This window comes from Pinus tabuliformis, chromosome 5_1 (genome assembly GCF_031772625.1).
Source record: "Pinus tabuliformis cultivar Carrire ecotype Pingquan chromosome 5_1, CPIR1, whole genome shotgun sequence".
Taxonomy (NCBI): Eukaryota; Viridiplantae; Streptophyta; class Pinopsida; order Pinales; family Pinaceae; genus Pinus; species Pinus tabuliformis.
Genome location: NC_142305.1, coordinates 568284296 through 568428474, shown reverse-complemented (window position 1 = coordinate 568428474; position 144179 = coordinate 568284296). Strand labels below are relative to the sequence as shown.

Below are 144179 nucleotides of genomic sequence, written 5' to 3'. Positions count from 1 at the left end.
GGTAACACAGATTCTCCTTTCTGCGCGTCTTCTTGGCTATCTGGGTGCTGAGGATTCCTTCAATTTCATGGGTCCAGGCCGAAGGTAACTGCTTCTTCCAAGGACTGCTCTCTAATTGGGTGTCCTGTTTTGGCTGTACCATACTATCATCTTCCGCCTGGGCGTGATATGGGAACAAGTCTGCCACGTTGAATATAGGTGATATGCCTATGTCAGGTGGCAGCTGAATTTCATAAGCGTTGGCTGAAAACTTTCGCAGAATTTTGCATGGACCGATTTTCTTGTATTTCAACTTGTTATATGTGCCCTTAGGAAATCGTTCCCGGCGCAGGTGCGCAAGGACTTCGTCCCCAACATCAAAATGCACCTCTCGTCGCTTTGTGTCTGCATGCTGTTTGTATTTCTGTGTGCTGTCCTGCAATCTCAATTTGACTTTTTCATGAAGTTCACTCATTGCTTCAGCAAAATCTTCCCCATCTGCACTTCTCCGTTCTAGCTGTCCCAAATCTCGCAGTTCATGTACTCCCCGAGGATGCATACCATACAAAATCTGAAATGGGCTAAATCCAGTGCTACGATTGGGCGAATCGTTATAAGCGAATTCTGCCTGGGCAAGAGCTCGATCCCATAATCGTGAATTTTCTCCAGTCAAACTTCGTAATAAGTTTCCCAAGCTCCTGTTCACCACCTCTGTCTGTCCATCAGTCTGCAGGTGATAGGCAGAGCTAAAATTTAATTGCGTGCCCAACTTTTTCCACAGGGTGCGCCAAAAATGTCCTATGAACTTCACATCCCTGTCTGAAACAATAGTTCTAGGTAAGCCATGTAATCTAACTACTTCTATGAAAAACAGGTGTGCCACGTATGTGGCGTCACTAGTTTTCCGGCAAGGAATGAAATGAGCCATCTTCGAGAATCTGTCTACCACCACCATCACTGAATCATATCCCCGCTGCGTTCTAGGCAATCCTAGGACAAAGTCAATGCTGACTGAATCCCACGGCCTGCTTGGAACAGGTAGGGGTGTGTAAAGTCCAGTGTTTTGGCTGTGTCCTTTCGCCAGTTGGCAGAATTTACACCTGGTTACATATCTCTGCACGTCCCGGCTCATTTTAGGCCAATAATAAAAATGCCCGAGCTGCTCTAAAGTTTTGTCGATGCCAAAATGTCCCGCTAGTCCACCACTATGTTTTTCTCTTACTAGATTTTCCCTCATCGAACAGTCCGGAATACATAGCTGCCCACCTCGAAACAATAATCCTTCCTGTAAATTATAATCTAACCATGGGCTTGTGTTCCTCAATACGGGATTTTGGCAAGCTTCAAAAGCTTCCTTGAAATCCGTGTCCATCTGGTACAAGTCCTTCAAATATTCGAATCCCATCACCTGTATGCCACTTTCTTGTAAGAGCAAGGCTCTTCGACTTAAAGCATCTGCCACTTTGTTGGCTTGCCCACTTATGTGTTTTAACACAAAAGTAAAACTCTGCAAGTATTCTACCCACTTGGCATGCTTATGGTTCAACTTGTGCTGCTGCGTTACATATTGTAATGCTGAATTATCGGAAAACAAGACGAACTCGTTGCCTAGTAGGTAGTGTCTCCAATGTTTCAAAGCTTGGACCACTGCATAGAACTCCTTGTCATATGACGAATACTTCTGCCGACTCTCATTTAGTTTTTCACTAAAAAACGCCACTGGTCTGTCCTCTTGACTGAGCACGGCGCCAATAGCTGTCCCGCTTGCATCACAACGAACCTGAAAAGGTTTACTAAAATCGGGTAGCCTCAAGATCGGCCTCTCCGTTATTTTCCGCTTCAAAAGTTGGAAACTGTTTTCTGCCGCCTCGGTCCAACAAAAAGGTTGGCTGGCCTTTTTGATGGTCTCTAGCATTGGTGCGCAGATTTCACTGAAATTTTTAATGAATTTTCGATAAAAACTTGCTAGACCGTGAAAACTACGTACCTCAAACAAATTCTTTGGTGACGGCCAACTCATGATTGCTGCAATCTTTTCTGGGTCCATCTTTAACTCGTTCTCTGCAACTACAAATCCCAGATAGATCAGCTCCTTCTGCAAGAAAGTGCATTTCTTCAAATTTATCAGCAGTTTGTTCTGCTGCAGCTTCTCGAACACCTTTCGAATATGCTGAAGATGCTCTCTTTTCGTTCTGCTGAAAATTAAAATATCGTCCAGATAAACTATCACGAACTTGCCAATAAATTCTTTTAACATCTCATTCATCAGCCTCATAAAAGTACTAGGAGCATTACTCAACCCAAATGGCATGACCAGCCATTCATACAGCCCTTCATTGGTCTTGAAGGCTGTCTTCCATTCATCTCCTTCCCTAATTCTGATCTGATGATACCCACTCTTCAGATCTATTTTTGTAAAGTAAGCTGCCCCACTAAGACAGTCCATCATGTCGTCCATTCTAGGTAAGGGAAACCTGTATGGAATCGTAATTTTGTTTATAGCTCGCGAATCCGTACACATTCGCCATTCTCCACCTTTCTTGGGTGCAAGTACTGTTGGTACTGCACAGGGGCTCAGGCTTTCTCTGATCAGTCCCTTATCCAGCAACTCCTGCACTTGTTTGCGTACTTCTTCATTGTCCCTCGGACTCATCCTGTACGCTGCTTTATTAGGTAAGCTTGCTCCTGGTATAAAATCAATGTGATGGCTGATACTCCTTTTAGGAGGCAGTTTATCAGGTAGCTCATCAACCACAATATCTTGGAATTCTTCCAACAGCTCCTGAATTTCTTTAGGCAGTTCTGATTTTTCTATGTTCAACAACACCGGCTTCATTCTCCTTACAACTGCATAATTAACTTCATTTTCCTCAACCTGTTTCACAAACTGTTTTCCTCCAATTAACAGTGCCTTTGTTCCGCTTGGTTCTGCTGTGTCTTCCTCTTTGATGGGTACAAGTGTGTGCTTGACCCCATCCTTTGTAAATTTATAATAATTTGTCTTCCCATCGTGTGTCACCTTCCGGTCATACTGCCATGGTCTTCCAAGCAGTATATGGCACACGTCCATTGGCATAATATCGCAGACCACTGTGTCGTGGTACTTGCCAATGTGAAATTCTACCTCGCATTGTTCATCAACTAACAGCTGGTGGCCTTTCTGTAGCCACGACACCTTGTAAGGTGTGGGGTGCTTTAGCCGCTTCAGTCCCAGCTTTTCCACCATCTCGGTGGCAACCAAGTTGTCCGTACTTCCGCTGTCTATTATCAATTTGCAGCACTTTCCATGTGACTTACAAACTGTCCGGAACAGTGCTTTCCGCTGTGTTGGTTCAGCCACCTCCTTGGCTGGTTTTAACAGCACTTTATTTAAAATCAAAGCTTCCCCCGTTTCCGCCATGTCTTCCACCTCCCGGGGTTGTGCTTCAGCTTCCTCAGGCTGTGCAACAAGTGTTCCCCTCTGGCCTGCATGTTCAACTTCTGGACATTCGAAGGATCTGTGCCCCCATTTATGGCACCTGTAGCACTGGACATTAGTCCCTCTTCCGCGGCCATTTCCTCGTCCTCGCTGATATGACCGACCTCCTCTGGTGCTTTCTCCTTTCTCTGCTGTCCCTGAAGTTCTGGAACTGCTGCCTTCCTCGCTGTTCGCGGCAGTTCTTCCTCTGCCGTAGGACTGTCCTCGTCCTCTGCCATTCCCTCTCCCTCTCCTGTTGTTCTGTTTTCTGTTGATTTTCTCCTCAGCCTTTACAGCACTCTGAAAGGCTTCCTCAATATTCCGGGGAGAAAGAATACTGATTTCATCCAATATTTCCATCCTCAAGCCATTTACGTACCTCGCTGTTTTTTCTGGAGTATCATCCGTATAACCAGCACGTAAATTCACTCGGTAAAACTCTTCTGTGTACTCTTTGACAGTCATACCCTTCTGCCTTAAATTTTGTACTCGCCGATATAATTCAACCTGGTAGTCTTTCGGTAGAAATCTGCCCTTCAATTTTGCCACCATCCTTGGCCATTTTCGTATCGGCAATTTGTTCATTCGCTTTCTGTCTGCCTGGACACTGTCCCACCACAAGAGGGTGTGTCCCTTTAATTTAGTTGCAGCGAATCTAACTCTTTTATCCTCACTGACTTCCTCATTCTCAAAATACTTATCTAGTTCGCTTATCCAGTCCAACAGGACATCTGCGGACAGACTGCCATCGTAATTAGAAATCTCTGTTTTGGGTTTGCTGCTGGCTAATAGAACTGATCGCAGCAGTCTCAATTCCGGAGCTTCTTCGTCTGACCCGTCTGTAGCAGTTACTGCTTCCTCCTCACTGTCATCTCCAAGTTCCGGGTCTCTTCGCCTGCCCGCCTCCACTGCTTCCAAACGAGCTGTAAGAACTCTGATCTGTTCTCTCAATCCTTCATCTGCTCCTCTACGTGCACCTCTTCCACGTCCTCGTCTTGGTACTTCCATCTTCTTCTATTTCCTCAAAACACCGCTCTGATACCACTTGATGGGGCCAACCCACGTGGTCCCGCCTTGTCTCAGCTGATGTGGACTTTACGTTGTGAACTGGACAGTATACGTTTTAATTTGGAATTGATTTCTGTTTGATATGCAATCAACTTGCATGTACTATCTCCGTCTCTTCGGTGGACACCTGTTCTCCTCGGGATCCTGGCAAACCCTGCCTTGATTTTCACTCTATTCGCGCCCTTGGGTTCATTACTATCTCCCGGTGGTTGGTTTCGGTGGTCTCTGCGTTATTTTGATTCTGCTCGTAGTTGCTCGGCCTGTGATGAAACCCTCTGTGGTTCCGCCTATTCTGTAGTGGTAAGGTGAGAGATCGACTGTGCTCGGTCGTTCTTGTTTTGGTTTGTCTGTCCGGCGATGGGTTTCCTTGGTAAGTTATCTCTGTTTCATCGTATGCTTGTTTCACTTTCTTTGTTGTAGGCGCTCTCCATTATTTGTTTGCTTTGGCACCGTCTGGTCTGGTCTTTCTTGACAATCCTGTTGGCATTATGATTCAAGTGTTGTCCTTGATGGCAACTCACTCAGAGGATGGTACAGGTGCTCAGAGGTTGGTACAGGTGATGGCAACTTAATCAGAAGACAGATCTTAGTACAGCATGCCAAGGAAGTTCATATACGCATGTTCGTTAAGCCCAAGTCGCGTGTACACGCTAGTTGGATTCAGAAAAAACGCGTGTATGTGGAAAAGTATCTTTGGTCCATGGTGGTTAGTCCTTGGAAGTTGTGCCTATGATTTCGGACCATTGTGTCTCGACGGGCGTGTCGATCCCTAGTTTTGAAGTTGATGGTATTGTGTTACTATGGTTTTGGCTCTTGGTATTGAGCTAGGCCTAAGACTATATAAGGAGAAGAAGATCATTAGGCAAAATCATCTTTTGACAAGGCTTGAATATCTAAGAGAGAAAGAGATCTGATATGCAGGTTCTGGGTTGCTTGATCTAAGCCAAGGAGAGATCACATCGGTTGATGGAAGACTAGATCTAAGGATAGATCGGGATCTAATGGTTTGAAATGCACTATCATGATATGGTTGATTATGCGTATTTCTAGGTCTAACTAATGTCTGGTACAGCTGCAAATTGAGAAAGTTTATTTTTAGATCTGTACGCAGGTTGGCTTCGGTAAAAGCGCGTGTATACGCGGGTTTTGCTCATTGAAGTAGCGTATATCTTTTGAAGCTTGATTTTGGGTTTACAGTGGGGTCTGACTGTTATTGCAGAGTTCTGTAGTCTGCTCTGTGTTCTGGTAACTGGTGATTGACAGGGTTCAGTGGTTCAGTGATTCAAAGTTTGGTTGTTTTATGCTTCAATGATCTGTTGTGGAAATTGAATGAATTGTGGTCTTCAGATTGTAATGTTGTGCTTCAGGAATATCCAAGTCTGAAAATGTATGAAAAGTGATACCTGAAAGAAAGAAGATTGTAGGTCAGCACCTACGTACTAGTATCTTGGCTAGTACAAGAGCAAAGGGGGTTGGAGCTCCCTTCCAAGGAAGTTTGGAGAACGAGAGAAGGTTGTAGCCTTCTGCAGGTTGTAGCCTGCGTACTGGTATAAGGCTGCACCAGTACAAAAGATTGTAAACTGAAGTTTCATATTAAAGAAAGATAGAGACAACTTGCAGCAGGTGGTTTTCACCCACATTGGGTTTCCACCTTATATCTTGGTGTTCATGTGTGTGGCTTTTGATCTGTTCTGTTATACTGCACATGTTTACTGTTAATGTGGTGAATAATGTCCTGATGCACTTAACTGAAGAATAAGCTAACTAAATTGTGAGTTTTCTTCTTATACGCTGTTTTACTTAGTCACAGTAGCGTGTACACGCTGGTTCACTTAACTGAAGTAGCGTATATGTTTCTGAGCATTGAAAAAGTTTGATTGATCTGATAATACTGATTCACCCCCCCTCTCAGTATTATTTCCAACAATTGGTATCAGAGCAGGTCCTTCAGAGAAGCTTGATCGCTTGAAGGTAGATCATTCATCATGAGCAACTACGAGAAAGAAGCATCAATCAGGCCACCGGTTTTTGATGGAACAAATTTCAATTATTGGAAGGTAAGAGTTACTGCATATCTTCAATCTCTTGGTACAGAAGTTTGGAACATTGTAGAAACAGGCTATGCTTTTCCTTCAGCTACTCCTACAGATCCAGCTGAGAAAAAGGCATATGAAACAAATGCAAAAGCAGTCAGTACTCTATTAGGAAGTATATCCCAAACAGAATTCATGAAGGTCATGCACTTCAAATCAGCAAAAGAGATATGGGACAAAATGATCACTAGCTATGAAGGAGATGAACAGGTAAAGCAAGCTAAACTTCAAACTCTCAGGATTCAATATGAGACTCTCAAGATGTATAATGATGAAAGTGTGGCTAATTATTTTCTTCGGGTAGATGAGATTGTTAATTGTATGAAAAATTTGGGTGAAGAAATAAAAGAGACTATAGTAGTTCAAAAGATTCTAAGATCATTATCCCCCAAGTTTGAATCTAAAGTATCTGCAATAGAAGAAAAGGAAAATCTCAAAGTTCTCACTATGTCTCAGCTACATGGAATTCTAACTGCTTATGAAATGAGAAAGGGAGGTCCATCAGACAGAAGGGAAGCTGCTTTTAAGGCATCAGGAAAAGAAGATTACTATGAAGCAAGCCATGTTCCAGAAGAAGAGGAAGAAGAATCAAATTTTGTCAGAAATCTTCAAAGGGGTGCTGGAAGGTTCAGAGGTAAGCTACCTTTCAAATGCTTTGCTTGTGGAAGAGTAGGTCATTATGCTGCAAAATGTCCTTATAAGGATAAAGGAAAAGAACCTGCTAGATGGAACAAGAAACAAAGTGCAAATAAGAAAAGCTACTACACCCATGAAGATAGTGATGGCTTATCAAACAGTGATGAAGATGAACAAGGTAATAAATATAAGCTGTTAATGGCATTTGAAGATGATGATTATGAGGATGCTGTAGATGTGGATAATCTCTATAATGAAATTACTAGACTCAAGAGATGCATAGAAGAAAAGAGTGTGATCATTGATACTTTGCAATTTCAAATTGATGAAAAGGAAAAACATCTTGAAAAACTAGAAGGTGAAATTGTTGGTCTCAGAAAAGAAATTGAGAAAACAAAAGCTATTAATCTTAAGTTTGTCAAAGGATCTGAAACTTTGGATGAGATTATCAATGTGCAGCGGTCTCCTCTAAACAAGACAGGTTTGGGCTATAATGGAGAAACCTCTCAAGCATCCACCTCAAAAAGTTATCTTGATGCAGCAAGAAGAAATGAGCAGAAGAACAATGAAGATAATCAGGTAAAGCAGGGACGAATTACAAACAGAAACTATCAGGGACAATCCTTCTTAAGGGTGAACAAAAGCTACAACCAACCACAGGTAAAATCTTCTCAGTTTGGCACAAGAATAGATGAAAATAGAAATTACAATCAGTTGGCTGGTAGATTCAATAACCGCAGAAGCTTCTTCAATGGACAATGCTTTTCTTGCCATAACTTTGGTCACAAAGCAGCTCAATGTGTTGCATATAAAACAATCATGACTAGGGAAGCTCAAAAACAAAGAAGTATGACAGGGATTACAAAGAGGACCTATAACAACTTTTCGGTTCTTGAAAATGAAGTTGAATGTTCTATTTGCAATAATTTTGGTCATAAAGAATCTGAATGCAGGAGCAGGTTTCAGGAGAAAAAGGAACAAGCCACGAGCACCAAAAAATGGAGAATAAAGGAACCTCAGACAGAAAGATGTGGGATAGCTTTTTATGCAGAAGGACAGGAAAATCTATGGTACATTGACAGTGGATGTTCGAAACATATGACAGGTGATAAAGAAAAACTTGAATCTTATTCTACTTTAGAAAAGGGAAAGAAAGTTTCTTTTGGAAATGATACTCCTGCAACTATAAAAGGAAAAGGTATTGCTCCTTTGAAAGAAAAGGTCAAGGCTGGAAATGTTTTGTATGTTGATGGATTGAAGCATAATCTTCTAAGTGTCAGCCAGATGTGTGATCAAAAAACCGAGGTTATTTTCAGATCGAATGGATGTCTTGTTCGTGATCTTGATACAGGTAAAACAGTTCTCAAAGGCAAAAGAACTCCAAATAATCTGTACATATTTGAAGAAGGACAACAACAATGCTATCTTAGCAAGGATGAAGAGCACTGGTTATGGCATCGAAGGTTGGGACATCTAAGCTTCTCACAAATAAGGAAAGCATGCAAATATCAGGCAGTTCGCGATCTTCCAGATATCAAAATTCCAGACAACACCATATGCAAATCTTGTCAGTTTGGAAAGCAAACCAGAACTAACTTTCCAGAGAAGGAAGGATCAGCTAGCTTGCCTCTTGAGCTAGTCCATACAGATGTATGTGGTCCATTTAGGAAAAGGACACCTCGAGGAGAAGAATATCTGATATTATTCATTGATGATTTCTCAAGGTTTGTTTGGTTAGGGCTTATGAAGCACAAAGATGAAGCATTCGAAAAATTCAAATCCTTCAAAGCATTGGCTGAAAATGAATCAGGACACAAAATTAAGTGCCTCAGATCTGACAGAGGTGGGGAGTTCACATCAAATGAATTTTTCGATTTCTGCGATGAACATGGGATAAGAAGAGAATTCTCTACAGCTAGAACTCCTCAGCAAAATGGGGTTGTGGAAAGAATGAACAGAACTATCCAACAAATGGCTCGTGCTATGCTCGATGAATCAGGTACTCCTGCAACCTTCTGGGGTGAAGCTGCACATGCTGCTGTTATCATTCTTAACAAAACAAATGTCCGAGTAAACAGCACTCAAACACCTCATGAGCTTTGGAGTGGTAAAACTCCTTCCGTGAAGCATTTCAAAATCTTTGGGAGCAAATGTTATATTAAGAATACTGATGAGCAACTTGGCAAACTTGAACCTAGAGCAGATGAGGGCATTCTTCTTGGTTATTCTCCACATAGCAAAGCATACAAGTGCTACAATAAAAGACTTGGCAGAATTGTTGACAGTATTGATATAGTGGTTGATGAGAAGGGATATATTCCTAGGCAAGTTCATCATGAAGACATTGAAGAAGATGAAGGTTACTCTCAAAGGCGAAATGATGAAGAAGAAGAACCTCAAGAAGAAGAAGAATCTCAAGAAGAACCAGAGGAGCAGACAAGAATAGAAGAGAAGACTCCATCCAGATATGTCCAAAAGAATCATCCAGAAACTCAGATTGTGGGGCAGAAAGAAGCAGGAGTACAAACAAGAAGGACACTTGCAGAAGCTTCAAGCTACTTGGCACTACTCTCCTCCATTGAACCACAAAATGTGAAAGAAGCATGCAAAGATGAATGTTGGGTCAAAGCAATGGATGAAGAACTTGAGCAAATCGAAAAGAACAACACTTGGGAATTAGTTCCTAGACCAAAAGATAAGAATGTAATAGGAACAAAATGGGTCTTCAAGAATAAATTAAATGAAAATGGAGAAGTAATTAGAAACAAGGCCAGACTTGTTTGTAAAGGGTATGCACAGCAAGAAGGAATAGATTTTGAAGAGACCTTTGCTCCTGTGGCAAGACTAGAGGCCATCCGAATGTTCCTTGCTCTCTCAAGCTTTCAAAACTTCAAGGTATTTCAAATGGACGTGAAATCAGCCTTCCTGAATGGAGACTTAGAAGAAGAAGTATATATTGAGCAGCCAGATGGTTTCATTCTTGGGAATGATCCAAACCTTGTATGCAGATTGAAAAAGGCACTCTATGGACTCAAACAAGCTCCAAGGGCTTGGTACTATCGGTTGGACAAATATCTTCACCAACAAGGCTTTTCAAAAGGATCAGCAGATAGCAATCTCTATATAAAAGTTGAAAATAACAAATTGCTAATTCTTGTTGTTTATGTAGATGATATTATTTTTGGCAGCAATGAAGAGACTATGAGTCAAAACTTTGCCTTGGTTATGCAGAAAGAATTCGAAATGTCACTTCTTGGAGAATTGACATATTTTCTTGGATTGCAAATCCAACAAAATGAAGGAGGTATCTTCTTGTCTCAAACCAAATACCTCAAGCAGATCTTGAAGAAGTATGGCATGGAAGAGTCAAAGCCAGTATGTACACCCATGGTTACAGGATGCAGCCTCAGTGCAAATGATGAATCAGCAGCAGTTCACCAACCCACTTATAGATCCATGATTGGGAGTTTGCTTTATTTGACAGGTACTCGACCAGATATTACACATGCAGTAGGAATGGTTGGAAGATTTCAAGCCAACCCAAAGGAAACTCATCTTCAGGCAGTCAAAAGAATCTTCAAATATCTTCAAGGGACCCAAAACTATGGCTTATGGTATCCTAGAAATACAGATCTCACTCTTCATGCTTACACAGATGCAGATTGGGCTGGAAGTGTGGATGATAGGAAAAGCACAAGTGGAGGTGCTTTCTTCATGGGTTCCAGATTAGTATCTTGGTTCAGCAAGAAACAAAGTTCGATTGCCTTATCTACAGCTGAAGCAGAATATGTGGCTGCAGCATCTTGTTGCACACAACTTCTTTGGATGATGCAGACCTTGCAGGACTTTCAAATCACTTGCACTCCACCTGTCTCTATCTTATGTGATAATACAAGTGCAATCAGCATTTCAAAGAATCCAGTCATGCACTCAAAGACCAAGCACATACCAATCAAGTACCATTTTCTTCGGGAACAAGTGCTTGAGCAGAAGGTCAAGTTGGAGTATGTTCCTTCTAAGGAGCAAGTTGCTGATATTCTCACAAAACCACTGCCCAGGGAAACTTTTGAATATCTCAGACAAAAGCTGGGAGTAGTTGATGCTTCATCCTGTTGTTGAAGTTTGTTTGTTCTACAGAAAAGTTGGTATACGCAGGTTACGGAAGGGATATGCGCGTATACACGCGGATTCATGATGGGTAAGTCGCGTGTATGTTGGACGCTTGTTGCAGAAAGTATATCCGCGTACATACGCTGTTTTATACAGGAAAAATCGCGTATATGAAGTTCTGAACAGCAAGGGAAAACTCTGGAGTTCTGAACAGCAATGGGAATGTCAGAATTCTTCAGGCACAGTTTCAGGGAGTGCAACAGGCACAGGTTCAGGGGGAGCAGCTTAAAAGTCTCATAAAGCATTGTTGGCATTCAGATGTTTTGGTTGTTGGTTTCAGGAGAAGGAGCTCAGAAAGAAATCCTGGTTGCTGATCTAACAAGATGTTTATCAGATGCTGCTGGTGCCTTTCCTAAGTCTTGGTCTAGATCTGTTGTCTCTATGTCATGTATCTCTCTTGTCATATCTCTTTTATGGTGTCAAGGTCATGTAACGGCCTATGTTGGTTTCCCCACTATGCCTGGGATGAATGCTGTAATATAATTGGTTGTTTCTGATATGTCCCCTCTTGGTAGGGAGTATGGATGTATGTATTGAGTCTTTTGGTGATAGGAAGGTCCCTTATGGTGTATAAGTCTTGGTTCTTGTTGAAGAACATCTTTTGCAGATCTGGCCTACTGTCAGGGGGAGCACGAGTCAGCACAGCCAAGCAGAGGTATCAGCATGTCCTCAGGGGGAGCACAGCCCTTTGCCCTTGATGTCAAAGGGGGAGAGTGACTTGGTGTGGTGGTTGCCATCAAGTCCAAAGGGGGAGATTGTTGGCATTATGATTCAAGTGTTGTCCTTGATGGCAACTCACTCAGAGGATGGTACAGGTGCTCAGAGGTTGGTACAGGTGATGGCAACTTAATCAGAAGACAGATCTTAGTACAGCATGCCAAGGAAGTTCATATACGCATGTTCGTTAAGCCCAAGTCGCGTGTACACGCTAGTTGGATTCAGAAAAAGCGCGTGTATGTGGAAAAGTATCTTTGGTCCATGGTGGTTAGTCCTTGGAAGTTGTGCCTATGATTTCGGACCATTGTGTCTCGACGGGCGTGTCGATCCCTAGTTTTGAAGTTGATGGTATTGTGTTACTATGGTTTTGGCTCTTGGTATTGAGCTAGGCCTAAGACTATATAAGGAGAAGAAGATCATTAGGCAATATCATCTTTTGACAAGGCTTGAATATCTAAGAGAGAAAGAGATCTGATATGCAGGTTCTGGGTTGCTTGATCTAAGCCAAGGAGAGATCACATCGGTTGATGGAAGACTAGATCTAAGGATAGATCGGGATCTAATGGTTTGAAATGCACTATCATGATATGGTTGATTATGCGTATTTTTAGGTCTAACTAATGTCTGGTACAGCTGCAAATTGAGAAAGTTTATTTTAGATCTGTACGCAGGTTGGCTTCGGTAAAAGCGCGTGTATACGCGGGTTTTGCTCATTGAAGTAGCGTATATCTTTTGAAGCTTGATTTTGGGTTTACAGTGGGGTCTGACTGTTATTGCAGAGTTCTGTAGTCTGCTCTGTGTTCTGGTAACTGGTGATTGACAGGGTTCAGTGGTTCAGTGATTCAAAGTTTGGTTGTTTTATGCTTCAATGATCTGTTGTGGAAATTGAATGAATTGTGGTCTTCAGATTGTAATGTTGTGCTTCAGGAATATCCAAGTCTGAAAATGTATGAAAAGTGATACCTGAAAGAAAGAAGATTGTAGGTCAGCACCTACGTACTAGTATCTTGGCTAGTACAAGAGCAAAGGGGGTTGGAGCTCCCTTCCAAGGAAGTTTGGAGAACGAGAGAAGGTTGTAGCCTTCTGCAGGTTGTAGCCTGCGTACTGGTATAAGGCTGCACCAGTACAAAAGATTGTAAACTGAAGTTTCATATTAAAGAAAGATAGAGACAACTTGCAGCAGGTGGTTTTCACCCACATTGGGTTTCCACCTTATATCTTGGTGTTCATGTGTGTGGCTTTTGATCTGTTCTGTTATACTGCACATGTTTACTGTTAATGTGGTGAATAATGTCCTGATGCACTTAACTGAAGAATAAGCTAACTAAATTGTGAGTTTTCTTCTTATACGCTGTTTTACTTAGTCACAGTAGCGTGTACACGCTGGTTCACTTAACTGAAGTAGCGTATATGTTTCTGAGCATTGAAAAAGTTTGATTAATCTGATAATACTGATTCACCCCCCCCTCTCAGTATTATTTCCAACAAATCCTTAGTGTTTGGTTGTTATGGCTTAATGGTGCTCGGTTCGCTCTCAGCTTCGACAGTCTCCCAGGTCGATGAATCTCCGGGGTCTTCCCTCTCCGGCTCTTGACTATTTGAAAGGTATGTTCCTGTTCTATGCTGGAATTTCTTCACCACAACTTATACAGATGCTAATGACTTCGGCCCCTCTGTGAGCAGGTCTCTCTGGTTCAGGGTTTTCTTGCCTGCGATTACGGCTCACTCTCAGGTATGGTCACCTCCTTTTACTCATTCTCTGTGTTTTTTTTTTCTGTCTTTACAACTCCAACTCTCACTCAAAGGTTTAAAAAACTAACCTTCCGCCCTTTGTGCCTTTTACAGGTGTGGCCGTCCACTGTTTCATTGGCAATGGCTTTCATCGACTGTGTGGTCTCTTTCCGGGTAGTCTTGCTCTTATTTTCTTATCTGCATTAGGTTCTGGTCTTTGTCATGGGCTCCGGTTACTAGTTATGGAAAATGTCTGGTCTTTAGTCGTGGTTGGGGTTTCTAGATTTGTCAAACCCTTGGCCGTAAGTTAGGAAGGGTTTGGTGACTGCGGCAACGCTGTTAGGTTGTGCTGAGATGAACTGTTCTATGTAACTTTATGCTGAGATAATATGTTGTAAAACTAAGTGGAAAGGAAACTCATTCACTGTCGGTTTTGTTTGCTTACCTGGTGACTGTGTTTGTCTGATATGAACCCGCAATGGGTGCTGGTCGGTTCCACCTCTTGTATGCTCGCTTTCTTACTCTGCCAGTTCGTAGCTTGTCGAGTACTGTAATGGACTTTTGTATATGCAAATAAAAGTAAATTATTGACACAACATTTTATATACAGTCTTTTGTTCCTGAGGACGCATATAAGAATTATTTGTTTATTTGTGCACTGTAAAAATGAAGGAAATGTATCTTTATTTCTGTTACTCTTTTGTTTGCTCCGCTGCTGAACCCCTCTGGGTTTGCTTGCTCGCGTTTTTGTACATTGTTTCTATGCAGTTAGATAACTGTTGGCAGTTGTTCAATTTCAGTTCGGCAGTTATTACAGACGTGACTTTTCTTGATGGTTAACTAGTTTACTTGGTCTATTCTTTACAATAGTAAATTATTGTTAAGTGGCTAATGACTCTAACCACTATTATCATTCCTAGTTAGAACTTATTACAATACTTCAGACATACTGGACATAAACTAAAATAACAACAGATAATAATAAAACTAACCGAAGAAAAAAAAAGAAAAACAAACATAAGAACGAGATAGACTTGCTATCCGTTCTGTGAGTTATTTCTCGTCTCCTGTCCTTTTCAGAAACCTTGTCTCCCTTCTCTCTGACTTCACCCTGTTGACCAGATGCTCTTGCATCACAATCAGTTCCAGCAAATTCCTCAACAAAGGCAGAATATGCAACAACAACTGAGGCAACAAAAGAAATTGCGTGGCCCAGGAAAAATTTTGAAGATTTGTAGGTAGAACAAGTACAATCGACTCCACTCATGATTGACAATACCTCGGAAATAAAGTTGGCCAAGAACCCAAAGTTCCATGATCGAACGAAGCACATCAATACTAAATATCATCTTATTCGACATCACGTTGGGGCCAAAACAATCCATCTCCGCCATTGTTCCACTAATGAGCAAATTGTAGACATCTTCACCAAAGCGATTGGAAGAGAAAAGCTTGAAAGATTCAGAATAATGCTTGGACTCACCAACATCCCTTCAGATTAAGGGGGGGGGATGTTGACAACAAATCATAGGGATTGGGTGAAGAGTCACTAGGAGATGAAATGAACAGTCACTCCCTCTTGTATATAATAATGAACAACCTGAATCAATAACATAATTTTGATTTGAGGAGTTACCTCCCGGCCTGAAAAAATAATATTAAACCTAATTAATTTTTATTCATGAAAACTAATGTTAAGCTAATAATTTCTCTAATGTGTGATGCTCCTTAGGATAAAGTAAACTCTCAACACGTAAAACTTTAACCCTAATGGGGATGACCCTAACTAATATTTGCTCGTTTCAACATGTGGGAGCAAAGCATAATTAACAAGTTGTTCATAATAGAATTCACAAAAAAAAATTAAATATGTTGAAACAACATCAAGGAAACACATGATATACATACTTAACAAGATGTTCACACTAGAATTCACAAAGCAAAACTGAAATATGTTGAAACAACATCAAGGAAACTCTCGATAGATTGTGCATATTTCCATGTGATTGTTAACACAAGGGAATAATATTAAACCAAGGAGACTAATATTATAAACCCAATTATATAAACCCTAAGATAAATGGTAGAAACACTAAAATAAACATGGTTAAGCATGTTTCACTAGATTCAACCATGGTTGACCATATTAAATTTTATTAATTTATTAATATTTTATATTAATTTGTTAACTAGTATTAATTAATTAATAATTTATTTAAGGTCATTTACTTATAATAATTAATATTAATATATTAATGTAAACATGCTTAAATTAATGTTCAATGTTATCCAATATTTTCAATTATAAATTATTTATAGTTAAATTATAAAAAATATTGTTATAAAATAGTGTTGTCTATCTATAATATTATTAATTATTATAATTTATTTTTATAGTTTTATTATGTATTAATATTTAATAATGTTATTGTTTAATACTAAAATGAATATATATTTATTTAAATTTAATATTTTAATTTAAATGTATGTTATTATAATTTACTAATTCAATGTATTATAATCTACTAATTCAATATATTATAATGTAAATATGTCCATAATGATGAGTCCACTTCCCTAGTCCAATCCTCCTAGTCTAACTCTCTTGCATGCTCTCCTTTGCCACTAACCTCAACTCTAGTTTTCCTCTTCTACCTACAAATAAAATAAAAAACCCTTGTAGAAATTCAACATTATATCTATTGTGTCAAATACTGTATCCATGATTTCTTCAATTTACAAAATGGTTATCTGAAACTTGATGCTTATTTTGATTTAAATTTGATTACTATTTGGATGTTACATTTTGAATTTGATGGAGATTAAGAAATATGATGAACAATAGTCAGGTCCATTAATTTATGTTCTGATGATTATAATAATATACTTCTGAAATATCATGTGTAGATAAGACTTTACACAATGGGAAGTGTGATGTCTAAGGTATGCATGAAACTGTAAATTATTTTTCATTTTCACATAAAAATAATAAGTTATTTTAAATTGTAACTTTTAGAAAGTCATATGAAATTAATCATTAAAATTGAAATATGACATTTCCTTTTAAATTTGATCCTTGAACCCCTCCTTATTACAGAGAAATATAATTCAAATCAAATAAAATTAATAATGTCACTATCTTTATATAATCAAAATTATATATATATATATATATATATATATATATAACTATTATAAAATTTACCAATATAAAATGTATAATATATATTTTTATATAAATTAAAAACTCTCTTACATATGTAGATCATTGGCTATTAAATTCAAACATCAAACAATTATGACATAATTTAAAAAATAAAAAACACAAACATAAAAACATTTTATTTCAAACATTGAAAACAAAAATGTGTTAAACTTTTATTTAAAAAACTCAAGTTAAAATAATTTAACTCAAAAATAAATACACCAATTTAATATATTAAACTTCTCCTTATATAATATAATATGTTACAATTCATTTATAACATACACAAACCAAAACTATTATTATGTTACACAGTATTATGTTACACAGTAAAGAGGTTACCACTGGCTAGGTAGCAGAAATGAAGTTGTAGGTGTGCAAAAACTTTATAATTAAAAGGATTATTAGCGATTATGGTAGGCCAAGTGAAGTTTGGAAAATTGGAAAACAATGTTTTCTTCCCAACCATTTTCAAATGAAATTTGAGTGAAAAGGATTATGAGCGATTATGGTAGCCCAAGTGAAATTTGGAAAATGGGACAACAAAGTTTTCTGCCCAACCATTTTCAAATGCAATTTGAGTGAAAGACCACATTTGTAGATTTCCATTTTTATTGCGATTGTGCCCAACCTAATTTAAGGTTTCTATGCAAAAGGCACATGATGATTTATCTCCCTTTTCTTCCTTTACCACTTCAGTTAATTCAATTGATTCACACACTCTCGCCACTATCTCTACCACACCATTAGATGTCTTCACTTATCTCATCTGTTACTCGTCTATCTAAAATAAATGTGTCTCATCTGAAACTAACAAGAAGAAATAATGGAGCAGTTTCAACATGAGGCATGTTCAGAATGACTTCCAATCAACTCCTACAGGCCACTCTTCATCATTGTCTTCCCAAATAGTGCTTTGTGATAAACTATTTCGAAAAGCATCTATGATTTCTTTCACAGTAGGGAAAAAACCTTATGTTCTTAATTATTACGGTCTTCTTACAATATATAGTGCAAATAGTTGTCACATGTAAACCTAAAACATTCCATACAATTAAGCTGCAATTTATGGGTAGGCTTAGGGTTTGCGAAACTAGCAAGCTCCTCTTTGCATGTGGAAATTATTTACAGGAAAATAAATCCCTGCTTTTTTTGTGAAACGTGTTGCAAGAGTTTCATAAATGTGACAAGCAATTCTAATGTGGGAATAAAAATAACCTTAAGGAATGTACAAATTGATATAAAACATAGACAACATCGTTTCAGAAATGTGACAAACAATTATGATCTGGGAATACAAATAACATGAAGGACTGCACAAATCGAATTAAAATGTGTGGTTCAACATGAATTGAAATTTTTACCTAAAAGCAAGAAAACTTTTTTGCAAAGCAGTGGCATCATCGTTCCTGATCTTCGCTCCCTGTATGATCTTTCACTTCAATGAAGACCCATTTTAATCTTCCGTATGGAAAAGGGACGCCAATGCTATGAGCTAGAATGTTCTCTAACCAAATCTTGCTTCTAGAAAACATAAATATGTTATATTTACTATAAATTTTTAATGTCATTTTATTGGATTTTATTTAGCGTGAACAGGTGGGAGTTACATAATCCAAGTGCCATAGCAATGTTTCTTCCTGAAAACGTCATTTTCTTGTATTTTATTTAGGGAAAATAGGCCAGTGTTACATAACCAAGGTGCCAGGTTGCAATGGTTGATTGCTTTTATTTTTTAATGCAAGAGGATGCATTTATTTGGAATTTGTTTTTAAGGGTAACAAGATGGAATTTCAAAAGCTCGAATGCCAAGTTGCTAACAACAAGAGGATGGACGACCTTTCATAACTATAGCACCATGTTATTTTTTTATTGATGGTTAATGATGATAAGTGGCTATTAATTAGTGGTATAATAAATTTTAATTTTAAATTTGTAAATGTAAAATTAGTTTGGTACATTTATGATATCATTAGACTTTTTGTCAATCTCAATAGATGTCAATTAATAAATGGTATAGCAATCTTTTAATCATGTTTTGTAAAAGAATAATTTAATTATGGTTTTAACATGTGATTTAGATATGCAAGGACCTTAGTGATGTGAATGTTATCCATTGATCTAGTGGCAACGACGAGAATATATGGGCATTTTTAAATTTAGTCAATCTAATCAAAATTTTTAATTAGTAAAATCATTAAACTTCCCAATTCCAACAGGAAGGACGACTATCGGCATAACTAGCTATTTTACAAGCATAACTGACTATCATAAAACTATGCATTACTTGGGAAGATTCACTACTATGAGGGATATTAGACATCAAAATTTAATCAACATGAATAAAACAGACTCAGCCTATGCTACCAGTTTGATGCATTCAGTGAATTGAAGTTTACTATGAGAAAAATAAAAACTCTTAACAGGGGCATATTAAAACAAGTCAACATAAGTGAAAATGAATCTTGACAAAATTATTATTAACCATCCTCTAAGTTAATCTTATATGGGTGCCTATCAAGTTCTTGGATAAAGAGATACTTTAGTTTTGGAACGGTACGATATAAAAAACATGCATTTTACTCATATAACAAAGTCCAATAGTAATCATTTATCTTAATTTCTTGTATTCTTAGCTTGTAACTATATATAATCTACAATGCACATTTAATTTACAAAATTATGAATACTTTTACCTATGCATGTTCAAGAAAAATAACAGTCTACCAAATGGATGTTAAGTCAGCACTCCTGAATGGTGAATTAGAAGAAGAAGTTTACATCGAATAGCCTGAAGGTTTTCTACTATCAGAATAGGAAGACTATGTTTTCAGGTTAAAGAAGGCTCTGTATGGTCTCAATCAGGCTCCCAGAGCATGGTATGCTCGTCTTAATGGATATCTACGTCAACAAGGGTTCAAGAAAGGTATTGTTGAGATCAATCTTTACGTACAACTAGATAAATATAATTTAACAATCGTTGAGGTATATGTGGATTATATAATATTTGGTAGCAGTGATGATCGACTAAGTAAGAAATTTTCTACAAATATGCAAAGTGAGTTCAATATGTCTTTACTTGGTGAGTTGACATAATTCTTAGGGTTTCAAATATTTCAACAAGAGAAAGGAATATTTATATTTCAAGCCAAGTACATTGAGGAAATGCTAAAGAAATTCAAAATGGAAGATTGCATACTCGTCCTAACTCCGATGGTAACAGGTTGCAAATTGGGCATAGATGAATCATCTAAGGATGTGGATCAGAGGTTGTACAGATCTATGAGTGGTAGTATTCTATATGTAAGAGCCTCCTGACCAGTTGTTATGCAAACAGTTGGAGAAGTAGCAAGATTTCAAGCAACACCAAAAGAATCACATATTATTGCCATCAGAAAAATTCTTCGATATCTAAAGGGCACAACAGAATATGGCTTGTGGTATCCCAAGGGAAACAAACTCATTATTCAAACCTTTATGTATGCATGTTGGGCTAGAAGCGTTGATGGTCATAAGAGTACTAGTGGAGGAGCATTCTATCTAGGTAGTTTTCTTGTATCATGGTTGAGAAAAAAGCAAACCTCAATCTCGTTATCTACATTGGAAGCAGAATACATTGCAACGATAGCTTTTTGTACTCAAGTCTTTTGGATCAAATGGATATGCAAAAGAAGATTGGAGAAATGGTCTACGTAACCTTCACACAGACTACTCTCACTAGTTTCAAAATTACAACTTTCTTTAAGCAATGTTCAGTCTCATATTATATTGGAGAAAGTTTCCTCCCTTGTTAAATACAACAGAAGAAAAATTTTGGAGAAAATGGTAGTCAAAGAAGGTATTGATCATGGTAATTCAAAGGTCATTGAGGAGATAATTAAGAAGAAGAATGATGACATAAAAGCCCTAAAGAAGCAATTGAAGCTCCCTGCGACTGAAGATCCCCAGGCAAAGGATGTAGGAGAGACAGAGTTACAAAAACAAGATATGTTGATGCTCCTAATGGAGCAGAGTGCAAAGATCAAAGAGATAGAAGCAGAGATGGACAAGTTGATCAAAGAAAAGGGACAAAGTTCACAACTAGCAGTAAGTCCTCTTCATGCAATACCAATTGCATCTCTACTTCAAACAGGTATCCCTACAGCAGCCACAACAATAGGAACGTCTTCTTCTAAATTAATTCCCACATCAGCTACAGATGATTCAATTAAGTTGGCTGAATCCATGGAAAACATGTCTAGACAGGGAGAATAGATAAATAAACTAAGACATGAGGTGAGATTTCTACGGGAATAGAAAACAAGATTTGATAATTATATCCTAACAAAAACACAAAGATCCCAAACATTGTGCCAGAGATTGTAGGAGATGGAAAAGACAGTGCCACGGGTAATACATTGGCACAGGTAAAAGAGAATATTTGGAAGCGAATCAATGAATACATGATAGACATTTGGCCTTCAATACAAATAACTTTTAAACAACAAGAACTGATTCTAAGGTCCAATAAAGCCATCGAAGAAGTTAGAAAGAAGTTGGGCAACAAACCCAATGAAGCCACTTAGCTCATCAAATTTCTTAACTCCAAAAAAAAGTAGGAATTAGAAGAGTTAGAGATTGAAGATAGAATAGAAAAAATATTGGAGGTCAAGAAAGTGTTAACTAAGAAAAATCTAATGAAACAACTTGAAGAAAAATCTCAGATTATGAACAAAGGTGTATAGAGATTCTTTAGCAAGATGGAACCCGTCTAGAAGAAATGACCTCCAAATTTATTAGTTATTAATGATAAGCTCAACATATGGTGTGATTACAGTGAGGAACTAATGACCAAGGCGAGAGACAGTTCAAAGGCTGCATCTAGAAGATTTAGTATGACAGGAAAGGCGTTCTTGGAAGTGTTGGCATATGACCTCGACATTCAATATGAAATTAAACACATATTCATTACCAAGTAGACATTTTTCTAAATATACTGAAGTCAACGAAGTTTACAAAAAGTTACTGAAGATGACTATCCTGAGTGAACAGTGTTGGGATAAACTATGTGAATTACTGGAGTAAACAAAAGGTTTGGCTACACAACTCAGCGTCAGCAAAACAAAAGAATTCAAGGGCCAGACAACCACTTGTTCCACCAATTTAGTGCCATCAATATAGACAGTTTGAATTTTCTTGAATACTTGTAATAATTTAGATAGATTTAGTTTCAGGATTCCTAAATACATCATTTGACATGATATTTTTGTAAATAAGTTATAAATACTTCATTTTTTGAAGTAATAGATGTTGGTTTTTATACAGAAGAACACTATTGTACATTTTTGAAGCATCAACGGATTTACCAGTAATACAGAAAGCTCTTTCACAGGATTCTTGTGTCAAGTTGTTGGTGAAGTGCCTCTATCGTTCTATGTGTTTATATTTCTCTGTTTATCACACATATTTGTTTCTAAATCTAAATTATTCAATAGATAATTAAAGGACAATTTTTTCTTAAAACTTCACTCTTCTCCCGACTTTGAATAATTTCCATGTTTTCTACTAATCTTTAAATATAGAATTCAAGTAACAATTCTCTATATCTAAAGTGAATCTTAATATGTTCTTCCTTCCCCATCTCATAAACTAAAAGAATCCAATCAGGTCGGCTACCCTACCCTGTTAGATCTATCTGTAAACACTAAAATCGATTTGTATTTTATGAAACAGACTCCATAGCCCAATGGTAATCTAGTTATCAACCAACCATTCAAATACAAATCAAACCTTGAACTTCATAACTAACCTAATATTCAATACGACAAAGTTAAATATTATAGAGAGAGCCCTCTCTGAAGGTGGCAGGGCTAGATCACAACTTCCAAAGTAGGTTTGTGGTTACCTTTGTGGTTTTCTACTGCAACCTTAGAAAATTACATAGTGCTAACATCCCCAAAGATAGAGTAAGTTACATTAGATTTAGAAATTTCATGCTAGGAAATAGGGACCAAATTTATGGAAAATAAGGGTCAAATATTAGATTATATATCTCTAATAATGACAGACGTTACAAAACGGATGAATATTTTTGTTCATGATATTTTTCATGAGATAAACCTCTCTCAGCTTTTGAAAAATTGTTTCCAGATCCTCGTAATATGCACCCAAATATCATGACTAAAACATGAAGTAACGAAATCTGAAAAATAGGTTGTAAAGATTCATAATCAGAAAATATATGACACATGTTACAAAAATGATGGAATTTATTGTAATTTAGTGTGTTTCTAACAAAAACCTTTATTATTTTTTAAAAATTCATCTCGAGTTGGTCAAAACCTGATTTTGAAGTTAATTGCTAAAATAGTAGAAACATAGCAAATCCCCTGTAGCAGAAGCACAACGAGCTCCCTTTTCATATTATATTATGAATGCTTGAATTTTGAACCTAAAAAACACTTAAGGACACTTTTCATAATAATGAGAGTAAATTACATGAGGTCTATATATGAATTTCATGGTCAAACTCTTGATTGTGTGAAAGTGCAGCGCATTCGCTGCACTACTTCAGAAGCGCAATGAATTCATGATTTGCATGCTTCTGATCACCTCCTAGGCTTATGAATGATTCAAATGTGTAAAATATAACATAAAAATCATCATATACCCTTTGAATAACCTCTTTTCATACTGCAAACCCTCCATCCTTAAAAAAATTACCTACAGCAGAAGCGCAACACAATTTCACCTGCATAGGTTTGGTTGAGAAGTAGGGTCTCTGAATGAAGAAAATAGATTTATGATGATACTAACACTATTAAAAACCTCCTTGGGACTCCATGAATTGAAATAGCACAAAAAACCCCCATCTTCTACTAAACTTCATGCTTATGGCAATAGCGCAACAAGTGTGTGAAAGCGCAGTGAATTGCTCATGCACAATAAGGAAAATGCAGTGAGATGATGATTCAAGGCTTCATGAGATCATTTGCAAGAATTTATAAACTAAGTTCCTTAGAGATAACACCAAAGGACATCACTCACAAACAGATCACTGATTAATACACCAGTATTCTTGACATGGTTAAAACCCTTAAAAAGGGAAACAGTCCACGACCTGAGCCAACGTGGCCACTTCAGGAAATTTATTAATAAAAGAATGAAAATTTACATAATCTTCTCTCATGAATGGGTACCCTAAAAATGACAGTCCATGCTCCTTAAATAGAGATCATGGACCAATTGGGTGTTAAGCCATGGATCAAGTGTCGATAATACTGAGGAGAGAATGAACCGTCAGATCACTACATATCATGACTATAGGATTGTAAGTTACAAAAGTACATAGTAAAGAAACACACTTTACCTAACTCTACACTAGACCAAGTTATACTTAACTATTTCCTATGTGTCGGAATATCCTAACATCCCCCCTTAAGAACAACTTGGGATAGGATTGAAGGATGTACAAATATGACACAATAGGAGAAGGAAGGGGCATTAGAGCCTATCCCCCCTTAGTGACAACTTCCTGAACTCCAACCATAAATCAAAGTTTAGTAAACTTCACCTCTGTGAGAGCCTTTGTAAAGATGTCTGCAACTTGATCATATGTTGAACAATAGTGCACTTCAATAACATGGTCATGAATGAGATTTCTGATGAACTGCATGTGCAGTTCAATGTGTTTGCTGCACTGATATTGGATTGGATCTTTCCATAGTTGAATGGAACTTTGATTATCACACCAAAGTGTAGTCAAATGCTGCTGCTAAAAGCCAAACTCTAACAAAGCCACATGGATTCCTTGCTAGCTTTTATGGCACCATGATACTCTACTTTTGTTGAAGAAAGCGAAATTGCACTTTGTTTCTTGCAAGCCCATATAATAGGTCCTGAACCAAGAGTGAACACATAACCTGTAGTAGACTTCCAATCATCAGGGTCACCAGCCCAATCAGAATCAGTTAAACCAACTAATAGAGGAGATGCTTCTACACTGTAATGAATCCCAAACTGAACTGTACCTTGAATATAACGAAGTATTCGTTTAGCTACTTTCCAATGACTTTAATGTGGGTTTTTCATAAATTGAAAAATTAGGCTAACAAAAAAGGAAAGGTTAGGACAAGTATGGGTTAGATACAAAAGTTTTCCTACAAGTTGATAGTATAAGGTAGCATCAACTTCAGGGGAAGTACAAGTGACTAAAATCTTGGCTCCAGACTGAAAGGGAGAAGGGACTGGCTTACAATATTCCATGTGAAAATGGTGTAGAAGATCATAGGCAAACTTGGATTGGGAAAGGGAAATACCTTCCTAGGATTGCAAGACTTGAAGACCAAGAAAATAATGCAAGTGTCCTAAGTTTGTCATTTCAAACTTCTTTTTAAGGCTAGTCTTCACATGGTTTATAAGGTTGGGATCAGTACCAGTAAGGATAAGATCATCAACATAAAGAACAAGAATTATAAGAAACTTTCCCACTTTCTTGGTGTAGATAGTATTGTCAAAATGACACCTAGGAAAGCCAGTTTCTAAAAGAAAGCTATCAATTTTGGCATACCAAGCTCGAGGGACTTGCCTGAGACCATAAATGGATTTCTTAAGCCAAAATACAAGGTTGGAGTCTATTTGTATAAATCCAGTAGGTTGTTCCATATAGATTTCTTCATGCAAGTCCCCATGCAGGAAGGCAGATTTAACATCCATCTGATGGACCTCCCATTTGAGAGAAGCAACAAGGGAAAGAACAAGGCAGATAGAGTTCATTTTGGCAACATGGGAGAAGGTTTCAGTATAGTCAATGCCTTATCCTTTTGAAAAACCCTTAGCAACAAGACAAGCTTTATGTTTATCAAATTTTCCATCTGGTCCATACTTGGTTCTATAAACCCATTTGCATCTAACATGTTTTCGTCCCTTTGGTAGAGGAACAAGATCCCATGTATCATTTTCCAATAATGAATGATTTTATTCATTCACAGCTGTGTCCCAATCTAGATGTCCTGAAGCTTCTGCAAAGGTGTCAGAATCATAATTTGTTGAAGCTTGAGCGAGTAAAGAAGAGGCTCTATCAAACTGAGAATTTGTATGTTGTTGATCTGTAGGATCACTGACAAAACCACCTGCTGCATCTCGACTAGCACGAACCCATTTTGGAAGTTGAGGAGCTGAAGGAGGATCTTGAGAAGGTGGGGGAGGATTGTCATCCTCATTTTCATCATGTGAAGAAGAAATATTTTCATAGATAGAAGGGATAGAGAGAGGTGGCACATTCGTCGAACTAGGCTCATAGGTCGATATATTTCTAGCAAACTTTGAATCTCTTCTAATGATAACATTTTTGTACTTAAGTGGAATAAGTCTGTATCCTTTGACATCTTCATAATATCCAATAAAAATACATTTTTCACTCTTAGGTTCTAAGGTTTTATGTTTCTCATCTGGAATATGGGCCCATGCTTCACTTCCAAAAACACGAAAGTGACTTACATTTGGTTTAATTGAGCTCCATGCTTCTTCTAGAGTGATATTGTTTAAAACCTTAGTAGGAGTCTGATTTACTATGTAATTTGCACAGTTAATTGCTTCTGCCCAAAAATTAAGACTAAGTCCTTTAGATTGAAACATACAATTAGCCATTTCCTTTAAGGTGTGATTCTTCCTTTCGGCTACACCATTTTTTTATGGAGTATATGGAATAGTATATTGCATTTGAATTCCATTCTCAGTGCAAAAGTTGATGAATTTCTTTTTAACATATTCTTCACCATTATTGAATCTTAGCTTAAGAATTTGATGTCCAGATTGTTTTCCAACAAAGGCCTTAAACGCCAAGAACATGTTAAATACTTAACCCTTGAGTTTTAAGAAGTATACCCAAGTGTATATGGAGAAATCAGAAAGTTAAGAAAAACTTGTAGCCAGAGAATGAAACAACTAGAAGTGGACCACATAAATCATTATGCACAAGCTGTAAAGGGGTTGAGCCATTCCAAGTGGCAAATTTTTCAAAACTATCATGATGATGTTTTTTGAGTACACATCTGCAACAAACACCATCTCTACAAGATACCATTGGAAGAACTATCACCATATTTTCTTTACATAGATTCTGAAGGGAGCGATAGTTTAAGTGACCAAATCGCTCATCCCAAATTTTTCTCAGTTCATCATTATGAGCAACAAATACCGAGGGAAGATTGGTGACCCAAAGTTGTTAAACTTATACAACCTTGTAGAATCATCAGCAATGTCAGTAGCTTAAATCTGTCTAGGATCTCTTAGGTCCTTAATTACAACTTCGTGAGGTGAAAATTCAATGATTTTACCTTCACCTGAATGAGTTATCTGATATACAGATAGAAGGTTGCAGGATAAGGTTGGAACACATAATACATCATTAATTTGACCATTTCCTATATGAACAGTTCCAGTCCCTACAACACTAAGAGATCTATTGTCACCAACATATATATTTTTGATGTTACAATCATTTAAAGAAGAAAACATGGCTTTATTTTTTGCCATGTGATAAGAAGCTCTAGAATCAATGAGCCACTCATGATAATGAGCCACTCATGATAATGAGAACAAGAAGATACATTTAGTGCATATCTAGACCGAGATGCTTGACAGGCACATGCAGAAAGTGTTATTCCTGAAGATGAAGTTGAAGTTGAAGAGTACTCTAAATGGATGTTATGCTTGTTCATTTATGCTTATAATTCTCCCATCTTCTTAAAGAATTTGGATTCTAAGTGGCCATATCGATTACAAACGTGGAAATGTCTATCAGTCTTCTTCCATTTGTTTTTATTTTCCTTATCATCTTATTGAAATGATTTTCATTTTGAGATTGAATTTGCTTAGGACCCTTGTTTGGTTTAGGACCATTCTTTCTAGGATACAGCTTCTTGGGATTCTTTAAATTTGGTTACTATTGGGCAGCTAATGCTTTCTTAGAAGAGTTTCCAAGATTAAGAAGACCAAGATGTAAGAGTTTTTCTTGTTCTCTTATTAAAGAATCATAGAAGGCATCAAAGTAAGGGGGCTTGTAGTCTTGTCCTTGAGAAATTAAGGCTTCTCCTATAGAATGGAAGGTGGAAACAAACATAGAGTAGGTTGGTCCCAACTTAGTAAGAATGGAATAGATAAGGCTACCATCTTCTTTCTTAACCTTAACACCTTCCAAGAGAAGTCTAAGGGTTTTGAACTTGGACAAAAAAACTTCAATGGAAGAAAAATTATTGGGGCCCAACGTAAGAAGCTCATTTTCAAGTTGATGGGATCTAATTTCATTTTTAATTCCAAGAAATTTAGTGAGTTGTTTCATTGCTTCATTAGGGGTATCAAGTTCTGCGATATGGAATCTAAGGTCTGGAGAAATAGAAATCCCTATCAACCCACGTGCTTGATCTTGCCTATTTTCCCATTTGACTGCTTTATCTTCATCTTTAGGTTTGGTTTCTTGGCCTGAGGCTATTTTGTAAAGACATTTACTTCTAAGTAAATCCACAATGTAGGACCACCATTGAAAGTAGTTGGTACTTTCAAGAATAACTTGGCATGGACTTTCCATTTTAACAGAAACTAAAGCTATAGATGCTGAAAATAAGTGTTCTCGGAAAGATCTCGAAAAAATAGGCTCATAAAAAAAAACGGCTCTGAAAACAACTTCCGGATGAAGAAGTTATGGCTTTTTGAATAAAACTTGTTGAAGAAGCTGACGAAGTGCGTGAATGTGCGGAAATGAATGATAATGTTATATTTAAGAGAAACCCCCCCCCCTTCCGAACTTAATCTAATTAGCTTACTTGAAAAAAATATTTTATGTGACTCACTTTTATAAATAAGTGAAAGTCACTTTTACAATGGTACTTTATGAGCTACCCACTAAATTGTAACTTAAATAAAAGATAAAGAGACTTTACAATTATTAGTGACTCACTTTTTCTAATGGGTGAGAACACTTTTACATAAAGTAACTTTAAAATATAAGTTACATGTGTGTTTTGAAAAAGTAACTCAACAAAAAGAAATACTTGAACTCAAGACCTCTATTCTCATAAAGTAACTTTGAACCAAGTGAGCCAGTTTAAAAGGTTAGTAATTTTTGGAAAAGAGGAAGGCTTTTCTTCTTCATTGAAGCTTTGGGGTGCGTGCTTACTTTAGAAGCTTTTTTTTGTCTACAAAAAAAAAAACACAAAACCAAACATGGACATACAAAAAGAACAAACATTTTGGCTGGAAGTTAGCTTTAGCTGGAAACTAAATATTTTCCTCAATGTTTTTGATTTTCCGAGATCACACTAAGGCATATCAGAAAAGAGCATACGCGTGAGAAAAATTCTTCCCTTTTGTTTCTGATTTTCCCAAATCACACAAAGTCACGGGGCAACGAGCATACGCAGAAATGAAAGGTATAGATCTGGTAAGAAAAAAACAGAGAGCCAAATAAACCAAAATAAACAGAGAGAAAATAACTAAAAACTACAAATAAACATTGTATATCTCCAGATCTTAAAAATGACGTAGCTAGGGCTACTGAAAACCTTTTCGCGTCAAACGAAAGGGGTTCCTCACTCGAACAGATTCTCCTAACATAATAGAACAGTCCTCCTAGCCCGAAAGTAGTCAGAAACAATAGATCTAGGAAATGACTGTCGGGCGTAGTTCCATTGACTTCAGATTTGGATCACCAACAGATGCAACCCTCAAATAGCTCTGATACCATGTAGGAATTTACAGGGTAACTTCTTTAGACATAACACCAAAGGACACCACTCACAAATAGATCACAGATCAATACAAGTATTCTTGACGTGGTTAAAACCCTCAAAGAGGGAAATAGTCCACGGCCTGAGCCAACGTGGCCACTTCAGTCAATTTATTAATAAAAGAATGAAAATTTACATAAACTTATCTCATGAATGAGTACCCTACAAATGACACTCCATGCTCTTTAAATAGAGATCATGGACCAATCGGTTGTCAAGCCACTGACCAATTGTCGGTAATACTAAGGAGAGAATGAATTGTCGGATCACTACATATTGTGACCGTCATATTGTAAGTTACAAAAGTACATAGTAAAGAAACAAACTTTACCTAACTCTACACTAGACCAAGTTATACTTAACTATTTCCTATGTTTTGGAATATCCTAACATCATTTGGGTGATTTCCGCAATAGGTAAAGGTAAATCAATAAAAAAATAAGATAAATCATTCAAGGAAATGAGGATCTGAAACTTGGAGGTTGTGATGACTCCTGATTTGCAAAAGTGAAACAATTGTCCCTGAGCACAACATCTCCCCTATAGACTTAGCACAACAAACTCCAACTGATGTCCAGAACACCTTCAGTAGAAAAAGGAAAAAAACAATGGTTTCTTGGATTGGAAAACAAATGTTTAGATTCCCAAGATGAAAAAAAATTCCTTCAGGAACAATCACTACAATTTGAAGTTCAAATCATGAAAGTACGTCAAAGGAAGATCTCATATTCATTATACTAAAAGGTGATGTGATAACACATGCTTGAGTTAACAACAAAATTGACTGACATGACACCATGACTTTTCTTTAATGATGAGAGAATAACAACTAGATACTATCTTTCACTCATGAATTTGGATTACACATGATCCTAAACTTATTAAACCTAAACCTTAGGAAATCAATGATTATTTCCACCATTACTAGAAACATTTTTAACATCACCCTAACTCAGACTCAAACTAATCACATGATTTCACACTTCTCTAAAAAAACTAATAACTTGATCTCTAAGAGATCATAGCAATATTTTACAAATTTACCAAAATAATAGAAAACATTAAGCTTGGCTTTTGACTACTATAACATAGGACACTGACACCATCAACATCTGGTATGATATGGTAAATTTTGGATCATTTATATATAGCTACGACCAACTAGAAGTATTATGCCCATAAAAGTTGATAATGATAGTTAGTGCCACAATCAAGGGCCGACTAAGGTAATCTACAACATTATTGGTACTACCCTTCTTGTATTTCATGTCCAAATGGAATTTTTGCAAATATGTGGACAATTTTTTATGGAAATCATTCTGCAACTTCCCTTGTGTATGCATAAATTGAAGAGGTTGGTGATATGTGTGGATGATAGTCTCCTTCCCCAAAATGTGATGTTTCATCTACTGGCAAGCCTACATGATGGAGTACAAATCCTTATCATGGGTGGGGTATTTCTGAATAGTATCAGAGAGTGTATCACTAGGACAAGCCATTGTAAGCCCTTGTTGGGTGAGAACCTCACCAATAGTATAGTTAGAGGCATTTGTCTCAATTTCAAATAGTTGTTACAGGTCTGAAAATGTGATTACTGGCATAGAGAAACGGTGTAACAACCTTGGTTAAAAATACATGTAAAAATATAATCCCAAGGTCATGAGACACGTATTCCAAGATGAATGGTAGGAAAACATCCTAGCGGGCGTTCATTTTGGTTATTATGGCTAAATAAAAATGGAAAAGGCAATGGCAAAGGCTTTGGGAAGGAAAGAGGCATTAATTGGCATTTTATTTATGAAAATAATGGAAAATAAGAGAAAAGGAAGGTGAAAGGTCACAGGTTGCATGTGAGGTGGAAAATGAAGGAAAATAATGGAAAATTGAAGAAAATAGAGGCCTCTTTAATAAAAAGACTTATGAGGACCAGTTGATACATTTTTCTAGTTTAGTTTTGGGTTCTCTCTATATTATCTCTCTGACACACTTTTGGACACTTAGAGTTTTCTTACAGCACTTCAACATTGGATCAAGGAAAGAAAATAAGGCAAGAGGAAGAAAAGATAAAAAAAGGAAGAGTAGGATCAAGCAGCTACAGTGGGATTATTTGTAGGTATCGATTTACGTGTGTGATTTCCTTGCTATTTTTTGCATGCATGTTTATGCACATGTGTTCTTGGTTCTCTTGTTGTCATGGCCATGGGTTTTTCTAGGTGTGACAATGTTCTTCAACCTTGCCTTGCCATTTTTGGATAGCCATGGTGTGATGGGTTGTCAAGATTTTGGTTGAGTTGGATTTCCAGATGGATTCAAAACTCGGTGAGGTGGAACTCTAAAGAAAGAATACATGGCCTAGTAACCCCTGAACCAGACTCTCAGTTGTGGTAAAGAAATATTTTGTGTTACTTCAGTGGGCCTAGGACTCATCGATCGGTGAATGGCAGGATATACAATAAAGCCTAGAGATGGGTGCTTTCCATCAAGCCTAGGAATCCTGGGATGGGATATACGAAGCCTGGAGGGTGAAGTCTCTGTTGGGCCTAGGAATCCTGGGATAGGATACATGGTAAAGCCCAAAGACTGGAGTCTCAGTTAGGGCCTAGTGATTTGGTGTGGATTGCACTAAAGCCTAGAGACTAGGAGATAGGAAAATTCCTCATGGTGTAGGTGGAGAAACTCCTGTGGCATTCATTCTTATTTTGGCACAGTGATCTAGTGAGGATTGAAATAAAGCCTAGTTCTATTGATGACGTTGAGGTTGTGTAGCCTCGGGAAGCCCTGGTTGATTTATGAGTCCCACATTCACGGTTGGAATATGGCATGGGGGTGATTGGTTGAAAGAAATATTTGATTTGTCCAATCTATTGTCGAATGGTACGTGGAAGTCCAAAAGCTATTTCGATTATGCATTCATTAATAAAAATTCCTTCTCCCTGGTATTTCATGTGCAAATGTACCAGTTCATATAGGGTATTTATGGTTGTTGTATCCTTGTTATTTTTGTTGGTTATCAGTATGTTTTATGGAAATTATGATATATGACTTTCATCATGTTTTGGTTAAAAAATTAATGAACAATAAATATATGACCTAATAGATGATAATTCAACTAATGTGATAAGGCATCAATGTTTCTCAATGATTCTTAGATAAGTATGAGACCCCTATGCTCAGATATGTTGTTATGACCTACAGATTTCATATTCATGACATGTTTGATGAAATATATTTCATGGATAGTAGGGTCTAGTCAAGTCCCTATTCAAATATTTTCATTTTTACCATTGTATTGATGTTTCTTTTCATTCCTGAAGGTTTCGTGGATTTCTAGGTAATGGCCTATGTCCTGGACCTTAAAAGGTGTCATATAATCTGGGGCTCCAGGATCAGAACTAGCTAAAAAAGACCCTAGTCGCTTGCATGCCCATGATATGATCGAGGGCCTCAGTAGCATGCATGACCATTTCATGGGAGCGACTAAGGCTTTAAGGCAGTGAAGTTTCAAGTTGTCTCAATGGTTGATCATCTGGAAGGGTTGGTTCACTCCAGTAGGTTTTGTAACATGTGAAAAAGGTTAGATTGGTTGTGTTATTTTGGTTCCACTTCCCTAACTATACATGGGGATTTGAATAAGATTGTAGTAACCTCTCGTCACATATTCACCCCAACAGGCTGGTTAACTTGGGTAAATGTGGGAGGACGGTGCTACAAAGTGGTATCAGAGCATGGTTCAATACTTGCACTAGATGGATGGAATGTGTTTGTCATCCATGCATGTAGGTTGTATATGTTATCATTATATGCATGGTAGTGGTCATTTTTATAGTTGTATTATCATGTAGATGTTGACGATGTGGATATTTGGATGTGCTTGTCATGAATGCATGTCAGTTGTATATGCATTTGTTATGCATGTCAATGTCTATATTTTGTTATGGATGCATTTTCATGGTTATGGTTATGCATGTATGGTAGGTCATACATGCATCGTTAGATCATTGTGTGCAATTAGGTCATCATGATGCTATTGGAATGTTATTATGCTAATGTGTTGGATAAGATAGAGTAGGAGATGCAGATCATCCAAGAGAGGTTGCAGCACTAGATTTCGAGGTAACAGAAAATTGTCATCTAGATTTGTATGTTGGGCATGCAGGTATGTGGCTAATGGTTGTTATAATAATTAGGTTTACTTACATTATTTTCATTCTATTGTTGTTGGAGTTACATGCATGGTAGATGCTAGTTGATCAATGTAGTCATATGCACTTGTGTTGGATAGTCATGCATGGTAGTAACTTGTTGTTTTATGTTACTTAACTTGATGGTTATGTTATATGTCATTGAAAAGTATGATATATGTTAAATTGTTGTTGTTATACATTAGTTAACTTGATGATTAGGGTTATTGAATTTAATATCTTTATGTTATATATGTTGTGTTAATATTGATTGGCCTATGCATATGGTTATGGTTATGATAGTCAGGTATGAGCTGTAATATTTGTGATATGGTGTTGTACTAATCTAGACTCACTGTGCATATGTGATTCTTATGCATGAATGAAATTTTTTTATGAGTTTATGATGTGAACATGTTATCTAGTTATTGTTATAGACATCATGACCACATTTATGTTTGAGCTGATATGTTGTGAATTTATATTGTGCTAATCTAGATTGATTCTGCAAACAAGATAACCTCCCCTGAGATACATTAAGGGATGAGTTTGTTTATGTTGTCTACTTGCTACCTGAATGTTTGATCATGTCACTTATATGTTGTTTGAATGTTTCACTAATTGCATGACATGATTATGTGTCTATAAGATTTCATAAAGAAACAATATTGTTTTAAGATGGTTGTACTAAAACATATGTGTCAAGACAACTTATGTGTAGTTGAGTGTAAGTAGGTGATAGTTATATCATTATGTATTATGACTGAGTAATGTGAGTTGATTGTTGAGTATGAAATGGTTGTTAGACTTGGTAAAGGTTGATTTTAAATTCATAGACATGATGCCATGATTTGTGGAACATGTGACTAACATGTGTGAACAGTTGTAGGGAAACAAGCTTGGTATTAGCATGCCAAGGTAATAGTTGAATTGTTTATGTAACTAAGAGTGGGGTGATGTGGCAGTACATAGTAAGACTTGATTGTAGCAAGGTAAATAGTTAAAAGAAGGGAATGAGGTGAGGATTCCTTTGGCTATGTTTAGAAACTGCAATTCCAAAAAAATGAATGCTTTGCATACAGGAAATCTTCTTAACGTAGATTTTGTCTGACATTATGTGGATATATGTTATATTCATAAACGTGTATTTGATAGATATATTAACTAGTTTATAGTTATAGTTGGGTTCATCGAGAGAATTGGAATCCCTTAAGGAATGATATATGTAGGTGTACAATATGGCAACATACTTGGCACAAGAAGGTAAGATAATTGGTATATTGTTATGTTTTCTTATGCACTAAAAATTGTGTGTTTATGGAAGTATGATGTAAGGGAGCATGGCAAAGGAGACTGCAATGAAATATTGAAGAAGGCTCAGTATGAATTCCCCTTGGATGCATTGGGAACCCATGGGGTTGAGTCATGGTGTTTGTTGGGAGTTTTGTTCCTTTGGTATTTTGTGATTTGTTTGAGCTTGATTTATGGGTTTTGATTGTGTCTAGTGGATGATCATGCCACTTTGGTTGTGGTTTCGTATTGTTATTAGTTTTTCATGGTTTTCTTCTTCCTTTTTTCTTGTTATTTCCTTTTATGTTTTGAGGATCTGGGGAATTGGGTTTGAACGAGCAAATTTAATGGAGTTCATGAAGATCTAAATGAAACCCAACATGTGATGTAAGGCTTGGATGAAGATTGGTTCATGTATAACAGAAATTTAAGGAAATAATATGACTGCCGGTTGGACTGGCTGGATCGATTGTGGTAAATGGACGGTGGTCGTATAAATATGAGAAAAATAATCAGGAAAGGTAAAGTAAATGGATTTGAGGCATTAGATGCCTTGTCTATGTTGGGAATCATTGTTCTCAATGTTGTGCATCCTGTGAATAGATAAAGGGATTTCTCTTAACCTTGACCTTATGGTATCTCGTAATTATGTTGTGATCATGAGTGTTTTTATGTCTATATATGTATACATGTATGTATGTATGTATGTCATTATAACAGGGTCATCATGGATCATGATTGCTTTTATGCTAATGTTTATATGAATATATGTATGTATGCATGTATGTCTTTGTCTGATAGGATCATGATTGTTTTATGGTAATGTTTATGTATGCATGTATGTATCTTTGTCACTATCTGATAGGGTTTTCAAGGATCATCTTGTGGAGGAATGATCGCTTATGAAGTTGAATGGCATGAAGTGGTTCTTGGATATGGGGAATCAAGTGGGAAGAGTAGTCATACAAAATCTACGAGGTCAGTATCATGTGGTTATGAGTTGATATTATGTGATTATACTACGTTTATGTTATGGACAAGCTATACTAAGGGATACATTAGTGGAATGAAATAAATATGACCTGCACATGCTAGGATAAACATGGATGGAAGAGAGATAGTGGAAGCAAGGTTACTTGGTAGAGATAGTGTGGTTTTGGATGTGTAGTGTCACTATTATGTATATGTTGTGCAAATTATATATTCAGTGATTGTATCTATGGTGTTGAGTGTCTATTGTATATATGGTGTTCTGTACATATTGCATATTGCATTTCATATGTACATGGGGAGTTGAATCATATTGTAGTAGCCTCCTGTCACATGTTCACCCCAACAGATAGGTTAACTTGGGTAAATGTGTGAGGAGGGTGTTACAAAAGGTGATGTTTCATCTCAACAAATACCTTATGTTGTGGTTTGAACCAAAAAAATGTTTCTTTCACTCAACTCTTTTTAACTTGACTCAAAGGCCAAGTGATATGAGGTAATCCCAACACAAACCTTTGATAGAAATTGGCAAGGCCAAAAAAGTTGTGAAGCTCTCTGAGAGTTGTCAGGGTTGACCAATCTTGAATGAATTGTATCTTAGGCAGTTCCACATGCATGCCTTATGATCCAGGTGGATTTGGGTGGTCACCCACCTATTCCACATAGACCTCTAGTCATTTTCATTTGTTTCCTTGATTATAGTAGCATTTACTATTTTTAGCAGGTTTTTGTGTCCTGAACTTCTAGAGTTGTTTTGACCCCTAAACGAATTTTTTTGAGGTCCACAACAAGAACGTAGCCATAGGCAAGGTCTATGGAAAATAAAATATTAGCCGGAAAGATCTTTCCAACAGGTATCATACGCGTGAAACAGAGATCATATGACCAAGTTATGACCCCAGGAAGTTGGATGCCCAACTAACCCAAATGGGGCCCACAAATTCTTGGAATTCCACCTCCTAGGGTTATGGTTTTGGTCGTTTATGGTTTTTCCTTGTTGTTCAATAATAAAAAGGCCCTTAAGCCTCATTGTAACACATTTCATAGGCATGTAGTTGTCACATCTCTTCTTAAAGATAAGCTACCATATCCCGAGCTAACTTATTTCCATTCTATATGTAAGCATATTTCAGTAATTTGATATTAATGAAATGAGTTTGTATTTGTGCTACACATCTATGTTTATGTTTGTATCTGTATTTTGTTGTGTTGCTGTATAAGTCTGGATCACCTTGCTCATTAATTATTTAGCCCAAATATTGGACCTGGTTCATGCTAAAGGGGCATTTCCCCAAGTTAGCAGATAGTTTGTGCTCTCGCAAGTTTTGAAGGACCTACTAAATATGTTGCAAGTGCTCTACCCAAACCTTATTTAATATGATTATGTTGTATAAATATACAACCATGGATGAGTTGGTGAAAGGCTACAAGATGTCATCCATCTACCTCATAAAGGTTGCATGGGAATTATTCAACCTAAAGGGCATGACCAACCACTCAAAAAGGCCCTCCTTGGATTCGAAGGTGATCTTCCATAAATATGTGGGTTCTATTGGAACTTGGCGATAGCTAGACTTTAGATCAATCTTCCACAAGTAGGTGGATGCCTTGATTTGGTCCAGAAGGTCATGAATCTATGGGATTGGGTATCTGTTCCTGAAAGTGATCTTATTTGGTGACTGATAATCAATGCAGAGTCTCTAGGTCCCATCCTTCTTTTGCATGAGTACAATTGGGCTCCTAAAAGGTGAGGAACTTGGTCAAATATGATGTTTTTGTAGAAACTCCTAGATCTACTGCTTGATTTACTTGTTTCCTCCAATAGAGTGATAATATACTAGTCCATTTGGTAGAGGTGATCTGAGAGTTAGATCAATCGAATGCTTTACCTGAAAATGCAAGGGTACCATTGTGGTTGAGGAGAAGATATCCCTGTACTCCTCCAAGACCTTATCAAATTTCTTCTGCTATGCAAAAGAACCCTTTCTGTGGGCCATGGAAATGGCCACTATCTTCCCCTTACTTTGAGAGTGAATAAAAAATAAAACAAATTTCCCAGTCTAGGAGATGATCTTACTACACTTCCTAGCAGAGATCAAAGAAATGGTAGTGGGCAGGGCTACCTCCGGTATCCTATATAGTTTTCTTCCTAAAGTAATAATATAAGTGTGAGGTTTGGACTCATACACAACATGACACTTCCATAAGTATGATTAAACTAATAAAACAACATGAACTTCAAGATGAAAAATATAGCACAATACCTCATCCATGAAGGAATTGATATTGTAGGGAAGGAGAGACTTCTAGCTGATACGAAGATCTCTTGCTTGGTGGATACACCCCATAGTGTGTGGTTGCAAGTGTGGTGTGGTCGGCAAGCCCAAGCACTTAAGTACCTATGCTAATATGATGTTCTTTTGGCTCCCATTTTCGATAATGAACTGCAGTGGAGAACCCTTCACCCACATTTGTGAGTGGAAGAGACACACCCACTCCTTTGGATATTTGGGCTCAAACTCTTAGACCTTGGCGGTTGCAACAGTCGCACTAGGTTCTTCATCAATAATCTGCTTCCCCTTGTTGGCTTTTGGCTCAAAGTCAGAACATGCATCTAAATTTGAAGCCTATAGCTTAGCCACCAGTGACTGCTTGGTGTGACTCTCATTTGTGTTATGGGTGGGGCTCTTGTGGAACTCACACCACTTTCCAATGTATTTCTTCCTCTTCACAATGTTATTCTTTGCTTGTGGCTTCGATGAGTTGTCTTGGTTCACTCCACCTTGGCTTTGTCCTTTGTTTTGCGGCTTGGAGGTGCCTTTTCCATGCTTTGGGTTCATAGATCCAAAGTCTCGATTCTTCTATTTAAATTTCTACTCGATCTTCACAACATATTTACATCTTTCACCAAGCAAGGATATGTCTAAGAACTCCATTTCTTCCTGGATGTATTTGTACAGACAACCATAGTACTTGAGTATCATATGTCACTCAAAGTTCTGCATACCTAAATTCCTGCATATGGTATAGAAAATTTTGTGAACTCCAACACATCTTGGTCCCTTTCCTACTGTAGTGTGGTCCAATTTATGTGCTTATCCTCATAGCTTCCAACAAGGTAATATTGTTCCTTGACAACATCTTTGAAAGAATTCCAAGCGGGTTCGGCTGAAAATAGTTAGGGTTCCTCCTCGTCCCTCTGATAACTGTAAGTTTCCCACTAGTCCTTGACATCAGGAGTGGCTTTGAGGAGTGAAAAAGTAATATTTTCCCTATCAGGAAAAATTATGGACCGAAATATCCTTCTGACATATTTAATCATCTATCTAGGGCATCTACATCTATTGGGCTTCAAATATAGGAATATTAAAGTAAACTTGTACCTTAAGGGGATTATGCCTCCAAAGTGATTTTTGGATGAAGATGCTTTTCTTGCTAATATTGGTCGAAAGATATGGGAAAAATTGTCCATCATATCATTCATTTGTTGCTCGAGGGCCTCTTCAAGCAACATTTTGAAAGGATATCCTACAACCTCATCTTTATTCTCTTCTTCCATGGGAGGCCATTAGGGTAGGTGAGGATAGTCTTGCAAGGGTTCAACTAGTTGAAGTCCCAACTCCTTGTACCCCGAGCTCGTTGGGGAAATGCATAGAAAAAAAGAGCAAGAGAAAACCACTCTAATAACATTAGTCAGGATTTATGAATGAACAAAATGAAATACAAATTTAAACAAAAAAACACTAAAATATGGTAAAACAAAACTTCAATTAATAAATAACAACTATTGAAAATTGTTTACATGAATAAAAGAAATAAACTAGCTCAACACATGGTAGCTTATCTCTGAGAATATATGTGATGGCTACATGTCTTCTGAAATGAGTTACAATAAGGTTCTAAGGCCCTTTTATCATGGATAATTAATTATAAACTCTTAACATCCAAAAGCTTAACCCTAGGAGATGAAGCACCAAACATTTGTGGGCCCTGATGGGGTTAGTTGGAATGTCAACTTCCCACAGTCGTAACTTTGGCACATGATCTTTGTTTTGAATCCACAATAGCTCGTTCAAAATGTGTATTTGAGGAAAATAAATTTCAACCGAAAAAACGGTCATAGGCCATTATTTTATTGTTTCACCAAAAAAAAATCTTTTGGGGTCTCAAAACGACTCTAGAACTTGATGACCTGAATTTTTTTTTAAAATATAAAGTATGCTGGAAAGTAGGAAACTGAAAGGAAACAATGTTGGGTGTGCAAGTGGAATAGGTGGGTGACCACCAATATGCACCTAGATCAGAAGGTGTCTTTGGTTATTTTGTGGGAAGTTGAATGGGATCCATGTCAGTTTAAGCACAAATTCGGAAAGCCCCTAACCATGGCTAAAAAATCTATTAAAAACCCTCTAGAGGTGACAAAGGAGAGGTTTTCAAGGTTGGGATAATTTGCCATAGATATTAGTTGTAATATGAATCTCCTTATGACAACTTTGAAGAACAAGTTAGGAATTAAAGAAGATTTAGCTTCCAATTCATGGGTCAAATTAGAGGGAAAATTAGAGAATCGTGAAGAACTAGACAGGGAGACTAAGAAAGAACCAAAAAAGTAACAAGCAAGTTTGAGTACCATGACCTATCCATACACCATATTGAATATGGAAGTGAATGTTGACATCAAGCCATATCAAGGTGATATTGGCACATTGAAGCTAAATCAATGGGTGCAACAGTCAAAGGTTTAATTTAGTGTTCACCACATTGATGAAGAACATAAAATTTTATTTTCTCGTATGAAATTAGAAGGCTATGCCATGACCTAGTGGGAAAGAGACATGAAAACTATGATAGTGGATGGATATCCTTCAATGAATAAGTGGGAGGTTTTTAATGTTCTCATAAATTCACAGTTATACCCTATCAGTTATGTAGAGGACTAGTGGATCCAATGGCATTACATTAGGTAGAGACAGAGGACAGGTGTATAGGAACACACCATGGAATTTAGGAATATGGAAATATTTCTATTTATCTCCCCAAAGAATCCAAACATATTCCTTAAGTATTTAAGGGGTATACATAGCGATGCGTGGAAAGTGTTTCTATCCAAACCTAGAATAATGTAGGAGGCTTATATATAGGAAAAATACTTTGAGAACATAGGCCAGAAGAGAAGGAAACCAAATGGATCAAAGCAAAAGGGATACTAATAAGCTTCCATGGAGAGGAAGAAGAAGTGGAAAGGGGGAGAACACGACAAGACAATAGCCACAATACACCAATGTGAAGATCCCAATAACCACTACAACCACTGAAACATTGATGGTATTATATAGGAGAAGTATTGGAAGCTACATCTAGAGATAAACCCAAATAACTAAATGAAAGATGGTAACAAGAAAATCTCGTGGCCATAGGTAATCAAGTAGAAAGAAGCTTATACATGGATAAGAATATTATGTGTACATTAGTTAAGAAGGGGGTGAATTTGAGTAACATTCATTAACAAGAAGTGGAGGAAACAACTAGCCTCTTAAATATAAAAATTGAAGTCACAAGGATGAAAATTGATGCTTTATTCGATTCAAGATCACAAGAGAATCTCATAGAAATGCATCTAGTCAAGATTCCAAGAGTGGAGACTTATGGCCACCCTAGCTTATATCCATTGGGATGGCTCAACAAGGAGGCAAAGACAAAGGTAAACCAATAGTAGAGAAAATTTTCTATTAATGTTGATTTTATTGATGAAGTAGAGTTGTATGTAGTTCCACTTGATGTATGTGGAGTTGTATTTGAGAGTCCATATACATACATGTAGTATGTGATCTTCATGCAAAAAGCCATCAAGTACCATCTCATCAAGGATAGAAAACCCTTCAGCATCTACATGCACAACGATAAGTGAAAGATCTCATTAATAGATACCACCAAAAAGTTAATCATTTCTAGCAATAAAAATGTTTCATTATTTTTATGAGAAAATAAATAAGTGAAAGATCTCATTAATAGATACCACCAAAAAGTTAATCATTTCTAGCAATAAAAATGTTTCATTATTTTTATGAGAAAATAAATTTATAAAAAAATCCATGAAAACTTAATCATCCATAAATAAATAAATAAAAAATGCACTAAAAATCATAAAAGGAATTAAGAAATTGTTACCAGCTTAGTAAAACAATATTATCGGCATCATAATAGTAAAGCAACATTATCCACATCATAATAATAGTAAACACAATAATTATTTTTATAACATGAAACCATATCAAAATATAATATTATCGGCATCATAATAGTAAAGCAACATTATCCACATCATAATAATAGTAAACACAATAATTATTTTTATAACATGAAACCATATCAAAATATATATGGAAAGTGAATGGTTTATATTGACCATTATTTAACCTATTAAATTAAGGAGATTCTTTTAGCGGAATATAATCTTACATTTCCCAAGGTCAACTGGATATACTTAGAATATAATGTAAAATATAAATCTTAAACCAACATTATCCACATATATTTATGATATAATGTAAAATATGCATTTTAACACAACATTAAACAGGTTGATCGTTTATGTGGGACTTGAGAGAATCTCATTACATCAATATAAAGTAAGAACCAAAGTTCACACACCTAGGTGGATATACATGATTAATAATCCACAAATATACTTATGATTAAACAATAATCGTGAGAAAAGTCAGAATTTACTATTCTCGAACGAACTCTGTGTATGTACATGGAAAGTACATATACATTGAGTATATAATTGTAACGATGGCGCATAGAAATGCGTTGACAGAGAGAGGCATTCTCTAAACCAGCTAATTTCGAGCTCCAGTCGTTTCCGTAGTTATAAAATGACAATCCAATATCACTTCTCCTTACTTTAGTTCAATCTGTTAAAATTAAAATAAAACTTAATAGAATTCAAAATCAAAATCACTATATACTGTGAACATTAAATGATCACCGAATGTCACGGTACAATGCAAACATTAATTGAAAAGCCCAAAAAGGATATATTTACAAGTAGTTTATTTATATTATATCTCTTGTTCCAAGAAAATATGTACAGACATGAGCGGAGAATATCATGAACCCTTAAATCGAACAAGAATCACCGCCTGTAAACTCTGAACTCTCTAGTGTGGACATGTTTTTTGATAGGAGGCCGTCAGATTGATGAACACACCAATCGCGTTCAGCTGGAGGAGGAGGAAATATGACTCGTTCATCTTGGTTACATGTTCTATACTGTTCAGGGCACCAGATAGGCTCCCTATGAGTGCTGTCTGCAAAACAGAAAAAAATATGATACAGCTGATTCTTTCCATTACATCCAATCTCTGGCCATACTCCTGTACTAGCATATAATGCTTTGGAGATATCACGAATCTGATATGTCCGCCGTCCTGGACGAATGCGTCGCTTCGCCAGCGCGTCATCGACACTTTTCTTGAGACTCAGAGTAGTGTGGAAATAACGGCGTGGCTGAACATTGAAGCAAGAGGCGTGTTTCACCCACTCACATTCCCAGAACTCCTGATTACTACTTCCTAGCTTCAAAGACGGCCATTCTAGGTTCAGACTTTCTCTTAGACTCATCAATCTGTGCATCCATCTACACATAGCATAAAACATATATGTAAGACACAAAATATACACAATTTGCGCATGCATTTGTACATAATGTTTGGAAAACAAAAAAGATAAAACACAAATTTAACACACAAAATACACTATCTAAGAATTTTTTTTTATTCATCTCAAAAAACAAAAAAATATTAATAACTATAATGAACCCAAAATAACTTAATATACGCTCACACATTAAATTTAAACTCATCTTAAAATATAACTTCACTCTAACTTACTCAACTTTCAGTTAACCTCGTTAACTCTCCAAATTTACATAATAATTACGATTTCCAACAACATACAAATTAAATAAAAAAATCAGAAGATATACAAATTAAATATGCACCATATAGATTATATTTTACTAAATACCTACCCTCGATTGATCTAGCCTTTTTCATTTTTGCAAACCATTAAATATGTTTAATAAATCACAGCTTAAAATAAATCAGGTTGCTGTTAAGCCGGATGCATGCTTAATAGTTAGATAACAATACCCAGCGACGTTGGAACTCTAAAAACTTGCAGTTTCCACGGTCGTTCCATAGACCGTGGATTAAAAAGTCCACCTTAGGAGGACACCGGCACTTATAGTTGTTCATGATACAGTAGGTTACCGGCCACTGTTAAAACAACACAGAAATCAGAGGATCTAAGTATTTCGATGATAGGAATGCTAGCAATATAGACAATTAGATTCGAAAATATACAAAATTTTAGGAGCATTTTTAATCATACAATTGGCATGGAATCTACCTGCAGAGCCAAAATGAGCTGAGCTTGTACTGCCTCCAAGCTCATGATGCTACAACAGAGCAATGCCATGCAAATGGCATCTCTTATTTTCTGAGAACTCTGCTTAAAGCCCATTTCCCTTGAGAATGCAGTTGATATCTCCTAAGGCTCTGTTCAGTCAACAAATACTTATGAGACAACCTGAGCGGAGAGTAATCGCGTAGTGTGCCTGTGATGTATAAATATGATAATTTGAGCATAAATAAAGATAGAAACGCTCAACCTTAATTAATTGAGCATAAATATAGGATAGAAACGCTTAACATTAATTCCTTCTGTTTACCCAGTCAGGCGTTATGTAGTCCGATTTTGCCATTGGTGTGATCTCCATTACCCCGTAAGGCGTTATCTACTGCGATCTTGCCATTGACGTTACCTTCAATACGCCCTGTGCGTTGATATGACCTCAGGCATGGTATACGCAGTGGATTCTGCCAAATCAGGCGTAAGTATTCGTCAGGTCTGTTGATCCTCATGCTGAAATCTTCCACATTTAGCGGTGGAAGTTGATAACTCAAATACGGCGCCCCGAAGGTGACGAAGAACACTGGGGGTATAAATTACCCTGCATTCCTACTATTTTTAACCTCATTTAACATCATCCTATGAAATTGAACATACAAATTGGAGAATAAAAATTTCATTTACAATGTCCATAGAAGAAATTCTGAAACCCAAACATCTAAACCATAGATCTATTTTATTTTTTCATTTATGGTTGGTGTAAATGAATTTAGTTAGCCTCAATGAGGTTCAATTAACTTCAATTGTTGATGTAAATGCACTTAGTTAGGTTTAATTAGGTTCAATTAAGTTCAATGTTTGCATGTGCGTGCATTTAAGTTCAATTTTTTAGCGCTTGCATAAGCACACTTAGCTTTAGTTAGTTTCAGTTACCCTTAGTTATTTCATATAATTAAGCTTAACTTAGTTGCTTTATGTATCGGTTTTCCAATCAATATTGAGTAATCAAAATCATTTTCTTTTCTAATTTTTTTTTTCAATTCTTGTAAGTTTATGCAATTATTCTTCAACTATATCTTTATCTGTGCTCTAATAATTTGCATGGCATCAAAGTTGCAGGGGCCTTATGAAGGTGAATGAACTATCTTTTGCAGGTTTGAAGATCTAAGAATGGGAAATTGTTGGGAGATCTGATTTGCGAATCAGAATATTAGAGAATTGCGCATTTGCTGCTACATGTGCAAGAAGAAATAATTGAGTTCCCATCTTCAACTATTCTCACTCTGTATAACTATTTCCAATGGAAGCCAGAGATTTTGCATCACCTTAGAGGCAAATGCTTGTATTAGATAGTTATGGATACAAAAGCTAAACCCAATTCCACCATTGAAAAATCTAGATACTTCAATAGGATGTACAAGATTTTTGGTCTTCTGTTGTTGACCATAGCTCCAACATTGTGCTTTGCAAAACTATGAATCAGTCTGGACAATTTTGGAGAACTTATTTGGAAAGCCGGGTGAGATGCAGGCTCATATTCTCGAAAATGAGCTAAATTCCTTAGATCTAGACAAATTTGAGAACATTCATGATTTCTTTACAAAATTAAAATTATTTCTTCTTCAATTAGAAGATTGTGGGATCGATAAATGCAAACAGGAAAGTGAATTTATCTTTTCTATTTTGTCTAAATTAGGTCCTGAATATTTTGTTTTTGTTTCTACATTTTATACACTTAGACTTGCTACTGGAGATAAATGGAAAATGCCCAAACTTCATGCATTTGTTGAGTCTCTCATTCATGAGAAAGATAAGCTCATTCAAATGGGTTGATTAAAGTCTTCAAATGCACATGCTCTTCCCACGCATGAAAAGGGAAATTCCAACTCAAAACCAAATCAACAATCCAAAGGCAAAGGAAGGGAAAGAGATCCAGATCCCAGAAAGTGAGGAAATCAAAAACCTCAAGATGACTCTTCCATCTCTAATGGTAAGAACGGAAAGAAAGGAGACTCCAAGTGTCTTTATTGTAATAGATGCTATCATCCTGAATCCCCTTGCATGCAAAAGACTATTGATCTGATGGAAAAGACTCTTCTGTAGAATAATCTTAGTAATCACATTCGAGAAAGTGTCAAGAAGAAAACGGAAGAAAACCCATTAGAAACAAGGGGTAATGGTCATGCTTTGATTGCTCTTCATTCTACACCACAAGAATGGATCATCGATTCAGGAGCTTCACATCATATGGCTTCTTAAAATGATTCTTTTTCTTCTCTACAAGTATACTCGGGACCTCCTATTCTCGTGGGAGACAATTCTACAGTTGAAGAAACTGGACAAGGAAGAGTGCAGTTCAAAGATGAAATTTTTCAGAATGTCTTGCATATTCCAAGACTTTATGTGAATCTTTCAATGTATCAGACATACACTGGCACCAAAAGGAAAGTGGAATTATAACCCCAATTTAAACGATCATGTAATAAAGGTTAATAAAGGTGAAATAAGACCAAGATCACATGACACATATTCGAAGTTGAATGTTGGAAAAAGCACTATAGTGAGCATCACTTTCGGTTTATCAATGACTAAGAAAATTGACAAAGGAATTGACAAAGGCATTGACAAAGGCAAAGAGACATAATTGACAATTTATTTATGAAAATTAAGGAAAATAGGAGAAAAGAAACGTGAGGAGACACAAATTTGCATGAGAGGGAAATTAGAAGGAAAATTAAGGAAAATGAAGAAAATAGAGGCCTCAATGATAAAAAGGCTTATGTGATCCGAATTGGCTCCTTGAATATTATCAGAGTTCTATGACTGTTCAAATCATGACGGACTTCAAAAACTTGTGAACAATGAGATATTAGAAAAGACCTCTGGACAATGTCAGTTTGTAGCCAGCACGGAACAACGAGGACCTCGGTCAAAGCGCGCTGACTATTGGTCCATGGAGACCACGTAGTGGCGCAAACTAGCAATTGGGAAATCCAGATCAGGAAAAGGAGGTTGTTTCTGATGCGCGATCACACATCGCTGGGAAAAACCCCTTGAGAAGGAATAGCCCTAAGCGCACGGTCACAAGGAAAACTCGAGAACCATGGGAAGAGCACTGAAACAACGGGCGGGTCTTACGCTCCAAAATCGGCGGAATATTGGAGGCGTTTCGGGCGGTAAGTGAGTTTGGCCGAAGACCAAGCGATTCCATACATTGATTGACACGTCTCCGGCAGATGAGAGATAAAACCACTCTCATCGTGGGCTAACGTCCGAGCAAGTCAACCACGCGATAAAAGCAATAACCGTAGGATCTAGAGGCCCCAGATCTAAAGGTGGAGATTGCACCCGATGGATGACCGAACTTGAGGGAGAAATAAGCCATGGCACATAAGGGTTTGAAGTCCGATTTGACTGCTAAGCTAGCGGATGAATCATTTCACAGAGTAACCAAAATAGCAAACCGTCGAGGAAGAGCTGGCGCTCAGTTCGTGAGAAGACTAGTGGCCACCTCCCTGTGAAACATTACACTGTGGCGATGACACAGAGGTAGGGAATTCCAAGCAGACAACAGCAGGCAATCTGAAGAGACGGAAAAGGAAGCAAACAGTCAAGAGACAGATTGGCTTTAAGCCACGAACAGACAGAGAACAGAAGGGGAGACAGTGAGATAGAGGAAACAGAACAGAGAGTGAAGCAAGAAGCAGAGAGCAGAGAGTCAAGCTGACTTGCAAAGCTAAAGTAGGATCTTACATACAGAAACAGGCTTGAGAGGTTCAAGCAATCCCTGAGAGGATATCTGTCGGGAATTGAGTACCAAATTGGACTCATCCCATTAAGACTAGTTGAGGTCGAGACTTAGTAAGGGGGAGTTTGTGTACTCTAGTGGCTTGGGGAATCCAAGAACCACCCTACTAAGCATCATCTATTTCAGGAGACTCAAATTGAGCTCCTCATTGTAAAAACTCTGCTTAAAGACACAATAAAGAAGGCCACCACTGAAAGATAGACCAGAGATGTAGCCCAGGAGGATTGGGTGAACTCCTTATTAAATTGTTGTGTTTTGCATTTGCTTGCTGTGTTTCTCTTATTGTTTTCCATTGTCTGTGTATTTTGCAATCTTATCGATCTGTTGCCTAAGATAACATAAACACACACACCAACACATGAGTTTGTAGTACCTACATTAATTAATTAACTGAGATCATGCACAAGTGATTTTCATATCAAGTGGTATCAGAGCTCTATGTTGTTAAGGTTAGACAAGCTTGTGCTGGATTTGGTTGTTGAATGCTAACTAGATCAAAGCTCAAATTAGGAGAAGGAGAGTTGGTCGAAACTAATCCTGAAATTGGGAGAGTCTATCCTCAGAAGACAATGTCAAAGGAAGGATCTATGGGGCCAAACCCTCAATTCATAGATAGTTTCCTAGCCATAAGGTCCATGGTGGAGGAAATGTATAAGGATTTTAGAAAACAAAAGGATGAAGATTCATCAGGCTCCAAACAAGACAAAGGAGAAGATGATTCTCTCCTCCATGACCACTCAAAAGGCAAAGGGAAAGAAGAAAGTTTTCTCACACCTCCTAATAGCCCTGAACATAAAAAGAATACATCTTTGATTAAACTAGATGTTTATTACAGAGTGCAGAGTATTGATTCAGACAAGAGAAAGATTCAGCTGGCAAGCCTATGCCTTGGAGGCACTGCCTTAGCTTGGTGCGAAGGTAGGACCCAAGATGACATGAAGAGACATGGTAAAACAATTTATGTCTGGAGTGAATTTGTTTCTGCAATCAAAAAGCAATTCTATCCATTGGCCTACATGTAGCAAGCCATGATGAGCTGGAAAACTCTTCGACAGTTGAAAGGGAAAAGTGTACAAGGTGACACCCAAGAATTTAGGAAGAGAGCATTGATTCTAGGAATCTCATTAGACTCACCTAAGATTCTGTTGAAGTACATCGGTGGTCTACACAGCTACATGAAGCACACTATCCTCATGTTTAATCCTACTAGTATAGATGAGGTATTTGTACAAGCTACTCATCTAGAAGCTAGAGGAAAGAATGGAAACCCAGAAGTTGGGGGATCATCCCAACCCACTGCAAGCAAGAATAAGGAGAAAAGAAAATAGAAATGGAAAGCAAGGAAGGCCAACACTACACAGAAAAGAAAGGCTTCATGCACTCACTGTAAGAAGGATAGGCATGATGATGAGCACTGTTGGATTCTACATTCGAAGCTGAGACCTAAGAAGTTCAAGGGCAACAAGAAGAAGATTGTTGCAGCCATTCAGAAAGATTTGGGGGCGGACTCAGGAGATGAAACAACCATTGCGGCCACAAGTATAAAAGGTAAGAATTCTGAAGCATCTACTAGTAATTCTACACAATCTACTATTGACGAAGAAAATGAGAGAAAAAGACATGAGCTTTTCCATATTCGAGTTATTTCCAAACATCAAAAGATTGATACTTTGTTTGATAGTGGCTCAGAAGAAAATTTAATTTCTGAAGAAATTCTAAAGAAGTTGGGATTACTGACTACACCTCACAAGAAACCATACCCACTAGGATGGTTAAATGATAAAGCACAACTACAAGTGACTAGACAATCCAAACTCAAGTTTTCTTTTGGGTCAGCATTTGTAGATGAGGTTGAGTTAGACATAATTCCTTTGGATATATGTGGAATTGTTTTAGGAAGTCCTTACTTGTATGACAGAAAAGCTATTTTCTATAGAGATGAGAACAAGTATCTACTTGTTAAAGATGGAATTGAATAATTTGTAAGAGCTCATAAGCTCAAGAATACTTATACTCTCATAAACTCAAGGCAAATGAAATGAATGATAAATTCATGCAAACAATTTTTAATGATGGTTGTAAAGGAAAAGAAACCTTATAGAACCAATGTATTTGAGGGTTGTAATGTTGAACAGCAAGCTGATTTAGAAAAAGTTGTTTCAAAGTATGATATCTTGTTTCAAGAACCTAAAGGTCTGCCATCCAGAAAGGAAATAGTGCATGATATTATTTTGCAGCAAGATGCTCCATTGCCTAACATTTGGGTGTATAGGTTGTTTGCTTTAGAGAATGCAGAAATCAAGAAGCAGGTGTAGGAGTTGCTCGAGAAAGGGTTCATCAGGCCTAGCACATCACCATGTGTGTCACCAATCGTTTTGGTGAGAAGGAAAGATGGTTCGTGGAGAATGTGCATTGATTACTGAGCACTGAATAAGATAACAATAAAAAATCGTTATCCCCTTCCTTGCATAGATGATCTGTTAGATCAATTGAAAGAAGCTGTTTATTTTTCCAAGTTAGACTTGCATAGTCGATACCATCAAATCAGAGTTGTAGAACCAGATGCATGGAATACTGTTTTCAAAACAAAGCAGGGATTGTATGAGTGGCTGGTTATGCCTTTTGGCTTAACTAATCCTCCTGCTACTTTCATGAGAATAATGAATGATGTACTCAAACCTTTTCTTGATGATTTTGTTATTGTGTATCTGGATGACGTTCTGATATTTAGCAAAATATGGGAAGAACATTTAAAGCATGTTAAGCAGACACTAGATGTTTTGAAAAGAGAAAAAATTTATGTTGAACTCTCAAAATGTGAATTTTGTAAAACATATTTGAATTATTTGGGACATATAATAGGGGGTGGTGAATTGAAGATAGATCCCTCTAAGGTGGCAATCATTGTAAATTGGCCTAAACCCAAATCTGCTACAGAAGTTAGGAGCTTCTTAGGAGTAGCACAATATTGCAGAAAGTTCATTTCTAACTTTTCCTTAATTGCAGCTCCCTTACATGCTTTAACAGAATTGAACAAGGTGTTTTAGTGTGGAGGCAAATAGCAGAAAGCCTTTGACACCTTGAAAGAAAAGATTAGTATAGCACCAGTACTAGCACTACCTAATCTTCAAAGACCATTTGAGATCCAAACAGATGCCAGTGACTATGCCATGGGAGCAGTGTTGACACAGCACGGTAAACCGATATGTTATCATTCTGAGACATTTAATTATGTATTAGTTAACTATCCTACATATGATAAAGAATTGTATGCATTAGTGCAGAGTATGAAAAAGTGGAAACATTACTTAATGGACAAAGAGACAGTAATACATACTGATCATCAACCACTTCAATATCTGTTGAAAATAATACTGAGAGGGGGGGGGGGGGGGTGAATCAGTATTATCAAGCCAAATATTTCCTTTTTCAATTCCAGATGATATACGCTACTTCAGTTAATATAAACCGCGTATATACGCAACTCCAGACAAAGAAACCTACGTATATCAAGCAGACTTATAATTTGAATTATCTTTCAGATGTTAGTTATTAATCTGTGATTCAGATGCACATAAACAATATCATAAACAGTGAAACAGAGTATAAGACAGTCACATACAAGAACAAAAGATATAAGGAGGAAACCCAATGTGGGTGAAAACCCCCTGCTGCAATTCGTCTCTATCTTCTTTTTAATTAGAAACTTCTATGATGAGAATGAGATTAACTCACACAAATTACAGGAAAACACATATAAAAAACAGAGACACAATATTGACGGAAAAAGGCTGAAGCCTCATGTATTCTCTCTCACTCTCATTCTTACATTACCAAATTGAATATAGTGTTACAAATAAATAGATGAGAGATATTGGTCTCAAGATAGTGCGTTCTATCTTAGACACCTTTGGTTGAGATAATTTCTCCTTTGGTTGAGATAATTTCTCACCAGACACACCAATATAGGAGTTACCTAAACTAACTCCTATCTTAGAGGAACAACCCAAGAGATAGGCACAAATTCCTAACTTGGAATTTTTAATTAATTAATTTATTTTTGGATTTATTATTGTTTTATGAGAGAGGCTAACATTCTATTTACAATGTCTTGTACTGGAGCAGTCTTTACTAGTACGCAGGCTGCAGCCTGCAGAGAGCTACAACTCTCTCTCGTTTTCCAGCTTTCCTGGAAGGGAGCTCCAACCACCCTAGTTCTTGTACTAGCTTGAGATACTAGTACGCATGCTCCTACCTGCAGAAGGCTGCAACCTTCTCTTTGCTTTTAGGGACCTCATTTCATTAATTTTCAGACTGGATCCACAAGTAACATCAATCAAACATTAAGAATTTCTGCATAACCCAAACTTTTTTTCACCAATCAAAAGCTGAAACAAATAAGCACTTCTTTGACCACTGTACCCAGAACACAGTAACTGTAATCAAACACCAAGTCTGAACCCAGAGCACTGCAGCAATAAAACAGAAGCAGCTAGAACATAAATCAAGATATATGCACTACTTCACTGTTCATCAACCTGCGAGTATACGCTTCTGTACCACAACCAACCTGCATATACGTGTCTTTCATTTACAGAAAAAGCGTGTATACGCACCTTCAATTCACTGAACTAGTGTACAGATCTATAAAGGACAATTTATTCTTTTAAGCATTCAGACATTAGTTAGCCCAGATTTATAGATCAAGAGTGCGCCACATATAACAGATCAAAATCATACAGATGTACCAATGATCAAGCCTGGAGATTTAGATCCATCAATAGTCCTTATCCTTTTTGCGCTTAGGTTCCTCCTTTTTGAGATCTAGATCTGCACCATAACCCGATCACACGTATTCCAGATCTAGCACAATATCAGATATTCAATAATTCAAATGGTGCCTTACCACATGATCTCCTTCCTCTTTTATAGTTATAGACCTTGCACAATACCACAGGCCAAAACCATAATAAACAATACCAAGGGCCCAAAACCTGGGGTCAACTCTTCTGACAAGATACAATGGTCCACAACCATGGGTTCAAATTCCAAGGACTAACAACCACGGACCAAAGGTAAGTTTCCCACCATGTACGTGCTTTTATGTGCATAAAAGTGTGTGTATACGCATACGCGACTTCGGAACGTATAACCCGCGTGTATACGCGACTTCTTCAAGGTGTACCTGCGTATAAAAGATTTCCTTCATTCTACGCACCTGAACTGAGATCTGTCACCAAATAGAGTTGCCATCAAGGACAACATTTGTACCATAGCGCCATACTTGTGCCAAAATGCCAACAATCTCCCCCTTTGGACTTGATGGCAACCCCAAGATCCTCAAAGTCCTCCTCCCCCTTTTTCATCAAGGGCAAAGGGTTGTGCTCCTCCTGAGTACATGCTGATACCTCTGCTCTGTTGTGCTGAACATGCTCCCCCTGACAGTAGGCAAGATCTGTAAAAGATGTTCTTCAAGAAGAACCATGACTTATACATCATAAAAGACCTTCCTAGCACCAAAAGACTCAATACATACAACCATTACCCAACCAAGTGGGGATCATCCACCCAACCAAGTGGGGATACATCAAAAATTTACACATGACAACCAAACACATCAATCATCCCAGGCATAGTGGGGAAACCAAAATAGGCCGTTACATGACCTTGATAACAAAATATACATGACATAGAGACGAAATATCAAGACTATGCAACGCAGCATGTGACAATCACTGTAGATATCAACAATCATGTTCCCCTTCTGATCTCCTTTCTGCAGCTGATCCACCTGAACCAAAACAGCTTGAGTACTAGAACCAAGAACTTCTAAGGTAATGCCAACAATGCATTATTAGAAGATTAACTGCTCCCCCTGAACCTGTGCCTAATGATCTCTGACAGACCCATATCAGATGCTCTTCAACCGGAGTCTGTCCTTGCTGATTTTCTTCAGAACTCCATATACGCGACTGCACTTGCATAAATTGGCGTATGTACGCGGATACCCCTCATCCAACTCGCGTACACCAACGTTTCTTGGAACAGACAAGCTTCAACAGCACGATGAAGCATCAATGACTCCCAACTTCTGTCTGAGATATTCAGAAGTTTCCCTGGGCAGTGGTTTGGTGACAATATCAGCAACTTGTTCCTTAGAGGGAACATACTCCAATTTGACTTTTTGTTCCAACACTTGTTCCCGAAGAAAGTGATACTTGATCGGTATGTGCCTGGTCTTTGAATGCATGACTGGGTTCTTTGAAATGCTTATTGCACTTGTATTATCACATAAGATAGAGACAGGTGGAGTACAAGTGATTTGAAAATCCTGCAAGGTTTTCATCATCCAAAGGAGTTGTGTGCAACAAGATGCAGTAGCCACATATTCCACTTCTGCTGTAGATAAAGCAATCGAACTCTATTTCTTGCTGAACCAAGATACTAATCTAGAACCCATAAAGAATGCACCACCACTTTTGCTCTTCCTGTCATCCACGCTTCCAGCCCAATCTGCATCTGTGTAAGCATGAAGTGTGAGATCTGTATCTCTAGGATACCATAAGCCATAGTTTTGAGTTCCTTGAAGGTACTTGAAGATTCTCTTTACTACCTGAAGATGAGTTTCTTTTGGATTTGCCTGAAACCTTCCAACTATTCCCACTGCATGCATAATATCTGGTTGGGTACCTGTCAAATAAAGCAAACTCCCAATCATGGATCTATAGGTTGGTTGATGCACTGTTACTGATTCATCATTTGCACTAAGGCTGCATCCTGTAACCATGGGGGTACATACTGGTTTCGAATCTTCCATGACATACTTCTTCAAGATCTGCTTGAGGTACTTGGTTTGAGACAAGAAAATACCGCCTTCATTTTGTTGGATTTGCAATCCAAGAAAATATGTCAATTCTCCAAGTAATGACATTTCGAATTCTTTCTGCATTACCAAGGCAAAGCTTTGACTCATAGCTTCTTCATTGCTCCCAAAGATAATATCATCTACATACACAACAAGTATTAGCAATTTGTTATTTTCAATTTTTATATATAGATTGCTATCTGCTGACCCTTTTGAAAATCCTTGTTGATGAAGGTATTTGTCCAACCGATAGTACCAAGCCCTTGGAGCTTGCTTAAGCCCATAGAGAGCTTTTTTAAGTCTGCATACAAGATTTGGATCATTTCCAAGGATAAAGCCATCTGGTTGCTCAATGTACACTTCTTCTTCCAAGTCTCCATTCAAAAAGGCTGACTTCACGTCCATTTGAAATACTTTGAATTTTTGAAAGCTAGAGAGGGCAAGGAACATTCTGATGGCCTCAAGTCTAGCAATGGGAGCAAAAGTTTCTTCAAAGTCTATTCCTTCCTGTTGAGCATACCCTTTGCAAACAAGTCTGGCCTTGTTTCTAATAACTTCCCCATTTTCATTCAACTTGATCTTGAAGATCCATTTTGTTCCTATGACATTCTTGTCTTTTGGTCTAGGAACCAACTCCCAAGTGTTGTTCTTTTCGATCTGCTCAAGCTCTTCATCCATTGCCTTAACCCAACACTCATCTTTGCATGCTTCTTTTACATTTTGCGGTTCAGTGGAAGAGAGCAATGCCAAATAGCTTGAAGCTTCTGCTATTGTTCTTCTTGTTTGTATACCTGCCTCTTTCTGCCCCAAAATTTGAGATTCTGGATGATTCTTCTGAACATATATGGATGGAGTCTTCTCTTCTATCCTTATCTGTTCCTCTGGTGCCTCTTGGGGTTCTTCTTCATTATCTGCCTGATTTGGAGAGTAGTCTTCATTTTCATCGATATTTTCATGATTTACTTGCCTGGGGATGTATCCTTTTTCATCAACCACTACATCAATACTGTCAACAATTCTTCCAAGTCTTTTATTGTAACACTTATATGCTTTGCTGTAGGGAGAATAATCAAGAAGAATGCCTTCATCTGCTCTAGGTTCAAGTTTGCCAAGCTGCTCATCAGTATTTTTAATATAGCATTTGCTCCCAAAAATTTTGAAATGCTTTACCGAAGGAGTCTCAACATACCAGAGCTCATGAGGAGTTTGAGTGTTGTTCACTCAGACATTTGTTTTGTTGAGAATAACAACCGCAGCATATGCAGCTTCACCCCAGAAAGTTGCGGGAGTTCTAGACTCATCAAGCATAGCACGAGCAATTTGTTGGATTGTTTTGTTCATTCTTTCCACTACACCATTTTGCTAAGGAGTCCTAGCTATAGAGAATTCCCTTCTTATTCCATGTTCTTCACAGAAATCGAAAAATTCATTTGAGGCAAACTCCCCACCTCTGTTGGACCTGAGGCACTTAATTGTAACCTAATTCATTTTCAGCCAATGCTTTGAAGGATTTGAATTTTTCGAATGCTTCATCTTTGTGCTTCATACGTCCTAACCAAACAAACCTGGAGAAATCGTCAATGAATAATATCAAGTATTCTTCTCCTTGAGGTGACCTTTTCCTAAATGGACCACATACATCTGTATGGACTAGCTGAAGAGGTATGCTAGTTGATCCTTCTTTCTCAGGAAAGTTAGTTCTAGTTTGCTTTCCAAACTGACATGATTTGCATATGGTGTTGTCTGGAATTTTGATATCTGGAAGACCACGAACTGCCTGGTATTTGCATGCTTTCCTTATTTGTGAAAAACTTAGATGCCCCAACGTCCGGTGCCATAACTAGTGTTCATCATCCTTGCTCAAATAGCATTGTTGTTGTCCTTCTTCAAATATGTATAGATTATTTGGAGTTCTTCTACCATTGATCGCTGTTTCACTTGTATTAAGATCACGAACATGACATCCATTTGATCTAAATATTACCTCGGTTCCTTGGTCGCACATCTGACTGACACTCAGAATATTATGCTTCAATCCATCAACATACAAAACATTTCCTGCTTTGACCTTTTCTTTCAACTGAGCAATCCCTTTTCCTTTTATAGCTGCAGGGGTATCATTTCCAAAAGAAACCTTCTTTCTCTTTTCTAATGCAGTATATGATTCAAGTTTTTCTTTATCCCCTGTCATACGCTTCGAACATCCGCTGTCGATATACCATAGGTTTTCCTGTCCTTCTGCATAAAAAGCTATCCCACATCTTTCTGGTTGTGGTTCCTTCATTCTCCATGTTCTGGCACTTGAGGTTTGTTCCTTCTGAGTTGTCTTCCAAAACCTGCTCCTGCATTCAAAATCTTCATGACGAAAGTTATTACAAATAGAGCATTCAACTTCATTTTCAAGGGCTGAAAAGTTGTTATAGGTCCTTTTCGTGATCTCAGTCATATTCCTTTGTTTTTGAGCTTCTCTCGTCATGATTGTCTTATAGGCAACACATTGAACTGCTTTGTGACCAAAATTATGGCAAGAGAAACATTGGCCATTGAAGAAATTCCTGCGATTGTCAAATCTATCATCCAACCGATTGTGGTTTCTATTGACATCCATTCTTGAGGCAAATTGAGAAGATTTTACCTGTGGCTGATTGTAGCTTCTATTTGTCCTTAAGGTAGTTTGCCCCCGATTTTCTTGATAGTCTTTATTTGTTTTTGAGGTAAATTGTCCCTGATTTACCTGATGATTTCTATTAGGCCTTTGCTCGCTCCTCCTTGTTGCATCAAGATAACTTTTGGATGTGGATGCTTGAGATGTTTCTCCATTATATCCAAGACCTGTCTTGATTAGTGGAGAATGTTGCACATTGATAATCTCATCCAGAGTTTCAGATCCTTTAATAAATTTTTGATTAATAGCTTTTGTTTTCTCAATCTCCTTTCTAAGACAAACAATTTCACTTTCCAATTTTTCATGTTTTTCCCTTTCAGCCAGTTGACATTGTAGAGAATCAATAATTGCACTTTTCTCTTCTAAGGAAATTTTGAGATTAGTCATCTCTTCTAAGCAAATTTTGAGATTAGTCATCTCTTGAGGACCTGCTCTGATACGAATTGTTGAAAATAATACTGAGAGGGGGGGGGGGGTGAATCAGTATTATCAAGCCAAATATTTCCTTTTTCAATTCCAGATGATATGCGCTACTTCAGTTAATATAAACCGCGTATATACGCAACTCCAGACAAAGAAACCCGCGTATATCAAGCAGACTTATAATTTGAATTATCTTTCAGATGTCAGTTATTAATCTGTGATTCAGATGCACATAAACAATATCATAAATAGTGAAACAGAGTAGAAGATAGTCACATACAAGAACACAAGATATAAGGAGGAAACCCAATGTGGGTGAAAACCCCCTGTTGCAATTCATCTCTATCTTCTTTTCAATTATAAACTTCTATTTACAATGTCTTGTACTGGAGCAGTCTTTACCAGTATGTAGGCTGCAACTTGCAGAGAGCTACAACTCTCTCTCATTTTCCAGCTTTCCTGGAAGGGAGCTCCAACCCCCTTAGTTCTTGTACTAGCTTGAGATACTATTATGCAGGCTCCTACCTGCAGAAGGCTGCAACCTTCTCTTTGCTTTTAGGGACCTCGTTTCATTAATTTTCAGACTAGATCCACAAGTAACATCAATCAAACATCAAGAATTTCTGCATAACCCAAACTCCTTTTCACCAATCAAAAGCTGAAACAAATAAGCACTTCTCTGACCACTGTACCCAGAACACAGTAACTGTAATCAAACACCAAGTCTGAACCCAGAGCATTGCAGCAATAAAACAGAAGCAGCTAGAACATAAATCAAGATATATACGCTACTTCACTGTTCATCAACCTGTGAGTATACGCTTCTGTACCACAACCAACCTGCGTATACACGTCTTTTATTCATAGAAGAAGCGTGTATATGCACCTTCAATTCACTGAACCTGCGTACAGATCTATAAAGGACAATTTATTATTTTAAGAATTCAGACATTAGTTAGCCCAGATTTATAGATCAAGAGTGCGCCACATATAACAGATCAAAATCATACGGAGGTACCAATGATCAAGCCTGGAGATTTAGATCCATCAATAGTCCTTATCCTTTTTTCGCTTAGGTTCCTCCTTTTTCAGATCTAGATCTGCACCATAACCCGATCACACGTATTCCAGATCTAGCACAATATCAGATATTCAATAATTCAGATGGTGCCTTGCCACATTATCTCCTTCCTCTTTTATAGTTATAGGCCTTGCACAATACCACGGGCCAAAACCATAATAAACAATACCAAGGGCCCAAAACCTGGGGTCAACTCTTCTGATGAGATACAATGGTCCACAACCATGGGTTCAAATTCCAAGGATTGACAACCACGGACCAAAGGTAAGTTTCCCACCATGTACGCGCTTTTATGTGCATAAAAGTGCGTGTATATGCATACGCGACTTTGGAACGTATAACCCGCGTGTATACACGACTTCTTCAAGGTGTACCTGTGTATAAAAGATTTCCTTCATTTTGAGCACCTGAACTGAGATCTGTCACCAAATAGAGTTGCCATCAAGGACAACACTTGTACCATAGCGCCATACTTGTGCCAAAATGCCAACAATATCTACACTCCCAAACTAAGTTGCAGTAATCAAGACACTATAGATGGATGGGTTTTCTACAACAGTTTCATTTAGTCATCAGATATAAAGAGGGCATACACAATAAAATTTTAGATATGTTATCTAAACCCATTATAAATGCATCTAGTATACTTGAGCATAATTCTATGTTACATGAGAGCTACATTGAACAATATGCTCAAGATATAGACTTTAAAGATGTATATGCAACTTTAAGTCAAGGCAAACGATTAGAAGAATTAGATTATCATGTAAAGGACCGACTCCTATATCATTGTGGGAAGCTATGCATTCCACAAATTGAAAGAGTAAAGATAATTTGAGAAGCACACACTTCTGTAATATCGGGTCACTTTCGAGTAAGTAAAACAATTGCACAGCTGCAAAGATTTTGTTATTGGCCAAAAATGAACGAGACATTTTCTAGATATGTAAGAGGGTGTACTATGTGTGCTAAAAGCAAGCCCAGCAATAGAAAACTAGGCTTGTACACTCCGTTACCAGTTCCTTCACATCCTTGGGAAAGTGTTTCCATGGATTTTGTTGGAGGACTGCCTAAATCTAGGAAAGGTCATGATTATCTGTATGTTGTTGTGGATAGGTTAAGAAAAATGTGTATTTTGATACCTCGTAATAAACAGATTAGAACTAAACAAACTACAAAATTGTTCTTTCAACATGTATGGGTTCATTTTGGATTACCCACTTCCATTGTATCTGATCGAGACACCTGATTTGTGTGGAAGTTTTGGTCAATTCTGTGGGAACTGATGGACACCAAACTGAATAAAAGCATAACTTTCCATCCACAAACTGATGGCCAGACCGAAGTAATCAACAAGACAGTGATCTAGTTCCTCCGGGGATATTGTAGCAAGCATCCTAAGCTTTGGGATGAACATTTATGTTACGTGCAACATGCTTACAACCGAACCAATCATTCTTCTACATAGAGATCTCCTTTTGAGACCTGTTTTGGTTTTACACCCAGGTCACCTTTTGATTTTGTCTTTGGTAAAGACACCACAGTTTAGGGAGATAGTGATGTGGACAGGGCAACTAGGTTCATTGAACAAATCCAAGAGATCCACCAGGTAGTACAAGAATAGCTGGAAAAGAGCCAGACCAAATATAAGGAAAGGCACGACAAGCATCGGATGGAGCATAGTTTCCAAGTTGGTGACCAAGTCTGGCTATATATTAGCAAGGACAGAATGCAAGGTGAAGTTAAAAAGTTAAAGCCTATCAGATATGGACCTTTCAAAATACTTGAGAAAATTGGTGAGAATGATTTTCGCCTTGATCTACCAGCTTACATGCACATCTAGTCGATCGTAAATGCAGATAGCTTGAGATTTATTGAACCTTCACTAATTGAGGATCCCGAAGAGCAGAGTCAATTACCTTCTATTGATGAACTGCTACATGAATATCTTAATGAATTGTAGGAAGACACAGCTCTAGACAAGAAGGTGATAATGACGCGCAGGGAGATGTTGAGTACCTCAGAGTTGGGCTCAAGGATTCAAAGGCGAGAAATGCAAAATGGATAAAGATTGGACAAGCGAGACAATTGTACCCTCACTTAGTCTATGCTTGAAAACCAACTCTTGGTGGTCCAAAAGCTTTTTCAGTGGGAAGGCCGTGATCCAGATTGGATCCTTGAAGATTATTAGAGTTCTATGACTGTATCAAATCATGACAGACTTAAAAAACTTGTGAACAATGAGCTATCAGAAAAGACCTCTAGACAATGGCAGTTTGTAGCCAACATGGAACAATGAGGACCTCAGTCAAAGCGCGCTGATCATTGGCCCATGGAGACCGCGCAGTGGCATAAACTAGCAATTGTGAAATCCAGATCAGGAAACAGAGGTTGTTTTTGATGCGTGATTAGTGCAAGTGATAATCATGCATCGCTAGGTAAAACCCCTCGAGAAGGAATATCCCTGAGCACAGGGTCACAAGGAAGGCTCGAAAACCATGGGAAAAGTGATGAAACGACAGGCGGGTGCCGCGCTCCAAAACTGGTAGAATATCGGAGGAGTTTCGGGTGGTAAGCGGGTTTGGCCGAAGACCAAGCGATTCCATACGTTGATTGATGTGTGTCTGGTGGATGAGAGAGAAAACCACTCTCATCGCGGGCTAACGTATGAGAAAGTCAACCACACGATAAAAGCGATAACCATAGGATCTGGAGGCCCCAGATCTAATGGCGGAGATTGCACCCGATGGATGACCAGAACCGAGGGAGAAATAAGCCACGGCACATAAGGGTTTGAAGTCCGATTTGACCGCTGAGATGGCTGATGAATCATTTCACAAAGTAACCAAAATAACGAACCATCGAGGAAGAGCTAGTACTAAGTTTGTGAGAGGACAAGTGGCCACCTACCTATGAAACATTACACAGTGGCAATGACGCAGAGGCAGGGAATTCCAAATGGACAACAGTAGGCGATCCGAAGAGACAAAAAAGGAAGCGAATAGTCAAGGGACAAATTGGCTTTAAGTCACGAACAAACAGAGAACAGAAGAGGAGACAGTGAAACATAGGAAACAGAACAGAGAGTGAAGCAAGAAGCAGAGAATAGAGAGTTGAGCTAATCTGCAAAGCTAAGGTAGCATTGAACAGACAAGACCAGGCTTGATAGGTTCAAGCAATCCCTGAGAGGATAGCTGTCGGGAACTAAGTTCGAAATTGGACTCATCCCATTAAGACCAGTTGAAGTCGAGACTTAGTAAGGGGGATTTTGTGTACTCTAGTGGCTTGGGGAATCCAAGAACCACCCTACTAAGCATCATCTATTTCAAGAGACTCAAATTGAGGTCCTCATTGTAAAACCTCTGCTTAAAGATGCAATAAAGAAGGCCACCACTGAAAGCTGGACTGGAGACATAGCCCAGGAGGATTGGGTGAACTCCTTATTAAATTGTTGTGTTTTGCATTTGCTTGCTATGTTTCTCTTACTGTTTTCCAGTGTCTCTGTATTTTGCAATCTTATCAATCCTTTGTCTAAGATAACATAGACACACACACCAGCGCATGAGTCTGTAATACCTACATTAATTAATTAACTGAGATCATGCATAAGTGATTTTCAGATCATTATGAGGATTAGTTCACAGCTCTTGTTGGTTTAGATTTTGTCAGTTGAACCTTTGGTCAGTTTTGTTTTGGAAGTAGAGAGAAAAAGAGAGAGAAAGAGTGCCAAGAGGAGAAAGCAAATAAGAAATCAAAGGAAGGAAAAGGACAATCAAGAGCAAGCAAGGAAAAGCAAAGGAGGAAAGGATAAGGTTGTATCAATATCTTTAGAAGGAGGATTTTACAAATAATAGGTAGTATGTGTGATTCCCTAGTTGAGTTGTGAATGCATGGTACATGCATTTGTTTATTTGCCTCATTTTTTTAATTTTCATGGGTTTTTTGGGTTTGACAATGGTTTCCACCTTGCTTTTCCATTTCTTGGATAACCATGGTGTGATGAGATTCATTTCTTGGTTAAGCTTTGGATTGCTAGAAGATTTTTGAACTGGGTGAGGTCGTCTCAAGAAGGTTCCCAACAGTTGGGGGTGGAGATTTTTTTCTCCTAGAATCCCTCAACGGGTGGGTGGAGATAGGGAAATTCCTCAAGGTATGGTGAAGAAATTATGAGGAATCAAAGCTTCTTTTTTATTTGTGATCTCTTGACCGGTTTCAGTGAGATTGTGGTAGTTTGAGGGTGGAGGTGGTTTAACCTCTGGATTCCCTTAGTTGTTTATGTCTTGGTGTATCTCATGATATCCCACATTCATGCTTCAAATATGGCATTAGAGTGATTGGATGAAATAAAGATTTGGTTGAGTTCAATCTATGGTTGGGTGGTACGTGAAAGCCCCTGACTTGGTTGGCTTTTGCATAAGTTAATAGCAGCTATTTTTCTATTGTACTCTATGAGCATTTATACTTGTTATTATGTGGCTTTGATGGTTGTTTTTTCATGGCTAATATTATGATTATATTCTGGCTATAAGCATAGTTTTATAATATGTCCTAGGTATGACTCTTGTTCATGCTTTGATGAGTTAATGAATGCATGGGATAACAAGTGTTTTTGCAACTGCTTAAGAGGGCATTAGACCTCAGTGATTCACAAGTAAAGAATAGATATCTATACTCAAATATGCATTCATGACCTGTAGTTTACATGTTTACCATGTGTTTGAAAAAATGCATAGTATGTTTTGGTATGTTCAAGTCAATTTTTTTACCGGAGTTTGTATGTTTAGCCTTGTCATTATGTCATTTATCATTCTGTGAGGTCACAAGTAGTTATGGGTAATGGTCTGGAGGTTGGCCTGGAATTGTGTTAGGTCCCTATAATACTATTGTATTCACCTTATTTTTATTGTTAGTGTAACCCCACATTGTTATTGTTGTGCCCATGTATCCCTCGTGTTGTTATTGTTGTGCCCCATAGAATCCCACTATTGTTATTATTATGTCCTTACATTATTATTGTTATGTGGGATCTGATTATATTATGACCCCTTAGACTCCTATATATACCAAGAAGGTATTATCATTTGAATCATCAAATAATTGTTCATTTATGTAATATAAAGGAGGTTCCCCCCTTGAAGAGGCTAATTTTTAAGTTGTTGATCTATCTTTTCTTCTATTTTGTGTGCTGGTTGCATAAAATTTGGTATCACAACTTTGGATTCTAGGGTTTCACTTCTTCAAAGATGTAATTTTGGAATTTTCCATATAACTTTTTTTTACAAAGATTCAAAAGCTAAAATTACAACCACGTGGAACAAAAATATTGGTGAAACTCGTGTACAAATTTCAGATCTTGGTTCACAATATTTTTAGAAATATGATTTGAGGCAGTTAGGGTTTTTGTAGGCTCCAGAATTCCATCACAAACATGTGACGGACAATCGTCATAACTTTTTCTCTGAGAATTGGATTTAAATTTCATAAAAAGTTATTGAAAGTGGATAGACTTTAGTTTTTTGGGTATCATTTTTAGGGTTGACAATTGAAACAACGACACGTGGAACTCCATACAATTCACTCTATTGAACTATCCTTTAATCAAGTCATATTGGGAGATTGGGCATAACTCTTTCTTCAAGAATCCAATCTTGGTCTGAATTGTGGGGCTGGAAAGAAGACTCAGAGTGCTACTACATGACATAATTTTAAAACTTCAAGATCTAAAATTACAGATATACATAAGCTTCAATATAGAGATCCTAAAAATCAAGAAAAATGTGTGTATTTTTTAAAATTTTGCATAATTTTGTATAAAATCAGTTTGAAGTGATTATAAGGGAATATTGAAGCATAGATATTAGGATTTGGTTCTAAAATTCCTCCCAAACAAAATAATTCTACACCCATTAAGCCCTTAGAAAGCTCTACTATGACTCATGAAGAGGAAGAAATGCAACATGATATATCAAAATTATGAGACCAAGTGCAACAAATTTCTCTCTCCCAAAGAGAAAACAAATATGAACTAAAAGGGGACATGGATGACCTATAAAGGGATATGAAAGTTTTGAATGATGATTTAAAAGTAGACATGGAATGTTTGAAGGATGGTTTAAAAGCATACATGGAAGCAATGATGAATGTCGAGATGGAAGGATTGACAAAGTTGTTGCAAGAAAGGCTTCCCAATGGTGACAAGATAATCCATGAAAATCATGACGAGGAAAAAAGGAATATGAATTATGACTTTATATACCCCAATGTTCGGTTTAATACACACCACATTCCAAAGCTCGATATGAGGAAGTTTGATAGTAAGGATCTGGTAACATGGATACTATAGATGGATCAATATTTTGATCTTCATGATGTACAACACACATAAAAGGTACGCATTGCAACTTTATATTTAGAACACAATCAATTTATATGGCATCAATGGCTTTTTCCTCATAAACCACTTGTCACTTGGTTAATTTTTATGGAGGAAACAATAGCACATTATGAAGATACAAAGAGAAACACCTTCTTTAGCCAATTGATAAATATCAAACGAAATAGTTCAATCGTGGAGGACATTGACGAATTCCAAAAAATGAATATCAGGGTAACTAATATTCCGGAGGAGCATAAGATTGATGTCTTCAGAGGGACATTGAAACATAACATCCAACATGAGGTTCTCCTTTGGGAACCTGATTCATTGGAGAAGGCATTCAGGGTGGCAAGAAAAGTTGGAAGAAAAATTATTCCAACAAGTATACCACTACAACTACAAATATGGAAGTGTTATTGCTACTAGCCTTCCACAACCTACTAGATTTATGCCACAACAATTGGAGGAAAAAAGAGAAAAAGGTATTTGCTACAGTTGCGATAGAAAGTACACTAAAGGTCATAAGTGTGTTGAGAATAAATTATTCTACATAGGTTGTGAAGAGGGGGAAGAAAAGGAACAAGAAACCTCAAAAGAGGGGGATATACACTAGGAATCAACCCTAGAGAAATAATAAATTAATTTGACCATATCTTATAATGAATTGGGAGGAATTACCACTCCTTAAACTCTAAAGATAGAAGGATATATCAATAAAAAAAAGGCTAATAGTGTTGATTGATTCGGGTAGTACCCATAATTCTATTCATTGTAAGATAGCCAAGGAATTGAATTTCTTCCTATATCGAGCACTAGAGTGTCAAGTGATGGTTGCAAATGGAAAAACTATAATTCCTCTAGAAAGTTTCATAATATCAAGCTAACGATGGGGGAATATGTATTGAATATTCCAATGCTTTCCATTCCAATGAGTGGTGCTGATGTTGTACTAGGAGTCCAATGGTTACAATATTTGGGGATGATAACTTTTAATTTTCAAGAGTTTTTTCTTGAATTTTTTTTGGAAGGAAAGGAATTTGAATTTAGTGGTATCCAAGGGAAACCAGAAAAGATAATCAGCTCTAATGGAATTAAAAAATCTTATGAAGAAAGAACATTGTGCCATAATTGCACAATTATTCTCACTAGAGGTTCAAACATCAAAATCATATATTTCTTGAGATCTCCAAAAAGTCTTGGACAATCATTCTAAGGTATTTGAGACTCCCAAAGGCCTCCCACCTATTCAAGATCATGATCATGATATTTAATTGATTCTAGTAAATGTTCCTCCAAACATTAGACCTTATAGATATCCTTATGCCCAAATGAGTGAAATTGAACATATGGTTGCAGAAATGCTAGAAACGCGTATATTCAACCTAGTCAAAGTTCTTTCTCTACTCTAGTTTTATTTGTGCAGAAGAAGGAAGGATCATCACATATGTGTTTGGATTATAGGGAGCTCAACAAGCTTAATATTAATGATACATTTTTCATTCTTGTCATTGATGAATCATTGGATGAATTACATGGATAAATTCACTTCACCAAGATGGATCTTCACTCTAGATATCATCAAATTAGAATAAAGATTAAAGGCATTCCGAAAACAATATTCATAACTCATGAGGGTCATTATGAATTTGCTCATGCCTTTTGGCCTTACTAATGCACCTTCCACATTTCAAGGTTTGAGGAATTCCATTTTCAAACCCTTCCTTACAAAAATTATGTTAGTATTTTTTTATGATATACTAATCTACAACAAGCCTTGGAAGGATCATGTTCAACATGTTGACATGGTATTCAAACTATTGGAGGAGAAATAATTATATGCAAAAACTTCCAAATGTTTCTTTGGAGTATAGGAGCTGGAATATTTGGCTCATATTGTATCTCATGAGGGTGTTAAGGTAGACCCTAACAAAATTAAACGCATTAAGGAATGGAAAATCCCCACAACCGTAAAGCTTCTTCGAGGATTTCTTGGGTTGAAAGGGTATTATCACAAGTTTGTTAAGAATTATGGGAGAATAGAATCACCTTTAATAACATTAATGAAGAAATATGCATCTTCTTGGACTTCAGAAGCATCTAAGGCCTTTGAACATCTTAAAGAGGAAATGTGCCAAGCACCAGTTTTAGCAATGTCGAACTTCAAAAAAACCTTTATTGTGGAATGTGATGCATTAGAAAATGGAATTGGTGTTGTCTGAATGAAAGAGGAAATACCCATTGCTTTTGAAAGTCGTCCAATTGAAGGAAAGTATTTACACAAACCTATTTATGCGAAGGAAATGTTAGAAATATTACATGGCGACCTTATTTAATGCAAAGACACTTCAAGGTAAAAACAATCACGATAGCCTTAAGTACTTTCTAGAAAAAGGATTATCTTTAGAAGGGAAAAAAATGGGTCACAAAGATGTTGGGTTATGAATTTGAAATCATATACAAAAAAGGAAGCAAAATATCGTTGCAGATGTAATCTTGATAAAGGACGAGGATGTGGAATCATTGTTTTATTCCATTTCTATTATCCAACATGATTGGATAACCAAAGTAAGGGAAGAATGGAAGAATGATGAAGAGATGTGGATACTCATTCAAAAGATGCAGCAATATCCCAATACATATGAGACATTTAGCTGGGAAAAATATTCATTATGGTACAAAGATCAATTATATCTTTGTAAGAATTCGCAACTCAAGAAAAACATTCTTTTCGAATCACACACCTACCCCTTAGGAGAGCAGTCAAGATTTTTTAAAACTTACCACAAGGTCAAGAAGGAAATTTTTTGGGATGGCCTTACATCTAATTTTCAAAATTTTGAGGCAGAATGTTTAGTTTTCCAACAAGATAAAGTTGAGAAAATTAAGACCTCAGGTCTGTCACAACCTTTAGCCATTCCAAGTTAGCATTGGAAGGAGGTCTCAATGGATTTAATCACAGGTTTACCCAAGTCTGAAGGAGAGAGTCTCATCATGGTGGTAGTTGATAGACTTACCAAATCCAGACACTTTTGTGCACTATCTCATCCTTTTAAAGCCAGTACGGTTGCTACTTCATTTATGGAAACAATTCAAAAGCTACATGGAAGCCCAAATATTATTGTAAGTGATATAGATCCCATTTTCACTGGAAAGTTTTGGACAAAATTGTTTTCTTGTCATGGTACTCAATTAGCTCATAACTCATCATATCATCCTCAAACTGACAAGAAAAATGAGATAATGAACGAAAGTTTGGAAGAATATCTTCATTGCTTTGTATCTGATAAAAAAACACAATGGGTCAAGTGCTTACCTATATTTGAATGGTGGTATAACACTTCCTTCCATACTGCAACAAAATTGACCCCATGTGTGGCACTTTATGGATATCATCCACCATCCATTACACCGTCTTTAAGAGAAAATTCTAAGGTTCAAATAGTGGAAGATCACATTGAGAACTAGAAACAAGGTCTAAACCTCTTAAAGGATAACCTCACTCTAGAGAAGAATCAAATGAAACAACAAGAAGATCAACATCACAATGAAAGAAGTTTTCATGTAGGCGACTGTGTATTTTTAAAACTATAACCATACAAAAAAATGTGCCTCAAGCAAGCTAAGAAGGATAATAAATTATAACCCAAGTACTATGGGACCTACAAGGTGTTGCAAAAGATTGGTACTATGGCATACAAATTGGAGTTGTTTGCATCTTCCTAAGTACACCTAGTTTTCCATGTTTCATGCTTAAAGAAGGTTATCGATGACAAGATCTCATTTCCAACAATTTTTCCATAACTTGATGAAGAAGGATAAATCATAATTGAGCTTGATAAAGTCATGGAAATAAGAACCCAAAAACTACAGAATCAATTAATTTCAAAGTATCTCATTAAGTGGAATAACTTACCCACTATAGATTCCACATGGGAGGATGAAAATTTTCTACATAAGCATCCAGAGCTACTCAAGCGTTGAGGACAACATGTTTTTGAAGAAGAGGGGCATGTTCGGTCCCTATAATACTAGTGTATCTCCCTTATTATTATTGTTGTGTCCCATAGAAGCCCATTATTGTTATTGTTGTGTCCTTGTACAATAGTATTCTTATGTAGGCTCTGGTTATATTATGACCCCTTAGATTCCTATATATACCAAGGAGGTCTTATCGTTTGATTCATCCAATAATTGTTCATTTGTGTAATGTAAATTAAGTTTCCCCCTCGAAGAGGCTAATTTTTAAGTCGTTGATATATCTTTTCTTCTCTTTTGTGCGCTGGTTGAATAAAAAATTGTGGCCTAGATCTTGGACCAAACCCTCTAATATAGGAACGTTGGATCACAACCTCATGGAAGTAGTGTTATGCATGCGGTTATAGGCCTACAATTGCACCCAAGTCTTTTCATGCATGTGGTTGGGACTCTAAGTCAGTGAAAAATATCCCGAGCTCATGGTTTGGTCACATTGGGTGGTTCTTTGGCCCCCGAGTGTCCCGTAGCCCTCAAGGATGTTGTGAGTTGTGAATTGGTGGTCACTTCTTAGCTCCCACTTCCTTAACTGGAGCTTGTAGGTCAAGTCATGTCATCGTGGCACTATGCTTCACATTTACCCGGAGAGCTTGTAAAACTGAGTAAATGTGAGGAAGGGATGTTACATATTAGTATCAGAGCTTCCAAGTTCAAATACTTGGACTCGATGGGAAGAATGTAATTATTATGCATGCATGTTAGTCATATGCATGCATTGTAGTAGCTATGGTTGTCATGTATTTAGTCAATGTTACAGTGCATGATGTGGATAAGTTGATATATTGGTGTCATTATATATATATCATGCTAATATGGACTGATTTGTGAAGACAAAATAGCCTCCCATGAACTTCACTAAGTTATGTTTGATTATGTTTAGATTTGATTATCTGGTATGTCTGCAAGAAAAACAAGATCAAAGATGACAAGTAAAATGGCGGATTATATCTCACGTGACTCTCCTTATAGATCCGATGAGAAACAAAGAGATGAGTACTCTCCTGACATAACATATACCTTGACAAGTTTAAAGGCAGAATACAGAAGTTGTAAGGCGGATAATGAAAGAATCATTCAGTCACAAGAAAGACTTATGAGTGCACAGGAAAAACTGGAAGAGGTCAATGTCATCATCCTTTAGATTTTATCAGATTTGTAGAGACATGGATAACCATGGATTAATTATGGATTGGAGGATGGGAATAATGTAGCATATGGTAGCAGGTCTCATGGTGGGCATAGGTCAGACATAGATGACACATTTAGAGGTGGTAGATTGTTAGATATACATGATAGGAGAGGTAGTGGTTCTGGGTTCTATTCTATTTATCGTTCAAATAGAAAAAATGTTCGTCATTGTTATCATCCTTATAGGAGGAATGAGAAGGGGTACTTTCAAGATGATTTCAAGAAAGCCAAGCCTCTTACATTTGATGGAGAACTGAATAAACTAGAAGTGGAAGAATGGTTGCTTGGGATTAAAAATTTCTTTATGTTGCATGACTATATAGAGAACATGACAGCCAGAATAACCATTTTCAGCCTCAAAGTAAAGGCATACATTTGGTGGGAAGATGTGAAGCGTGTCAGACGCATCAGGGGAGAGAAGTTGAGTTGGCATGAATTCAAAAGATTCTTCATAAAAAAGTACTTGCCAGAGATATACTATGACGATAAGGCTAAGGAGTTCTATTAACTGAAGATGGGATCTATGACACAGGAATAGTATACAAGTAAGTTCTTATATTTGTTTTGGTATGTTTCGTATATTGAGGAAGAGAATACAAAGGTTTAGAGATTCATCACTGGAATACCATTAGCATTCAAGGATCATATTGAGTATGATGAAAGTCGATCATTGCAGGAAGTCAATGGGAAGTTGAAGCATTGTTATGAGAAATCAAAGTGCAACATTAAGCCTAAGAATAATTGGAAAGGTAATGAAAAGACCAAAGGAAAATGGCCTCCCAAGTAGGAAAGACCTCAAGATGAAAGTGAAAAAGAGAATGTAGCTCTATACAAGAAGTTTAACACAGTTGAGAAGGGACATGGATCTCAACCCGGAGAGCAGCAAAATAAGGGTAGTGGTAGAGAACCATTGCAGTGCTGGATATGTGTCAAGGATCATCACAAGAAGGATTGTATGCTGTATTAGGGTGGTAGACCTTAGTGCTCAAGAGGTGCAAACAGTTGGGGATGGTGGACAGAGAATTCATTGGATTTATGTAGCATTTGATAACAAGCAGACGAATCACTAGTCATCTATTATTGATATGGAAGGTAAGCTATGACATCGAGTTGTTTCCATTTTCATTGATCTTGGATCTATTTATAGTTATGCTAATCGTGACCCCGTGGATAAGTATGGCTTGAGTAAACAAGTGTATGAAGAGTATTTGTTGGTGTAATTGGCTACATGTACTAGGAAAATAGTTCATTATTGGGTAAGATCCTATTAATTTGAGTTGAAACGTATGCCTACATAAGCACATCTAAATTCTCTTCCTTTAGGTTCGTATAGTATGATTTTGGGTATGGATCGGTTGTACATTCACAAGACTAAGGTAGATTTCTACAAGAAGGTTATTGAGTGTTTGGATGATGATGGAGAGAAGATAATCTTACAGGTAAGAAGAATCCTACCTCGGTGAGAATGGTTCCAACAATGAACGAAAATTGCAGTTGTAGGAATGGATGTGTATTGCTTGGAGTGCATGTTTCTAGTGGAAAAGGGAAGGATGTTGAGGATGTTGAAGTCTTGAAGAGGTATCTAGTTTTGCATAGGATGTACTTCCAGCAAAGATTTCAAATTTACCGCCTTATAGGGAAGTGGACTTTTCTTGAGTCGATACCATAATAAATACCAGCATCAAAGGCACTGTATATGATGAACACTCCAGATTTAGTGGAATTGAGGTTGCAGCTTAAGGGAATGCTTGATAAGGGATACACTAGGCCAAGTTTGTCACGATGGGGTGCACCAATGTTGTTTGTGAAGAAGAAGGATGGTACTCTTAGGTTGTGTATTGATTACATGCACTTGAACAAGGTGACGATCAAGAATAGGTATCCTTTGTTGTGGATTGATGATTTGTTTGATCAATTGAAGGGAGAAGCAGTGTTCTCGAAGATTGACTTGAGATCAAGATATCAATAGGTACACGTCAAAGAAGAGGACATCTACAAGACTACATTCCATACCAAGTATGGGCATTATGAATTTGTAGTAGTTTTGTTTTTTCTTACTAATACTCCAGCTACTTTCATGTGTTTGATGAATAGTGTGTTGCGTCTTTATTTGGACAAGTTTATGATAATATTCATTAATGACATATTGATATATTCTTAGAAAGGGGAAGAACATGCATAACACCTAGTAGCCGTGTTAATATTGTTGAGAGAACATCACTTGTATACGAAACTTAGTAAGTTTAGTTTCTTTCATACAAAAGTTCATTACTTGGGGCATGTTGTTTCTAAGGAAGGTATAACAATGGACCTAGAAAAGATCAGAGCTATCATGGAATGGGAAGCTCCTAGGATTGTTGAAATCAATATTATTTAGGAATACATGTTGTGCATAGTAGCGCATGGATTTATCCCTCTCAAGCATGTAGAGGGTGTATGATCATGTTGTGGAACAAACCCCTTGGACAACTACAATGGTGGTAGGTGTACTTGTATGTTGACTATATGTAATAAAAAATGTTGAATCTTTGATTAGGGGAGAATGTGTGAAACAATCTCAAATTATTAGATGGTTGGTACCAAGTTATGATTAAAGAGGTCATGTAGCTAGATGCATGTGAGAAGGTGGATGAGCTAGTAGGGGGTAGTTCATTCTTCCAAGAATTCACAAACAAGAGATGCAACTCGAGTTTATGTAGCACATGATGGAAGATAAAAATGGAAAGGGAAGTGAACAATGACATTTGTAAGTGCTAGCCAAAGAAGCAATAGTCATTCCCGTATTGTTGACGTAATAGATATAATAGTTTTAAAAAATAAAAAATCACTTTGGAGATGAATATTTATTAACTTAATTTAAATGGACATATGATTGTAAAACCTAGTTAGGCATGCATACCCCTAGTAAACTAAAAAATGGTAGGAGGAGATGTAGGATTCTTTGATAACCTGGTTATAAGATTTGAAGTGGGGTTGGATCCAGAGAATTTCCCTAAGTAAAGTTTAAAAGGGGGAATGTTACTCCTAATAAAGTGTATAGTGATAGGGATACATGTAGGATTACTAAATACTCTCGTTATAAGCTTTGAAGGGGGTTCGGACCCCAAGAATTTCTAAAATGGGGAATGTTATGCCAACCTTGAATAAAGAATGAGTTAAGGAGTTTTAAGTCTACATTCATGGTCTACAAGTCCATGGTTTTGGTGTCCTATATTGCATGTAATGAAGTCTATTAATAAGTTTGTGGTCCTCCATTGTAAAGTGCCAAGATGTGAGTGGATGTTAAGCTCTATTAGATAGGACCAAGGATATATGTATATTGTTGATTGATTTTTTCCCAATTGGTGTTTTCTAATATAAATTCTATATGTCATTTATATGTTGCTACTTTATGTTTATTACTTGTTTTCCTCTCACATATTGTTTATATCTTAAATTTTTAATCTTAATATTAATTTAATGTTTTTAAATTTTTTTTATACATATTGTATTAAATGATGTAACATATTTAGTAAAAAAAATAGTAATTAACAATACTAACCAAAATTATCAGATGTTTAATAACCTGCCAAAGCTACATGAAAATAATTTAATTCAAATGTTATTTTCATCATTTTATCTGAATATTTTTTTCGGACGATCCATGATTTCATTTTATTTAAATATTTGTGTGCAACTCATAATTCTCGCTAACATTTTTGCAAGGCGCCCCACTTCTGGTAATGTAATTAATTTTCTAGTACATATTAGCGTTAACTTTGTAGTTCCTTTTCACATATACCTTTTAACAAAACTACGAAATTATAAAAGAAATTTAAAAATTCAAAATTATAAAAAAAAAAAACATAAATTTTAAAATTTTATTGTAAAATTTGAAAGTTATAAAATAAAAAAATTGCACATAAAACTTCTATGGTTTTAGCGCACAATTAATCAACATGATAAAACAGAAAATCACTATAAGTGATATTATAAAAATTTTATAAACATTTTGTTGAATATTTTTTTTGATCTATATAATATCAAATTCGTTGTTATATTTGTCAAAATTATATTTAAAAATATATCTGTTTATTGAAATTGTATATAGGATATGGCCTTGCTCTATTAAGTCTTTCCTTTTAGTCATTAAAATAAATGCTAACTTTTTTTAATTATAAGTAAAATTTATAATTTATAATCTCATGTATTATTGTATATTTGATATTTTTATAAGTCTTTCCTTTTAGTCATTAAAATAAATGCTAACTTTCTTTAATTATAAAGAAAATTTCTAATTTATAATCTCATGTACTGTATTTTTTATATTTTTATAATTGGATGCTCTTTTAGTGAATACAAATTATATTATTTTTCAAAAATATTTTATAAATAGTCATTGCTATCAAGGAATTTTATATATACATTGTTGCTTTTTCTACCCCTCCACCTTTCGATTTGTGGACTATTTCTATGTAGGAATGGAATGCGCCTTTAAAGATTAAGTGTCTTTTCTTTGACGATTTTTCATAACAAGATTTTGACTTGAGATAATTTAATGAAAAGGGATTTCGAGGGATGGTGTCATCTCTGTCACTCTGCTTCATAAGATGTTTTTCACATTTTTATTAAATGCTCTTTTGTAAAGGTCATTCGAGTTCACAAGGCAGATTTGTTAAATATCTAGTTTGTCGGGGATTGGTCTTTTATTTTTGATTGCTTAATGTGTTGGCCTTTCTATCATAGGCCTTTTCATGCTCTTCCTTATATATCTTTTAGGGGATATGGAGATCTAAGAATGCATTCGTATTTGAGGATCAGATTCCAAATTATCATTCCCTCAACGTCAAGGTTGTCGGTTGTTTCCTTAAGATCAGCTCTTGGTTCCCTAAACTTTTTTGTCGGTCAGTCCAATTCCAAGACTTGGGGGTCTTTTTTCCCAATAGGCTATTTTGATAGGGCCTCAGTGACTAGGGGTTGTGGTTGTGGGGTAGTCATTAAAATTTCCCCAACAAGATTTACCATTTCATTTCAAATGGTGGAGTTGGTTCAAGTTGTTGGGCAAAGGTAGTGGCATTGTGGGGGTTACTCCAAAGTGTTGTTTGGTTAGATATTGACTCCTTGAAGGCGGTTGGCTATTTGTTGTCTGTGATTGAGAGTCTACAGGGATAGAATGCCCTCCAAGTTCCTTTGTTATTCCATTGGATGGATCTAATTTTCATGCTTCATTCTTCTTTTTGGGACATTTCTTTTTTCCATATCTATCGGGAGCAGAATATGGAAGCAGATATTGGGTCTAAAAGAGGGGTTTCCTGCTTGACTCGCATAATGTTTTTCGTACTTTGATGGATCCAGCTCACAAGAGGGCTCTTTTGAGTTCTGATTACTAGATGTTTGTTCCTCTATTTTTTCTCATAGTTTTGGCTTTGAGTAAGCTGAATTTTCAAATATTGTATGCAGTGTAGCCACTTAGTATTTTCTCTGTAAAGTCCTTCTGACTTTATTCTCGGATAAGTTTTTTTTGTTTAATCTCTTTATCCTATACTCTAAAAATATGTAACTTCTCCTTTTAATATAAAGAAACTTCGTTTTTTCCTACTAGAAAAAAAATGCCTTTGCTTGAATCAATACCAATGTAATTAATATATTTTTAAATGTCTCAAATGTGAAAAGAATTATATTTCTTAGCGGGTTTCCTTCCAGATTTCACTATAGCTCTTTACAATATTGTTGGTAATTTGATTTTACAAGACCATAAGATACTCTAATATGATCATGTCTAGTGTCGAGACTGATAAAAAATAACTTGTTAATAAACACCATTATATTCTAGCAAAAATCATCAAGACAATCCAAAGATAACATTGAAACTGGCATGTTCTTCCACTTGAGTCGAGGACAATAAAAAATCAACTTGTTTATATACGCCATTCTATTCAAGCTAAAATCATAAAGACAATCCAGGGATAACTTTGAAACTAGCATGTTTTCCCACTTGAAATTTGGTCCATGTCATCTTTGCTCAAGCACCATGTCATCTTTTTGTATTATTCTAATGCTAATCTTCTTTGTATTGTTCTTATATTAGTTTTCTCTGTATTGTTTCTATATGTTAATTTTCTATGTATCATTCCAATTTTATCTTTTCATTAAATCGACGATCAAAAACCAAATCAAGGAAATGAACTTGTTTATAATCACCATTTTATATGAGGGAAAAGCAGTCATTAAGACAATTCAAAGATCACATGGAAACTTACAAGTTTTAAAATTAATTGATGAACCTGTTTATAAACACTATCCTATCGAGGCAAAAAAAAATCATTAACACAATTCAAGGATTACTTTGGAACTTCCCAATTTTATAATTAATTGATTTCTTCATACATATTATATATTATAGAGCAAATTATGCGTAGATAAGTCAATATGATATTATTACACGTCCCAGGCATAAAGGATTCTTCCTTTTAAAGATTAGCACTCATATAGAGATTAAAACTATAATAAAATAGGATAACATTATAACAATATGTCTCTAATATCGGAATCAGAGGAATAGTTCCTAAAGCAAATTTCCTATCCCAAAAATCGCCTACCTTGGTCACATACTGTGGTCGGAATCCTAACAACGATTTTTCATTTGCTTGCAATGCAATGATGTAGTGTAGATTTCCACTTTGATTAATTATCGTATGATTCAATCTTCGTACACATTTTCATATTCTCAACAATAGTTAACGTCTACTCCACAATATCATTCTTAGAGCTAAGAACTTCTTCTTGTTTCTCAGTTACAATTAATTCAACTCATTAGGGCGTTTACTATATGTTCGCATGGACGTGGAATTTTTGTGGCAGGTATATAAAAACAAGAATTGAGTTGTTTTTAGTATTATTTTTTTGGGAAATTTTTCTAGTAGGGGTTTTGTAAGAATGAGGGAAAAAAATAACTATAGTTAGGGGTTTTGTAAGAATGAGGGGAAAAAAAATAATTATAGTTAATAAGAGTTCAAATCATTAAATTTAGACTTGAAAGTTAGTTATAAAACCTTTTTTTATGGTGCAAATAATTAGATTCTTATTTATAAAATGAGCATAATTTAATAAACGTAATTACAATGAATATTAAATGGATTTTATTCGCTGAAAGAAGATGACTTACTGAAATTGTAGCGTGAAATGTGAATAGCGGTTATGAATGAAATCTCGTAGATCAGGAACAGTAACTGAGCAAGCTGAACAGAAGTATCGCCCTCGAACATTTGGTTACTCCATCAAACGACTGGCATTTCACAACTTTTCATGTCCAATCGTTAGAGTGGCATGGAGAATGGATATAGCAAATCAATTGTCTGACATCTCTTTTATTTATCTCACAAAATAATTCTGAACAAAATCAAGATATTCAATAGTCTCTTCATTTTAGGCGGAACAAAATCATTTTGTTTTCTAATTTTTGGGTAGAGAAATTCATTTTACACTTCAGTATGATGTGTAAAAATTGGAATTTTATTTATCTCACAAAATCATTCTGAACAAAATCAAGAAATTCAATAGTCTCTTCATTTTTGGCGGAACAAAATCATTTTGTTTTATAATTTTTGGGTAGAGAAATTAGATTTACACTTTAGTATGATGTGTGAAAATTGGAATTTTATTTATATATGTCAAAATGAAAATTTTAAAAATTGTAAAAATAATAAAAAATAAATAATTATATAAAACATTAAAATAATATAAGTTCATAAATATTAAATAATTATATATAATATTAAAATATAATAAATTTTAAAATTAAAAAATTCTAAAATTAACAAAAATAAATAAATAATTATACAGAAGATTAAAATAATATAAGCTTATAAAATAGCCCCAAGGGTTAGCTCCATTGGTCAAATAAGTGCTTCGCTATTTGGGAGGTCACAGGTCACAGGGTCAACTCTATTAGAGATAATGGAGAATATCTTAGAATAGTGAGTTGGTTCACAAGACCTTAGGATAGGAATTATTTTCTATTTTTTAGGTTATGGTTCTAACTTTCCTAAATCTGTGATTACTATATATTGTGTAATGTACATAAGCAATGTAGAGTGTTCTGTAGAGCTAGACTCTTCTGGTTCAAACTCTCTTTCGTAGAGTTGACCAGTGGGTTTCATTTCATTTAATACAAAACATTGCATTTTTATCATGGTATCAGAGCGTCAGGGCTAAGGACCCTATAAGTTGAGAAGGAGGGTGTGACTAAACCGAAATCGTTGCAGGTTTCAGGAGAATAAACGCGACGATTGCGAAATCATACTTAACGTCACCATCTCAGATATTAGGTGTATAGTTGCGACGATGTCTCAGATAAGTGGTGTACATCTGCGATGATCGTGTAAACAACAAAGAGGCTCTGTGGAGGCCGAGAGAAGGTTGCATCCTGGAGAAGGCTACAGAGGCTGACAACAGAAGGTTGTCTGGAGGCTGCAAAGAAAGCCACGGTGATCTACAGGTGTGCTGCGAGATTAAGCAACATTGAAAATCAGTGATCCGTCTTTGTCACAGATCTAGGGTAAATATAAGATTTTTTTTATCTGTCAAATTTGTTTTAATCACCAAGATGAATAATCAGATGTTTGAAGCATGCTTGAATGAGCATAACAAGCTCGATGGCTTCAATTATGCGAATTGGAATTTCAAAATGCAAACTCTGCTAGAAGTGCAGAGTGCTTGGACGATTGCAAATGGGGATGAATAGAAGCCAACAGCTAGATCCGCAACAGTCCCAGATTGGGAGAAGCATGAGGGTAAAACAAGGACACTGCTGAAGATGTCAGTGAAAGACTGCATCATACCACATATTAGAGAATTTAAATCAACAAGCGAAATTTGGGAAATTTTGAAGGATCTGTATGAGATTAGCAATACAAATCGTCTTCTGTTTCTGAAGAGCAAGATCTTATCCCTAAGGATGGGATAGAATTAAACAGTGGCTGATTTCATAGCAAGGATCAAAGATCTGAAGAACAAATTGGCAGACATTGGTCATACAGTTGAAGATACAAATCTTGTAACAATTACCATGAATGGTGTGACCGATGACTACCAAATGTTCATCACTAGGATAAATGCGAGAGAAAATCCCGAAGTTTGAATAACTGACAGGAATATTAATGCAAGAAGAAGAAAGAAGATAGACTCTGAAGCTCGAGAGTGCTGATCTTGCATTGATGGCGAAAAATAACTTCTACAAAGGAAAAGGAAATCTGCAACAGCAAAACGGAGGAAGCTCACAGAAAAGATGAAATTTGACTCAAGGTATGAATCCGAATAGAAACAACTCTTTAATTAAGTATTTTTATTGCGAAAAACTGGGTCATATAGCTAGAGAGTGCAGGAAGAAGAAATATCAAGAAAAACAGCAAAGGTAGAAAACACATGTAGGTCTTCTCACGAATGATAGTCATGAGTGAAATTTCAAATTGTTAATGGCAGATCGTGATGAGAATGTTGATGCAGACATCTGGTATGTAGATTTGAGAGCATCAAAACATATGACATGGAACAAACAATGGTTTTAAGATTTTAAAGAAATCAACGACGGAGCACAAATCTACCTAGGTGATGATAGAAGTCATCAGATCAAAGGATGTGGGAAAAGTTTTGTCATTTCACCTAATGGTAATATACGACAAATTTATAATGTTATGTATGTGCCCAGTATAACAAAGAACTTCATTTCTATATCCGTGATTACAGATCAAGATCTTAAAGTTGAATTTTTTAAATCTATCTATTATATTAAATATCTGCTAGATGGCATGAAGGCAATTGCTACAAGAATTCGAACAGGAGGTCTATACAAACTGGATGTAAGACTAGCACCAGTTTGAGCTTTAACAATAGCAGATTTGACTACAGAAGAGTTGTGGCATCAAAGATTTGGTCATATCAATTAAAATGATTTGTTGTTACTACAGAAGAAGGAAATGGTAAGAGATATTCCTATGCTAAAGCAAGAACATAATGATTGTGGTGCGTCTACATTAGGAAAAATGCATCGAGAAGAATTCTCTGTTTCAGTAAAAAGTAAATAGAGGGATATACTTGAATTAGTGCATACAGACCTGTGTGGACCCATGCAAACAAAATCATTAGGAGGTGCACTATATTTTTTCACTGTTTATTGATGACTACACAAAGTTTTCTTGGGTATATTTCTTGAGTAAGAAGAGTCACACATTTGAATACTTTAAGCAGTTCAAAATATGATTGAAAAGCAAACAGGGAAGCAGATAAAAACTCTCCGCTCCGATCAAGTGGGAGAATACAGGAAGGATGAGCTTATCAGGTATTGTAAAGACCATGGAATATTACAGTAATTCATAGTACCCCATACTCCACAGCAAATGGAGTAAGTGAAAGAAAGAACAAAACACTGGTGGAATGTGCTAGGAGCATGTTGAAAGGTAAGAATCTTTCGAATGGTTTTTAGCATGAAGCATTGAATACTGCAGTTTATTTGAAAAATAGGAGTCCTACAAAGAGTCTTGAGTTTAAAACTTCTTATGAAGCATTATATGGATTTAAATTTGCAGTAAAACACTTAAGAGTATTTGGATCTAAAGAATTTGCCCATATTCCAAAGGAAGATAGAAGAAAACTAGATTCGAAAACCATCAGATGTACTTTTACATGGTATTGTTCACAATATAAAGCTTATAGATTATTTAATCCCTCTACTCACAAGATTTTTGTTAGTAGAAATGTGATATTCCATGAGAAAGATCATGAAGAATCTGATAAGCACAATTAGGAATGGGATATTTCGTACTTGGTGGAAGAAGAAGCAGAACACAATCAGGATCAGCAATAGACAAAAGCATAAGATGAACAGTGACAACAATAGCAACAGATACAAAAACAACAGCAGTAGCAGCAACAACAACAGTGGGAAGAAAAAGAGAATGATTATTAGACAAGGTTTGAAGCTACCGCACCACTTAGGAGATCAGGTAGGAAAGCTCAATTTCCTGCAACATATAGGGAAAATGCTTTTTATAACTAGGATGATGAATATTGTTGAACCTTCTAGTTATAAGGAAGCAAATGAATGTAGTGAATGGAAAACAACTATGGAACAGGAATATGAATCTATAATCAGAAACAACACTTCGGAATTGGTTGAACTTCCTAGGGGGAATCAAACCATAGACTGTAAATGGTTGTATAAACCAAAAATTAATTTAGATCGAACTATAGATAAATTAAAAGCTAGATTGGTAGCAAAGGGGTATTCACAAAAAGAAGGCATTGGCTATGAAGAAACTTTTGCCCCTGTAGCTAAACTTAACACCATTAGAATGTTGATTGCTTTAGCTACTAAGAAACATTGGATGATTCACCAACTAGGAAGGCTTCCAGCCTTCGTAGGTTACTTTTTTGAACAGTTGTATTCTGCACTATAGTGCTGCTAGTTTCTCAGCTCATTTTGTAGCTTCTGCTGTACAGTTTCTTTTGTGACATGGTTATTTCTGAGTAAGGGAAGGCAGTTTCATTTCGCACCATTTCTGAGCTTCTTCTTAGGAGCATGCAGCTCTTGGGGTTGGGCCCAACCCAAGTGCCAAGGCTTCCTTGTGTACTGTTATGTGTTGTTGATGTCTTTATCAAATAATTTCTGTTAAGTAGATTAAAGTATTGCTTGGTTACCTAGGTCATTTTTGATGATTAAAAAAGGCTTTTCATATTCAGATTGATTTGATAGGTTAATAACAGAGAAGATCTTCAGAAAAATGCCATCAAGAACCCCTTATCTCACCTCTCCCTCTGTGGTACCATGAGCTTTGACCAAGGTCTCCTTGCGACCACCAAAAACACTCGCTTTGCTTCATCATGCAATTATTAGTGATATATTCTCATTTGCAGAAGTTGATACTAGTTGTGGTTACATTCTCACGTTCATGACTACTTAGTTTTCATAGCTATTTCACATGATTTTGTTGCAAATAAACTTATGTTCATTTTCTTTGCTAATATTTATGTCAGATTAGGTTAAAGTAGCTAGGTCTTTGGTTTTCCGAGTCTTTGTTTGAATAGTTTGGAAGATAACTTGCGAAGCACCTGTGATACCTCTTTTCCTACCCCTACTCCATCAATACCGCCTACTCCATCATCTAACTCTAATGCTTGCCTAACATTTGCTATGCTCCCTCACTTTGACCTAATTTCCATATTTTTGTGCAACATTGCTCTACCCCTCCTTGAACAAATCCAACCATCCTTATCACTCACCCACTTCGTTCGCCAGGTCCTAGATCCCTCTACATCATCATCCAACCTCCATACCCACTTCTTCACCTTTCTTCCACCATAAACCCTCCAAAATCCCCTTTCAGAACATCCTATAGAAACATCTTGTAGAAGCCACAAAACATCTTGTAGAACCCCTGCAGACTTCCTGTAGAAGCTCAGGAAAGAGGTTTCTTGAGATCCGAGCACTGTGAAACTCTCTGGAAGGGTGCTAGGGACCCCTTAAGCCCTCTTCTAACCTTCCCAACCTCCTGCAAGTGCCTACTCCATTTCCTTTCGCCAATAAACCTCTTCACAGTAAAAAACAGTTAAAGCACATGCAGAATAACTCTGGCAAATTACTCAAAAAATGCAAAAATATGTTGTATTCATATTTCTCTTCAGAAGTAGCTTATTCACATGAATTTTACCCTTCTAGAAGTCAATGGAATCCATTTCTATAGCTTTCATCCTTTTACTTGCACCAGTAGGGTTAGTCGGTAAAACTAGTGTTTGTTAGGGTTTGCGTTCCGTTCTAGCTTTCAACTTCTTTCTGCAAGTAGATTAGCCTCTGGTTGAGTTAGTTTTCATCCATCACAGTTAAAAGCTCCTTTTAAGAGCTCATAGAAGTTGGCTTAAGATCCTAGTGGACTTGTGCCAGCCAATCAAGTGACAGGCTGCGGCAAGAGCTAGTACTTGTGCATATACCATCGTCGCTTCCAAGTTTGTTACGAACTACTAGGTTGATAAAAGTAAAGAATGGAGCCCTAGGATTTGCAGCATTATTTCTGCAATAATGGAGCCCACCATTCTTTTTGGCGCCATTGCCGAGGAGGCGTTAGAGTATTTGTGATTGCTGCTTTTCTTCTATTTTCTACTACAAGCTTCTGCTAAGTAGTTTATTTCATTTCCATTTTGCAATTTCATTTCTGCAAAAGTAGATTAGACCTTTCCTGCTTTCATAGATTAGCATTTCAATTCCACAATTTCAATTATGCAAGCTTGGATTAGCATTTCAATTCCGCAATTTCAATTCTGCAAGCGTAGCCTAGCATTTCATTCCTGCAATTTCATTTTAGCAAAATATATTAGTCTCTTCCTGCTTTCATTTCAATTCCGCATTTTCATTTCAGCAAGATATATTTTAGTTAGTTGCAGTTCAATCTATTTCAGTTTTGTAGGTACAAGCAGAAAAAAATGCCAAAACTCCACCAAAAATATTCCATTTTCATGCTTGGTAGGAACAGAGACAATACAGGGAAATTCTTACCCAACACCCCCACCACATCACTGAGTCACCCTTCTCTCTTCTTTGGTGGCAGTGATCTAGAAGAACCTATAGGTGAACCTCCTGAGATATACGAAGATCCTATAATAGAAGAAGAGCAAGAAAACATTCCTTTTGAGACCATGGCTGAAAATAGAAATGGTAGAGAAGATGAGGAGAGAATAGAAGGTGCCTTTCCCAACCAAGAGACCAACGGGGACATGAAGATGAAAAACATAAGTCCCTCAGCCTTACCTCATTTCCATGGATTGACCACTGAAGACCCTAATACCATCCTGTTTGAGTTTTCTATCCTTTGTCGAACTTATGACTATGCAGAAGACGAGCAAAAGTTGAAACTCTTTCCCTCTACCCTCAAGGATGCAGCACTACGTTGTTTCATGGGGTTACCTAGAAACAATATCACAACTTGGGCTCAGATGCAACAAGCCTTCAACAAAAAATATTGGGACTACTTTAGGTCGAAGGAAAAAAAGGGAGAGGTCTTTTGGATGACCATGGGAAGTGATGAGTCTTTAGAAGACTACGAGGAAAGGTTCCAACTTAGCTATAAATGGGCCACGTGCATGCTTGACCCTGAATCTCTGAAGCTAGTTCTACTCTGAGGAGTCCCCAAAGACCTTCTAGATACCCTCCATCTACTAGCTGGAGGAGACATCTACCAACTACCTTATGAGGACATAAAGACTGTGTTTAGAAACCACTCTAGGGCAGCCCGGAAATAAGGTAGGGGGAATCCACTCTCAGCTAGTGCCACCTTCTCCAAGCATGCGTTTGCTAATCATATGGAAGACCTCAAAAGTGAGATGAGATAGACCATTGCCATGCAACTGGATACTTTCCAAATCCAACAGAAGAAAAAGGAAGCTAAGAGGGCATTGGCCATTTTTTGTCCCAGATGTACCAGGAAGCATCCTAAGAACGAGTGTCCATAACACTCAGTGGAGGTATGTTTCGTTTGTGAGGAAGACCACCCCATGAACCAGTGCCCAACCTTACTTGGACTTAAAGCCATGTACCAAGGGCTTGAAGGAGCCACTGAGCCACTCTACTTCCTTAACCAAAGGACTCTGCATGGGTCCAGACCTTACCAGCAGGGGATGCAAGGAACATTCCAAACTTATTACAACCCCAATCAATCTGCTCACATGCCTTCTTGGGGGCCCACTACTCATCCTTCTTGGTCCACACCTCCTCCTTGGTCTTATCCATCTCAATACCATACTCAACTTGCTACTCATTCATTTCACTCTCATGGCCAGCCACAACCTCAGTGGAATGCACCTCAACCGGGATGGAGGCCCCAATATAACTCTCCTCCCACTATTTTTCCTCCACCTCCTACTCAACCACAACCATTACCTCCTACTCCTCCAAGACAACCCCAGATGTCTGCTCAACTGAACCCGAACCCGAACAATAGATAGGCCCAGCAGGTATACACTGGAGAGACAACATGCCCTACATATGCTGTGGAGATTCAAGAGATCAACCTACGATTTGGAAAGGTCCTTCCAGATCACCAACCTCCTCCCCTGGGGGAAGAGGAAGAGAAACAAGAAAGTGAACCCAAAGCCATTCCACCCTTTCCTGAGTGACTAACAGTAGCCATGCAACCAAACCTAGAGGAGACTGAACTTCTGGGAGAACTTAAACAGTTGTGTGTGAAAATCCCACTTCTCGAAGCCATAAAAGATGTACCAATCTACAACAAATTGATCAAGGAGAAGTGTTTCAGGCACCTAGGCAAGCGCAAGAGAGATGCCCTGACTATCAATTTCATAGGACAACTGTCCGATCTGATGTTGGGACAAGTAATATGTCCAAAATATTTGGACCCTGGGAGTCCTGTAGTTGATGTCCACATCAATGGCACCATAATCCCCCACACCTTGATTGATCTAGGGGCTACCATTAATGTGATGACGAGGGACACCATGCTTAAACTTAACATTCAGAGTTCCTTAAGAAGGACCTCGACAGTACTGCAGTTGGCAGACTGCTCCACCGTGACTCCCGAAGGGATTGTGGAGGATGTCCTAGTCTCTGTTGATTCTTGGGAGTACCCTGTGGACTTCTTGGTCCTTCAACCAAAGGAAAAACTCACTGGATACCCCCTCATTTTTGGAAGGCATTGGTTAGCTGCTGCGGATGCTTACATCAGTTGTCGAGCTGGAAGCATGACAATCAAGAATGGGAATATGTCCAAACAGCTAGTCCTATACCCTCCTGCCCAACCTCTGTTAGAACATGACTTACCACTCTGGTTGGAGGAGGGAGATGAGGGTGAAGTCTACTCTGCACCATTGTGCATAGTAGAAGCCACCAGGGGAGGTCCTTTGACCGAGGATGACTTGATCGAGAATTTGATTCAAAATCCACCTCCCAGTGCACTATCGTTAGAGGAGTTAGTGGAAGGTACCCAAGCCAGTGCTTTCGTGGACCTTTGTGTGGCCGATCCGACCTCACCTAGAGTTAAAAATGTGGAATTTGGCCCTGAAAGAACCTTAAAGATTAGCTCATCCCTATCTTCCTCTTAGGAGAAGGAGCTATGTAGCCTATTGAACCGCCATTTGGAGGCTTTTTCCTAAAGCTTTAAGGAAATGAAAGGATTCCATCCTTTGGTCTGTACCCATCACATTTACATTAAAGAGGATTGTAAACTAGTTAGGCAGCCTCAGAGGAGAATGAATCCAGCCTTTAAGGAAATCGTTAAAGAAGAATTGCAAAAGTTGTTGGATGGAGGATTCATCTACCCCATCTCAGACAGGGAATGGGTTTCTCCTCTGGTGCTTGTATCGAAGAAAAATGGGAAGTGGAGAATCTGTGTAGATTATCGAGAACTTAACAAAGCCACCAAGAAGGACCATTTCCATTTGTCGTTCATAGATCAAGTGCTACATGGGATGGCAGGGAAGAAGTTATTTTCTTTCCTAGATGGGTTCAACGGGTATAATCAAATCCAAGTCAGCCTGGAAGTCCAAGATAAGACCACCTTCACTTGTCCTCGGGGAACCTTTGCCTATCAGGTCCTTCCCTTTGGGCTATGCAATGCTCCTGCCACTTTCTAGAGAGCAGTATTGAGCATATTTTCTGAGCTGGTTCGCGATTCGATGGAAATCTATATGGATGACTTTACTCCTTATGGGTCTAACTTCCAAGAAGCATTGTCTAAGCTGGGAAAAGTTTTAACCAAGTGTATTGAGATGAACCTGTCCCTCAGTACTGAAAAATGTGAATTCCTGATGACTGAAGGGACCGTGTTAGGTCATACCATTTTTTATCAAGGATTACCGGTGGATCCTAAAAAAATTGCTATCATCCAAAAGGTTCCACCTCCTCAAAAGGTAAGAGATGTTCAGAGTTTTATAGGCTTAGGAGGATATTATAGAAGATTCATTATTCAGTAAGCTAGACTCGCCATTGTTTGGCCTCTTAAGGAAAGATGTTGAGTTTAAATCGGCTAACAACTGTCAAGGGGCTTTGGATGAGTTGAAAGATAAGTTGGTGTCCGCCCTAATCTTGAGAGGTCTAAACTAGGCTCTACCTTTCCACATCCACACCGATGCCTTGAACAGATCCATAGGGGTAGCCTTAGGACAAGTTGAGGAGAAACTACCATATGCCATATACCTTATTAGCAAAAACCTATCCAAGGCAGAGATGAACTATACTGTAACCGAAAAAGAGTTCTTGATTATAGTCCACTCCCTAAACAAGTTCAGACACTACATCACTGGTCATCAAACATTCGTACACACTGATCATGTTGCGATTAGATATTTAATGAATAAGTCTGATGTAAATGCTCGTGTCATTAAATGGTTACTCTTGCTGCAGCAATTTGATTTGACCATTGTGGACAGGCTAGGTAAGTAAAATTTTGTTGTTGACTTTCTATCTAGGTTGGATTTGCCTGCCGGTGAAGAAGGGACAGTGGATGACCATATGCCAGACGAACACCTGTTTGCTATTTCAGTACTCTCTCCATGGTTTGCTGATATAGAAAATTACTTGGTCTAAACACAGTTCCCTCCACACCTATCCTCAAGAGGGAAGATAAAAATTGTGTGGAAAAGTGCCCCATTCACTTGAATCAGGGGAAACCTATTTAAACTTGGCCCAGACCATATCTTGAGGCGTTTTGTTAGGGAGGAGGAAGTTTTCGACATCCTCCTGACCTGTCAGGATGGGCCCTGTGGAGGTCACTTTGCAGCGAAAAGGACTGCCTTCAAAATTCTACAAGCAGGCTACTATTGGCCCACTCTTCATCAAGATGTCAGAAGATACATCAGCCAATGTGACCAATGTCAAAGGATGGGGAAACCAACTCCAAGGGATGAAATGCCCCTCCAACCTCAAGTGACCTTCGAGCCATTTGAGAAGTAGGGCATGGATTTTGTGAATCCTATCAGCCCTCCTTCAAAGCAAAGGTCTTACATCATTGTGTGCGCAGATTACCTGAGAAAGTGGGCAGAAACCAAGGCAATCAAGGCAGTGACAGAAGGAAAAGTGGCTGAATTTTTAAGGGAAAATATCTTCTACAAATTTGGCTACCCAAGAGAGCTAGTCAATAATCAAGGAAGTCAGTTCACCTCTAACCTGATTGAATACCTGCTTGCACAGAACTTCAACCCCTTATCATCTGCAAGCTAATGGGTAGGTGGAAGTTACTAATAGATCGTTGGAAGAGATTTTGACTAAAGTGGTGAGCAGCAGTAGGAAGGATTGGGAATATCGCTTGGTTGAGGCCACTTGGGCCTACAACACCACTTGGAAAACTACAACAGGTTTCACACCTTATCAGCTGGTCTACGGGAAGAAGGCTCTGTTGTGCATAGAATTCATGTAAAACACATTGAGGGTGGAAACTCAGCTGGACCTAGATCTCAGCCATGCACAATGGGAAAGATTACTGCAGCTGAATGGATTAGATGAACAGAGAATGCAGGCCCTCCTCCACTCAGAAGTAGTTCAACTCCAGAGGAAGACATGGCATGATCGGCACCTTAATGAAAAGAAATTCTAGCCAGGATATTGGGCGCTACTGTATGACTCAAGATATAAGGATTTCAAAGGGAAACAGAGGACAAGGTGGTTAGGACTATATACAGTGGAGAAATGCAACGACAATGGTTCAGTCCTTATCAAGACCATTGGTGAAGAAGCCATCCCCATGCTCGTCAATGGGAATCGATTGAAAATCTACAAGAAACCCCTTTCGAGGCAAGATTTCATTGAAAATTTGGACAAATTAGTGCTAGCAATGGAGCAGGGCCCTGTCTCTACTCCACCCACACCCTGAGCATCAAAAAAAAAAAAACAGAGAAGTGAAATAAAAAGATCCTTGGGTGAAAACTTATTAGAGGTGCCCAGGGCAGGTAGTGAGGGTGAAAACTTCATGGAGGCACCCTAGCTATCTCTCAAAAAGAAAGAAAAAAGAAAAAGAAAAAAAAAAGAGAAAAAAATAAAAACAGGCCTAATCTCTGTGGAATAATTGTAGGTTCCAGGGAATATATTGCAAGTTAGGAAGGTCGCACAAAACAAGGACAGGGGTCCACACAAGGCTACAGGACACCCTCATAGACACTTCCTCCATGACCACTTGCTTCTCCTAGGATTTGATCATATTCGGGGGCGGATTTCACCTTCTACAGGAAGTTCTGACTATTCTACACGCAGTGTATGTCTTCTACAGGAAGCATCTTGTAGAACCTTCAGGTGAGCCAAAATCGATCTTGGAGGGGAATCTGAAGGTTGGAATCTGTTTGTTAGGCCTGCAGCCACCCGTGTTTCCACCCATCAGCATATGGCACCCTGTTCCATCTCTTTACACCTCCGTCACCCACCTAGTTATGTGTTCCTGCACAGTCATACAAGAAACCCTGTTTTCCTCAGATTGACAGCAAGAATTTTTCAGCGACAAATTAAGCAATGATGTCTAGCTCACCCTACCTATCAAAATCCATCTAGACTCTTCATCAATGAATCCCTCGTCCGTAATATAGCCCTGCTCATTTAGCCTGCATCCCAGGAGGAGAAGCAGCTACAGGACATCCTACAGGAATCCTGTAGTAGTTGATCCCTCTGGAAGAGATACTCTGGAGGCAGGGACAACCGAGATCAATAAAGGGAACATGCAAAAGGCTCCTCTTGGACGTGAAAACATCCTCGACAGCTGAAACCCAATAGAACCTGTGCATGCAGCGTTGATAACTGAAGGATCGGGTTCCAAAACCCGTGCATACAACATCAACAAATGAAGGAATGGATTCTAACACCTATGCAAGAGGTAGCAGTAAGAAAAGCAGTGGTTCCAAGACCTGAAGTTTGCATAATGCTTCCATGGCCAAGCAGGTAAGTGTCTAAACTCATTCGTCAATTTCATAAACTATATTTCAAAAACTGTATGACTGCGAAAGTGGTTCATATTGAACGGGATCGCTGGGCAGTCAACTAGCCACCCTCAGCTAGTTACATAGCTTCGTTGGATCCGCACAAGCTCAGTTACATTCAAATTTTCCGACGAGACGTGCAGCCGACACGTGTGGGGTGTCTAGTCGGGGAAAATCGTCGGGACTAGCAGTGGTGGAGGCGGTTAATGGCAGAGGGGAGATGATGGTGGTCATAGACACATAGAGAAATGATGGTCATGACGTTGGATCAATGGTTTAGTCCGGCCACCTCATCCCCTTGCCAAAAATTGTGCCACAGTTAAAAGATACTCGGCTGAATACTCTCACCACCCACTGTTCATTTGCACTTGCAACGTCCTCGGTTGAAGTACGTGTCCTCTGCTTCCAAAATCTGTTAACCCGTCATCCTCCACTGAGTTTTTCGGCCTGTTTCAAAAAAAATCTCCCATGTACTGGGCTCGTTCAGAGGCGCAGTGACATCCTACAGAAGTCAGCAAGAGTTCTACAGGAAGTAGCTCTACAGGAAGTATGGCACAACTTTTCAGAGCAGAGAAGCCTAGACTTTTCTTCATCTAATTTGGAGTCCCAAGAGAGGTAGGCTCGAAAACACTCTTCCATGCATGGTATGTTTCAAAAAGGTGGTGAATTGAACTGTCTCAAATTGGGGAGTCTAAGAAAAATCCGCCTATGAGTTGGAAATAACAGTTTTCCTGTGTGTTGCACGATATTTCTCAGTCGTTTTTGCGTCAAAATTCTCCTCCATAGTTCCTGTTAAAAAAGAAAATTCTCCTGTAGGAAAGATACGAAACTGTGAAGGCTAGCCTGTGTATGAAGAATTTGAATTTGCATATTTGTATGTATGCTGGGAATAAACATTGAGCTCTGTACTCTGCCTGTGGAAACCCAATTTCTTCCTTCATAAACGGATAGCTGAGTTCTAGGCAGCAACAGCCTTATAGCTAGGGAATTGGTGCTAATTGATAGTTGAAATCCCTTCTCAAAGTTCAGGGGAGAAATCCATAAAACAACATTCCCTTTTCTGATCAGAGCATAAAACAGGGCACCCTCACCATGCCAGGGGGGTTTATCAGGAAAGAACCTTTGGATCCCAGCAAGCTGCATGAGAATCTGGAGGTGGTGGACCTCTTCACCTGCACCAATTGGATGTCCTTTTGTGACAAAATTCAGGGTCATGACGATGAGATAAAGGAGGAATTCTTGTACCTAAAACTTGAATCAAAGACACAAGCCACAGTGAATTTTATGGGTTTGACCATAGAAGTTACCCCTGAGCTCATTATTCATCTTACTGGTCTCCCATTAGGGCTCCTTTGGAGCAAAGAAGAAAGGTCATTGGGCCAGGCAGCCAAGAAAGCATTCTTCCTGCTTGAGGAACATCCTGTAGAAGACAAGAATGGGGTTTGGAGAACTAGCTTACCTACTCTCTGGAGTGAAGTCAGTTTCCAATGATGAAATACATTACCTGCGAAGGGAAGTTCAGCATTGTCTATGACTATCATTTCAAGTTGCTGAGTGAACTAAGACATGGAATGGATTTACCTCTAGAAGAGAAGTTGAGCATCCCCTATTGCCTTTTGCAGTCATTAAGTGAATGTGGCACAAAATTGAAAGAAGGGACACTGGATCAGTTTTCCCATCATGGGCTCATCAAACTTTTAGTGGAAGATGCCCTCCACACCTACACTCTCCCCCTCTCTTGGGAAATTTTCCAAAACATTTCCAAAGATGACGATATTAGAATTCTATCCGAGGAGCTCATCTCATCCATCAGTGAAGAAGGGGAACACACTGAAGCAGGAGAGAAAACCAGTGGTAAAGAAACACAGGACAAACAAGCACAAGCAGGACAAAAAAAGAAAGAGGGAAAGGGCCAAATTGCTGAGCCTAAAACAGAGCAAGGAACAACAACACAATTACCAATGGAAAAGAGACTACAGAGGAGTGCAGAGAAGGCAGAAACATCCCAAGTAAAGGCTGGCACAGCCACAACAGTCACACCAAAACAAAAGGTAAAGACAGATCCTGAAATGGCCGCAATACAGTCATAAACAGTCGACACAGAGACTTCTATAGGAAGCATGGAAATAGAACAATGAAGGGGGAAATCACTGGAAATATTGGGAAGAGAGGCAGCAGCTGTGCTTGCCGCCTTAAAAACACCTCTGAAACAAAAAGGAAAGTGAAAGAGGCAAACCTCCATGTACTTTAAAGCAAGAAGGAGCACACAGATCAAACTAGGCAAACCCCAGCCATAGTAGAAGGAGCCGATTATCATTAAGAACACAACCCCTAAACCAGAGGAAGGGTCTCCTTCAAAGATATCTGTCACCTATGAATGAGGAAGCCCAAAAACTTCCACCTGGAGAGAAAGACAGAAGACAATGGTGAAGCTGAGAAATCTCTATAGGAAACTAGGGCTAAGCTAAAAGAGACCGCGAAATTGGAGGAAAAGGTAGCCAAACAATCACAGGAAGAAGAAAGGACAGAGGAAATATTGGAACCAAGCCCTCAGCCCAGTTTGGGCACATACTATAACCTGTTAGATGCTGGGAAAATAATTCCCTAGAAATTTGCGGTGCCGCTATTCTTTGCATTGGAAGAAGAAAGAATTAGGACTCTCACTTGGATGAGGATCGCCAAGTCCAAGGGTGTGGTAGACATAGGCCCCCTAGAAGAAAAACTCAGGGAGTCAAGGAAAGAATTGACCATGGTGAAGCATGTGGAAAGTAGTCAGAGGGAAAAACTACAGGAAGAGAATGAGCTACTGAAACAACAGCTACAACTATAGGGAATCCATAAGGAAGACAGGCCCTCCATTCTAGGAGAACAGTAGCAACGGGAAAAGCCTCCAATAGACAAAGAAACCTTGGATGAATAGTAAAGAAAGGATGGGCTACAGGCTGAGATCGAGGCACTAACAAAACAACTATAGGAGAAGGAGTTGCAGGCAATAGAGGAGATATAGTCTCTAAGGCAACACATACATGAGAAGGAAGCCCAACTGGCTTGCATGGCCAGCTGGGCAATAGAGGCCGTACAGTGTAGGCAGCCTACCAAGTCATATTCTCTGTACCTTAAAGATCAATGGTTGCAGTTCTAGATTAACACCTTGGCCCAAAGGGGCACTACTCCATTTCAAAACTATGATCAATTTATGCCTTTATGTGACAGTAGCTCATCAGAGGACAAGGCTAAATTATCAGAGTTTTATTTACACAACTTGGCCCTTCCAAATATGAATTCATGGGATCCCAATGTTGTGGTAGGAGATGTGAAACTTATGGCCATGGCCTCTTGGTTGAATGATGAGGAAAAAAGGGTAGCAGAGGTCCGAGGTATTATTAATAGGGAACTCCGTGAACCACTAATTATCAGAGCAGAGTCGGAGGATTCCTCATCATTGATAAGCACCCACTAGCGCTTTGCCAACAACCCTCAGGATTTACCAGATTACATTGAACGACAAGCTTAAGCTATTTCCCACTATGATAACATGGAGAGACTGTTGGGGGATAACTGCCTTCATGCTTGCACAAGGAGGTGGAACACACTGCCCCACAGTTTGAAGATAAGAAAATACCACTCTACAACCAGGATGAGGGAGGCCTTGGCAAGGGTACCCCTCTATAAATAGTCAATGCAAAATCTACAATCCAATTGGATCAGCCTAAAGTTCAGTCCTCCATTTCTTTTGGGATTGCTGGAAGGAGTTAAGGAAGAAGAGGAAAACAGGCAGTGGGAGGAAGTGGAAAAAAAAGCAGGATTTCATGATAGGGAAGAAGACATCACCTTGGAGGCCTGGGATGTGAGAGCGGCAGTCAAAACTATCAAGGATGATGAGCTAGATTAGTTGCTCAGAGGATGAGCAACCCATTTAGCAGGGGGGTGATGATGAGCCCCAAAAATGGGTAACCTATTGGGCTCATTTTTCCTATTTTTATTCATCAATCCACCATTTTTCATAGTTTATGCATGTTTTTTGAGTATATTTATGTTAGTTGAACGAATGAGAATAGTCACTTGACCAAGAAGGCTAACATGTGGTTATTGCAGATTTTTGGACAAATTTTGGACCAAGGCCAAGCATTTATGAGCCAAATGACAACCAAGCATGAAGGAACAAGGGTGAGGATTGATAGGAAGGGTGTCTCCTGCACTAAATGGCCCCTTCCTCGAATTCTCCACCCTCAGCTCGGAGTTCAGCAGGCCACCGAAAAGGATTCCTAAGGGCAGTTGAGTAGTTTTGTGTAAAGTGACTGATCACAGGCAGTTCGAGCAGCTGAGCCCCTCGAGTTAAGGAGGGTTGTTGGAGACCCGCATAGTGAATAAATAGGAAGGCTTCCAGCCTTCGTAGGTTACTTTATAGAATAGTTGTATTCTGCACTATAGTGCTTCTAGTTTCTCAACTCATTTTGTAGCTTTCGCTGTACAGTTTCTTTTGTGACATGGTTATTTTTTATTAATGGAAGGCAGTTTCATTTGGCACCAATTTCGAGCTTCTTCTTAGGAGCCTATAGATCTTGGGGTTGGGCCCAACCCAAGTTCGAAGGCTTCCTTGTGTACTGTTATGTGTTTTGGATGTCTTTATCAAATAATTTATGTTAAGTAGATTAAAGTCTTTCTTGGTTACCTAGGTCATTGTTGATGATTAAAAAAGGATTTTCATGTTCAGATTGATTTGATAGGTTAACAATAGAGAATATCTTCATAAAAAGGCCATCAAGCAACCCTGATCTCACCTCTCCCTCTGTGGTACCATGAGCTAAGACCAAGATGTCCTTGCCGCCACCAAAAACACTGTCTTTGCTTCATCATGCAATTGTTAGTGTTAGATTATCATTTGCAGAAGTTGATACCAGTTGTGGTTACATGCTCAGGTTCATGATTGCTTAGTTTGCATAGATATTTCACATGATTTCATTGCAAATAGACTTCTGTTCATTTTCTTTGCTGATATTTAGGTCAGATTAGGTTAAAGTAGCTAGGTCTTTGGCTTTACGAGACTTTGTTTAAATAGTTTTGAACATATCTTGCAGAGAACCTGTGATGCCTCTTTGCCTACCCCTACTCCATCAATACCGCCTGCTCCATGCTCTAACTCCAATTCTTGCCTCACATTTGCTACGCTCCCTCACTTTGACCTAATTTCCATATTTTTGTGCAACATTGCTCTACCCCTCCTTGAACAAATCCAACCATCCTTATCACTCACCCACTTCGTTTTCCAGGTCTTGGATCCCTCTACATCATCATCCAACCTCCATACCCACTTCTTCACCTTTCTTCCACCATCAACCCTCTCAGAACATCCTTTAGAAGCCACAAAACATCCTATAGAACCCCGGCAGACTTCCTGTAGAAGCTCACGAAAGTAGTTTCTTGAAATCCCAACATTATGAAACTCTCTGAAAGTGTGCTAGGGACCCCTTAGGCCCTCTTCTAACCTTCCCAACCTCCTGAAAGCACCTACTCCATTTCCTTTCGTTAATCAACCTCTGCACAGTCAAAAACAGTTAAAGCACATGCAAAATTATTCTGACAAATTACTCAAAAAATGAAAAAAGATATTGTCTTCATATTTCTCTTCAGAAGTATCTTAGCCACATGCATTTTACCCTTCTAGAAGTCAATGGCATCCATTTCTGTAGCTTTCATCCTTTTACTTGCACCAGTAGGGTTAGTCGGTAAAACTAGGGTTTGTTAGGGTTTGCGTTTTGTTCTAGCTTTCAACTTCTTTCTGCAAGTAGATTAGCCTCTAGTTGAGTTAGTTTTTGTCAATCACAATTAAAAGCTTCTTCTAAGAGCTCATAGAAGTTGGCTTAAGCTCCTAGCGGACTTGTGCCTGGATATCAAGTGACAGCGTGCGGCAAGAGCTAGTACTTGTGCATATAGCATAGTCGCTTCCAAGTTTGTTACGTACTACTGGGTTGATAAAAGTAAAGAATGGAGCCCTCGGAGTTGCAACATTATTTCTGCAATACTGGAGGCCACCAGGAACTATGGAATTGAATTCATACTAGGGGAAGTTGATCATTTAAATGGGCTAAACCTATAGGAGACTCTGTAACAAGGAATTGAGGATGACACTTTTGGTAGATACGGATTTGGCTGAATAAAGGAAGCAATCAGTTTATTCTCATACCTGATTGGTTGTGTTAGATGAGAATCAAAGTTGTCATCTCTGTGAACTTTAAATATCAATGGAGTGATAAATGACAATGGGGCTATCAGAGGAGTGTGTCCGTCGTCTGAGACTTAATTTCTCAGCATGGAACTCTATATAGTCAAACGATAGAGAATTACAAGGTCCATCTCTAATTTGGTAGTATGATAGGAAATTACCAGGAGATGCAACATTGACAAAGGAATTCATGCTGAAGTAGATTTGAGAAGTTAAAGTACAGACATCAAAGAATGCCTTGTGCAAAGTACCTTAGTGAAACAAAACCATCACCTCCAATTGAGGAGATGGGGAGTTGAGTAGATTGTGGAAGTGTAGTGGAGTGAGAGGAGTGCACAAAGACAGATAAATCCAATTAACAAGTAGCATACTATGTGATACAAAACCAAGTGCAGTAGGAGTGCTGAGTGGAGAACAATGAGGATAGCGTTGAAGAGCAGTTAGCAAAGAGCCCTTGATATAGGAGGCAAAGTGCTAAGGATATGTTGTTGTGAGTAGAAAGTGAAGATCTATTGCATGATAGCACAAAAGACAAAGTGCAGAAGTTGAATCTGCAACCAGCCATTTTTGGTAGTTTACTTATAATATTGTATGCCTCTATTTTAGGTTTGAAAATTGTATGAAATAACATAATAGTGGCAAGAGTAGGTTGGTGCCTCTTGGAAATTTGGTGCTTTATTACCAAGGGGGTCAGTGCCTCCTATGAGTGGGTGCTCATAAACAAACAAATGTAATTAAGTGGGTGCTTAATTTACATCATAAAGAAACAAAAAATTTGGTGGTTTTCTCCCTCTGGGTTTCCACGTGAAAAACACCGTGTCAAATGTGTGTGTGTGTTTCTCATGTTATTGATGTATGAACAGGTATGTTTGAAATTCTTGATTCACTGCTTTTTTGAATGAATGCTCTTACACATAAAAGAATATAGGAAGGGATTTTAAGCATAATATTAAGATAAAAAGAGTTTCATAATTACTAACTCACCGCCCCTCTCAGCAATTCCTTATTTCAACACCACCATTATTTTGCACCAATAATACTGGAGCAGAGAAAGGACTTTGACTAGGTTTAATTATACCAGTCTCTAGCATTTTTGAACCATACGCTCAATTTCACTCTTTTGAGCATAGGGATATATGTAAGGCATGATGTTTGGAGGAACACTTCCTGGAATCAAGTGAAAATCATGATCATAATGATGAATAGGTGGGAGACCTTTAGGAATATGAAATACCTTGGCATGATTGTCCAATACTTTTTGGAGATCTGGAGAAATATATGATTTTGATGTTTGAGCCTCTAGTGAGAAAAATTGTGCAATTACACCCCTTTTTTATTTCTTCAAAATATTTACTATGTCATTAGAGCTTATTATCTTTCCCAACTTCCCTGCAATACCACTTAATTAAATTTCCTTTCCTTTAAAAAAAAAATCAAGAAGAGTTATTGAAAATTAAAATATATCATCCACAAATATTGTAACAATTGGACTCTTAACAAAACATCAACACCACCCATTAGAATGGAAATCATCGGATTATTTAATACATATTCCTGCATGGTTAGCTTGATATTATTTCAATTTCCAGATAAATTTATAGTTCCTCCATTTACAACCATCACATGACACTCTAGTGTTGGATATAGAAATAAGTTCAATTCCTTGGTTATCTTACAATTAATAAAATCATGGGTACGACCTGAATCAATCAACACTATTACTTTTTTCTTCTTGATATATCCTTTTATCATGAGGATTTGGAGTGGTAATTCTCTCCAATGCATTACAATATGTGTTTGGATTTATTATTCTGTCTCTATGGTTGGTTCATGGCGTATATCCTATTCTTTTGATGTTTCTTGTTCCTTTTCTTCCTCCTTCATAATCTATGTAAACTAATTTATTCTCAACACACTTATGACCTTTAGTGTATTTTATATCACAACTGTAATAAAGCCCTTGTGGTCTCAGACTTGTAGGTTGTGGAAGGATATGAGAAGAGACACTTCCATATTTATAGTTGTTAGTGGTAGACTTCCTTATTGCCATAATTTTTCTTTCAACTTTTCTTTCCACCTTGAATGCCTTCTCCAATGAATCAGGTTCCCAAAGGCAAACCTCTTGTTGGATTTTATCCTTCAAATTCCCTATGAAGACATCAATCTTATGCTCCTCTGGAATATCAGTTACCGTGATATTGAATTTTTGTAAGTACTTAATGTGATCCACCATTGAACCCTTTTATTCGAGATTTATCAATTGGCTAAAGAAGTTGTTTCTCTTTGCATCCTCATAATATGCTATCATTTCTTCTGTAAAAAATGACGAAATGATATGTGGTTTATGAGAATAAAGCCATCGATGCCATACAAACTGATTGGGTTCTAAATAAAAAGATGTAATGCATACCTTTTGTCTGTGTTTCACATTATGTATGTCAAAATATTGCTCCATCTGCAATATCCACGTTGCCATATCCTTGCTATCAAAATTCCTCATATCAATATTTGGAATGTGGTTACACTTCGATCCAAAGTTAGAGTCTCTAAAATCATGATTAACATTCCTTTTTTTCCCATCATGAGTTTCATGGAATAACTTTTTGCCATTAGGAAGCATTTCTTGTAGCAACTTTCTCAAACCTTCCTTGAAACCTTCCATCTCTCCTTTTAAACCACTCTCCAAACCATCCATCTTAGCTTCCATTTCATTTTTTTTACTCTTTGCGAGAGTGAAATTTCTTGTGCTTAGTTACATATTTTTGATATATCATATTTCATTTCTTCCTCTTCTTCATGTGTCATAGTAGAGCTTTATGTTTTCTTATTGGGAGCATCCATTTTTTTGTTTCAAGGAATATTGAAACCAAACAATGATATATATGTTTTACTATGCCCTTTGAATTACTTTAGACTGATTTTTCAAACAATACTTATGCGAATTTTATAAAATACACACCTTTTTCTTCTTTCTTTTTGGAGCTTGACATTGAAATTGTTGTATCTCTGAAATTTTGGCCTCCCAAGCTCTGGAATTCATACGTGTGGTAGCACTCTAAGTTTTATTTCTAATTCCATAAGTCAGACCAAGATTTTATTCTTCAATATAAACTTATGCCAAATCTTCCACAATGACCTGATTATGGATTTGTTCAATAGATCAAAATTATATGGGATTCTACATGTCACTATTTAAACCTTCCTCCCTAAAATTGATACATGGAAAACTAAATCATGTCCATGAACTAAAACAAAACTGAAATCTAATCCTTGAAAATAAAGTTACAGCGATTTTCCCTAGGTGACCTGTTTGAGACTAAATTCTCGATCATGACGAAATCATAACTTCTTCAGACCATAGATAAGAAACCATAGGGAAATAAGATCTAAAACTTATACACAAATTTCAACAAGGTTTATGCTCCATGTGGTCGAAATTTCAGCTTCTGAAACGTCGTAGGAAAAAAGTTATAGTGAAGATTCCAAGATGACATGCTTGAAGCAGCAAAACCATAGAATCCAAAGCTCTGATACGAAAAGTTATGCAACTAGATCTCAAAATACAAGAAAATATAGCTCAATGACTTCAAAATTAGCCTCTTCAAGGGGGAGACCTCCATTATATTATATAAATGAACAACTATTGGATGATATCAATGATAATACCTCCTTGGTATATATAGGAGTCTAAGGGGTCACAATATAATCAAAGCCTACATAATGATAATAACGTAAGGACACAACAATAAAAATATCGGGCTTGTATGGGGCATGAGAATAAAAATAGAGGGATACACTAACAATAATAATAAGGGTGTTTAAAATGGTGACAAGAAAATTTTGATTTAATTTTCTCTTGAATTAAATTAGGATAAAAATTGTAATTGTACATCACAAGACAACTTGTACGAGTTAACTAAGTTAATTTGACTTAGTTGGTTGATTTAATTCGATACGAGGGTCCAACTTGAGTCATGTAGAGTGTCTACTACTTTATAGGAGCCTAAGTTGAGTTTATTTTGAGTTGTAATTATTTAATTCAGTTTAACTAAGTTAAATTTAATTAAACTAGTTCCAACTATTGGAGGAACTAGTAGGAGGTCTAACAGTGGGGTGTTGCTTCATGTGTTCAACCATCTAAATAATAATTTAGTCATAAATAACTCATTCATGTTGAGATTTGAGTTGAAGGGAAGTCTACTATCAGTTGTATAATTATCCAAATTGTACAGGTGGTGCATGCAGTTAGAGGAAGAGCCTAAAGGATCCAATGGAGGAAAATTCCTATTAAATAGGGGCTTAATTACTAATTGAAAAATGCAAGGAAGTAGGAGCTTGGAAGGCTAGGAAATTGGCTAAGTATTGGCCAAGGCTTGTCTAAGAGGCACTGGGATAGATAGAGATAATGCAGAGGTTGCTTGGGCTTGAGAAAAGCATTGTAATCTTCTCATATCCTCAAACTAATTCAATATATAGATAGGAAGGGGTTTTGAGCAAAACGTTTTCCCCTTAGATAATGTGTAAGCATATGTGATTGAATCTTATGTAATGTTTTGTGATTTATCGATTGATTAATTGTTTCCACTGCTGAGTATAGTAGATTCAAGTATTTTATTTTAGCATATTACATAAGTAGTTTGAATCTACATGGAATTTCTACACTGTATCAGAGCTATATGTGTAGAAATTTCTACATGGTACCAGATTAGGAATCACTATGAAAGCATGATTCAAATTATATCATGGATTTAAAATTGTAGATTGATGGAGCTCTAGCTCAGGGCAGATCTAGAAGACGCTCTATGCAGACTTCTTAATTGAGCCAATATTTAGTGACACAAAAATGAGTTGTGATCACTAACATTGCTAGATTGAGGAGCAAATAGATTTTCCAAGTGAGAACGAAACTTAGAGGGAGTCTAGTTTTAGAGGGAGCAACCCTATGGAAGCTAGTACTCCAGGATCTAGGGAGATCAGACTCATTTTTACAGTGGTTTTAGCACCATTGCAAAAGCAGTAGCAACAATAGTATGAGTAGATCATATTTCTTCATGCATGCAGCTATACCTCCAAGAGTGAGGTGGGGCGATGTAGATCCTAAGTCCAAGAGTAGCAGAAATTTAGGCAAGGTCCATTGAGGTGTTTTTGTCTCATGGATCATTACCTAGCTACGAAGACCCACAATATTCAGTAGCAAGAGGATCCATGTCAGTCAGATACTGAGGAGTACAGAGAGGTGTCGATAGCAGAGCAGGAGTCTTAGTAGCAGAGTGAGTAGAAACATAATGTTTTCAAGTAAATAGTTGCAAATTGATTCAATGATAGTTTTTTTATATTTTTTGGATTCTTTTTAGTTGCAGATGTTGTAGTAGCAACAAAAGAAGTACGAAGCGTTGCATGCAGTACATTCCAAAGTTTTTTTATTGGGGTATATTTGAATACCTTTATTATTGAGAGGGAGTGTTGAAAGCGGAAGCAAGAAAATCTTGATTTAATTTTCCCCTAAATTAAATACGGAGAAAAATTGTAATTCCACATCACAAGAAAACTTGTACGAGTTAACTAAATTAATTTGAATCAGTTGGTTTAGTTAATTCGATTTGAGGGTCTAACTTGAGACATGTTGAGTGTTTCCTACTTCATAGGAGCCCTGACTGAGTTAATTTTGATTTGTAATTAATTTATTTATTTTAACTGAGATAAAGTCAGTTAAACTAGTTCCAACTGTTTGCAAGAGCTAGTAGGAGGTCTAGCATTGGCGTGCTCCTTCAAGTCTTAAACCAATTAACTAATAAATCACCCATAAATAACTCATGCATGTTTGATCTAAGAGTTACCCAGTTGAGATTGGAGTTCAATGGCAATGGCCTATCAGTTGTATAATTATCTGAATTGTACAAATAGTGCATGCAGCCAGAGGAATATCCTAAAGGAGCTATGTAATCCAATCGAGGAAAATTCCTATTAAATAGGGCCCTGATTCCTCATTGAAAAAAACAAGGAAGTAGGAGTTTGGAAGGCTAGGAAATTGGCTAAGTAATGACCAATGATTTTCTAGGAAGCAATGAAAGAGGTAGAGAAAGTGCAGAGGTTGCTCAGGCTTGAGCAAAGCATTGTAATCTTCTCATATTTTTTGACTAATGCAATACAAAGATAGGAAGGGGTTTTGAGCAACAATATTTCCCCTTAGATAATTTCTGAGCATATGTGATTGAATATTGTCTCACGCTTTTTCATTTATCAATTGATTAATTGTTTCCATTGATGAGTAGAGTATATTCAAGTATTTTCTTTTAGAATATTAGATAAGCAGTTTGAATCTACAAGGAATTTCTACATGGTATCAGAGCTACATGTGTGGAAATTTCTACATGGTATCATAGCAAGAATCACTATCAGATCTTGATTTACATTGGATCAGGAATTCGGAATTGTAGATTGATGGAGATCTAGTTTAGGGTAGATCCAGAAGACCCTTTGTGCAAACCTCTTAATGGAGCTAGAAGGTTTCTAGTGGGAAGATCATTGAGATAATTTTTAGTAACAAAAGAAGGAGTTGTCATCACTAACATTGGTAGATTGAGGAGAAGAAAAATTTTCCACAGTGAGATTAAAACTTAGAGGGAATCTAGTTTTAGAGGGATCAACTCTATGGACACCAGTACTTCAGGATATAGAGAGATTAGACTCATTATTGCAGTGGTTGTAGCAGGATTACAGAAGGAGTAGCTACAATAGTATGAGTAGATCATATTTCTCCATGCATTCAGCTATACCTCCAAGAGTGAGGTGGGGCGATGTAGATCCTTAGTCCAAGAGTAGAAAAAATATGGGGACCCACAATATTCAATAGCAAGAGGATCAATGTCAGTCAGATACTGAGGTGTACAAAGCAGTGTTGAGAGCAGAGCATGAGGCTCAGTAGAAGAATCAACAGCAATACAATATTTTCCAATAGACAGTTGCAAATTGATTCAATGATATATTTTTTTTTGGATGATTTTCAGTTGCACATGTTGTAGTAGCAACAACACAAGTAATAATTTTGCATGCAGTACATTCCAACGGTGTTGGATCGGGGTATATGTGAATCCCTTTCTTGTTGAGATGGAGTGTTGAAAATGGCAACAAGAAAATCCTAATTTAATTTTCCCCTGAATTAAATTAGGAGAAGGATTGTAATTCCACATCAGAAGAAACCTTGTATGAGTTAACTAAGTTAATTTCACTCAATTGGTTTAGTTAGTTCGATTTGAGGGTCTAAATTGAGACATGTTGAGTGTTCCATCCTTTATAGGATCCCTAGTTGAGTTTATTTTGAGTTGTAATTAATTAATTTATTTTAACTGAGTTAAAGTAAGTTAAACTAGTTCCAACTATTGGAGTAACTTATTGGAGGTCTAACATTGGGGGGTTCCTTAAATTTTTAAACCATTTAATGGATAATTCAGCCATAATTAACTCATGCATGTGTGATCTGAGAGTCGCCGAGTTGATATTGTAGTTCAAGGGCACTGTCCTATTAGTTGTATAATTATCTAAATTATATAGATTGTGCATGCATCCAGAGGAAGAGCCTAAAGGAACTGCACAATCCAATGGAGCAAAATTCCTATTAAATAGGGGTCTAATTCCTCTTTGAGCAACACAAGGCTAGGAAATTGGCTAATTAGTGGCCAAGGATTGTCTAAGAAGTAATGAAAGAGATAGAGATATTGGGAAGGTTGCTTAGGCTTGAGAAAACCATTGTAATCTTCTCATATTTTTGACTAATGAAATATACAGATAAGAAAGGGTTTTGAGAAGAAATATTTCCCCTTAGATAATGTCTGAGCATATGTGATTGAATATTGTCTCAGGCTTTGTGATTTATAGATTGATTAATTGTTTCCACTGATGAGTAGAGTAGATTCAAGTATTTTCTTTTAACATATTATCTAAGCAGTTTGAATATACAATGATCTGTATTTGTATGATTAGTTTTATTTTGATAATAACAATTACAAATTTATAAACATGTGCTTGCTTCTTGCTTTCTGAGATCAGCTTTTCTTAGTTGTTGGTGCTTACAAACAAGTAAATTTCCTTAAGTTAAACAAGACATTCATGAGAAAAATAGCTTCAAAAATGAATAATGAACAAAAAACATGTACAGTACAACAAACCATCAAAGAGACACATTAAAACAATGTTTTGATGAAGGATTTCCCCCCTCCTGGGCTACATCTCCTTGGTCCAACTCCCATGGATTGGGCCTCTATATTAGCTCAATTAGGAAAAAAATGTTGTTTACAAAGCTCTATGGCTCCTCTTACCTACACCAATGTGTTGAGAAGGTCCAAATTAGCTAAGAACAATTCTTTTTTATCTCAATTTGGTCGAAAATTGAGTAAGTTATGGCTCAAATAGTTTTTCCTAGAAAACCTTCGCTAAATCTGGAGAGACTCCGGTTAATCCACCAAAATTGGTAGTTTCTGCCTAATTTGGTGCGCCACTAAATCTGCCACCAACTTAATTCGAATATTAAGCATTCTTGATTAACATTTAAATAGATTTAGTTTTAACTAAATGGGATTAGCGATAAGCACTTTTGCTGGCTGGCCCTTGGTCACGTGGTTGAGGTCATATGTGGTGGGGGTTGGCCTGCAGGGCTGGCTCCCACCACCTCGCCATTGGCATCAAGTTGTAGAATAAATAAATGTGCATGGCCACGTATTTCAAATTACGTAGCAACGGTTTGTTGGTAATGCACGAAAATAGGAGGGGGGGTCATGGGTTCAACCCTGAGCCGCCCACCCACCCCCCCCCCCCCCCCCCACATCACATTTTTTAAAACATATATTTCGCACCCATAGTTCGAAACTTTGGAACTATACCATTACACAAAAAATGTGCATTTGCATATTTGTTTGGAAATTTGTAAGGTTTATATATATGTGGATATATATATATATATATATATATATATATATATATATATATATATATATATATATATATATATATATATATATATAGATAGATATATATATATATATATTATAATAATAATAATAATAATAATAATAATAATAATTTGAATTCCACCTTGGAGCCAACTAGGCAATTTCTCTTTCACACAACCGCACTGGCAAATCCATAGGTGACACCAGTCATAGCCCCATTGGGCGAAAACTAAAGAAGATTCTCCTTACTGACTAGACTATTGACTTGACCGCCATGTCATGATTCTATCCCATTCTGCAAATTTTTTTAGCTATTTAGGAAAATGAATAGCATGCCTTTTCTCCTTGATCCAGACTCTATTTTCGACAAAACAAATTGTGTTGCAATCGTATTGATGAGATAGACGCAACCATATAGTTTTCGAGCCAATATGAGAACTTTGAATTTTCAGCTAAATACTGAGCACCTTATCATTCCTCCCCACTAGAAGCCTTTTGGACCCAATAGATACTATTATATGATAATTAGATGAAGATATAACCCCCTCACTTTTCCAAGCTCAATTCAACTGGCTTTTGACAAATTTGTTTCCTTGAGCTCCTCCCTAAGGAAATCAACATTCACTTGCCTTGAGGACCTCGTTCTATACCTGTACTTGTCTTTGCCATTTTCAATTTGATCTTGTACTATTTGTTGCACCATTTTCAATCGTTCATATAAACTCATGGTTTTCTCCATGTCGCCATCAAAATCAACATCCTTCTTACCATGTCGACATAACAAAATATAATGCACATGGATGACAAATTTCATTACTTGGTTTTCTTCACTCAAGCCCAATTGTACATCTTGAAAGTACGATATTTTTTGAACATAACTTTCATGTAAAACATAATGGTACTTGAATACAACAATTACATAACCAATAGGCCTAAAATGCATAACAATGAACTTGCTACTTATACCTCTATTGTACCTTTGAACCAAGTGAAATTTTTGACAAGTATCCATCCAATGATAGTGCATGGATCGCTGCAAATTAATATTTACACAACAAAAATCTTCTGAATGAAATAAGATGGTGAAGTTGCTTGCATAAACCTGAAACTCAAATGAATCTTTCAAGTTTGAAAGAGCATAAAAAAGAATTGAACTGATCATTTGGTTTGAAGCAACACATGCCTCTTTCTATTTTCCTCCCCACTGGAAGACTTTGCACACACGTGGCAATGAATGCCAAGGAGCTTCAAAAGAAGAAATGTCAATAACAACTCTCCTCCAACATTGGGCTACTCCCAACAAACCTCTTATCAAAATGACGATCTTGGGTGTTGACCAATCAACAATGGCATCCAAATTGGAGAGGCTTGCCTTCAACTTGCCTCCTCCAATACCATGGCCCAAATGCATCAAAGAAGTGAAACCCAACTTGTACTTTGATATCTTTAAAACATCAAACAATTTTCCTTCATATATGACATGTGCATAATAAAAATTTCTCAACATGTTTATTTCACCCAAGTGGACAATTTCTTGAAGAAAGGACTCTTTTTTGCAATAATTCAAATTCATGTATGTAATATAAGTGCTACAAAGAAAATACAACATTAAAAAAAATACAAAGCATTGTTGTTTGGTGTTATGTATATTATTGCACTCACCTCTTCTTACAACTTTGCTTTGGTGAAAATTAGTCATTTTGTCATCTTTCTTGAAATACTTACCATTCCTCTTTGGCACCATAACCATTGGTGCACAATATGGCATAAGGGATGATTGAATGAGCCCATTGTTCGACAAAAAATTGCATTTCTTTGGTGTCTCTACACTTTGCAGTGTTGTCAACCCTTGCATGCTAACATCACAAAGAGAAACCTCTTGTTGCAAAGATATTTCATGTGAAGTTTCTTTCTCCTTGAAGGACGATTTTTTCACTACCTGAAATACTTCATCACTCTACTGATCTGAACCAACCAAATCAAAATTGAAACTTGCATTACATGCAACAAAATTTTCATAAAAAATATCATCATTTGTCTTAAACATGAAAATTACTAAACTTTTACTTGAATTCACTAGTCTTTTTTCCTCCTCTACATTAACTAAAGAAATGTTCAGCTTTTTGTGATGGGATCGCACTATGTACTCCACACCATCCTTTAATAAGTGATACGTGTTTTCATGGCTGTAAAACACTGCTTTTTGTTCATACCAATATGGACTATCGAACACCACACCTGAAATATCAAGAAATACCACATCTAACTCTACTTCGTCAGCAAAATTTGCAGTGACTGCAAACTTAAAAAAACATTTTCTTGTAACCTGTAAACTAGTGTCTCGTTTTATCCATTCCAAAGGGTATGGTTTATGGTGACGTATAGTTTCAAGGTTTAATCTGTTAACTAAGTCTTCAGAGATTGGATTCACTTGTGACCCACTATCGAAGAGTGTGTCAATCTTGGTGTGTTTAGATATGACCCTAAGATGAAATAACTCAATTCACCTCTTTTTTGATCTCGAGTAGTAGTAGTGTTACAATTTTGTGAACTAGTTCTTGCAATATCTTGTTTTCCTTTGATTCCCATGATAGTGATTTTGTTTCCATCACCTGATTTAGAATCTAAATCTTCTTGAGTGATAGAAGTTGTTTTCTTTTTCCCTTTATTGTTGAACTTATTTGGTCTCGTTTCTGGATGCAATTTCCAGCAGTGGGCTTCATCATGCCCCTCTTTGGAATAGTGTTTTCATGTGATTTTTCCCCCTTCTTTCTTCACACTTGCATTCTTCTTTCCCCTCCATTTTCCACCCTTTTCCTTATCCTTACCCTTGAATGGCATCCTTTTATTACCCTCTTCCTGGATGTTCTTTCCTCTAGATTCAAGGTGCGTGGCTTGCACACATACCTCATCTAAATTGTTTGGATTAAACATAAGAATAGTGTGTTTAAGATAGGAATGTAAACCCCCAATATATTTCAACAGTGTATCTTGATAATTCAAATTCACTCCTAATAACAAATCCCTTTTTCTAAACTCCTGTGTATAATCTTGGACTGTTTGGCCTTTAAGCTGCTTAAAATTCTGCCAACTCATAATGCATTTTTTCATATAGGCTAAAGGATAAAACTGTATTTTAATTGCAGAAACAAATTCAACCCAAGTGATGGATATCTTACCATGGATTTTCATTTGCTCTTGAGTCTTTCATTCCCACCAAACTAGTGTAGCTCCTTCTAGCCTCAACGAAGCCAACTGGATCTTTATGTCAACTTCTTGAAGGTTCTGAATTCTGCAGTATACCTCCAACTTTTGAATCCAACTGTCTAACTTTTCTGCATTCACTTCTCCATTGTACATGGGAAGTTTGAATTCTATGTCCAATTTCAGTAATGGAGTTTTTCCTTTTGGGGTTTTGGAATGAGTATGGGCAGTTTTAGTGTTGGTAGTGGAAGATGATGTTGTGTGAGATGATGAAGATGATGAGGAAGATGATGAGGTTAGTGGAGATGCATGTGGCTTTCCACCATTCCCTTTCGAATCATTCTTCTCATCTTTTTTTTCCTCTATGCTTCCTTCTCCATGTGGAGGTTTAGAACTCTCTCCAGTCATTCTAGTGTTCCTCTCTTGATAGATGACTTTAACCATCTCAGTCAAAGTGTCAAAAGCTTTCTTGAATTCTTCCTCTTATGAAGAGGGACCTCTAGGCTCTGTTTCTTGAGGCATAATGGCTATGGATTCAGGCTCAGAAATTTGAACTAATTGTACCTCTTCAATCTTAATTGGAGGAAAAACTTGAGGAGCTGCAGGTGCCACTCGAATTAGAACTTTGGGTGTTGCATATTGTGGCCTTTTGGCTCTCCCTTCTCTGGGGATTACCTCAGGAGTTGCAACCAATAAATTCCCTTCTCCTCTCTGTAACTTTAACCTTGTAAGAATCACAATTTTTCAACCATTATAATTCTAATTGCACAAACTCAAGAAATCAAGAAATTCAACCTTCGCTTTGATACCAAATTGATCTGTATTTGTATGATTATTTTTTTGTGTGCTAATAGCAACTACATACTTATAAACATGTGCCTACTTCTTGCTTTTTGAGCTAAGGTTTCCTTAGTTGTTGGTGCTTACAAACAGGTAAATCTACCTAAGTTACACGAGACATGTATGAGTAAAATAGCTTCAAAAATGAATAATGAACAAAAAAATGTATAGTACAACAAACCATCAAAGAGACACATTAACACAGTGTTTTAATGAGGGATTCAGCCTCCTAGGCTACATCTCCTTGGTCTAGCTTCCATGGCTTAGGCATCTGTATTAGCTCAATGTGGAAAAAATTCGATTTCTAATGCTCTATAGCTCCTGATACCTGCACCAATGTGTTCAAAAGGTCCAAATTAGATAAGAACACTTCTTTCTGATCTCAATTTGGTCGAAAATTGAGTAAGTTAAGGCTCAAATAGTTTTTCCTAGAAAACCTCTGCTAAATCTGGAGAGACTCCAATTAAGTCCACCAAAGTTGGCAGTTTCCACCTAATTTGGTGCATTGCCAAATCCACCACCAAATTATGCCGAATATTAAGCATGCTTAATTAATGTTTAAATAAATTTAGTTTTAACTAAACAATACTATTGCTAAGCGCTTCCACTCGATGGCCCTTGGTTGCATGGTTGAGGTCATATGGGGTGGGGGCTAGGCCGTAGGGATGGCTCCCACCAACCCATTGTCAGAATCAAGTTGCAGCATAAATAAATGTGCACTACCACATATTTCAAAGCATGCAGTAGTGGTTTGTTGTTAATGCATGAAAATAGGAGGGGGAGGTCACATGTTCAAACTTGCCCTCCCCGCACCACATTTTTTAATACATATATTTCACACCCATAGTTCGAAACTTTGGTATATATATAGATATATATATATATATATATATATATATATATATATATATATATATATATATATATATATATATATATATATAGTTAAAAAAACTATATAATATAAATAATAAGTATATATAAAATATATAAGAATATTTAAATAATAATAAAATAAATTCGAATTCTGCCTTGGAGCCAACTAGGAAATTTCCCTTTCACACAAGCACACTAGCGAATCTGGAGGTGACACTTGTCATAGGCCCACTAGGCAAAAACTGAAGAAGATTCCCCTTGCTGACTGGACTACTGACTAGACTTCCATGTCATCATTCTGTCTCATTTTGCAATTTTTTTTAGATGTTTAGGAAAACGAACAACATGCCTTTTCTCCTTCATCCGAACTCCGTTTTCGACGAAACAAATTGTGTTGTGATTTTGTTGATGAGACAGATGCAACGATACCATTTTTGAGACAATATGAGAACTTTGAATTTTGAGCTAAATACTGAGCACCTGATCATACAAGGAATTTATACATGTTATCAGAGCTATATATATAGAAATTTCTACATGGTATGAGAGAAATAATCACTATCAGAGCATTTTTCACATTAGATCAGTAATTCTGATTTAAAAATTGATGGAGATCTAGTTCAGTGTAGATCCAGAAGACCCTCTATGTGGACTTCTTAATGGAGCTAGAAGGTTGCTAATGGGCAGATTATTGAGCCAATGTTTAGTGACACAAAAAGGAGTTGTGATCACTAACATTAGTATATTGAGGAGTAGATATATTTTCCACAGTAGAGGGAATCTAGTTTTAGAGGGAGAACCCTATGGAATCTAGTACTTCTGGATCTAGGGAGATTAGAGACATTATTGCAGTGGTTGTAGTAGCGTTACAGAAGTAGTAGCAACAATAGTATGAGTAGATCATGTTTCTCCATGCATCCAGCTATACCTCTAGGAGGCTGTGAGGTAGGGCAATGTAGATCCTTAGTCCAAGAGTAGCAGAAATTTGGACAGGGTCCATTAAGGTGTTTTGCTCTCATGGATCATTACCTTGCTATGGGGACCCACAATATTCAGTAGAAAGAGTATCAATGTCAGTCACATACTGAGGAGTACAGAGCAGTGTTGAGAATAGAGTAGGAGACTCGGTAGCAGAGTCAACATCAACACAATGTTTTCCAGTAGACAGTTGCAAATTGATTCAGTGATAATTTGTTTTAATTTTTGGATGCTTTTCAGTTGCAGATGTTGCAGTAGAAACAACAAAAGTAAAAAGTTTTGCATGCAGTCCATTCCAAAGGTGTTGGATTGTGGTATATGTGAATCCATTTCTTGTTGAGAGGGAGTGTTGAAAATGGCAACAAGAAAATCTTGAATTATTTTTTCCTGAATTAAATTAGGAGAAAAATTGTAATTCCACATCATAAGAAACCTTGTACGAGTTAACTAAGTTTACTTGAATCAGTTGGTTTAGTTAATTTTATTTGAGGATATAAATTGAGACATGTTGAGTATTTCCTATGTTATAGGAACCATGGTTGAGTTTATTTTGAGTTGTAATTAGTTAATTTATTTTAACTGAGTTAAAGTCAGCTAAACTAGTTCCAATTGTTGGAGGAACTAGTAGGAGATCTAACATTGGGGTGTTAATTCAAGTGTTAAACCAATTAGCTAATAATTCAACCATAAATAACTCATGCATCTGTCATCTGAGAGTTACCCAGTTGATAGTGGAGTTCAAGGGCGGTGTCCTATTAGTTGTATAATTATCTAAGTTGTATAGATGGTGCATGCAGCCAGAGGAAGAGCGTAAAAGAACTACGCAATCCAATGGAGGAAAATTCCTATTAAATAAGGCCTAATTCCTCATTGAATGACACAAGGAAATAATAGCTTGGAAGGCCAAGAAATCGGCTAAGTATTAGCCAAGAAATGTCTAGGAATCAATGAAAGAGATAGAGATAGTGCAAAGGTTACTCAGGCTTGAGAAAAGCATTGTAATCTTCTCATATTATTTTACTAATGCAATACACATATAGGAAGGAGTTTTGAGCAACAATCTTTCCCCTTAGATAATGTATAAGCATATGTGATCGAATCTTGTCTCATGTTTTGTGATTTATCGATTTATTAATCGTTTCCACTTATGAGTAGACTAGATTCAAGTATTTTGTTTTATCATATTACATCCATAGTTTTAATCTATAAGGAATTTCTACATGGTATTAGAGCTATATGTGTAGAAATTTCTACATGATATTAGAGAAGTAATCATTATCATAACATGATTCACATTAGATTGGGAATTCCAAATTACAGATTAATGGAGCTCTTGTTCAGAGGAGATCCAAAACATCCTCTCTGTAGACTTCTTAGTGGAACTAGAAGGTTTCTCGTGGGCAGATAATTGAGCCAATGTTTAGTGACACAAAAAGGAGTTGTGATCATTAGCATTTGTAGATTGAGGAGAAAACATATCGTATTTATCCATGCCTGTAGCTATACCTCCAGAAGTGAGGTGGGATGATGTAGATCCTTAATCCAAGAGTAGCAGAAAGTTGGGCAGGGTCCATTGAGGGTTTTTTGTCTCATGGATCATTACCTTGCAATGGGTACCCACAATATTCAGTTGTAAGAGGATCAATTTCAACCAGATATTGAGGCGTACATATCAATATTGACAGCAGAGCATGAGGCTCAGTAGCAGAGTCAACAACAACACAATTTTTTCCAGCAGACATCTGCAAATTGATTAAGTGGTATTTTTTTTTTAAATTTTTGGATGTTTTTCAGTTGCAGATATTGCAGTAGAAACAACAAAAGTATGAAAGGTTGCATGCAGTACATTCCAAATATTTTGGATTAGGTTATATGTCAATCTCTTTCTTGTTGAGAGGGAGTGTTGAAAATGGCAACAAGAAAATATTGATTTAATTTTCCCCTGAATTAAAGTAGGAGAAAAAGTGTATTCCACATCACAAGAAACCTTGTATGAGTTAACTAAGTTAATTTCACTCAGTTGGTTTAGTTAATTCGATTTGAGGGTCTAAATTGAGACATGTTGAGTGTTTCCTACTTTATAGGAGACCTGGTTGAGTTTATTTTTATTTGTAATTATTTAATTTATTTTAACTGAGTTAAAGTCAGTTAAACGAGTTCCAATTGTTGGAGGAACTAGTAGAAGGTCTAACATTGGGGTGTTCCTTCAAGTGTTAAACCAATTAACTGATAATTCACCCATAAATAACTCATGCATGCGTGATCTAAGAGTTACCAAGTTGAGATTGGAGTTCAAGAGCGATGTCCTATCAATTGTATAATTATCTAAATTCTATAAATGGTGCATGCATCCAAAGGAAGAGCCTAAAGCAACTGCTAAATCCAATGGAGGAAACTTCCTATTAAATAGGGGCCTAATTCCTCATTGAAAAACACAAGGAGGTAGGATCTTGGAAGGCTAGGAAATTGGCTAAGTATTGGCTAAGGATTGTCTAGGAAGCACTGAAAGAGATAGAGATAGTGGAAAGGTTGCTTAGGCTTGAGAAAAGCATTGTAATCTTCTCATATTTTCTGACTAATACAATATACAGATAGGAAGGTGTTTTGAGTAGTAAGATTTCTCCTTAAATAAATCTCTGAGCATATGTGATTGAATCTTGTCTCATGTTTTGTGATTTCTTAATAAATTAATTATTTCCATTGATGAGTAGAGTAGATTCAAGTCTTTTGTTTTCTACATGGTATCACAGCCAAATTTGCAAAAATTTCTACAAAGGGTGCTACACTAATATTATGGGGACCTAACATTGGTCCTCCTAAGTGGCATGAGATTTCACAAAATAGAAACTCATATTTTTATCATTGTAGAAAATCTAGTTAAGCATGTACAATCAAAAGTTCCAAACAAATACAGTTATAAATAGTGATAGAAGTTATATCTAAAATAGTATCCATATCCAACATGGGAATCATGATCATCCATAGTCAAATATGGGCATCATGATCATAGTCAACAAGGGAATGGACATTAAGATAGTCATTGAAGTTAATAAATTTAACTTAAATAAATTCAACATAGATGTTGCAATGTGATGAACAAAAGATGACATCAGAATGTGATAAACAACAAAAAATGTTGTAATGTGACAAACAACAAATGACATCTCAATGTGACAAAAAATAAATGCATTGCAATGTGATGAAAAAAATAATGTCACACTATGATGAACAACAAATTTTGTCACAATATGAAGAATAATAAATTTCATCACAATTTGATGAATAATAAAAGTTGTCATAGTATGATTAATAACAAATGACATCAAAATGTGTTAAACAACAAATGAGGTCACAATTTCATGAACAATAACATCATCACTCTAACAAACAATTAACAACAACACAATGTGATGAACAATAAATGTCATTTCAATGTCACACATAACAAACATTATCATAATGTGATGAACATCAAACATCATTACAATAGGACAAAAAATGATGCTCCAATGCGACAAGTAAAACTATTAACGACCATGGTAATCATGTTTAAATAAGTCAAACATGGTATTCCCTTGTTTTACAAAGGTCAACATGGTGAATTGTGGTCATATGTGGTTCAATATAATCAGTGATAGAAAACAAGGTCAACCATGGCCAAGATAGTTAATCATAATCAACTATGGTTGACCACAGTCATCTATAATTAAATACTAATAACCCTAGTCTACCATATTTGGCCATAGTCAACAATATGTTGACCATAGTTAACCATGGTCAAAAAGCAAGCTCAGCTATGGTTAAACCACATAGGATTCACCTTGTTAATCAATATCTTACCATAATCATTCATTAAGGGATTTTTAATTGTTAAAAATAGAATAAATATAATGTAGATATTTAGTGGGCATGTGGACTAGGGGGAAATTATAAGTATTGTGGGGTATAAAGAGGGGTATTCAGTAAAAATAAGGGATTTAAATTAAAAATAGGGGTTACTTTTATTATAAAAATATATAGAGAGGGGATTCAACAAAAGTTTACTAGGTGGAAACATTGTGGATCAAACATGGTCACCAATTTCAACCATAGTCAACCTCTTTTAAGCATATTCAAACAAGTTCAACCATGGTCCACTGTTTTCATCCATGCCCAACCATAGTCAACCATGGACAACATGGTCAACCATTTTCAACCAAAGTCAACCATGGACAACATGGTCAACTACTTTCAACCAAAGTCAACATGGTCAAATTATGGACATCCATGGTCTAAATGGGCTACCATGTTCATGGTCAACCATAACTTGACCATATTTAACCATTGTCAACCATTTTCAAACATAATGAAGCAAGTTTAACCATGGTTAAACATGATCACCAAGTTTTGGTGATGGTTAACCCTGTTCAATAATGTAACATAAATACATTGTTACAACAATGGTTGAACATGGTCGGTCATGGTCAACTTCGCCAATCCTCTTCAACCATTAATGTAAAAATTAATGTAACACTAACATTAATACTAATGTAACATCAACCATGGGTGTAGAACATTAATGTATCATAAATACATTGTTACACTAATAGTCAACCGTGGTCAACCTTTTCAATGAATGTAAATCATGGTTAGTCATTGTTAACCTTGTCAACCCTCTTAAACCATAGTCAACCATCATCAAACATCAACAAACCTCAACAACTATGGTAAACCTTCATCACCTATTTCTAACCATAGTCAAATAATATCAAACATTATCAAACGTGGTCTACTAATATACTCAAAGTATGTTGGTTGTCAAACAGCACAACTACATTAATAAAGTTGTTGATATAGGTCAATTAACATTATTTTCTACCTTTGAAAACTAATGTTACTATTTAACATGCGAAAGGTAGAAAATGACATCATACATATATCAACCACTTCATTAATTTTATTGTACTAATTCATTTTTTATTATTACCATCTTTTATTAATATTAAAATAATATTTATGCAATATTTTTTAATCATATAACTTTATATATTTAAAATAATGAAATAATAATATTCTTTTAATGGTCTGCTTTTAGCTGCTTGCAATTGTTTATCTAAATATTTAGGGTAATGTTTGAATATTCTAATAACTAAATGATTTAAATATTGAGTTGTAGGTAAAACTGTTTTACTTTGATATATAAAATCTAAAATTTCATTGTAATTTTCATTTTCATTGTATTGGTTAGTGTTATTGGCATTGATCTGTTACCATCTTCACTTAGCATGTGTGTTAGAATTAAAATCTTATTGTCATTTTATTCGGTTGAATGCCTGGTGTCCAACTTCGCATATCCAATGTAAGTTCAATTAATATTTGTAACGTCCATGACACAGGAAGTTGCAACGTGCTTTGTTCCTCATTCTTTGCCATATTAGTTTGCGATTTTGCATGCGCACTGTAATTTCATCTAATGTTGTAACCTCCATCACACAAGTAATTGTAATATGCTTTGTTCCTCACTTTTTGCCATATTAGTTTGTGTTGAGACCTAATCCTTGGGATTGGGTAAATATATGTAAATAAATAAATGAGAAATGTGAACAGTCATCGGGTGATGAACTAAACAGTATCTCCCTCATGTATATAACAGACTTACTTGATTGAATGAATAACACGAATCAGTTTTTGATTAATGGAGTTACTATCTGGCCTGACATGGTATCAGAGCCAACTCCTTCTTTTAGCCTTTATGTCTTTGTAACTCCTAGTCTGCTCCAGATTGCTCCCCATATAATTCAGTAACTGATTACCTGCGTTCTGTCTGCCATCCCTGCGCTCTCTGTACCTGTGCTCTCTATAATTGATGGAGAGAATCTCAATGAAATTTCAATCAGTATTTCCACCTCCTATTCTCAATGGGCACAGGAGGTCCCACTGTCACTGTCACTGTGTGCCAGTCTGCCAGTTGAATGCTCCAAACTCGATTGTGATTTTGTGAGTTAAGTTGGGGGTGAGGGTTTCAATAAACATTGTCGTCACATGCAGGCGTAGCAAGCGATCTGCATTTAACAATGCGAGTTAAGTTCGTGGATGAGGGTTTCAATAAGAAATATACATTTAAGAGTGCAATTTTTATGAAAAATTGTCGCCGACTCTTCTCTCTATAATGCCAAATTGATAGGGAGAATTTCGATGAAATTTCAAGAAACATTGTCGCCGACTCTGCTCTCTGGTGGCCTATGCGCGGCTTCATCGATTATTGCAAGAAACCAAGTTTCATATGTTTGAATGCTGGACGCTTATGTTGTTTCATATGTTTGAAAGCTGGATGCTCTGTTGCTTGATTTCTTGCTACTACAGATCCATTCATTGATGTGGATGCCAAGGACGCTGCTGATTTACAGCTATATTTTTTTATGTAGCTGGGGCCAAAGTATGTTCTAATAGTTGAATGCTGGTCTGACTATTCTAATATCCTTTCAAATAGTTGAACGTTGGTCTGACTGTTCTAATAGTTGAACGCTGGTCATGGTATATTCCTTTCAAATAGTTGAACGTTGGTCTGACTGTTCTAATAGTTGAACACTGGTCATGGTATATTCCTTCAAATAGTTGAACGCTGGCCTAATATCCTTTCAAATAGTTGAAAGCATACATTTGAACGCTGACAACAAATTTGTGGCAGAATGTTTGGTGGAGGCAGAACGTCCATGATGCGTTGAGCCCTTTTAAAAGAGGCCGTATGGTATGAAGAATTGGCTTTGTATGCTGCGTATGCATTGAATGTTTTTTTATTGGTAGCCGTGTATGTTTTGAAGGTCATTTTTTCTCATTGTATTAAAATTGTGATGCCCGTGATTCAATGGGTACATGAAAACCTTGTGTTAGAAGTTTTAGTGGACGATAATGCCCTTTGAGAATGCCCTTTTGAGTACATTTTTACTGTATATTGGAAGAAGTATTTGTTTCTATCAGCAATTTTTTTTTTTTTACAGAATGCATTCAATCATATCCATGGTAGGAATAGTTCTCACTGGCAAGGAGAACTATCCTGAATGGTCTCGGATGATAAAACACACCCTCATCTTCAATGAGGTGTGGAAAGGAGTGTGTTGGAGAAGGAGACAATGACCCAGTATAGCCTACCTCAGACAAAGAGCTCTGGGAAAACAAGAACATCAAAGCTTATGCATTAATCACAACATCTATAAATGAAGAGGTAAGTCACCATATTTCGTCATATTCAACTACCTTTGAAGCTTTACAAAAGCTGAAAGAACTCTATGGCTCACATTCTGCACTTGAAGTCGTTCAACTCATGATTAAACTCTTCACTCTTGAACTGCAAAATAATGATCCTCTTGCTCTTGCATCTGAAGTAAAGTCTATAATGCATGATATCAAATCCACTAAGGTTGAATTGGATATTCCTCTTATTGCTTTTCTCAAGGCACTTTATCCTACTTACTCCAATTATCTTGAGTCATTTCAAGCAAATGGAAATCTGAAAGATATAACCTTTGACTCTCTTGTGAAAAAGTTTGCTGAAAGAGAGAAAGATTTTGGAAAGAAGACAACCCCTGAATCTTCTGAACAGACTGTGTGCCTTGCTCATAAAGAAAAGCACCCTGCTCAAGATTCTACAAGAGGAAGAGGTGGACGAAGAGGAAGAGGAAGATATTTCAGAGGTAGGGGGGGCATACATTCTCAAGGAGAGAAGGTAGATTTGCATTGCATACGCTGCAAAATAAATGGATCACATGATGCCTCTACATGCAAGCTACCATGGGACAAAATTGAGCAGAAAGAAACCAACAGAACGGTAAAAATGATGATACAGACAAAGGTAAAGCACCTGAATCCGCTCACTATGTTGAGACACAATGTAACATTGGAGTAAATGAAGATTTGTTTAATGCTTCACTTTCTTCACGGAAAAATGATTGGTTGCTTGATTCAGGAGAAGCCTGCCACGTGTCTCATAGAAAAGATTTTTTTGAAGATTTCACTGACAATGTTGATGGAGCAGTATACTTTGCAGATCAATAAAAAATCAAGCCATCAGTGCTTGGCACAATCAGGCTGAAACTACCTGGTCTTCTAGACTTTCTTCTGCATCATGTTCTATATCTGCCACAGCTCAAGAGAAACTTGTTGTCCTTGGTCCACATACGCCAGCAAGGTCATTCCATTCATATGTTTGATGGCAAGCTTGAGGTAAGAAAAGCATCTAACCACTCACTTGTCATGAGGGGAATAGAAGAAGAAAGGCTTATCAAGCTGCAAGGAACCTATGCTCATGCACACCATTTCTCATACAATGCTCATCATGAAGAAGGTACACTTCCATCAAGTTCATTATGGCATGCTAGATTTGGACATTTGAACTATGATAATCTCCGCTTGTTGAAGAAAAATGGTGTTCCTGGTTTGCCTACAATTCCCAGGAAACTTAAGCAATGTGATGCTTGCATTCCAGGAAAGCATAGAAAATAGTATTTTCATGATTCACACTCAAGAGCACATAGGAAAATTGAACTTATTCATTCAGATTTATGTGGTCCAATGCCTGTTCCTTCTGCAAATGGAAATAAATATATCATGACATTTATTGATGACTACACCAGAATTTGTTGGGTTTATTTATTGAAGAACAAATCTGATGCTTTTCAAACGTTCAAAAATTTTCATAAATGGATTGAAAATGATGCACAATCTCATATTGGGTCTATTTGCACTGATAATGGAAAACAATACACATCAAATGAATTTGAAAACTATCTTCGCTAACATGGGATCAAACATCAAACAATTGTGCCTTATAATCCCCAACAAAATGGTGTAGCTGAAAGAATGAATATGACAATCTTAAATATGGTACGATCCATGCTCTTCTTCAAAAATGTAAAGATAATGTTTTGGGCTGATGACGTTCTATGTGCTGCATATATAAAGAATAGATGTCCATCTAATGCTATAAGAAACAAGACTCCTTATGAAATGTGGTATGGACATGTTCCTTCAGTAAAACATCTCAGGGTCTTTGGTTCCATCTGTTATGCTTTGATACCAAAGGTACATAAAAACAAACTTGGTGCTAGAAGTCGTAAGTGTATCTTCCTGGGATATTCAAACACCTCCAAAGCATACCATCTCTATGATGAAGTAAATAAGAAGTTTGTTGTATCTAGAGATATAATTTTTCTTGAATCATCCAAAACTAACAATGTTGTTGAGCGGCAACTTGATCGCTTGGATAGATTCGCAAAAACAAAATCATTTCAAGAATTTAATAATCAGATTCCACATCTTGAAGGGGGGATTCCTATACTAGATAAACATGTGGAATCTTCTTCTGAAGAACACTCTCCCCGCATGAAACTCCAACAACGGATGATGCTTTAAGTGATGTAATTGATAGAATTGGGAGACTCAATCTTGATTCAATCCCAACTCAGTCAACGGAGCAGCTTGGACCATCTCAGAAAGGTCCCCCAAAGTGGCTGACAAAGACACTTGAAAGTGTTCATCCTGATGAAGTTGGAAAGACAGGAACCAGAAATTCAAACAAGAAAAATGGAGGTGATGTAGATGACTCTAATTCACCTGTTGATATGGATGTTTCTTATGATTGTGAATTGAACTTGTCTAAAGATTTTGAACTAACTTCCTTCAAAGAAGCTACTTCTCATGATGAATGGAAAGAAGCAATGCAAAAGGAGTATGATGCCCTCATAAAGAATGACACTTGGAAGCTGGTTGATCCTCCATTAAGAACCAAACCAATTGGCTACAAGTGGGTCTACAAGAACAAGTATAAAGCTGATGGCTCACTTGACAAGCACAAAGCTAAGCTTGTGGCAAAAGGTTTTGCACAGAACGAAGGGGTCGATTATGAGGAGACTTTTTCCCCCACAAAAAAATGGGCTACCATCCAGGCACTCTTTGTACTAGCAGCTCAGAACAGTTGGAAAGTCCATCAAATGGATGTAAAAATTGCTTTCTTGAATGGAGATCTAAAAGAGAATGTTTTTATGTCCCAGCCTCAAGGATTTGCTGTGAAAGGGCATGAAAATAAAGTATGCAAACTTGTGAAGTCCTTGTATGGCCTCAAACAAGCACCACGAGCCTGGTATGAAAAACTCACTGAGCATCTTCTGAAACTCAATTTAAAACATTTTGATCTTGATGATGCAACTTTATTTGTCAAGAAAGTTGGCAAACAGTTGTATATCTTGTGGTATATGTAGATGATCTTTTGATGATAGGGAAAAATGAAAGCTACATTGCATCCATAAATAAGGAATTGGGGAAAGTTATGAAATGTCTGATTTGGGCTATGTTCATTACTATCTTGGCATTGAAGTAACCCAACATCAAAAGTCCATATTTATTTCTCAAAAGAAATACATTGGGGATCTGTTGAACAGGTTTGGCATGACAGAGTGCAATCCTCTTACTACTTCAATGGAACAAAACTTAAAGCTCACGTCTATTGAAGGAAAAGAATTTGAGGATGCAAAAAAGTATAGATAGCTTGTACAAAGTCTCAACTACCTAACTACTACCAAACCAGACATTTCGTTTGTCGTTTGAATCCTCTCCAGGTTTATGCAAAAGCCTTGTGAGGGACATTGGTCTGCTGCAAAAAAAGTTTTAAGGTACTTGAAGGGAACTCAGAACTTTGGAATCAAGTACACACAGGTGGATGACTTCATCTTGATCGGATACTCTGATTTAAACTTCGATGGAGACAAAGAAATTGGGTTATCTACTTCAAGATATGCTATGAGTCTTGGATCAGGCGCTGTCTCCTGGAGATCACGCAAACAATCAGTTCCAGCAGATTCCACAACAGAAGTAGAATATGTGGCAGCAGCTGAAGCAACAAAAGAAATTGTGTGGCTCAGGAAAATTCTTGAAGATTTGCAGGTAAAACAAGTACAATCAACTCCACTCATGATTGACAACACCTCTGCAATAAAGTTGGCCAAAAACCCAAAGTTCCATGATCGAAAAAAGCACATCAATACTAAATTTCATCTAATTCGACATCATGTTGACGCCAAAACAATCCATCTCCGTCATTGTTCCACAAATGAGCAAATTGGAGACATCTTCACCAAAGCGCTTGGAAGAGAAAAGCTTGAATGATTCAGAATGATGCTTGGACTCACGAACATCCCTTCAGATTAAGGGGGGGAATGTTGACACCTAATCCTTGTGATTGGGTAAATATATGTAAATAAATAGATGAGAAATGTGAACAGTCGTCGGGAGATGAACTGAACAGTCTTTCCCTCATGTATATAATAGACCTACCTGATTGAATGAATAACACGAATCCGTTTTTGATTAATGGAATTACTGACTGGCCTGGCAGTTTGTAAATGATTGTATTCATAGTTTGTAAATTATAAAGTGTCTGCTCTGATTTGTGAATTGACATGGAGTTGTTGATTGGTAGTATATTTTACTAACTTTGATTTATAAATAGAGTTTTTTTTTTAATATAAATTAGATTAATTGTTTTATGTTTTTTTAATTAATTTTATTGGAAACTAATTAAAATATCTAGTAAAATTTTTTGGTAGATATTAAAAAAGAAATTTTTAGCCAACATCTTTGAAAAATAAATTTTAGCCAACATCTTTCGAACCAACGATTAAAAAAACCAACAATTAAAAATATGTTGAACTAGTAAATTTAAATAAATATGTTAAATTTAAATATTATAATTAAATATTTTAGCTTTATAATTAAATTAATTTATATATGAAAATATAATTTAAATAACAAAAATTATAATTCCATTAAAAATTATACTATCAAATTTTAATGATAAAAGAAATATAATTTTCCTTAAATTAATGTATTATCTAATTTTAATGAAAATAAAACTTAATATAATGATAATGATACTTTTTATAAAATGTTGTCTTGGGATAGCTCAATTGGCAATGGGCTAATCAGAAGTCTTGAGTTCAAATCTTGTGCTATCTCTGGGGTGAGAATACATGATGAAGATGTATACCTACCAAGCTTACAAAAAAAAAAAAATCATTAAATTAATTGTAGCTGATTTTAATGAAAAAATAACAGTGAACATTACTTTTCGTTAAGTTGACGCCACAAAGTGTATAAGATTTGTAATTTTTATACATTGATAGGGAGGATTTATAATTTTTATGCACGAAAGTCTTGATATACATGATTTTAGACTTTTGTGATTCATATTGATTTTGGTAATTTTCAATTTTTATACATTAGTAAGGAGGATTTATAATTTTTATGCATGAAAGTCTTCATATACTTGATTTTAGAATTTTGTGATTCATACTGATTTTGGTAATGTCTTTGCCATAAATCACATCATAAGTTGATGGTCCAAGTTTCGAACCATCTAATGTGATTTACTCTGTTTCTAAGTATTTAATGTCATTTATCCCTAACTTTATCATGAGAGTGAACCACATTGTTGGAATATCTAATTCCTACTTGTCTCAGTTGTGATTCTTACTAAGTAAAGGAGTCCGTTCCTAGTAGTTAGGATCTATTCCCTACATTGGTGTGTGGTTGAGATATTCTCTCAACCAACAAATTGTGTGTGCATATATATTATGCAATTGTATTTGACTAATGAAAGAATAGACATCGTCAGATTTTATCATGGTATCAGAGACCTAAGGGCCTCGCCCCTCGTGGGCTTGGCCCTCCCTGGGTCGAGAAAATAAAGAGTTGGTGAATTTTTTTATTTGTCCACTCATTTGAGCCGAACTTGGCATGTAGAGGGTTGTGTGTGGTTTTTCCGCTGTTGTTGAAAAGGATGCGTAAGATCAGTGTTTGGACATTCAATTTTTCAAAGCTGTGGAGCTATTTCACAGTCAAGTTGTATACTGTGTAGATCGAAGTGGCACACGACGTTGTGTTCAGATTGTGCTTGTCTGACAGTATCGTATACGGGTGTTGGAGCTGCGTCACATTGGCTACCAGATCTGGTGAGGTTGTGTATTCTATCTGGTGTGTTATGAAGTTGAAGATACGAGTGAACTTCCTAGCACAGAGTCTTGATCAAGCCCTAAAATTCACAAGGGAGCACACGTCTTGGCCTATTGATAATCCAAGAGACCATCCACCAATTATTGAGATTGGATGGAGGTATGCAACAAGCACAGAAGATCTGTTGACATGATTAGAGATGCATTGTCTGGGTTGGAGATCTATTTACTTCTGGCCTACTCGACCTGCATTTAAAGGGGTGGCACCTGCTATTGCTTTGGATCATTTAGCACAAAGGAAACATATATCTTGTGGACTGTGTTTGTAGTGTTGTATGCGATATTGCATGCTGCTAGTTTATTTTCTACCAAATCACTTACTCCTAAGATTTCAGACCCAGAGAGCATTTGGTTTTTATCAGCAATGTGTTTCCAGCATGTAATGAGCTTTCTAGAGTTTTGGTGGGGTAGTGATGGAAGTTTTCAACAATGGTGGAATGAAGAGTGGTTTTGGTGGATATCAAACGCATCATGTTTCCTATTGGGCACTCTGGAAGCATTCTTCATATCTATTGGGTTGGTAGAAACAGGGTTTTCAGTCACACCCAAGAATTCAGAAACAGATAATGCAACCCCCTATAAAATAGCTGCATCGCCTCTGTTCACTCCTCTGGTAATGTTGGTCATGATGTTCTCGGTTGCCATGGTGACTGCAGCAGCACTTGTGTGGCATGTGGAGTTTGGTGATACTGCATCCCATTCTTTCTCAATTGCTCGATGTGAGGAAGGGAATTGATATGGTGCCTCTGTCCGTGATGCTGCCGTCTGTTATTGGTACTACTATTTTGTGTGTGATGGTTGAGCATCCCACTGTACATTTCAGAGGCATCTCCTGCTAAAATCAAAGGAGCGGCCTTTGAGCAGATCAAGAGTTGTGACTGTTTTTCAAATAGTGATCAAAAGTCATGTGGGGTAGAGATAGAGAAATTTGATCAATTATTAATCTGAAAGTTTATTTTTTTTTTATTTCATGGAGTCTTCATAAATTTATTGTGCCTTATTGAGTCTAGCTAACTCAATTTAGGTAAAGTTATTTTGTTAGAATCCGCGACTCTAGCAAATGACAACAGGTTAAGCATGAACTTCCAAGGTTTAATTGACAAAGAAAAAGATGCCCAAGATGTGGAATGAGTAGCAACAACGATTAAACGATGATGGACAGCGAGGTGAAAGTGTGAGTTTGTTTGTGTTTGTAGAATAGACTCTATTATGTTGTAATGTAAATCACAGTTGTAATGTAAGCAAGTCTAGGATGTTTTGTAATGGTCTTTGTAATGTATGTACCTGGTAACTCCAAAGAGTTGGAGCTGTGTTGTAAGCCCTGTAAGGCATGTGTATCCCCATACAGTTCGTGGTAATATAAAAACCACTTTGTATTTGCAGTGTTGGTTTGTGGTAAGCCAGAAACTACATGTAAGAGTGAAATGAGACAGAGATTCATGTTGGCATGGTTTAGGGTTAGCCGAGAAAACCCTTGGCCTGGTTGAGTCGGGTCTTTGGTGAGATTTAGTGGCTAGAGTTCCCTAGTGGTAGGTTTGTAGCCCAAAGTGGTTGGAGTGCCCTAGTGGCAGATTTGTGGCTCATAGCGTCTGAGGTGAGCCTTGGTGGCTGTGTTTAGCCTTGGTAGCTAAGAGCCCTTGGAGGCATGGTTGAGGGTAATCCGATAAAACCCAATGCATGGTTATGGGTAATCTGACAAAACCTAGGTTAATAATGATGGAGGGGGATTTACAGGTACAGATACATGTATGCAGCTATAATGGTTGACAGAACCATGTATGCAAAGGACATCCTACAAGACTGGCGGTTGCAGTGGTTGGCACCCATGCATTCCAATAGATGGTTGTTCCTTTACATGGACGTTGACATATTCTTTACTTATGCTTGACCACAACTAGATTTAGTAGATTGATATGGAGACAAGTACTCATTAGTGGAGAGTGTTGGAATATCTAATTCCTACTTGTCTTAGTTGTGATTCTTACTAAGTAAAGAAGTTTTTTCCTAGTAGTTAGGATCTATTTCCTACATTGGTGTGTGGTTGAGATATTCTCTCAACCAACAGATTGTGTGTGCATATATATATATATATATATATATATATATATATATATATATATATATATATCTGTAATTATATTTCATTAATGAAAGAATAGACATCATCAGAAGTCTTGGGTTCAAATCTTGTGCTATCCATGGGTGATCTTGTGCTATCCCTGGGGTGAGAATACACGATGAAGATGTACACCTAAGAAGCTTACAAAAAAGAAAAAATCATTAAATTAATTGTAGCTGATTTAATACACGATGAAGATGCACACCTACGAAGCTTACAAAAAAAAATTTCATTAAATTAATTGTAGCTGATTTTAGTGAAAAAAACATAAAACAGTGACCGGTACTTTTCATTAAGTTGACGCCAAAAAGTGTATAAGATTTGTAATTTTTATACATTGATCAGGAGGATTTATAAATTTTTTGCATGAAAGCCTTGATATACTTGATTTTAGACTTTGGTGATTCATATTGATTTTGGTAATTTGTAACTTTATGCATTAATAAGGAGGATTTATAATTTTTATGCATGAAAGTCGTCATATACTTGATTTTAGACTTTTGTGATTCATACTGAATTTTGGTAATGTCTTTCCCATAAATCACATCATAAGTTGATGGTCCAGATTTTGAACCATCTAATGTGATTTACTACATTTCTAAGTATTTACTGTACTTTATCCCTAACTTTGTCGTGAGAGTAAACCACATTAGATGGTTCCAAACTTAGAATAACAATTTATAATGTGATTAATCCCAAAAACATTACAAAAACAATCTTCATATAATCCATTATTAATAATTTGCTTATAAAATATTGACCGTTTATCATACGGAGATAAGTATGATAATGGAGGGTATTAATCTTAAGCGTTTTCGAACGACCATAAGAGCATAATTAAGAGCGAGCCAGTAAGCGTTTCTGAACTTGAGCATTCATCGTTCCCCTCTGATACAGTGTATTTAAGCGTTTCTGAACCTGGGCATTAATCGCACCCTTACGTTAATGGAATCCTGGAAAGTAATTGCTGTTGATTTGAGTATAAGGTCATCACAATATATCCTGATGGTGTCAGGTATAATAATGGAGGCCATTAATCTTAACCGTTCACAGGCTTTATTTATGCTATACCATCATATATACATTACACATCACAGGCTCAGAAATATCTGTTGGTTGAACGGGGGCGTAGGAGATATCAACTCCATCTTCATCAGCAATGCCGGACTTCATCCTGAGCTCCCCTAAGAAAAGTATAGCTGTCATTTGCACTGCACTGCTCTTCTACAGCGTCATGAACTTGGAAGCAACACCAGCTCAGGAAACCACTAAATTCGCATTGGTTCTGCAGGTGAATTCGACCACAATTCCAAATTAAGATATTACTCAAATTCTGCATATTTTCGAATCATATTTGAGTATAAAGCCAGCATCGGTATCATTGAAATAACTAGATAATCTTATTTCTGTATGTTGTTTTAACAGTGGCCGCCATCCTATTGCAGTATGAATGGGTCTTGTTGCAGTATGAATGAGTCTCGTTGTTGCCCTTCTCCAAAGAATTTCTCAATCCACGGTCTATGGAAAGAAGGATCCCGGAAGGGGCCTCCTCCTCCCTTTAATTTTTCTCAGGTGTTTTAGAATAATCACATTTACATTCAACAACATTAATCTAACTAATAACAAAACTGAGATTTATTTTTTTTCTAATTAAAAATATATATATGCTAATAGAGTTTAGTTTTTTGTGATCTATATAGATTCTAAAATTTTGTTTGCACAATAATCACATCATGAAATATTTGTTTACCTTTTTTTACCCTTTGATCTATATAGATTCTAAAATTTTGTTTGCACAATAATCACATCATGAAATATTTGTTTACCTTTTTTTACCCTTTTCGAACTAAACGGTATGGTTCATTTTATCCCGACGTGATTATTACGTTAAAAAATTTATATATACTTTTTTCCATATTGAGTGTACCGTGGGCTCGAATGTCATGTGCAGATCAGGGATCTAGAAAGTAAGTTGAACGAAGAATGGCCATCACTGAATTGCTCACGTTGTTGTAATAATAAGCAGTTCTGGCAATATGAGTGGCAGAAACACGGCAAATGCACTCAGGTATTAAAACAGCACGAGTATTTCGTTGCTGCTCTTCAGCTAAAAGAAAGAGTCAATATTCTGCATGAGTTGCAGAAGCATGATATTCAGCCAAACGGGTCAGCGTACAACTTGGTCTCTATCCACAGAGCACTGAAAGAAGTTACAGGACATGATGTAATGATTGAATGCAACAAAATAAACGACCACATGTATCAACTGTATCAGATACATTTATATGTCGAATATGGGAGGACATTTAACTTTACCAATCCACCTAAAGATAGGTATTATGTCACGCTCCCATACAGGACATACAAGTAATTTTTTTTTTTAACTATATTAACCTTACACATTTGTAATTATCAACACAATCTATGTTAATCCTTACGGTTATATTCACATATCAACACTAATCTACGTTCTACTTATAACAATAACATATATTGTAACAATACTCATACCCACAACATATATTATAGCAATACTTATAACCATAACATATATTATAACACGGGATTTGTTTTATGCATTGACATAATGAATATCGCTTGACCCTACCACACATGAGGTTCACGGTATATACATTCCATTTGTTTAACTTTATATGTACATATGTTGACTTGGCAATACGACACACAGTTGGCACTGGTGCTTTAATGGTTTAATTATGGTTATCGGATTCTTCATATCCCGAGAAATCTGTGACCGGTCCGGCCCTGCCATCGATCCAACTGGTTTGATCGGCAGCGTCCACTTGGATGGATTAACGGCTAAGTGGCAAGCTGCCATGTGCGCTTGGAGCCTACGGCCTGGCACCTTGGGCTTGCCACCTTCGCGCCAGAACCATCCCGAAGTCCACCGGCTATCGAACGGTGACTACAAGCACTCCACAGATCTACGGCTCTGGTTGAGCCACGAAACGGTAAAGGGTTTAAGTTATATATATGACTGTTTTATGTTTTCGGCTCTATTTTCCCGGTTCATTCATTTCATTGCAGCAACAACACTGCATTCACTCAGCACTGCTCCGCGTTTTACACAGTATTTTCCAGGGCCTCGGCCTACAGCCATTGCTTCTATGTTCAACCTTCCTTGTCCTTGGAGTTACTCGTTCTGTGACAAACGACACCAGGCCTGTTAAATCCGGTACTGATATTTCTTTTCCTCTGCGATTTGTTACAAGTTCCCATTATTTGCACCAGGTTCATCTACTAATCCAGTTGTTGACCTGTGCAGGTGGTTCATCACCAATTCCGTCAGGGTCGAGGGATTCGTTCATTTCGCCGGTTGTCGATGCTAGGTAAGGGTTCAATACTTCCGCCTTCTTCCATGTAATTCGTCCGGGCTTTAATGAATATTTATTCCCTTGGCAGGGATGCCGGCTTTGTATTTCGTTTATTTTGCTCCTCTGCACCAGCTCAGAGTCCCGGCTTAGTCGGAACTACTCAGCTAGGAGGCATATCGCTTTGAGTGCGCTCGTAGCCGTGCTTCATTTAGCTACTGAGCTATTGTTTAGTCATGTACTGTTCACTTGAACGCAGCCGTTATAATTATTGTTCTTTGTGACCTCGGCTGTAAGGGTTTGATGTGTTTGTTTGACATTGTTTGGAATACAACACAGAACATGGGTAATACCATGGGTTCAGGACTATTTAATATGTTTTCCTCTGGTTAAATGATGTTTCCAATCTGGCCTGTTATCGGTCTCTGTTATTGAAATTACATGTTATTTACAGTGAATCTCTGCTGTTGCATCTTCCACTTATTGATGCATGCGTATGTGTTATATTTCCGGCTTTGGCGCCTCGGCCAGCTAAGCACCAGCTGCAGCTCGGTCCGAGGGGGTTCGCCAAAGCGGAGGGTTAATGGCTGAGGTTGCATGCAACCAAGGACGCCATGTTTCTACCTCGGCGTTTATACTTATTATTTCTTTTATGATAAACTGTGTATGTATAGGGTTTCCTTGATGCATGTGACCCATTTACATATATATCGAATATGATACACTGTAGACATGATTCGTTAAAATCTTTATAATTACTTGCGGTTCAGTTGACCAGATTAAGATATGGCATCTCCGGTTTTTAATGTTTGCCCCATTTGTTATATTGATAATAGCACAGTTTGTTCTCGGTAGTTACTTAGCCCGTGAGGCTCTCTAAGCTCACTCATGATTATATATTTATCAAAGTATTAGGGTTTACTGCCATTTTCGTTAGGAGAGAACGCCTGTACAATTTCTCGTTTTCCATTTTCCGAATGTGAAGATTCTAATCTGTACTTTCTCTTTTACATATAAATGAGGGTTAATGCCACCGATGTTATGATAAGCCGTTTATTACATGCTCTATTGTTTTTTTAAAGGACCATGCAGAATTAACTTTGTCGCTATATTTATTTCATCTAGACTTTATTGTTATTTCCTTCAGTTTATACATACAGCTCCATTTCGACATTCTATATTTTCGACATTCGATTCTGTTCTACATTTTTGACATTTGGTTCTGTTCTATATTTCATACCGAATACAATATTTGTTTTCTTGACACTGTTTAAGGAGAATAACCAGATAACCTACCATTTATTTTTCCTTTTCTCCGTACAGTACAAAACAGAAAACATTCCAGCAGATATATACGTGGTAAGACATACCTGTTAATCTGCCAAACCTTTTTGTAATGCTTGTCAATCCTCCCATCCGTAGGAAGAGTCCTGCACGACCTTCCACCCCCAAGCACTTGCAGACCCTTTCGACTGCAATTACACTGGTCTCGCCAGTATCGCTATCTGGTCCTAACCAGACGTAGCGTACACAGGAAAATTCCTTTCCTTCTATGCCATCTGATCCTAACCAGACATAGCATGAACAATTTCTTTCTTTTCTGCCATCTGATCCCCAACCAGACTTGGCAAATCTTCCCCCTTTTTCCTCAGGGGCCTCAACTACCTCCTGAAGGTAGTTAGGGTTCCATTGTAACTGCTTCCACAGTTACTCCCCATGATTTATCATAGGCTCAGTTCAAATAATACTAACACAATTGTTTTTAATTAACATAAAATTAATAACAGAGTTATATATATTATTTCAAATAAAGTCTTTGTTCATAATTACTTTTACTATTTACTAACATTAACTTTTCACGAGGGATGTCACATCTCCCCCTCCTGAAAGTCTACATCGTCCCGATGTTGCTGTTCATTCAAAAACAGTCTGGGATAAGTATCCCTCATCATTTGTTCATCTTCCCAGGTGGCCTCTTCAGGCCTAAAGTGCTGCCACTGCACTTTAACCTGGCTGATGACCCTTTTCCGCAGCTCGACTCTTCTCCGCTCTAATATGTTCACTGGTTCGACCAGGAACTCTCCTTCCGGTTCCACCTGAAACACATGGCAATCAGATCAGCTGCTTACTAGTATTCTATTTCAGTTTACATTATTTAACAGTCTTCCCTTACCTGAATGTCTTGCCAACTTATTATATGCCTAGGGTCATAAACATATCTCTTTAAAACTGATACATGAAAGACATTATGAACCCGAATATGGCTGGGTAGGGCGAGCTGATAAGCTACCGGCCCAACTCGTGCCAGTATTTGGAATGGTCCACAAAAACGCGGTGCCAATTTGGCACAGGCATTCCATTGGAGGGTGCTCTTTCTAGCTCGAATTCTGATGTACACATGTTCACCCACTTGGTACTCTTTAAATGTTCTCTTCCGATCTGCAAAATTCTTCTGCCTGTCCTGTGCCATCTTTAAGTTAGCTTGAACTTTTTTCACCATAACTTCCATTTCCTCCAACATCTCAGGACCCAGCAAGAATTTGTCCTCCGGTCCACCCCAACTGGAGGGTGTGCGGCATTTCCGGCCGTAAAGTACTTCGAATGGGCTCATCTTCAAGGATGAGTGATAACCATTGTTATAGGCGAATTCCACTAGGTGTAAATACTCCTCCCATCGCGTAGGCTGCTGCATCACATAAGACCTTAGCATGTCCTCCACTACTTGATTCACCCGGTTAGTCTGTCCGTCAGTTTGTGGATGATATGCGGTGCTGAAGTTCAATTGAGTTCCTAGACCTTCAAATAAGGTCCTCCAAAAAACTGAGGTAAACTTAACGTCACGATCAGATATTATTACTTTCGGCAGTCCATGAAGTTTAAATATATTTTGCATGAAAATGTTTGCAATTTGAGTTGCACGATAAGTGGATTGAACTGGTATGAAGTGTGCTGACTTGCTGAGTTTATCCACTACAACCATTATAGAATCATTGCTCTTTTTGGATTTCGGCAACCCAGTAATAAAGTCCATGGTTATGGTCTCCCATTTCCATTCTGGTATGGACAATGGCTGTAGTAACCCTGCAGGGTGCTGATGTTCAGCCTTCACCTGTTGACACTCCAAACAGCGCGCCAGATATTCTATCACATCCTTTTTCATGCCTGGCCAGAAGTACTCCTTCCTTAGCGATGTGATTAATTTCTGGTAACCAGGATGTCCTGCATAAGGACTTTTATGATTTTCATCCATAATCTTTTCCTTAATGCTGCTCTGATTGGGTATATAGATCTTCTTCTGGTAGCACAAAGTTCCGGCTGCATTCAGGGTGTACCCTTGTTGTATTAAACGCGTATCTGAATTCTGTACCAACTGTTTCTTTTGCAAATAAATCTGATCTTGTGCAGCCGCCTCATCAATTTCTTTGTCAAGAGTGGACCAACCTTGACTGATGCCAATTTCATAAATGCAATGCACTTTTCGACTCAGTGCATCAGCTACTCTGTTCTCTTTTCCCTTTAAGTGTTTAATCTTTAAATAAAAGTTTCCCAAAAAGTCCACCCATCTTGCTTGTCTTGCGTTTAAAGTCGGCTGACTAAAGTAACTAGTCAAGCTGTGGTGATCCGTCATCAGCAAGAATTTTCTGCCCACTAAGTAATGGCGCCACATTTTTAGAGCATGAATCACCGCGGTTAATTCTAGATCATAGGCAGAATATTTCTGCTCGTGTTCTTTTAATTTCCTGGATTCATATGCAATGACTTTACCTTCCTGCATTAGCACTCCACCCACGCCCTCTTTACTAGCATCTGTGCAGACTACATACTCCTTTTCGGGATCTGCCACACACAACACAGGTGCAGTGGTGAGTAAATGTTTGAGCTGTTCGAAACTCCGTTGACAGTCTGCTGTCCATTTAAACACTTTTCCCTTCTTTTGCAAGGAGGTAATAGGGTAGGCAACACTGGAAAAACCTTCCACAAACCGCCGGTAATATCCAGCCAGCCCCATGAAGGATCGAATATCTGCCACATCCTTGGGTGTAGGCCATTCCATTATAGTTTTAATCTTTTCAGGGTCTACAGCTATACTTTCCTTCGTAATAATGTGGCCCAAATACTGGATCTGTTCTTTATAAAAATCGCATTTGCTGAATTTTCCATATAACTGATGCTCCCGTAATGTCTGTAACACTATCCTCAAATGTTCCTCATGCTCCTTAATATTCCGGGAGTATATAAGTATATCATCAATGAAGATCAATACAAATTTGTCTAGATATTGATGAAATACACTGTTCATCAAACACATGAATGTCGCAGGTGCATTGGTTAATCCAAAAGGCAGTACTACAAACTCGTAGTGTCCGTAACGAGTACGAAAAGCTGTCTTGGCTATGTCCTCGTCTTTGATTCTGATTTGATGGTAACCCGATCTTAAATTGATCTTTGAGAAGATTGTCGCCCCTTTTACCTGATCAAACAGCTCATCAATGCGGGGTAGGGGGTATTTGTTTTTAACTGTCAGCTTGTTCAGCTGTCTATAATCTATGCACATACGCAGAGTTCCATCCTTTTTCCTTACGAACAGCACAGGGGCTCCCCAGGGAGAGACACTGGGACGGATATACTTCTTTTCCAGCAGTTCTTGCAGTTGCATCTTTAACTCAGTTAACTCTGGCACACTCATCCGATAGGGTGCCCGGGACACTGGGGCTGCTCCGGGTATCAGCTCAATGGTGAAGTCTAAATCCCTTTTGGGTGGCAGTCCTGGAATTTCTTCAGGAAATACATCTGCGAACTCTTGTACTACTGGTATATTTTCAACAGCGGCACCCTTCTCCACAGAATCTGCATACCCCACTTGTACTGCATAAATCTGGCATTTCTTCCGGATACATTTAACCAGCTGTGAGGCCGTGATTGGCCGAATCTGTACTGGTTTCTGGATGCCTTGAATCTCTTTTCCCACACCCAGTTCATCTTGGTAAGAGACTGTTTTCGTTTTACAATTAATTACAGACCATCGCCGTTCCAACCAATCCATTCCTATCAGCACATCATAGGACCCGAGAGGGAGTACGTTTAATTCAGTGGTTATTGTTTGGCCAGCTAACCTTAATGGACAGTTGCTGACTTTGGTTAGTACTCGTCTTTTGGCCCCAGTGGCCAGCTGTACTAACCAAGGGCTTTTAAATTTAGTGGTCTGCAACCCACAGCTTTCCACAACTTTGGGACTTACATAGCTTAAAGTAGCTCCTGGATCTACTAAAATAGAAACAGTTCGATCAAAGATCTTACCTTCAAACTCTATCATCGTTGGCTGGTAATCAGCTTGCCGATCCTCCAGTGCTGCATTTATTCTGGGCATAGATCGAGCCACATCTCCTACTGTTGAAGCTTCATAAATCTGGGACAGCTGATCACTGTCCTTCCGATGAGGGCAACTTCTGATATAATGGGGCCCGCCACAACCCCAACACTGAACAGGTGGCCGAGCTGAGCCTTCATTGTCCAATCTAACTTGCTGTTCACTATATTTGGATTCTGCAGGGGGCTTGAATCTGTTCTGATTTTTAGTTGGATTTCTAGCATTGGCTCCTTTCGAAAATCCTTTTTGGAAACTGCTGCGTGCTCCCTTACTTCCCATAGGCATTTTGCTGCCCCGCTTATCTGTCCAACGCTTGCCGGAATTTTCTCCTTTTGATTTGTTTTGCTGATAACACAGTCTTGCCTTCCGAATTGCTTCATCCATCGTCTTCGGATTATCGAACTCTATTCTTTCTCGCATTGCCAGAGGTAGGCTACTAACAAATCTTTGTACCTTAGCCTTCTCCTCACGAATGTATGGCACGTAACGAAGCAGGGATGTGAATTTGGTTACGAACTCGTCAATGGTCTGCTGTCCAAGCCGCAGGTCATGGAATTCTCGCGCTTTTTCATCGTAAAAGCATTCTGTCAGGTACTTTTCTTTGAAATGTCTTTGAAACATTTCCCAGGTCACATTCTGCTCACTTACTCCCCACACCATCTTGACCTCCTCCCACCACAGTGTGGCTTTGGCCTGCAGCTGAAATATAGCCAGCCTTGCTTTAAGATGATGATCATATTCGTATACTTGAAAATATTTATTCATATTGATTAACCACGCCTCTGCAGCTTCTTCTGATTCCCCATCGAATTGAGGTGGTTTAATCTTCCGGAACTCCCCTTGTAGTTCCATCCGTGGTCTTTTTGGAGTCTGATATTCAGAAGCATTGACAGACTTCTCTCCTCGCGTCTCTGCTCTGTCCTCTGCTTCCTCTTGTTCAGTGTGATAGCTGTGTTCATCTGTTATTCGCGTCTGTTCAGGCCTCGGGTGTGACTGTTGTTGATGTTGCTTATCAGATAGACTTTTCAAAATCCTCTCCTGCTCCACATTTAATCTTGCGTTATCTGCACGCAACCGGGCCATTTCGTCCTTTAGCTCCTGAACCGTCCTCATCAATGACGAATCAATGTTGCGGCCTTCTGCTCCCAGTTGCACCCATAACTCAGGATTTCCCTGAGGTTGCCCCATGTTATCAGGTTGCTCTAAATTTCCATAAGGAGCACTGTTTGCTCTTCTCATTCTGCTGATTGCTGTTACCTGTTTAAGAATAACTCATTAACAGATGTAACTTGTCTTTAGCACACACAACTTTTGTCATGACACGATGTATATTTATATTGCTGTGTAATTTGAAGTTTTCCCAAAGGTCACAGAGTTTTAACCTTGGGCTCTGATACCAAATTGTCACGCTCCCATACAGGACATACAAGTAATTTTTTTTTTAACTATATTAACCTTACACATTTGTAATTATCAACACAATCTATGTTAATCCTTACGGTTATATTCACATATCAACACTAATCTACGTTCTACTTATAACAATAACATATATTGTAACAATACTCATACCCACAACATATATTATAGCAATACTTATAACCATAACATATATTATAACATGGGATTTGTTTTATGCATTGACATAATGAATATCGCTTGACCCTACCACACATGAGGTTCACGGTATATACATTCCATTTGTTTAACTTTATATGTACATATGTTGACTTGGCAATACGACACACAGTTGGCACTGGTGCTTTAATGGTTTAATTATGGTTATCGGATTCTTCATATCCCGAGAAATCTGTGACCGGTCCGGCCCTGCCATCGATCCAACTGGTTTGATCGGCAGCGTCCACTTGGATGGATTAATGGCTAAGTGGCAAGCTGCCATGTGCGCTTGGAGCCTACGGCCTGGCACCTTGGGCTTGCCACCTTCGCGCCAGAACCATCTCGAAGTCCACCGGCTATCGAACGGTGACTACAAGCACTCCACAGATCTACGGCTCTGGTTGAGCCACGAAACGGTAAAGTGTTTAAGTTATATATATGATTGTTTTATGTTTTCGGCTTTATTTTCCCGGTTCATTCATTTCATTGCAGCAACAACACTGCATTCACTCAGCACTGCTCTGCGTTTTACACAGTATTTTCCAGGGCCTCGGCATACAGTCATTGCTTCTATGTTCAACCTTCCTTGTCCTTGGAGTTACTCGTTCTGTGACAAACGACACCAGGCCTGTTAAATCCGGTACTGATATTTCTTTTCCTCTGCGATTTGTTACAAGTTCCCATTATTTGCACCAGGTTCATCTACTAATCCATTTGTTGACCTGTGCAGGTGGTTCATCACCAAATCCGTCAGGGTCGAGGGATTCATTCATTTCGCTGGTTGTCGATGCTAGGTAAGGGTTCAATACTTCCGCCTTCTTCCATGTAATTCGTCCGGGCTTTAATGAATATTTATTCCCTTGGCAGGGATGTCGGTTTGGTATTTCGTTTATTTTGCTCCTCTGCACTAGCTCAGAGTCCCGGCTTAGTCGGAACTACTCAGCTAGGAGGCATATCGCTTTGAGTGCGCTCGTAGCCGTGCTTCATTTAGCTACTGAGCTAAGTTTAGTCATGTACTGTTGACTTGAACGCAGCCGTTATAATTATTGTTCTTTGTGATCTCGGCTGTAAGGGTTTGATGTGTTTGTTTGACATTGTTTGGAATACAACACAGAACACGGGTAATACTGTGGGTTTAGGACTATTTAATATGTTTTCCTCTGGTTAAATGATGTTTCCAATCTGGCCTGTTATCGGTCTCTGTTATTGAAATTACATGTTATTTACAGTGAATCTCTGCTGTTGCATCTTCCACTTATTGATGCATGCGTATGTGTTATATTTCCGGCTTTGGCGCCTCGGCCAGCTAAGCACCAGCTACGGCTCGGTCCGAGGGGGTTCGCCAAAGCGGAGGGTTAATGGCTGAGGTTGCATGCAACTAAGGACGCCATGTTTCTACCTCGGCGTTTATACTTATTATTTCTTTTATGATAAACTGTGTATGTATAGGGTTTCCTTGATGCATGTGACCCATTTACATATATATCGAATATGATACACTGTAGACATGATTCGTTAAAATCTTTATAATTACTTGCGGTTCAGTTGACCAGATTAAGATATGGCATCTCCGGTTTTTAATGTTTGCCCCATTTGTTATATTGATAATAACACAGTTTGTTCTCGGTAGTTACTTAGCCCGTGAGGCTCTCTAAGCTCACTCATGATTATATATTTATCAAAGTATCAGGGTTTACTGCCATTTTCGTTAGCAGAGAACGCCTGTACAATTTCTCGTTTTCCATTTTCCGAATGTGAAGATTCTAATCTGTACTTTCGCTTTTACATATAAATGAGGGTTAATGCCACCGATGTTATGATAAGCCGTTTATTACATGTTCTATTGTTTCTTTAAAGGACCATGCAGAATTAACTTTGTCGCTATATTTATTTCATCTAGACTTTATTGTTATTTCCTTCAGTTTATACATACAGCTCCATTTCGACATTCGATTCTGTTCTATATTTTCGACATTCGATTCTGTTCTATATTTTTGACATTCGGTTCTGTTCTATATTTCATACCGAATACAATATTTGTTTTCTTGACACTGTTTAAGGAGAATAACCAGATAACCTACCATTTATTTTTCCTTTTCTCCGTACAGTACAAAACAAAAAACATTCCAGCAGATATATACGTGGTAAGACATACCTGTTAATTTGCCAAACCTTTTTGTAATGCTTGTCAATCCTCCCGTCTGTAGGAAGAGTCCTACACGACCTTCCACCCCCAAGCACCTGTAGATCCTTTCGACTGCAATTACACTGGTCTCGCCAGTATCGCTATCTGGTCCTAACCAGACGTAGCGTACACAGGAAAATTCCTTTCCTTCTATGCCATCTGATCCTAACCAGACATAGCATGAACAATTTCTTTCTTTTCTGCCATCTGATCCCCAACCAGACTTGCCAAATCTTTCCCCTTTTTCCTCAGGGGCCTCAACTACCTCCTGAAGGTAGTTAGGGTTCCATTGTAACTGCTTCCACAGTTACTCCCCATGATTAATCATAGGCTCAGTTCGAATAATACTAACACAATTGTTTTTAATTAACATAAAATTAATAACAGAGTTATATATATTATTTCAAATAAAATCTTTGTTCATAATTACTTTTACTATTTACTAACGTTAACTTTTCACGAGGGATGTCACATATTACAATAAATGTGATATGTCCTTTCCCAACGTCACATTTCCTCCGCTCTGATTTCCTCCATTAAAGGACTGTAGGTGTCATACAAATTGAAAATGCATGGAAAATTACTGGACTTCAACCTGTCTCCCGTAACTACCCCGTATCAAGAATATGTCCACCACTGAGAGCTTATGTTACGATATGTTATGCTTGTGTCTCTGGAATCAACAAATATAATGAGATATAATAAACATGCCCTTCGGTTGGCATTTCCATTCAATGTTTACATTATAAGCGATTTTGGATTTTTATCATTTGATGTTTACGTTATACAGTGATTTTGGATTTGGCATTATCAGATTTTACTTTTAATTTCTATTTTATGGGCCTGGACAAGAATCCAGGTTGAAATTAGTTCACTGATGTTTTATTTTTTATTTTTGGGATAATTTTTATTTTTGTTTTAGGTAGAAAGAGTTTATTATTTTAGATTATTCATGAAATGAAGATCTGGGAGGGAAATGAACCACACTTGTTCATTAGAAATTGGTTAGCAAAAATTTCTCTTCTCTGATTTCTACCAAAATATTTTGCTTTTAATTTAATTTATATTTATATTTAAATTATTCTTTATATTATTAACTTTTTTATATTGTTAATTTTATAAAATTATTATAAATTTCAATCACATTTTAAATATTTTCTACAAAACAATTTTTTATTACTGTCCTAAAGTTTAATTAGGAGAGGGTTTATATTATTAAGTGATTTATATTGAGAGAAATTTTGTTGGGATCAAATTGTGTAAATGATTTTTAATTTTCAGGTAAGTGAGACAATAAGTGGAGTGTCTACACTAAATTTTAGACAAGATTAAAAATTTTCCACACATTACAAAATCTCTCTCAAATTTTAAGTATGTTTTTATTAAATCGTATTGGATAAAGGATATGACCAAACTAATTTGTACATATAAGAACATAAATTTTTCCAAGGCTTAATCATTAAGATCATGATCATGTGTGGAGAGGTTATAGATTCAAAACCCATAAAATTTATGTATGCCTTTGTAGACTTAGCAATCAAATTGCTACAGAATGGTGAGTCCCTTGTCTCACAAACAAAAAAAACCTCATGCACCAATTTAATATCGCCATGGACTTAAAATTAAATAATAATAATATATAACATTAATATAAATATATATAATTTACCCGCATTTTATTTGGGATGATTCATGATTCGTACCCGCAATGCATAATGTTAGCTTTTGGATTTGGCGAGTTCACTTTATGCGGGTCACATTTTAAAGTCAACGGATTGTATTTCTAGGGCTTTATAGAGGCAATACATTGTGACATCTATATATAAAGATATAATGGGGGAAGTCAGCTCGTAGTTTGTTTTCTGTTTTGTTTTTTTCGCTAGAGGAAAAAAAAATGTGGTTTCACATGAAATTATATACTTATTTTATTTGCAAAATAACATATAGACTCACAAGATCAAAAAATAGGTAAGGTTTGAAACGTCTCAATTGTTTGCAGGGAGACAAACATATAAATTACAATAGATTTTTAAAAGAAAAACTAATAATCTATAAGTATTGAATACGGTGACATGATTTGGTAAGATACAAAAAAACTAAAGAAAATCACTCGCATGAATGTGACAGCCAACACTATGTTACACAGTGAGAACAAAATTTCTTACAAGCAAAAAAATGGTCTATGGTGAGTCATTTAACCATGAAAAATGTTGTTTAAAAACTTGAGCCCAATGTGAAGTAAAAACTAGCAAAACAGGTATATTTAAAGCATGAAAATGACTACTGAAAATTTGATGGACTACAAAATGGAGCTGAGGTGGGCTTCAGTAAGAAGAGGAAGATGACCCCTCTTTGTTGTGTATGAGTTCCTAGTCTCTTCATAGAAGTTATAACCTTTTTCCACCTCTAGGGCTTTTTTTGATAACAAGTCTTTCTTTTTATTCCATGATTTGTGAATGTGTTGGAAGCTAAGAGCATGGAATTTATCCTTCAAGGTTGTGATCATGTTCATCCAATGATTTAATGACATAACCTGTAAATGTGATTTGTGAGATATCAAGTCAATAACCCATTTATAGTCTCTAATGACTTGCGAGGAAGAAAGGAGGAGGAGGGAGGCGAAGAACATAAGGGCCTAAAGAGCGCATATTTCTGATTTTGTATTTGTACCAGTCCCAAAATTAGCCCATATGAGGAAATAGGAGGACCCAATGATATGGATAAGAAGCCCAGTTAGACACTGTGAGTTTTGGGCTTCCCCATCAAAGAACCCGAGGTGTGCCTGGTAGGAGAGGGAAGGGAAACTCAAGGGTCTAATGGATTTGGAGTGGGAGGATTCCAGTAGTCCATAAAAAAAACCACAATCAATAGAAGTATATAAGAGGAGTTGATAGGTTGGTTCCCAAAAATGTATTTGTTTCGAACCTTCCAAATATGCTACGCTATCAAAATAGGGAGGGATTTGTAAGGGCCCATCATTTGATCCCACCAAGACAAATAATCGAAAAAGGTGTTTACGATAATCAAAAAAGGTGTTTACGGACTAGGCTCCAACAGGTGGAAGTGGGACAAAACATCAAACCATAACGACCTAGAGAAGGATCACTGAAAAAAGAGATGGTCTACATACTCTAGTCCATTTAGACAAAGACATCATGAGTTTGGACCACACAATCCTTTGCATAGAAGATTATCCCATATGAGAACACCTCTAGGAGGAGCCAAACAAAGCACTTGAGCTTCAGAGGAACTGGCAAGTGTCATTGCTTCCTAGTCGACCAAATTGGATGGGCATGGGTGGTCCTCCTAAAAATATATTCATCAGCCAATTTTGCTATGAGATGATGAGTTATTTCGTTCCAATACCACACAATGGAGTCATCAACATCTAAGAGAAATATCCCAATTGATATGAGAAGCTTGATGAAAATATTCCATTGAAATGCTAGTGAGCCCTTTAAATCTAAATCTGAAGCATTTGTCCATGTTCCAAATTGCATGTCCTAAAACCTATCAACTGAAGCCTATGTAAGGTTGAGAATTCATTTTGAACGAAGAGCAGAGATGAGCTCAAGAGAGAAATGATAACCCAAGGGTCCTCCCAAGAAGGTATTTTTTCCGATAATAATGTCATGACAATTTCCAACTTTCCGTATTAACCCTTCAGATACCCATGGAAGAGCCATTAAGAGACTTTTTGAGATGGGTAACCCTGAGTAAGACTTGAGCACAAAAATTTGTTCGAACCATTCTTTGAAGGATTTGTTTTGCAGATATTTAGCAAAAAAAAATCTGCTCCATGATCCAGAATCTATAATAATCCTCCATAAACTTTGGAAGTGAGCTAGTTACAAATTAGTAATAATAGGTAATAACTATAAAGCATGGTTTAAGTTTTTATCTTTTTGAAATAATTTTCAGATTCTTAGGTTTTGTAAATTCATATTGTTTTTATTAAGTTAAATTCATTAATATATTTGAAAATACAATTTAAATCATATAATATTCAATTCCTTTTCAAAATATAAAATATTTAGATTCCATATATTATAATGAATTATATTTAAAACCCATAAAACTAATTTCAAAATCTAATAAATTAGATTAATACTAAAAATAGCAGATAAAAATTATCATAAATTTCTTTGAAATTTTGGCTCAATATTATAAATTACATTTAGGTTTTAGCTCAAAAAATTTTAGACAAAAAATAGTCATTTCAAAAGAAAAAGAAAAATTGTTTAATTCTAAAATATTCTGAGATTTTAGATGTAGTCATTTCAAAAGAAAAAGAAAAATTGTTTAATTCTAAAATATTCTGCGATTTTAGATGTATTATATGTTAATTTTAGAATTATAAATTTAACTTATATAATCTAC

The 144179-nt window shown here is 37.2% G+C and overlaps 2 protein-coding genes and 1 pseudogene across 2 annotated transcripts; 2 read left to right on the top strand and 1 right to left on the bottom strand.

The window, feature by feature from the left end:
• Positions 1 to 43403: 43403 nt before the first annotated feature.
• Positions 43404 to 45066, bottom strand: LOC149166096 (ribonuclease 3-like). Its single transcript, XM_089430043.1, has 4 exons — positions 45019 to 45066; positions 44697 to 44795; positions 44463 to 44563; positions 43404 to 43923 (listed from the first exon to the last, which is right to left on the bottom strand). Exons 1-4 carry the CDS (start codon positions 45064 to 45066, stop codon positions 43404 to 43406), a joined length of 768 nt encoding a protein of 255 aa, XP_089286169.1.
• Positions 45067 to 45135: 69 nt separating this feature from the next.
• Positions 45136 to 126017, top strand: LOC149166095 (cellulose synthase A catalytic subunit 9 [UDP-forming]-like; annotated as a pseudogene).
• Positions 126018 to 128456: 2439 nt separating this feature from the next.
• LOC149166094 (ribonuclease 3-like) lies at positions 128457 to 129668 on the top strand. The gene is made up of 3 exons (XM_089430042.1): positions 128457 to 128588; positions 128723 to 128869; positions 129249 to 129668. Exons 1-3 carry the CDS (start codon positions 128457 to 128459, stop codon positions 129666 to 129668), a joined length of 699 nt encoding a protein of 232 aa, XP_089286168.1.
• The last annotated feature ends 14511 nt before the right edge of the window (positions 129669 to 144179 follow it).

Coding starts and splice junctions, on each gene's coding strand:
- LOC149166096 (XM_089430043.1), bottom strand. CDS start 45,066: ATGGAGATCACACCAATGGCAAAATCGGACTACATAACGCCTGACTGG. Junction 44,796..45,018: donor ACTACATAACGCCTGACTGG/GTAAACAGAAGG, acceptor GGCTTTAAGCAG/AGTTCTCAGAAAATAAGAGA. Junction 44,564..44,696: donor AGCTCATTTTGGCTCTGCAG/GTAGATTCCATG, acceptor TTGTTTTAACAG/TGGCCGGTAACCTACTGTAT.
- LOC149166094 (XM_089430042.1), top strand. CDS start 128,457: ATGCCGGACTTCATCCTGAGCTCCCCTAAGAAAAGTATAGCTGTCATT. Junction 128,589..128,722: donor AATTCGCATTGGTTCTGCAG/GTGAATTCGACC, acceptor TTGTTTTAACAG/TGGCCGCCATCCTATTGCAG. Junction 128,870..129,248: donor CTCCCTTTAATTTTTCTCAG/GTGTTTTAGAAT, acceptor TGTCATGTGCAG/ATCAGGGATCTAGAAAGTAA.